General features: G+C 42.9%; 5 protein-coding genes and 1 long non-coding RNA gene across 13 annotated transcripts in view; 3 read left to right on the forward strand and 3 right to left on the reverse strand.

Moving 5' to 3' along the window:
* Positions 1 to 2,207: 2,207 nt before the first annotated feature.
* Positions 2,208 to 9,283, reverse strand: LOC122877734 (ELAV-like protein 1). Of its 2 annotated transcripts, XM_044199676.1 has the most exons (8): positions 9,105 to 9,283; positions 8,029 to 8,091; positions 7,675 to 7,746; positions 7,356 to 7,524; positions 4,697 to 4,800; positions 4,015 to 4,168; positions 3,698 to 3,923; positions 2,208 to 3,489 (listed from the first exon to the last, which is right to left on the reverse strand). In XM_044199676.1, exons 2-8 carry the CDS (start codon positions 8,062 to 8,064, stop codon positions 3,171 to 3,173), a joined length of 1,080 nt encoding a protein of 359 aa, XP_044055611.1. In that variant the 5' UTR covers positions 8,065 to 8,091; positions 9,105 to 9,283; the 3' UTR covers positions 2,208 to 3,170. The 2 variants fall into 2 exon arrangements, with proteins under 2 accessions (XP_044055611.1, XP_044055612.1); XM_044199677.1 differs by lacking the exons at positions 4,697 to 4,800; positions 7,675 to 7,746; positions 8,029 to 8,091; positions 9,105 to 9,283 and having other exon boundaries at positions 7,356 to 7,492.
* A 15,088-nt stretch (positions 9,284 to 24,371) lies between these two features.
* Positions 24,372 to 36,933, forward strand: stx6 (syntaxin 6). 2 transcript variants are annotated; one of them, XM_044201190.1, is made up of 8 exons: positions 24,373 to 24,609; positions 25,476 to 25,645; positions 26,275 to 26,369; positions 27,017 to 27,076; positions 29,103 to 29,231; positions 29,388 to 29,494; positions 32,088 to 32,182; positions 32,555 to 36,933. In XM_044201190.1, the coding sequence occupies exons 1-8, from the start codon at positions 24,575 to 24,577 to the stop codon at positions 32,629 to 32,631; spliced, it is 768 nt and encodes a 255-aa protein (XP_044057125.1). In that variant the 5' UTR covers positions 24,373 to 24,574; the 3' UTR covers positions 32,632 to 36,933. The 2 variants fall into 2 exon arrangements, with proteins under 2 accessions (XP_044057126.1, XP_044057125.1); XM_044201191.1 differs by lacking the exon at positions 32,088 to 32,182 and having other exon boundaries at positions 24,372 to 24,609.
* On the reverse strand, positions 33,816 to 66,800 carry LOC122878399. 3 transcript variants are annotated; one of them, XM_044201184.1, is made up of 11 exons: positions 66,665 to 66,800; positions 62,587 to 62,767; positions 57,057 to 57,515; positions 56,142 to 56,193; positions 53,911 to 54,030; positions 51,267 to 52,195; positions 50,734 to 50,836; positions 43,395 to 43,608; positions 43,203 to 43,312; positions 39,722 to 39,894; positions 33,816 to 38,987 (listed from the first exon to the last, which is right to left on the reverse strand). In XM_044201184.1, the coding sequence occupies exons 3-11, from the start codon at positions 57,433 to 57,435 to the stop codon at positions 38,791 to 38,793; spliced, it is 2,277 nt and encodes a 758-aa protein (XP_044057119.1). In that variant the 5' UTR covers positions 57,436 to 57,515; positions 62,587 to 62,767; positions 66,665 to 66,800; the 3' UTR covers positions 33,816 to 38,790. The 3 variants fall into 3 exon arrangements, with proteins under 3 accessions (XP_044057119.1, XP_044057120.1, XP_044057121.1); XM_044201185.1 differs by lacking the exon at positions 66,665 to 66,800 and having other exon boundaries at positions 43,203 to 43,309; positions 62,587 to 63,234; XM_044201186.1 differs by lacking the exons at positions 33,816 to 38,987; positions 39,722 to 39,894; positions 43,203 to 43,312; positions 43,395 to 43,608; positions 66,665 to 66,800 and adding an exon at positions 45,231 to 45,598 and having other exon boundaries at positions 62,587 to 63,234.
* On the forward strand, positions 40,290 to 41,484 carry LOC122878402. The gene is made up of 2 exons (XR_006378474.1): positions 40,290 to 40,408; positions 41,245 to 41,484. It is a non-coding gene; the product is annotated as an uncharacterized LOC122878402 (long non-coding RNA).
* Positions 66,784 to 102,938, forward strand: wdr18 (WD repeat domain 18). 2 transcript variants are annotated; one of them, XM_044201188.1, is made up of 10 exons: positions 66,784 to 67,010; positions 68,133 to 68,243; positions 70,027 to 70,160; positions 72,755 to 72,896; positions 75,543 to 75,686; positions 79,456 to 79,520; positions 79,986 to 80,110; positions 97,951 to 98,114; positions 99,132 to 99,200; positions 100,991 to 102,938. In XM_044201188.1, exons 1-10 carry the CDS (start codon positions 66,801 to 66,803, stop codon positions 101,117 to 101,119), a joined length of 1,293 nt encoding a protein of 430 aa, XP_044057123.1. In that variant the 5' UTR covers positions 66,784 to 66,800; the 3' UTR covers positions 101,120 to 102,938. The 2 variants fall into 2 exon arrangements, with proteins under 2 accessions (XP_044057123.1, XP_044057124.1); XM_044201189.1 differs by lacking the exons at positions 97,951 to 98,114; positions 99,132 to 99,200; positions 100,991 to 102,938 and adding an exon at positions 82,935 to 83,576.
* Positions 102,939 to 115,329: 12,391 nt separating this feature from the next.
* The window catches only part of LOC122878304, a 7,966-nt gene continuing 3,295 nt past the window's right edge, over positions 115,330 to 120,000 (reverse strand). The window contains exons 1-5 of one of the 3 annotated variants that reach the window (XR_006378444.1): positions 118,248 to 120,000; positions 117,772 to 117,846; positions 117,069 to 117,208; positions 116,566 to 116,800; positions 115,330 to 116,464 (exon numbers count right to left, since the gene is read on the reverse strand). The exon at positions 118,248 to 120,000 is cut by the window's right edge and continues 3,295 nt beyond it. Coding sequence is in view for 1 of the 3 variants with exons in the window: in XM_044200963.1 (XP_044056898.1) it covers positions 116,302 to 116,769; positions 117,069 to 117,208; positions 117,772 to 117,781 (618 nt within the window). In the remaining 2 variants the exon portion in view is untranslated. Of the gene's footprint in view, positions 116,801 to 117,068; positions 117,209 to 117,771; positions 117,906 to 118,247 lie in introns of those variants that run through there. The other 2 variants (XR_006378443.1, XM_044200963.1) reach the window with 2 other exon arrangements.

Consider the following 120,000-nt stretch of genomic DNA (forward strand, 5'->3'; position numbering starts at 1 on the left):
CCTACCTCTTCCCTAACCCTAACCACACCCCCTCCTTCCCCTAACCCTAACCCTTACCTCTTCCCCTAACCCTAACCACACCCCTTCCCTTCCCTAACCCTACCCCCTCCCTTCCCTAACCCTAACCATACCAACTTACCTCTTCCCTAACCTAACCACAACCCCTCCTTTCCCTAACCCTAACCCTTACCTCTTCCCCTAACCCTAACCACACCCCCTCCCTTCCCTAACCTCTATCCCTTTACCAAATCCCACCCCCACCCTATTCCTAAAATTGATCCCTAAAGATATTAAAAAAATGTTTATACATAGACTTAAAACCCATAAATATATTTCAATAAAAACTATTAATAATTCATGTTTTGGGATATACAATATTAAAATCGGTTTAATTCTGATTAAAAACTTATATTTATCGACATACGAGGGTTTAAAAACAAGTGGACAAAATACAAATTGTAAAACACAGATACAAGTTAAGAACACAAACCAAAGTTAAAACAAGTTACAAGGGAGGGTATAAATAGAGTGCAGTGGCTTTTTCTTTCATTCTTGCTCTGACCATCGAACAGTCAACATCTCTGCCAATCTGCAAGCCTTTTCAGTTTTCTTTTAAGTTGTGCCTTTGCCTGAAGAAGACCCACAGTGGTCGAAACGTCGTAGCGTAGGCACACTTTATTATTAAAAATACAAATATTATTTAGTTTGTTAAAAAAATATATTATTTAGTTTGTTAAAAAATTAAAAATATAAAAAATAAATATAATTTTAGTTCACAATTTAAAATTTGAGTTAAATTTTGATTTTTGTTTTAGATATTTTTATTTACTTTCGTTTAAGGATTCTAAAAACAGCAACTTCATCATGAGTTTTGCTCATGATGATGGATGGACCGTGGTGCGCCACGGCAAAAGACGTCGTCGATCCCCTGAACGGGATCGACAAAGACCATTTCAGGGTGGATATTACCACCAATCCGCCTTTGATAGAGGGGGTGGGGGTAGGGACTACCGGGGGAAGGACCGTGCACGTCCTGTCTCCCACTTTGCTGGGGTCAGGTTCAGTTCCCCCCTACCCCTAACCCTAACCTAACCTAACCCTACCCTAACCCTAACCTAACCCCTAACCCCAACCCTAACCCTAACCCAAACCCTAACCCTAACCCTAACCCCTAACCTAACCCTTAACCTAACCCTAACCTTTAACCCTAACCCTAACCCTAACCCCTAACCCTAACCCTAACCCTAACCCTAACCCTAACCCCTAACCCTAACCCCTAACCCTAACCCTAACCCTAACCCTAACCCTAACCCTAACCTTTAACCTTCTTTTTCTAACTTAACTTAACCCTAACTTTAACCCTAACTTCTAACCCTAACCCTAACTTCTAAACCCTAACCCTAACCCTAACCCCTAACCCTTAACCCCTAACCTAACCCTTTAACCCTAACTTTAACCTAACCCTAACCCTAACCCTAACCCTAACCCTAACTACCCTAACCCCAACCCTAACCCTAACCCTAACCCCAACCCTAACCTTCCAACCCTAACCCCTAACCCTAACCCTAACCCCTAACCCCTAACCCTAACCCCTAACCCCTAACCCTAACCCTAACCCTAACCCTAACCCTAACCCCCTAACCCTAACCCTAACCCCTAACCCTAACCCCTAACCCTAACCCTAACCCCTAACCCTAACCCCAGTACAGCTTTATGTTCATCTGGACCTAATTTTATTTTTCATACTAACATACTTTCAAACCGATTATTAATAGTTTTTATTACTCTGTGGTTAATACTAAGTGCAAAGAACCAAACCAAATGCAGGGGTTTGGTCTGGTTGCTTGTCTTTTTGTGCTGTTATTGTTATTATACAGTAGGGTGCATTGTATGAATTTTTTGAGCATTACTATTTTGTTGTTTGTGTTTTGTTTTAATCAGTTTTGTTGGGTTAGGGTTAAATACAGAACAATTGTGCTCTGCCTGTATTTTCACTAATAAATACATAAACAATAAATATATGTTGCATTGCAACATGACAATGCTTGGTGTTGCATTACGTCAGTGAACTCATCGCTTGTCAGGAAGACAAAGTGTCTCCAACAGAAAATAAGACATTTCTTTAAGGGGAAAAAGGTTTCATGTGCATTGTAAATATTTCTCAGGAAACTCTGAAAGACTTGAGGAAAAAATTCATCACAGAAAAGTTTTCAATAAACAGATTTTATTACTGAATAAACAGTTCATCACAGTGAAGCTGCAATTCAAAAACAAAATACAAATGAAAATACCAAAGTGAAAAAAGGATCAGTACACATAAAAGGGTTTCATTATGTCAGGTGGGTTTGTTTTTTGTTTTACCTGGAAGCCATTTGTAAAAATATGAAATAAAATCTGTTTGTTCCTTCAGAAACTCAGACTGTGACCTGGAGCCCTGCCTCCTGTGTGCTTATTGGCCCAGAGAGCTGTGCATCACCTGATCACCTATCAGCAGCTCAACAGCTCAGAAGATTTTTCTACATGAACGACTTTTTATATCATTTGAATCTAAGATGAACCTTTAATAATCATATATTTAATATATTGTAATGGCTACCAGCTGCTTCCTGTTGAACGGGATGTCTGCAGGAGAAACTCTGTATTTCTAAACAAAGAAAAACTGACCGAATGCATCACAAAAAAAGAGAAAACAGATCTAAATCAGGAAGTCAAACAGCAGACTTACAGTTTCTCCTGTTAACTATGTTACACTGACCTGACTCCAGATGTTTTCAGTATGAAACTCTGCAGGTTGGAAACAGTTTGTAGTTTCCTCTTTGAAACATCTGCAGCTGTTTGGATTCACATCTGGCTTTCAAACTGCTGCTGACGTTTCAGCGTGTTAGGAACTGAGGATACATTGGTAACCGCTCTCACAGTCAGCTGTCAATCATCCTGCAGGTCAGAGTCCGCCATCTTGAATCAATATTTAAACATTCAGAGAAACAACGTTCAAACTTTTTACAGCGACTAGTGATGTCATACAGCCTGAAAGAAACCAGGCATGCTGGGAGAAAAAAATAAACTCACATTAACACAAACGCAACTGCTGAAAACTCTCTGTTCGGCTCAACTGACTGATACATGGAAAGAAAGTCAAGACTCTCCCCTCTTCTTCCTCCCCTCCCTCTCTACTTGTGTCCCTTGCTGGTCTTGAATGACACCTGCAGGACTTTGTCTCCCAGTCGGTACCCGTTCAGGCTGTGGATCGCCATGGCGGCCTCCTCGTAGTTCGTCATGGTGACGAAACCGAAGCCTTTGCACTTGTTGGTGTTGAAATCTCGGATCACTTTCACGTTGACGACGGCGCCAAATGGCCCGAACATCTGCCACAGGATGGCCTCGTCTGCGTCCTGACCCAGATTGTAGATGAAGATGCACCAACCGGTGGACGAGTTCCCCGAGACTCCGCCCCCGCTGCTCATGTGGTCGACGCTCATTGGAGAAAACCTGGAACGAAACAGGAAGTACAAGTCAACAAAACCTATTGTTAAAGATGAAAGTTAGTGAGCAGCCAATCAGACAGCAGCATCTCAGTAATCTAATTACTGTGACCATTATTACTGAATGAAGCGCACCAATAATGTAATAATAATTCTAATATTCTGGTTTCAAGTGTATTGTTGTTCTGCCACTGGACTACAACACGTGAGCGTACCTGAACCTCTGGGCCTGGTGATGGACGGGTCCCCCAAAGCGCCGCGATTGGCCGTGGTACATCTGTGACATCATCTGAGAGTTCCTGGCCTGATTCGGGTTGGCGGCGAACTTGACTGTGATTGGCTCCGAGCTGCCCGGGGGCGTGTGCCCGTTCAGGTGTTTGACGGCGTCTTCGGCCTCTGCCCTCTTATCAAACCGGATGAAGGCCACGCCCCGTGACAGACCTAGACAGCCAGTAAGATTAAAGAGGAGGTGTGTCAGGACCGAAGGGCTGCGAGCGGTCACATGACTGTGATTACTGAGCATGTACGTTACCGGAGGCCTGGTCCACCAGCACTCTGGAGTTGATGATGTGTCCATAGCGAGTGAACATGTCCTCCAGGTCCTGCTGACTCAGCGTTCTCGGCAGCCCGCTGATGTACAGATTCGCATCTTTGATCATGTCCGAACTCGGACGCGCAAAAGACACCTGCAGGGAGGAAACAGGAAATGTCTCAGTCCGTCGTCATCACAACCAGAGAATTCAAATAAATAAAGAAAATCCACACTGAACAAAATAAAGTACAGTTACATCCAGTCTTTGTGTTTAAATATTCAATGTTAAAAAAAAACAAAAACAAAAAAACAACCAACCAGTTATCCAGATTTGTCCCAAATAAAATATAAACAAAAAGACAAAATAAAAGCATCCAAACAGGCTCAGATCATTAGGCATTTTTGTCAAAATAAAAGCATAAATTTATGAAAATAAAAGTTCGGCACACTGTCACACTGAACTGAAGAAATTCACAGATTCGGTGTCAACGTGTGTCGATATTAAAAACAGGCCGAGAATAATTTACCGAGTCAGAAAAACAGAAACAACACGACAGCAGAGTTTTAAAAATACCTTCATCCGTAAGACAGTTTGCAGGAGAGAGCGCCCTCTACTGTCCAGGGAACATAACACATCTATCAGTTGAGACAGGAAAATCAAAGAGCACCTTTTGCACATTACCTTGATAGTTTTAGACTGTAGCCTCAGGCCATTGAGGGTACTGATAGCCCTCTCTGCATCATTAGGGTTAACAAAGTTAACAAAGCCGTAACCTAAACTGTGGCCTAGAGAAACACAAAGGAAAACAACAAAATAAAATAACAAAACTGTCTGTGTTACAGCCGCCACACATTCTGGATATTCACAAACTGAGTACAGACAATAAAATCGACAGCACAAAACTCTTCGGACAGTGTTTGAAGTGTCAACATTAAATTCTTCTGAACAAACCCAGAAAACTCACGACTCCTTCAGTTTCTGAAACACCGAATGTTTCGTCCGAATGACCAGCTGTTCAACGCCGCCAACAGAAGAGTGACCAATCAGAGCACAGCAGCGACAGACATCACTTTTAACTGCAGAGTGACAGTCTGAATCTGTTCTCAGGTGAACTTATATCTATACACACACGCACGCACGCCCACACACACACACACACGCACGCCCACACACATGCACACACACACACACACACATGCACACACACACACACGCACGCCCACACACATGCACACACACACACACACACACACACACACACGGCGTCAACAAATATTCTAAATTAAATTATATAATCGAATTGTGAAAAAAAAAAATGAAGTAAATAAAAATCAGACATTCGATTGAAAATGTATATTCGATCGTGATTTTAAAAAAAAAGCATCACTGCCGCGGCTGTCTGCCTCGTGCGTTCAGTGCGACGCACGGCGGGCAGGAGGCTGAACCGAGCAAACTATTCAACAACAGCCGGCGTAACGACGGCGGAGAGCTCGCAGCCCAGCTCGGCCGCAGAGAGTCAGTTCCCCTGCGAGTGATCTAAAAGGCCCGTTTGGAAACGGCGTGAAGCTTCACCGGCAGAACACCTGACGGGATGAACGCAGAAGGCTACCGTAGTTATTTCAACCTGGATTCATTCTGATGGAAAACCGTTTAGACTCTTCTGATCGGCGACCCTGACGGACTAAAGGAACGTAAACAATCGAGGAATGGACACACGTTCAAAGGAAACGCTGGGAGGCAACACTTTGTTTCATCTCTGCTGTTCACCAGGCCGGGAAATCTGAATGCATTATACTCTGGTGCTCGTGGTTTCTGTAAATGAACCAAACGATTAAAATGTGGAGAATCTTACCGGTCTAACGATAATTAATAAAAGTTTAGACGTGTATATTTGTATGTGCGATCTAAGCAGCCGGTGGCTTTAAGAGGTTTAATACATTAAAAGAACTTAATTAAAAACCAGACCCGGAGTCTCACTGAGATTCGGATTGTGGAACCTCGAGATGAAGTTGTATGCGAGCTAAGTACGCTATTGGTTTGCCATCTTATGGACATAATGCGCAAAAATAGATATTCGAATGGTTCGAACGTTTTTTAGATTTGTCTAATATACATAAAATATATAAGATATAATATATATATTGGCCACTTAGTGGCGCTCTCACCAGGAGAAGGGAACTTAAACACTGACAGGAGCGCTCACTCTGACGAAAAATCCAGTGCAAAAACTGAATGTGTAACATTCGTCAGTTTTCTCAACTTGTTCAGAACAAAAAGGTTCAAGATCTTCGTACATTCATTATTAAACTTTACAGACATTTTCAAAGCCTGAAAAATAAAATAAAACAGGTGAAAACAGCATTTGAAACATATGTACATCCTTATTAAATTCGGTTAAAATATTAAAAACAAACGGTTCATCTCGGGTTGGGCAATATGTTTATTTCTATTATATTTGTGTCAGCAGGACATATTTATATAATATTTAATTCATAATTCATCTAAAGTTTGATTTAAAGGATTGTTCCATCAGACATGAAAAATTAAATCTGTTTACTGTATCATGACGTGTAACGATGTCACAATTATAAAACTGACTGACAGAATATTGATCCATATTGCCAAACCCCGATTTAATCAATTACCATCAAATACCTGTTAAACACTCAGACTGTAGCCATTAAACCTGGTGTGAAAAATAATAAAATATTACAACAGTGAGGAAAATAAAAATATTCAGTTCAGACAAAAATCACAGAAAAACATTAGATTGTATTAAAAACAAAAAATAAATAAAAATCAGCCGATCGTCAGTTTAAAAAAACAAAACAAAAAAAAACACCCGAAAACATTTTTAAAAAAACTTCTGAAATAAAACAGCTGCTGGAGAAAGTACACAGGAAATACTGCAGGTAGTATTACAGCTAGTACTACTACTGATAATACAAATACTGCAGCTATAACAGAACTACAGCTACTGCAGCTAGGATTACTACTACAAAGTAAACTTCTGTTTACTAAGTCATTTTCTCTCGCAGTATTAGTACTGTAGTACAATGTATCAGAACCAAAGCTTTACAGCTTTATACTTAATATACCTCAGTAGTACTGTGGTATTTCTATGAACTAGCCTCAGAAGCATTAGCACTAAGCAGACACAATAGTACTACAATACTAGAGTGTCTGCTCAGTAGTACTGCAGTAGTACTCATGAACGTACCGCTCGAAGCGGTCGTAGCTCTGAGCGTTCATGTTCTGCTGCGGTGCAGGTTTGGTGTTGCAGTACAAGTACTCGGCAGTGTCAGCTGCAGTACTGCAGTAGTACTGCGGAGGGAGTTACCTGCCACTTTGTCCCTGATGAGCTTGGCGGACTCGACGTCGCCGACGCTGCTGAACAGACTCCGCAGCTCGTCCTGACTCATGCTCTGCGGCAGGTAGTTCACGATCAGGTTGGTTCTGGAGTCGTCGTCCTCCATCATCTGCTCGCTGTATCCGTTATCATACAGCTCCTGAGATCACACACACACACACACACACGCCCACCTTTATTACGACATCAACACACCTGCAGCTCCCACAATGCAACACTCATGGACTCAAGCAAACACTAATATAACGTATACGATAGTTGATTCAGCCAATCAAAGGGCAGCGGTCACCTTTCCAGCAGCTCCTTTGGCAGCATGCTGACCGTCTCTGACATCACTCTGAGACGTCTGAACCTCACACACCTGAAAGCGCACACACACACACACACACACGTTATACACAATAATGTACACTATACAACACACACCTACAGGAGGGGTCTCCACAGGTGCGGGAGGGGTCGTGTGTTATACTAATATATATATATAGTACCTAAACCAGCTGATGTGTGCCCTCACAATACCTGTCCAGAGTGGCACCGATCAGGTGTTTCACCTGTCAGGTGTGCTACAGATTCAGAGGAGTCGTTACTCAATGTGTCTGATCAGTTATTGATCTGATCAGGAAATTATTGATCGACTCACCTTCAGGTACCTGATGTGTCCTCGTCTTAGTGCCATGGAGATGACTCAAGCGGTTCACTGCGTCTGAAAGAAACCAGCTTCATGTTACTGACCTGATTATTGATCGGTGATCAGCAGTGATCAGTTGGGACTAACCCACCTCCACATGGAATTAACATGCGATCTGTACCTGGATGAATAAACTCAGAACAAGTTCTAATGAGAACCTGATCGGATCAGTCAGACAGACTTGGAGGTGACCTGACTGATCTCAGATCAGATCTCAGCAGGTGTACAGAGTGACCTCATTCTGAAGGAAAACAACAAGTGCAAAGGTCACCTGTCTCCGCCTCTTCCTGTCAGATCAACCCGCCTGTCAAAATAAAAGCCACAGGCAGCAGATTTTCCCTCCTACATTGTAATTTCGGAATGTTTGGACAAAAGCTTCTGCCAAATAAATAAATGTAAATAAATGAGGACGGGGCGTGCAGCTTAAGTGCGCTGTGGGTGACAGACGACACCGTTCAAGCACAACTGAAAACTCTCACAGAAATCACCTGTTTTGTGAAAATATTTCCAAACAGATGTCAGAGCAGTTGAAAAAGACAAGAGGATCCACCACGTAAAATAAAAGTGGTCACATGACCCCAATAAAAATGATTCCGTGCTGATCAATCAGCTACAGTTTCAGTTCAGACACAAAACATCTGTTAGCATCTGAATCAGCTGCAAACATTTACGACTGTAAAACACAAAAGTGTCTTTAAACAACTACTAACTGCATCAAACACGTTTCTGGTAAAAGAGCAGGCGCTTCCGAAACGTTTCCCGCGGACACTGAAACCGGGACTGATCCGGAACAAAGCCTGATTCTGCGGGCATTCAGTCTAAACCCTGCTGACTCAGGTGGGCAGGTGAGCGCTGGTGTGTTACCTGCGTCTGAGATGATGAAAAATGTGATAATACTGAACTAAAAACCAGCTAACGTTAGCCACATGTTAGCACCGTGGTCACACAAAGAGGCTAAGCGGCTAACGGCGCTGTGTGAGGCTAACAGCGGGAGCTAACGCTGCTAACAGGCGTCATATGTTTCTTACCTGTAACTGTAACGGAAAGGTGACTGACGGTCTGGACGCACTCTTATATCGATCCGTGGACGGATGTTGTGCTGATGCTAAGCTAACAAACCGGCTTAAAAAACGGGAGGTTAGTTGTTCTCAGCTTCACAAAGGAAACAAACTGACGATGAATGAAGTATCGCGAGACCACAGCTTCTTCTTCTTCTTCTATATCATTACAGGTGTTTGGATGATCAGCTGATTACCGCCACCTGCTGGACGCAGAGAAACAGACTCGATATAAACTGTGAACTGACTGAAATAAAGAAATGTTTTTTTATAAGGCTGAGCTGATGTCAGTTTATTGTTTAACTTTATTTACAAAATGCAGATTACCATACCAACAACATGCTGGAGATAATAATACACGTTTTTAAAAAGTACAAATAGGCTAAATCAAGTGAAATACTAAATCACAGACCGCTTTCATTCCATAACGAACAAGGAGGGTCAATATTTACCTTACAATATATTTAACAATAACTGAATTAACAGAATAACATCTGTTGACAGCGTCAGATATATTATTATCATTATTATTATCAGTCTCATTAAGAAGAACAGACTCTGCTATAACTGTTTTTGGACATTAATGACTGAATCATAAACATCTTCATGTCTGATTACTGTCAGTTATAAAACCAGTTTATAGACTCATCAACAGCTGGACAGATGTGAAACAGCAGACTGTCCAGATCAACAGACTCAGATCATCCCACCTTGTGGTTCTCTATAGACCACCTGGTCCTTATTCCCAATTTTTAGAAGAGTAACAAGGTCTAGAGATTTTATCTCAGACCTTGTTACTCAGATGTCTGAGTAATAGGATGTCTGATGAGATTTTAATTATTGGTGATTTCAATATTAATTAAGTAAAGCCTCTCTGGCACTTCTTGATGCTTTTGGTTTCAGTCAGTTTGTACATGCTCGCCCCTTTAAGGCTCATCAATATGCAAAATTAGACAACTAGTGAAAGTGTCCGTCCAATCAGGTGCAGCCAGTGTTTCCTGTTGTGTTTCAGGGAAGTAGAGCACCTGTCAATCATCTATCGTGACATCTAGCGGCAGGCCTATCAAGCTTCCGGTGCTGGGAAGCGGCGCGACCCCTCGCGTCCCAAACCGCAGCAGAGCTTTGGGATAGGCCTGCCAGAGGTGATTAACAGGTGCTCTCCTTCCCTGAGACAGGAAACCCTTCCTGGCTGCACCTAATTGGACTCTTATATTACGAAAGTAGGGTGGGGGGGGTTCCTGAGGCGGCGAGTCGCGCTGGATGCCCCTGATTTGCATAAGTAGCCTAGACCTCGACTTAATGCAGTTGAGCAGGTCCGACACCCCAACTCTGCTCGAGATCTGCAGCGTCTGGAGGAAACACAATGATAATCTATTAGAAACTGTAATGATAATGATATAAATGATGAAATATGCAGTCCTATGCAGTCATGATAGTAAAGATCAGCTCTTCCTGTGTTTAGAAAAGAGCAGCTTGCTGACCAGGCTACTGCTGGTGAAACTGATCTTGGCTTGCTACCATTTGTTATTTATTCAGGAAACAATAATTTGGAAAAGCATATGGAGAGAGCAGATATGGGTGGATAAAATAGTCCTGTGGGGCTTTGGCGTGACGCACAGGTCTCCCTCTATATATTAGATTATACCGCTTATTCAACAGTGGGCTGCTCCCATCTTATTGCCACAATAATTCTTTATGTCGTAAAGATTATGTTCATAGATGCTTTAGGAATAATCATATTGCACTGGGTGCTTGTGCTATTGGAGAAGGCAAATCATATGCAGCGCCATTCATATCAAAGCAAGTGCTTTGGTTGGCTACATGTCCATTTTAAGATAACAGATAGGCAACAATTGTAGGCTAGGCAGCTAGCAAGTATGATATTATAAAGTATATCTTATTGATACCTTCATGTAGATAAAAAATAATAAGTAGTGCATTCCCTAGAAATAAATAGGCTAAACTGATGCACAGCGGATGTAAAGCTTATTATTCCAAAAAGAGACTTGAGACTCAGACTCTTGACCAAAGACTTGAAACTTGACTTGGACTTGGACATAAAATGACTTGTGAAGATCTCTGCTCTGCTCACACTTACACTACTTTTATATTTTACTTTGATTTATTTTTACTTAGTAGATTTGTCAAATGGTAATTTTTACTTTTACCTGAGTAAAGATTTTCAGTAGTCCACCCACCAGCGGAAAGGACTTCTTGATCCAGGGTCGCTAAATAATTATCGACCAGTCTGTTCAAAAATACTAGAAAGAGTTGTGTGTCAGCAACTTTCGCCCCACATATGTAACGAATCTTTTTGAAACGTTACAGTCTGCTTTCAGGACCTGTCACTCCACTGAAACTGCACTTACTAAAGTAGTAAATAATCTGCTTACTGTGGATTCAGGTTCCCCCCTGTGCTTCTGTTACTGGATCTCAGCGCAGATTTTTACACCATAGATCACTGATTACTCCTTGACCAACTGGAAAATCTATTTGGTGTCTCTGGTCTGGCTCTTGCGTGGTTTAAATCTTACCTATCTGAAAGAACATAGTGTGTTTCCTTTAATAATACCACATCAAAATTTTCTGATGTGAAATATGAAACATGGACCTCGCTCTCTCAGTTTTTCAGTTCAATGTGGCTTTATTGGCATCGTGGGAAACAGACGTTAACATTGCCAAAGCAAGTGTGAAAAAAAGCATAAACAGAAGAATTATGATATTAAAATACATACAGATAATTAATATAATAATAATAATACATTTTAGACTTGCATTTAAAATACAAATACAAAAAGTGAAAACTAAACACCGAGTGTGTGTGTGTGTGTGTGTGTGTGTGTGTAGGTCATTCACTGTCCCTCAGGTTGTCTCTCTCAGTTCAGTTCAACGGGGCTTTCTTGGCATCGTGGGAAACAGACGTTAACATTGCCAAAGCAAGTGTGAAATAAAATCAGAAACAGAAGAAACGTGCAATTAGAATATAAACAGATAAGTAAGATAAGACAATAATAATAATATTAATAATAATAATAATAAATGTAGAGTTGCAGTAAAAAATGCTAAAAAGTGAAAACATTATTTTATGTGTGTGTGCATGCGTGTGTGTGCGTGTGTGTGTGCGTCCGTGTGTGCGTCCGTGTGTGTGTGTGCGTGTGTGTGTGTGTGTGTGCGTGTGTGTGTGCGTGTGTGCGTCCGTGTGTGTGTGTGTGTGTGCGCGTGTGTGCGCGCGTGTGTGTGTGTGTGTGTGTGCGTCCGTGTGTGTGTGTGTGTGTGTGTGTGTGTGTGTGTGTGTGTGTGTGTGTGTGTGTGTGTGTGTGTGTGTGTGTCGTGTGTGTGTGTGTGTGTGTGTGTGTGTGTGTGTGTGTGTGTGTGTGTGTGTGTGTGTGTGTGTGTGTGTGTGTGTGTGTGTGTGTGTGTGTGCGTCCGTGTGAGTGTGTGTGTGTGTGTCGTCCGTGTGAGTGTGTGTGTGTGCATCCGTGTGTGTGTGTGTGTATCTGACTCTGTGTGTGTGTGTGTGTGTGTGTATCTGACTGTGTGTGTGTGTGTGTGTGTGTGTGTGTGTGTGTGTGTGTGTGTGTGCGTGTGTGTGTCCTCAGGTTGTGTTGATATATTGATCAGCAGGATCCTGCCTCCGTCTCCTCGGAGGATTTTTAACGTCGAGCTCTTTGAAATCTGAGATCAGAGTTGAATTTGTTAAAGTAAACGTTCTTATTTCAGTGAATGTTGAACTCTGTAGGAGGAAGATCCTGTCTCACCTCACCTGTCTCACCTCACCTGTCTCACCTGTCTCACCTCACCTGTCTCACCTGTCTCACCTGTCCAACAGCGACCACATGTTCTGTCTGTGTCTTCCTGTCTGGATGTCCAGTCTGTGGACACTGAGCCTGAGTCAGGATCTGTCTCTGCTTCCTGTCTCTGACAGCAGAGACAGATTCTGCCGGTCCGTCGTCTCTTCAGGTCCAGATAACTTTCTGATCTGGCTTTTAGTTTCTGTCCAGTGATCCAGATTCAGGTTTCTTTACGTCGTGTTGTAGTTTGGTTTCCTCTGATTGGTGTTTGGAAAGCAGTGCTGCTGTGAGACTGGTCCGAGTGTCTGAGGGGGGGCAGGTAGTCTCAGCACCAGCTGACATAGGGGACTCTGTTCTGGGCTCAGCTCCTGGGTCTGGAGGGCTTTGGGATGGAGAGGGTCTCGGGGGCTGAATGTTAAGTATCAGCGGGTCTGATTCTGCTCCACATGCATCTGTTGGTGTTTTTCTGTGTGAAATGTATCTGCAGAGTCCTGCATGTAGAGACTCTGCTGGACGTTTGTCCCGGCGGGTAAAGCTCTGGTGAGTGGACCCCAGACTCACCACCAGACAGCGCAGTGGGCCGGATGACACTATCAGATATAAAAGACAGATTTTAATTGGAATTCCGAAATTAAAAACATTCTCTTAATTGCATTTAGAGCTCCGAGCTTTTTCTTTTAGTGCGTTCACGGCCATGTTGAAACTCCCTGATGCTGTTATGGTTACACCCAGGTAGGTATGACTCATACTGTGTTCAATGATATGATTATTTATGGTAAACTGGTTTTTGTTCTCCTGACATCTTGAGCGTTTCTGAAAAATCATGACATTAGTTTTCTTCATATTTCCTGCCAGGGCCCAGTTCTGACAGCACTTTCCTACTGTGTCCAGCTGTTGCTGTCGTCCTTGTTCAGTAGGAGACAGAAGAACAAGGTCATCAGCGTAAAACAGAGACTCCACCTCTCTGTCTGGGAGGGAGAGGCCAGCAGCAGCACACTGATCCAGCTGTACAGCAGGTTCATCTATATACACATTAAATAAAGTCGGCTTAAGTTGCAGCCCTGACGAACACCTCGAATGCTTTCTTGAAGTCAATAAAACAAGTGAATATCTTACTATTTTTTGGGGTGTGCACATGGTCGGTGGTGTGGTGTTTTGGGAGGAAGCCAATTTGATTTTTACTCAAGATGGAGTGTTTGTTAAGGAAATCTATGGTAACTGGACTGTACTTGTACAGCGCCTTTCTAGTGTTCTGACCACTCAAAACGCTTCACACACTACATATCGCATTCACCCCATTCACACACACTCACACTGATGGCAGAACTAGAAACTAATTAATCATTCACGCTCACACCGAAGGCACAGCCCTCGGGAGCAAGTTGGGGTTCAGTGTCTTGCCCAAGGACACTTCGACATGTGGACTGAGGGAAGCCGGGATCGAACCACCGACCTTCCGATTGGTGGACGACCGCTAAGCCACAGCCGCCCCCAGTATTCTTCTTCTAGTATTGTTTTATTTATAAAACTACAGAATAATTTACCTAGACAGCTGCTGACACAGATGCCACGGTAGTCTCTCTCTCTCTCTGTGGGAATGGTGAACTAGAGTTTTTGCCTCTTGTGTGTTTGTGCAGTCTGTCCTCTTCCAGGTGTCCATGGTGGAGAGGAGGTCATGTGACTCAGGTCTGCCTGGTGACACCTGAAGTTGCTCTACGTCCTCATGGATCCACATTCTTCATATGTTACAGTCTTTTCATAACTTTGTCATCCTGATTGTCCAAACTGTAATTTTATTATGTTGGTCTATTCTGTACACACATCTGTTTCCTGTCTGTCCGTCCGGAGAGCGATGCCTCCTCTGCTGCTCTTCCTGAGCTTTCCACCATTTCCCCATTGTTTTGAGGAGATTTTCCTGATCTGAATCGAGGGTCTAAGGACAGAGGGTGTCGTATGCTGTACAGATTGCAAAGACCCCTGAAGCTAATTCGTGATTTGTGATATTCGGCTACATAAATAAAATGGACATGACTTGACTGTGGTGAATTGAAGTGGTGTTTGTGTTCATCAGGTCTGAGGAACACACCTGTCTACCTGTCGGAGTATGAACACACTTCAGTGCTCAGGGGTCTCATTTATCACCGTTGCGTACGCACAAAAGGGGGCCTGAATGAGGCGTATGCCACTTCCCACGCTAAAAACAAACCTGACGGGAGAATGCGCGCACCTGTGAGTGGGTACGCACATTTTGGAGACAGGGGAAATTGGCGTGGTGGAGAATTGAAGCCAGATTGCATAATGATGCCTCTCACACATTTAATTTCACTTAATATCAAACGTTATTTATAGATCCACGTTATCATAAACATTCAAACCAAACACCATCTCGGCGTCAGTAGTTTTTAATGATATCTTCCAACACTGTGCATATATCACCAAGCACGATTTTAGTTGTCATATAGCTTGTGTGTGTAAAATTGCTGCAGTGAACATGACTGTGTTGTCAGGCGCACAGAGCGCACACACACTCTGCCTCCTCACCTCGACTCACCTGGCTCATCTTCACCACCTGCCCATCTGGACTGTGTAAATCAGCAAAGTCTGGAAACAAAGCCAGCGACAGCTCGCACAGTCGCTACACTCCATATCCTCATTATCCGTCCTAATCATGATGCAGGACAAGCACAACAAAACCCACAGAAAAGTGTGCTCACCTGTCAGACTTCCACCTTCAGATGATATTCCCGGGCGGGGGACACCACTGAATGATGTGATCATTGTGGCAAGGTGTGAAGTGATCAGTCTGACTGCTGTGAACATATAAACACTGCAGTGACACCTGTGCGTAATGCTGCACGATGGATGCGCTGCCACTGCAGAGGACAACGCGAAGGGAAGGATCGGGGGGAACGAGTGTTCAGGGACCACGAAGATTTCTGGCCCATGATGATGACTGGCTAATACGTCGATTCCCTAGAGCCGTGCTCTTGGGTCTATGTGCTGAACTGGGTCCAGCATTAGACAGACCAGCCCGACGGAACCGCGCCATCCCGGAAATACAAGTGGGCTACTAACCACTCTGGTTTCTGGTAACGGGCTGTTACCAGCGGGAATTATCCGACAGGTGAGTGTTTGATGTGATCAACGATATATAATGTTTACCTTTCTGCCTAAAGCCCCTTTTGAAAATAATATAATTCTGTTAAACTCGCTGCATTTTAATTTACAAATGAGGCCCAGGCGCGTGTACAGACAGACCCTTTAAAGTGATCACAAGATTAAACGTTATCAGTGCAGCAACAGCCAAAAAGTAATTTAGATATGTTTAACAGCTGAACATCTCTGCATGAATAAAATCTAACTGTACTGAACTGTCTAACAGCTCTCTGCTGATGGTTTCCTAGAATATTTTCTATAATATCCATACAGAGATCAGTCAGACTCTCATTAACTTCAGCATCAACGAAATACTCAAGTTTTTAACCAACAGCAGCAGTGTACAGGTGAGATTCACCTGTATTCATCCATTTCACTGCTTATATGCAGATATATGTCTTAATACAATAATAATTAGTTTACCTACCAGCCCCGGCTGGGAGTTGAGGACGCCATCATCTTCCTGCTGAACTGCATCTACACCCACCTGGACCGGCCGGCGAGCACGGCGAGGATCATGTTTTTTGACTTCTCCAGTGCTTTCAACACCATCCGTTCAGCCCTGCCGGGGGAGAAGCTGGCAGCGATGCAGGTGGACGCCCCCCTTGTGTCCTGGATTGTGGACTACCTGACTGGCAGACCACAGCACGTGCGCCTGCAGCACTGTGTGTCGAACAGCGTGGTAAGCAACACTGGGGCCCCTCAGGGGACTGTCCTCTCTCCCTGGGGCCCCTCAGGGGACTGTCCTCTCTCCCTTCCTCTTCACCATCTACACCACAGACTTCAGCCACCACACAGAGTCCTGCGTCCTGCCACCTTCAGAAGGTTTCTGAGGACTCTGCTGTGGTGGGATGTATCAGCGGTGGTGTTGAGACTGAGTACAGGGCTGTGGTGGGGAACTTTGTCTCATGGTGTGAGCAGAACCATCTGCAGCTCAATGCGACAAAGTCTAAGGAGCTGGTTGTGGATCTACGGAGGGCCAAGGCACCAGTGACCCCGGTTTCCATCCAGGGGGTCAGTGTGGAGAATGTAGAGGACTACAAGTACCTGGGAGTACACATGGACAATAAACTGGACTGGACCAAGAACACTCAGGCTGTTTACAGGAAGGGCCAGAGCCGCCTCTGTTTCCTGAGGAGGCTGAGGTCCTTCATCATCTGCCGGACGATGCTGAAGATGTTTTATGAGTCTGTGGTGGCCGGTGCTGTCCTGTACGCTGTTGCATGCTGGGGCAGCAGGTTGAGGGCAGCGGACGCCAACAGACTCAACAAACTGATCCGTAAGGCCGGTGGCATCGTGGGGGTGGAGCTGGACTCTCTGGCGGTGGTGTCAGAGAGGAGGATGCTGGGTAAACTACACGCCATCTTGGACAGCGTCTCCACCCGCTCCATGACGTGCTGGTCAAACAAAGGAGCACCTTCAGCGGAAGACTCATCCCCCCACAATGCACCACAGAGCGCCACAGGAAGTCATTCCTGCCTGTGGCCATCAGACTCTTTAACTCCTCCCTCTAAGTGTCAGTCTGTGTGACCCGAAGTCACTAAACTGGACATTGATCATTAACATCTCTGCAATACTTGAATAATTGTGCAATATTTCAGTTTAAAATTCCCTATTTATTGATATTGATATTTATTCATATCTCTATTACTGCTGTGCAATATCCTCCGTCTCATTATAAATAAGCTGCACTTAATGTGACAGTTCATGCACTATTACCTTGTACCGTATTATTATCATCAACCGGTGAACCCACCTGGTACTTCATGTTATTTTATACTTACACCCAGCTGGTACTTCATTAATCCGACCTGTGTTATAGTGTTTATAGTTTTTGCTTAGTGCTTCTGTTCCTGTGTGCACTGACGTAAAGGTGAGCAGCTGTAGCAAAGAGTTTCCCCTCAGGGATCAATAAAGTATTCTGATTCTGATCCTGATTCTGATAAAGAAAGTGAACGAAACACAACCGTACATACGTTTGATTTAGTCTCTGAACAGTCAATAACTTTTTGGGTTTTTGTAAACAAACATCTTTATCACTGGTGGCAGATTTTCTACAGGGGAAGCAAAAGCTAAAGGATCTTTACATTATAATGTAGTCAGGCTGAGACTGGAACCAGAACCAGCACCAGGACCCTGTGGCAGCGGATCAGGCTGAGACTGGAACCAGAACCAGCACCAGGACCCTGTGGCAGCGGGTCAGGCTGAGACTGGAACCAGCACCAGGACCCTGCGACAGCGGGTCAGGCTGAGACTGGAACCAGAACCAGCACCAGGACCCTGTGGCAGCGGATCAGGCTGAGACTGGAACCAGCACCAGCACCAGGACCCTGTGGCAGCGGGTCAGGCTGAGACTGGAACCAGCACCAGGACCCTGCGACAGCGGGTCAGGCTGAGACTGGAACCAGAACCAGCACCAGGACCCTGTGGCAGCGGGTCAGGCTGAGACTGGAACCAGCACCAGGACCCTGCGACAGCGGGTCAGGCTGAGACTGGAACCAGAACCAGCACCAGGACCCTGTGGCAGCGGATCAGGCTGAGACTGGAACCAGCACCAGCACCAGGACCCTGTGGCAGCGGGTCAGGCTGAGACTGGAACCAGCACCAGGACCCTGCGACAGCGGGTCAGGCTGAGACTGGAACCAGAACCAGCACCAGGACCCTGTGGCAGCGGGTCAGGCTGAGACTGGAACCAGCACCAGGACCCTGCGACAGCGGGTCAGGCTGAGACTGGAACCAGAACCAGCACCAGGACCCTGCGGCAGCGGATCAGGCTGAGACTGGAACCAGCACCAGGACCCTGCGACAGCGGGTCAGGCTGAGACTGGAACCAGAACCAGCACCAGGACCCTGTGGCAGCGGATCAGGCTGAGACTGGAACCAGAACCAGCACCAGGACCCTGTGGCAGCGGGTCAGGCTGAGACTGGAACCAGCACCAGGACCCTGCGACAGCGGGTCAGGCTGAGACTGGAACCAGAACCAGCACCAGGACCCTGTGGCAGCGGATCAGGCTGAGACTGGAACCAGCACCAGCACCAGGACCCTGTGGCAGCGGGTCAGGCTGAGACTGGAACCAGCACCAGGACCCTGCGACAGCGGGTCAGGCTGAGACTGGAACCAGAACCAGCACCAGGACCCTGTGGCAGCGGGTCAGGCTGAGACTGGAACCAGCACCAGGACCCTGCGACAGCGGGTCAGGCTGAGACTGGAACCAGAACCAGCACCAGGACCCTGTGGCAGCGGATCAGGCTGAGACTGGAACCAGCACCAGCACCAGGACCCTGTGGCAGCGGGTCAGGCTGAGACTGGAACCAGCACCAGGACCCTGCGACAGCGGGTCAGGCTGAGACTGGAACCAGAACCAGCACCAGGACCCTGTGGCAGCGGGTCAGGCTGAGACTGGAACCAGCACCAGGACCCTGCGACAGCGGGTCAGGCTGAGACTGGAACCAGAACCAGCACCAGGACCCTGCGGCAGCGGATCAGGCTGAGACTGGAACCAGCACCAGGACCCTGCGACAGCGGGTCAGGCTGAGACTGGAACCAGAACCAGCACCAGGACCCTGCGGCAGCGGATCAGGCTGAGACTGGAACCAGCACCAGGACCCTGCGACAGCGGGTCAGGCTGAGACTGGAACCAGAACCAGCACCAGGACCCTGCGGTAGCGGGGTCAGGCTGAGACTGGAACCAGCACCAGGACCCTGCGACAGCGGGTCAGGCTGAGACTGGAACCAGAACCAGCACCAGGACCCTGCGGTAGCGGGTCAGGCTGAGACTGGAACCAGCACCAGGACCCTGCGACAGCGGGTCAGGCTGAGACTGGAACCAGCACCAGCACCAGGACCCTGCGGCAGCGGGTCAGGCTGAGACTGGAACCAGAACCAGCACCAGGACCCTGTGGCAGCGGGTCAGGCTGAGACTGGAACCAGCACCAGGACCCTGCGACAGCGGGTCAGGCTGAGACTGGAACCAGAACCAGCACCAGGACCCTGCGGCAGCGGATCAGGCTGAGACTGGAACCAGCACCAGGACCCTGCGACAGCGGGTCAGGCTGAGACTGGAACCAGAACCAGCACCAGGACCCTGCGGCAGCGGATCAGGCTGAGACTGGAACCAGCACCAGGACCCTGCGACAGCGGGTCAGGCTGAGACTGGAACCAGAACCAGCACCAGGACCCTGCGGTAGCGGGTCAGGCTGAGACTGGAACCAGCACCAGGACCCTGCGACAGCGGGTCAGGCTGAGACTGGAACCAGAACCAGCACCAGGACCCTGCGGCAGCGGGTCAGGCTGAGACTGGAACCAGCACCAGGACCCTGCGGCAGCGGTCTGGATCAGCAGATCTCCCTGTCCTGTTGCTGGAGGGCTGACGGAGCACCTTGTATTTATGGATCCTCCGACTGACAGACACCTGAAGGACTGCACTGACCAATCAGCTGACTCATCATTAAATCTACATACAGACGTCAGAATCAGAGACACGTTATTGATCCCCGAGGAGAAACTCTTTATCAGAATCAGAAATACGTTATTGATCCCTGAGGAGAAACTCTTTATCAGAATCAGAATCAGAGATACTTTATTGATCCCCGAGGAGAAACTCTTTATCAGAATCAGAATCAGAGATACTTTATTGATCCCCGAGGAGAAACTCTTTATCAGAATCAGAATCAGAAATACGTTATTGATCCCCGAGGAGAAACTCTTTATCAGAATCAGAGACACGTTATTGATCCCCGAGGAGAAACTCTTTATCAGAATCAGAGACACGTTATTGATCCCTGAGGAGAAACTCTTTATCAGAATCAGAATCAGAAATACGTTATTGATCCCTGAGGAGAAACTCTTTATCAGAATCAGAATCAGAGATACTTTATTGATCCCCGAGGAGAAACTCTTTATCAGAATCAGAGATACTTTATTGATCCCTGAGGAGAAACTCTTTATCAGAATCAGAGATACTTTATTGATCCCCGAGGAGAAACTCTTTATCAGAATCAGAGATACTTTATTGATCCCTGAGGAGAAACTCTTTATCAGAATCAGAATCAGAGATACTTTATTGATCCCTGAGGAGAAACTCTTTATCAGAATCAGAATCAGAGATACTTTATTGATCCCCGAGGAGAAACTCTTTATCAGAATCAGAGACACGTTATTGATCCCTGAGGAGAAACTCTTTATCAGAATCAGAATCAGAGATACTTTATTGATCCCTGAGGAGAAACTCTTTATCAGAATCAGAATCAGAGATACTTTATTGATCCCCGAGGAGAAACTCTTTATCAGAATCAGAGATACTTTATTGATCCCCGAGGAGAAACTCTTTATCAGAATCAGAAATACGTTATTGATCCCTGAGGAGAAACTCTTTATCAGAATCAGAATCAGAGATACTTTATTGATCCCCGAGGAGAAACTCTTTATCAGAATCAGAATCAGAGATACTTTATTGATCCCCGAGGAGAAACTCTTTATCAGAATCAGAGACACGTTATTGATCCCTGAGGAGAAACTCTTTATCAGAATCAGAAATACGTTATTGATCCCTGAGGAGAAACTCTTTATCAGAATCAGAATCAGAAATACTTTATTGATCCCCGAGGAGAAACTCTTTATCAGAATCAGAGACACTTTATTGATCCCCGAGGAGAAACTCTTTATCAGAATCAGAGACACTTTATTGATCCCCGAGGAGAAACTCTTTATCAGAATCAGAGATACGTTATTGATCCCGAGGAGAAACTCTTTATCAGAATCAGAAATACTTTATTGATCCCTGAGGAGAAACTCTTTATCAGAATCAGAATCAGAGATACTTTATTGATCCCTGAGGAGAAACTCTTTATCAGAATCAGAATCAGAGATACTTTATTGATCCCGAGGAGAAACTCTTTATCAGAATCAGAGACACGTTATTGATCCCTGAGGAGAAACTCTTTATCAGAATCAGAATCAGAAATACGTTATTGATCCCTGAGGAGAAACTCTTTATCAGAATCAGAATCAGAGATACTTTATTGATCCCGAGAGGAGAAACTCTTTATCAGAATCAGAATCAGAGATACTTTATTGATCCCGAGGAGAAACTCTTTATCAGAATCAGAGACACGTTATTGATCCCTGAGGAGAAACTCTTTATCAGAATCAGAAATACGTTATTGATCCCTGAGGAGAAACTCTTTATCAGAATCAGAATCAGAAATACTTTATTGATCCCGAGGAGAAACTCTTTATCAGAATCAGAGACACTTTATTGATCCCCGAGGAGAAACTCTTTATCAGAATCAGAGACACTTTATTGATCCCCGAGGAGAAACTCTTTATCAGAATCAGAGATACGTTATTGATCCCCGAGGAGAAACTCTTTATCAGAATCAGAAATACTTTATTGATCCCTGAGGAGAAACTCTTTATCAGAATCAGAATCAGAGATACTTTATTGATCCCTGAGGAGAAACTCTTTATCAGAATCAGAATCAGAGATACTTTATTGATCCCCGAGGAGAAACTCTTTATCAGAATCAGAGACACGTTATTGATCCCTGAGGAGAAACTCTTTATCAGAATCAGAATCAGAAATACGTTATTGATCCCTGAGGAGAAACTCTTTATCAGAATCAGAATCAGAGATACTTTATTGATCCCCGAGGAGAAACTCTTTATCAGAATCAGAATCAGAGATACTTTATTGATCCCCGAGGAGAAACTCTTTATCAGAATCAGAGACACGTTATTGATCCCTGAGGAGAAACTCTTTATCAGAATCAGAAATACGTTATTGATCCCTGAGGAGAAACTCTTTATCAGAATCAGAATCAGAAATACTTTATTGATCCCCGAGGAGAAACTCTTTATCAGAATCAGAGACACTTTATTGATCCCCGAGGAGAAACTCTTTATCAGAATCAGAGACACTTTATTGATCCCCGAGGAGAAACTCTTTATCAGAATCAGAGATACGTTATTGATCCCCGAGGAGAAACTCTTTATCAGAATCAGAAATACTTTATTGATCCCTGAGGAGAAACTCTTTATCAGAATCAGAATCAGAGATACGTTATTGATCCCTGAGGAGAAACTCTTTATCAGAATCAGAATCAGAGATACGTTATTGATCCCCGAGGAGAAACTCTTTATCAGAATCAGAGATACTTTATTGATCCCTGAGGAGAAACTCTTTATCAGAATCAGAATCAGAGATACTTTATTGATCCCTGAGGAGAAACTCTTTATCAGAATCAGAATCAGAGATACTTTATTGATCCCCGAGGAGAAACTCTTTATCAGAATCAGAATCAGAGATACTTTATTGATCCCCGAGGAGAAACTCTTTATCAGAATCAGAGATACTTTATTGATCCCTGAGGAGAAACTCTTTATCAGAATCAGAATCAGAAATACGTTATTGATCCCTGAGGAGAAACTCTTTATCAGAATCAGAATCAGAAATACGTTATTGATCCCTGAGGAGAAACTCTTTATCAGAATCAGAGATACGTTATTGATCCCCGAGGAGAAACTCTTTATCAGAATCAGAAATACGTTATTGATCCCTGAGGAGAAACTCTTTATCAGAATCAGAATCAGAAATACTTTATTGATCCCCGAGGAGAAACTCTTTATCAGAATCAGAGACACTTTATTGATCCCCGAGGAGAAACTCTTTATCAGAATCAGAGATACGTTATTGATCCCCGAGGAGAAACTCTTTATCAGAATCAGAGACACTTTATTGATCCCCGAGGAGAAACTCTTTATCAGAATCAGAGATACGTTATTGATCCCCGAGGAGAAACTCTTTATCAGAATCAGAAATACTTTATTGATCCCTGAGGAGAAACTCTTTATCAGAATCAGAATCAGAGATACTTTATTGATCCCCGAGGAGAAACTCTTTATCAGAATCAGAAATACTTTATTGATCCCCGAGGAGAAACTCTTTATCAGAATCAGAAATACTTTATTGATCCCTGAGGAGAAACTCTTTATCAGAATCAGAATCAGAGATACTTTACTGATCCCCAAGGAGAAACTCTTTATCAGAATCAGAATCAGAAATACTTTATTGATCCCTGAGGAGAAACTCTTTATCAGAATCAGAATCAGAAATACTTTATTGATCCCCGAGGAGAAACTCTTTAAGCTAAGGCAACAGGCAGCATGCACTAATATACGTCTGTTCTTGTTTTTCTGTTTTGTTGTTACATGTTTTTTCATCATCAGTTTTTTTGTGATGACACAAGTGTGTGTGCGTGTTTGTGAGTGTGTGTGACGTAGAGATAGTGCGTGTGAGTGACGTCACGGGGCCGTTTCCGCTGCGGAAGCCGCTGCTGCATGTAAACAAAGCGGAGTTTCCAGCAGCAGGTCTGATGGAGATAAACTCAGTTTAATCACAGATAAAGTGAATACAGTAGAGTTAGTTTTTTACTGATCCGGAGCTGAGAGTCTGTGTGATGGAGCTCCGCTGCGACTGAACCGGAACCAGCAACATGTCCATGGAAGACCCGTTCTTCGTTGTCAAGGGGTTAGAACTGTTTACACCGTGCTAACCAAGCTAATGCTAATAGGAGGCTAACGGTAGTGCTAGCCTGCGGAGAGCTGAAAGCTAACTTAGCCGTTGTGGTTTAACAGCAGGCAGCTAGCTAACCGTTATGCTCACGTTAGCTAGCTGAGTGAGTTAGCATGTAGCTGTGATGTTAGCACACAGCTCGTCTGTTAGCAGGACTCAGTCAGTGCTGATTATCAGTTTCACTGTGATCGATGATGACTGAGTTCAGTAAAGTCCACAGTAGAATAAAATGTCAGATTTCTATTATTTTAAAGCAAACAACACCGTTTTTTCTCCTTGAATGATAATAATGTAAAATAGTGGGAACATCAGATCTGATCACTATTTTTAACTAAACTCCAACTTTCTAAAGGTTTATTCAGTATTTTTCAGTAGAGATTCAGACAGGAAACAGTTTGATTCATATGTTTCAGTTAAATGTTTAAATCCAGCAGGACATGCAACACTCCTGAATCAGTGTGTTCATGTTTCTGCCATAATGTGTTTGTGGTTTCTGTCAGGAAATGTTGCTCCAGTCTGTATTCAGACATGGCAGCGGGTCAACCCGTCCGGATTGTACTGGTTAAATGCTGGTCCTGTTCGGATTGTACTGGTTAATCACCGCCTGTACTGTGGGTCGGACTCAGAGTCAAGTGTTTGAAATGATTCATGTAAAAATCAGGTTTATTTGGGAAGCTGTAGGAGACTTGTGCAGCTCGCCCTGATATACTTTGTTTTCAGCGAGTCGTTGTTTCTCAGAATCTCTACAACGGAGGTGGAGAGTGCAAAGCTAGCTCGACCCACAGTCACAGTAGCCACTGTTTTATGTTGTTTGTTAACAGTGAGGTACAGAAGGCAGTGAACGCAGCTCAGAGCCTCCATCACAGATGGAGCGAGCTGCTGCAGGAGGGGGGCGGAGCCTCAAAGGAGGAAATGGACTGGACGACCAATGAGCTGAGGAACAGTCTGCGCTCCATCGAGTGGGACCTGGAGGACCTCGACGAGACCATCAATATCCTTTAAACAGTGGCGTCTGTCCTGTGATGTGTGCTTTTAGTGTCTCTGTGAGTTCTGGGATTTGAACATAGACTATATATAAAGATGGACGCCGCGTCTCCACTTCCTCCCAAAAATGTAGTTAAAACATTCCAGATACAGGAGCTGCCATTTTGCGCTGATGAAGTCATTTGGAGCCAGAGTCTGCGCAGTAGTGATCGAGGTTGGAGTCGTGGTATCGAGGTCCCGCCCACACACCCGGCCGACTCAATGGCAAGCCGGCCTCAGCTGTCAATCATGACGTGAAACCCCCTTTTTATAACATAAAATAACTCATTAAAGCCAAACTTATCAGAAAAATTAACATCTGTGCAAACATCAGCACGATAAGAACTACCTAAAATGAAACCATCTTTGGGAAAAATTTATTTGATTGTACTTTGATTTTGAGTTTGGCTCGTGTCCCATCCGCTAACATGGAGGGGGCGGGGTTTATGACCTGTACCGCAACCAGCCACCAGGGGGCGATCCAGATGTTTTGGCTTCACTTTTGGGGAGCTGACATGTTGTCTATCTTTATATACAGTCTGTGGATTTGAAGTGTGAACATTTAAAGATAAACGTGTTTCTTAACTATCAGTGAACGTATCGTTGAGTCCAACCCAAAGAAGTTCAACCTGGACGCAGCTGAGTTGTCGAAGAGGAAAGCCTTCATCACCAGCACCAGACAGACTGTCAAGGTAAGCTTAATTTATAATCAGGCACTTAACAGTGATGAAGTAGATGCAGCCAGAGAACAATAGGCCTGATTACTGGGCCATCTTGAAACTATTAGGTCAGTTTCAGGTGAAACTAGCTAATCAACAGATACTCAGGCAGATTCCCTCCTGAGGGCGGGGCTTATGTAACTCAGAGTAGCTTAAATTTCCAGTTCCCGTCCAATTTTTTCACAATTAAGAATGACTTCCGGATGGGAGCCGAAACGTCTTGATTCTGAAAACAGCGTCCAGACGACTACGACTGAAACCTTTTCTACGATAGAACACTCCTGGACGAATGAGGGACTACACCGTCTTAATTTATAATATCAGTTAAAACTCACCTGTTTGTAAAGTGTTGGCACCTGCTTTGTTTCATTTCACACGTCCACGTCCTTAGACCCTCGCAGACGTCCACATCTGTGCATCATGGGGGGGGGTGGTCCTTCAGTCGACACACAACAGCTTTATTAATCGTAGTTGTGGTTACACTTTGTTTTATATCTGTCTTACGGGATTAAAAATACTCAACATTATTACTGAGCTGCTATTGACCGATTATCTGACTAATTCTAATTCTTTATCTGATTGATCTGATTGGCTGCTGACTGACTTTGTTTCTCTTGAAGGAAATGAAAGAGCAGATGTCGAGTCCAGCTGCTGCCTCAGTGGACAGAAAGAACAAACAGGTAAATGCACACACCTGAAGTCCGCAACACTGCGAACACTCACCTGGTAATCTTTGAGCAACATATCACTAAGCTTGTCCAATCATGTTTCTATCACCTCAGAAATATTGCAAAAATCTGATCTATTTTAAATCTTAGTGATGCAGAAACTGTTGTACATGCTTTTATCTCCTCACGCCTCGATTACTGTAACAGCCTGTTCACTCGTCTTAATCTAAAAACTCTGAAACGACTGCAGACTGTACAGGACTCAGCTGCTCGGCTGTAAACCAGGACCGAGAGGTGCGACCACATCACACCTGGTTCAGCCTCTTTACATCGGCTCCCTGTTGGTTTTAGGATTGATTTTAAGATCTTGTTGATTACTTTTAAGGCTCTTCATGGCTCCAGACTATATCTTAGACCTTGTAATCCCTTATGAACCTTCACGTAGTCTGAGATCTTCGGGCAAGAGTCTCCTGTCCTGAGTCCAGGATGAAAACTAAGGGGGACAGAGCTTTTGCTATCAGGGCCCTGAGGCTCTGGAACAACCTGCTTGAAGACATCAGGCTGTCTGAGTCAGAGTCTTCGTTTAAGTCTCGTCTCAAAACACATTTTTGTCAGAAAGCAGATCCTGATTTTACCTGAACTGTTTATTTTATAAGATCCCTGGAGGGTATAGTAAAGGTAGGGTAGGTCCCTGGAGGGTATAGTAAAGGTAGGGTAGGTCCCTGGAGGGTATTGTTAAGGATAGGGTAGGTCCCTGGAGGGTATAGTAAAGGTAGGGTAGGTCCCTGGAGGGTATAGTAAAGGTAGGGTAGATCCCTGGAGGGTATAGTAAAGGTAGGGTAGGTCCCTGGAGGGTATTGTTAAGGGTAGGGTAGGTCCCTGGAGGGTATAGTAAAAGTAGGGTAGGTCCCTGGAGGGTATAGTAAAAGTAGGGTAGGTCCCTGGAGGGTATTGTTAAGGGTAGGGTAGGTCCCTGGAGGGTATAGTAAAGGTAGGGTAGATCCCTGGAGGGTATAGTAAAGGTAGGGTAGATCCCTGGAGGGTATAGTAAAGGTAGGGTAGGTCCCTGGAGGGTATTGTTAAGGGTAGGGTAGGTCCCTGGAGGGTATAGTAAAGGTAGGGTAGGTCCCTGGATGGTATTGTTAAGGGTAGGGTAGGTCCCTGGAGGGTATAGTAAAGGTAGGGTAGGTCCCTGGAGGGTATTGTTAAGGGTAGGGTAGGTCCCTGGAGGGTATAGTAAAGGTAGGGTAGGTCCCTGGAGGGTATTGTTAAGGGTAGGGTAGATCCCTGGAGGGTATAGTAAAGGTAGGGTAGATCCCTGGAGGGTATAGTAAAGGTAGGGTAGATCCCTGGAGGGTATAGTTAAGGATAGGGTAGATCCCTGGAGGGTATAGTTAAGGATAGGGTAGATCCCTGGAGGGTATTGTTAAGGATAGGGTAGATCCCTGGAGGGTATTGTTAAGGATAGGGTAGATCCCTGGAGGGTATTGTTAAGGATAGGGTAGGTCCCTGGAGGGTATTGTTAAGGATAGGGTAGGTCCCTGGAGGGTATAGTAAAGGTAGCGTAGGTCCCTGGAGGGTATAGTAAAGGTAGGGTAGATCCCTGGAGGGTATAGTAAAGGTAGGGTAGGTCCCTGGAGGGTATAGTAAAGGTAGGGTAGATCCCTGGAGGGTATAGTAAAGGTAGGGTAGGTCCCTGGAGGGTGTTATGGGTAAGGTAGATCCCTGGAGGGTATAGTAAAGGTAGGGTAGATCCCTGGAGGGTATAGTAAAGGTAGGGTAGGTCCCTGGAGGGTGTTATGGGTAGGGTAGATCCCTGGAGGGTATAGTAAAGGTAGGGTAGATCCCTGGAGGGTATAGTAAAGGTAGGGTAGGTCCCTGGAGGGTGTTACGGGTAGGGTAGATCCCTGGAGGGTATAGTAAAGGTAGGGTAGATCCCTGGAGGGTATTGTTAAGTGTAGGGTACGTTCCCTGTGTGGACATAGAGCTCTTGCTGATGTAAAATGACAGTGTGTGTTTGTGTTGTTGTGATGTCCAGGCTCTACTCAGTGAGCGTGGTGCTCAGGGTCCGATCTGGCAGCCCAGTCCTGATAAATACAGCCGACTGGATCGGCAACTGCAGAAGGCCAACTCTCAGTTTATAGAGGAGCAGCAGGTCCAGCAGCAGGTACACCTTACTAATAAAACAGCCAATAACAGATTTGATGACATGATGCAATGTCAGTATGGTGATATGAGAATGTTTTGGATACTGTGATATTAAAGGGAAAAATAATTGATGGATTCAAATAAAGCATATTAAATTAATGTTTGTTTGTATCAGCTGATAGCGGAGCAGCAGGATGAACAGCTGGAGCTTGTGTCGGGAACAATCGGCGTCCTGAAGAACATGTCTGAGAGGATCGGCATGGAGCTGGACGAACAGGCTGTGTAAGAACTTAAAGATTCACCACGTTCATTACTAAACACTTTCAGATACATTATCACAAAGAACCTTCTACATTTTAAATTTAATTCTAAGAACCGATTTACGTCACATGTCTTGGACTGATCAGACAGCTATCTTTAGTTACTTTCTGTTGGCAACAGTTAGCATGGTGGAACAGTACAACAGAATGGGTTGAATTATGATTTGTACAGAAACGAGAGTTGGGGGCATAACAGCAGGAGGTGAGGGACGACAACGGGAGGTGAAGGATAACAAGAGGAGGTGGGGCATAACAACAGGAGGCGAGGGGCAATAATGGGAGGTGGGGGACAACAACACGAGTTGAGAGAAAACAACAGGAGGTGAGGGATAACAAGAGGAAGTGGGATAATAAGAAGAGGTGAGCTATCTCATCAGAGGGGGCGCTGCTCATGTGGCGACCAACAGCAGGTGTTGCACGTCTCAGCATTTTAACTTTTTAACTTTTATTTCTCTGTCCTAAATATTTGTTGTTGTGAGATCGCTTAAAATGGAGACCCTTCTTTTGTTTGTTACAACCTTTTCTTTGAATCTTATTCTGGACCTTCACAAGGGTCATACCAACAGACTCCAGTATACACAGCAACTTCTCTTGGGGCTGCAATGTAATCGACAGGTCCTGGATTACCACACAGACCTATTCCCGATTGGTATACCTACCACTGATGAGGAGCCCTACGGTCGGATGTATAAACCCAAAAACCAGGGATATAGTTTAATTCAATTCAATTTATTTATATACTTAAAGGAAGTTTTTTCTTGCCGCTGTCGCCAAGTGCTTGCTCATGGTGGGATTTGTTGGGTCTCTGTAATTAATATTTTAAAGAGATGGTCTAGACCTGCTCTATAAGTGCAATGAGATAACTTCTTCTGAATTGGTGCTATATAAATAAAATTGAATTGAAAAAAATTGAAGGCTTTAACACTAATATACAACTGGCTGACAATTTAAATGAGTTCTGAGATTTGAAAAACATGATTTCAAAGAACAAACAGATGAGTTGAAGAACATTACTAAGTCTAGCCAAGCAGTTACCAGTGATGTTGACACTGCTGTAAAGCTGTTCAGGCACACTGATTGTAGAAAGAGCTCGCGTCCTGATGAAATTTGTGGCGGAGTGCTTAAGACTTGTGCAGAACAGCTCAGCAGTGTTTTTCATTTTATTTTCTCGAAATCTCTTGAGCAACAAAAGCCAGCAGCATGGAAACATTCTACCATTGTCCCTAAATTAAATGCAAAACCCCAAAGATCTTTAACGACTAACATCTTTAGTTTGCTTATAGGGCCGGCAGAGGGGTAGAGGATGCCACCCTGACCATAACTACCTGTATCATCACCTTCCGTTCCGTTGACTCACGTCAGGCTGCTTTTTGTAGACTTTTCCTCTTCTTTTAATACTATTCGGTCATATTTGTTTGCAGAGAAACTTCTTTTCGATTTTCATATTGATATTAATGTCACTGGATGGATTCCAGACTTTTTGACAGACCGGTCACAATGTGTGAGAGTTAATGGAGTCCTTTCAAACAAGATTTACTCACTGGTTCACCTCAAGGATGTGTTCTGTCTCCTTTACTTTTTATATTCTTTACACAAACAGCTGTAAAGTAAACATCAGAAGAGACACATTATAAAGTTTGCCAATGATTCTGTTATACTAAGCCTCCTGGAAGGAGAGGAACTAGGTCATGGGCCAGTAGTTGACGACTTTGTGTCATGGTGTAAGGAGTCTGTTCATGAGTTGAAGGTGTCTAAAACCAAGGACATGATCATTCACTTTAGGAAGCCGGCACCCAACCCAAAACTGAAAGATATTGAGGAGAATGAAATTGACCTGGTGAAAAATCACAAGTATTTGGGTACCGTGTTTGACAACAAGTTGAGCTTCTAACCAAATGTTGATGCAATTTCTAAAAAGGTCCAACAACGTCTGTACTTGAGAAAAATCTGTATGTCCTTCTGTATTGTGGCATGGTTTGGGAACCTGAATCTGGCCACTAAGAATAGGGTTGGCCGGCTTGGCAAAGTGGCCAGTAAAGTTATTGGAGTGAGTCAGCTGCAGCTCTCTGACCTAACTATAGGCAGGTCCTGAGGAAGGCCCGGGCCATGCTGGACTATCCTGATCACCCCTTCGGAGGGAGTTTAAGGTCCTGCCTTCAGGCCGTAGATACAGAGTTTCTGCTCAGAGAGTCCCTTTTGGTTGCACAGCAATTAGTAGCCTGAATTTGCACGTGATCTCTGCACCTGAGCACTTTATGTTTTCTGCATTCGGCTGTTTTCTGCTCTGGCTCCTGATTGTTACATTATGTGATTATGATTTTTTATGATGACTGTGTTTGTATACCTAGCTGCAACCAAATTTCCCCTGGTGGGCTATTAAATTTTGACTTGACTTGACTAACAATGGGAGATGGGGGATAACAGCAGGAAGTGAGGGACAATAACGGGAGGTGAGGGACAAGGTGGTCGGTGTAAAAACAGGACATTTTGAGGGAGGAGGTGGTCTCTGGTTGTTTCCTGGTCAGACTCGTTAAGTCGTTTTGTTTTTCCTGCAGGATGTTGGACGACTTCAGTCATGAGGTGGACAACACTCAGTCCAGATTGGACAACGTCATGAAGAAATTGGCCAAAGTGTCTCACATGACCAGCGGTAATCTGCCTGGCAACACATAACGTCACCCTCAGTGTTTCTACTGGAGCAGTGACAGAAATAAAGCAATAGAATAATAAAACGAATAATAGTTTTCAGCTCTGAAAGTGTTTATTCCAGTTTGTCCTCAACTGAACTGGTTTCAGGTTTGTTTTAGACCAGATTTAAGTACTCTGTGTCTAATGTGATCAGTATTGATCAGATATCAGAAACACCAATATTTTGGGTTATTGATAGTCATAGTTATAGTTAGTTATAATTAGTTAGTTGAAATTTATTCAGACTGCTTCTGCAGATCGTTGGCAGTGGTTATAGTTAGTTATGCAGTAGTTAATAATAGTTGATAGTTATTAACATGCTGTATTTCAACAGATCGTCGTCAGTGGTGTGCTATTGGGGTGTTGCTTGCCATCCTCTTCGTCGTCATCCTCCTCTTCTTCATTCTCTGATTGATGCCTCCTCCTGTCAGCACAGAACGCGTCTTAATGCTGTGTCTACATGACTCTACTGGACTCTACTGGACTTTACAGGTATCTAATGGACTTTACAAGACTCTACTGGACTTTACTGAACTCTCCTGGACTCTACTGGACTTTACAAGACTCTACTGGACTTTACTGGGCTCTTCTGGGCTCTACTGGACTTTACAGGTATCTACTGGACTTTACAAGACTCTACTGGACTTTACTGAACTCTCCTGGACTCTACTGGACTTTACAAGACTCTAATGGACTTTACTGAACTCTCCTGGACTCTACTGGACTTTACAGGTATCTACTGGACTTTACTGGGCTCTTCTGGGCTCTGGTGGTTCACTTTGTCAGAAACAATGAAACAAAAATTCAAAAAGCAAAAACCCGTCAGTCCAGATTAGTCTTGATTCTGAGACCGCTGGACTGAAGACGTGTAGGACAATAAAGCCACGTTTCCACCAAACACTTCGGTCTAGTACCCTTGAAACCCGTACCTAACCCATACCTACACGTACCTGAACCACCTGAAACCTAGATCTGTTTTGCGTTTCCACCGCAGACAGTACTCTTAAGTGCAGGCAGGGTTGTTACCGGGGCTTCGGGTCTCGCCCCCTTCACTTTTCTAGCAGTTGGGAAACAACAGACAGACTTTTCTTGGTCGTGAAAAGCTGTTGCATTTGTTAACTGACACACTGTGACCTTCGCTGTAAATTAACTGCCAGATTGACAACTTACTGCTCCATTCACCGTCACCTTTCTGCTGCTCGCTCAACCACACACATTACGCACTGAGCTATGCTAGTGCCACAGTGGAGGGCATCTAATGTTCCTTCTTCTTTCTTCTCGGTATGTGGTCGTTTATCAACAAGGAGACAAGCTTTGTTAGAGAAAAGGCTGCAGGCAGCAAGACAAAAGACTGCTGCAAAGAACCGGAGTGTGGGAAATCCTACAGCAGACGACCGGTTGCTCCGATTCTCTCTGACCAATCAGTGGTCTGCAGAGTTTTAACTCCACCTTTTAGTATCGGCTCAGCTCGCTTGGAACCTCAACAGAGGGGTAACGGAAAAAAAACGCCGCAACGTTTGCCAACGGAAACGTGGAAATAACCGTTCTAACGTGTACCGAACTGAGCTGAACTGGACTGCTTGGTGGAAACGCGGCTAAAGACTCTGGAAGTGAAGCATTCTGGGATTTGATGTTATTAAATTCTGGGTGACGTCCACCTCCATCAGAAAACCTCCTCATGTATAGACCTACACCTGAGGACAGGTAACACACCTGAGGAGTCAGAGAGCAATCAGCCAATCAGGCTCCTGGAAAAACAGGAGACTGAAAACTTAAAGGACACCATCAGTATTTAATATAGATTAACATCAACACAACAGTTAAACTCCAGTTCACAGCAGATAATCTCTCCATTCGAGTGAAACTGAACTTGTTTTTATTGAGTCTGTGTGAAGCAAAAATCATCTTTTCTCTCAATTAAAATTAAATAAAATAAGAACTTTATCAACTGTTTAAAATCGGGAAACCAAAAGCTTTTTGGTCAGCTTGAACCAGTTACTGGACTCTACTGGACTCTGATATCACAGACAGATTTTACTGAACCACACTGTGTGTACAAGACTTTACAGGACTCTACTGGTTTCTACTGGACTCTACTGGACTCTACTGGACTCTGATATCACAGACAGATTTTACTGAACCACACTGTGTGTACAAGACTTTACAGGACTCTACTGGTTTCTACTGGACTCTACTGGACTCTACTGGACTCTGATATCACAGACAGATTTTACTGAACCACACTGTGTGTACAAGACTTTACAGGACTCTACTGGTTTCTACTGGACTCTACTGGACGCTCTCTTCCCTCTGAGTGGGACTGAAAAGGCACTTTGGTTCTTTGAGTGTTTGACTGTTAAAATCATCGCAGAGGTCAAAGGTCAAACCAGGTGGAAACATGATTGATGTGTTTTAATGTTTCATGTTTTAAAAAAATAATTGTGTTTTTTGGATGTTTTATTTAAAGGGCTGAAAATAACCATCTCAACTCCAGGTTAATCCCAGTTTAACTCCACTTTAACTTCAGTCTAATTACTACTTTAAAAACACTTTAACTCTGATTTTAATATCTATATCTATATATATATAGATAGATATAGATATAATATAGTTTTACTCCTTTTAGACTCTTAAATCCACTTGAATGCAACGTTTAACCCCAGTTTTACTGCAGTTTAACTCTGTTTTAACTCCAGTTAAGCTCCAGTTTAATTTCAAGTTAAGTGCAATGCTAACTTCAGCTTTTCTCCCTTTAAACCCAGTTTCATTCTCAACTTGAATTCCAGTTTTAACTCTGTGTTAACACCAGTTTAACCCTGGTTTACTGGTTTAATCCTGAGTGGTGTACTACGAAGCAAGTTTGACATAGCCAGGCTTTCTTTGCGTTAGCTGGTTCGACAAAACCTAAAACTCCAGTCAGCGCGTCACGACGGTGGTTATCAACTTTCTTTGTTAACCCAGGTTTTCTTCGCCAGGCTCTGTGCGCGTTCCCACTAAAGGCTCGTCATTTGACTCTTCTTCCACACAAAGTGGACCGATCACGTGCCGCCTACTTCAGTCAAGAGGAACAGGCCGTTTTAATTGAAAGCTATGAAGAATATAAAAAATATTAAAGCCACACTGTTAATAAGGCAAGAGGGAGATGCTGGCAGGAAATAGCTAATCGTTTAAATTGGTGAGTTAATATATTTTACCACTTACCTCCCGTTTATTTCGAACTGCACATTCTCTTACACGTTACTCTCGATACATTTAAACATTAAACTCAAGATTTGCATTTAGGTCTGACACTGTCCCATGCGGAAGGATACATGGAAATCACTTAAGTTTTTGGTTAAATCAAATTGAAAAGAATTTTATTGATTGAATATTATCTGTGATAAATACCAATAGACTAAGTGGTCGGTGTTACATTGTGCAGTATAAGTTCCTTCCTGACACTGAAAGCTGTGGCTGCAGGCTCAACACACCTGGCCAACCCTTTAATGTTGCTTCGTACTACACCGAGGTTGGAGCTCGGTGATGGTTTGTGGAAAGAAAATAATCTTTTGAAAAAATAATGTTAATTAACACTAAAACTTCCTGTTTCTGTTGTTTTTGTGATTTTTCTGTTTACAGTTTGTGTTTTTGTTTTATGATTTTAAGTGACTGAATGCATCACTGATATTTTATTTTTTATTGTTTCCTCTAATAGTTTGTTTTACTTTACTTTATTTTTGTTTCCTGTATATAATTCAAAGCAGACACTTCCTGCTGCTGCTTCATAATAAAAACCTTTCTCCGGTGTGAAGCAGAAGCAGGAAGTGCAGTCTTGAAGGTTAGCGTGCGAGGTAACTGCTTGTTTGATATAAATTGGTTGAAATCAGGTAACAGGTGAGCTGTAAGGCGAAGCAGCCAATCACACCATCAGGTTTACCGCATGGCGGTGAAATTTACACGTCTGCAGGTGATGAAATGTTGTGAAAAGTTCAAATATTTCCTGTTACTGTTTTAATAAAATAAAACCACAGTGTTCATAACTCTGACTGATGGACAGAAACATACAGAATTACAGGTTATAAGTCATAAGTAATGTTTAATCTGTTTATTCTCTTGACATGTTTTAACACTAACTTCATAAATCTATCCAGTCGTTTTCCAACAAATTTCACAAAATAATTCAGTATTTTCTGCATTTTTATTTCATGAAATGTCAGATTTCACCTTTGATTAGTCTTAATACGTTTTCTGTTAGATTGAACAGTTTTTTTATTCATAAATTAAGCAGAAATTTTTCCTTCAGCTTCAACTGATTTATTCAGTGTCTTTAATTTGAAAATAAATCCATGTTTTAGTTTAGTTTTGACTTTAGTTTTGGAAACAAAACCAACATGGAGCCCTAAAATAATAATAATAATGATAATAATAATAATAATGGTCAAAATAATGATAATAGCCACTGTGTGTTTTGCTGACACATCATGAATCAGACCAGCAGAACAGATCAGTGACTAAACTACAGCTGAATGAAGACGTTTAGTTTGAAGTTAAACTATTTAAACTGTGTTATTGATCAGTTTAGTTAAACTGTATTATTAATCGGTGAATGAAAACGTCGTCTGTCATTATTTTGTTTGTTGTTGATATCAGCAGCTGAGTGAAGTTTTTATGTCTGCAGGTGAATTTTATTTCAATGAACGGATTCAGAAAATAAAAACAGACTGATCTTTAAAATGTTTTCTGCCTGTTTTCATGATCAGAGTCAGAACTATCAGACATTTAACACCATATTTAGCATTTATCAGCAGTATATGGATGGTTTATAACAAACTAATGTATTTGTAAGCAGATTTAAGGGTTACTGATGTTTCATGGAAAGGTTCTAATAACTTAAAGATGTCTTTAAATCTGCTCACAAATACATTACAGTGTGTTATAAATATAAACAATTGTTCATATGCTGCTGTGAATCTTTATTCAATATCTTTGACTGTTTTCTTTCTAAATATTTTATTCATAGTTTATTTCTGTCAGGGTTCGGTCCTGGGAATTTGAGTTTTAACAAGGACGTTTATGTTCTACAGTTAAAGCTTCACCATAATGTTTAGATTCTTTTGTATGTTAGTGTTGTAGAGGCATGGGATACATTCAGGCCAACTGCAAGTGAAAGAAATACAAAACAATAAATGAAAATAAAAAATCCTTTACATTTATAGGGAAACAATTATTAAACAAAACTGAATATTTAGATTTTGTCCCATCATCCCCACCTCAACTATTTAACAGGAGCGATGAAGCTTCAGTTCATTGTTTCTTTTATTTGTCTGAAAATATAAACAAACATATGAAAATACATGTGAACTGTACAGAGACAGAAATACTGCAGGGGTTTGTTTAAATACTGTAAATGTTTATGAGCCAAACAACCCAATACAACACTGTTACTACGTTAAATAACGAGTTAACTTGATATCATTTAATATTTTTATTACAGCAGCTCTGAAGGTGAAGAAAGAGTAAAGCAAGTCATATTTAATTTAAAGTCAGCAGATAAACCTGCTGATGTGTTCTTCAAAAGAAATTAAGTCTCTGGTGTTAAAGTTAGTCTAAGTTAGTTTCTGAATCTTCTTCTCTTCATTTTGGTGCAACAAGCTGTAATGAGGTCATTCCTGCCCCCCTGAGGCTGCAGAGCAGAAAACACCACCACAGTAACAGAGTTGCAGTTAGTGAGTCGATGTTCTTCTGCCATCAACCACAAGAGGCAGCACTGAGCTCATTCTACACTTTTAAACTAACTGACGCGTTTCTGCTTCATCAGAAGTGTTTTCAAACAGCAAGTTTCAGGTTTACAAGAGAAAAGACTCAAAGGACTTAATAACAAATGTTATCACCTCTGCAGCTCTAATAAATATCACCGTCGTTTCACAGGTTAACAGCTGTCACTTTGTTCACTTTGATCATTTCTGACTAGTTAGGATTTGATTTGTTGCTCTGAGAAGCTTCTTCAGTACAGAATCTGAATAACATTTAGGTAACTGTTTCTGCAGTGAACCTCCCTCACCTGGACTGATCTACCTGTGGACCTGCACTCTGTGACAACAGAAGGGGGAGAATGTGATTTCCTGTTTTCATGTTGATCAGATCTAAAGACATGATGTCAGGTTAAAGATTTACCTTTAAACTCCTGTTTGTACCAACCACTCAGAGTCTGATGCCTACAGTCCCACATGGAGGTGAGGGGTCCGGCAGAAGGGTTAGGGGTTAAGGGCTGTAGAGCTCAGTTCAGTTTGGACCAGTTGCTCGTAGGTTGTGGTCTCGGTCATGTGGTCAGCTCAGTCCAGGAAGCAGCTCAGCAGTTTGTTGCAGTTTTTGTGGAAGTTGCAGTAAAGTAAAATTTTCAGTTCAGTTAATTTAGTTATCAACGTGTTCTGGAGTTTAAATTCTGGTTGGACCAGGTACTCGAAGGTGTGGTTTGGTTATGAAGCGAGGGTCAGGTAGCTACTCCCTGGATGTGTCGTGAGTATCCTAGCAGTCGTAGACAGCCTCAGACAGTGTTGTGGTGGTTGTAGTTGCGGTCGGTCAGTGTTGAGGTCACCTTGGAGGCGTCCTCCGTTGTCGGAGCACCCGAACGGTGGCAGAGGTGTTCTGGGTCAGCAGGTGGGTCACTTGGTCCAGACTGAGACAGGCCACCTTCTCCCCATTCACCTCCAGGATCTCATCTCCAACCGCCAGCAGGCCAGCGTACAACTTCTCGGTGCTGCTGTCCACCATGTCCTCCACGTATACGCCTACAGTACACATTATTATACTGCTGATACACTGTTAACACAGTACTATAACACAGTATTAATACACTGTTATTGCAGTATTAGTATCATCAGTAAACCACAGAACAGACAGAACAAAAAAAGTAGAAGTTTCAGTGTAACCAGACCTGTAGCAGCAGTACCACAAGCAATAGTGTGCACTGACGTGACAGCGAGCAGCTGTAACGAAAGAGTTTCCCCTCGGGGATCAATAAAGTATTTCTGATTCTGGAGGCCTTCAGGAGGATCCTGATCAGATGATGAACCACCTCAGCTGACTGACAACAGGAAGTGGAGGCAGTGACAGCAGTCAGGGAGTCAGCTGAGGTGGTTCAACATCGGATCAGGATCTTTCTGGAGGCCGACCTGTGGAGGAGGAGGCCCAGTTCAGACCCAGGACACACAGTATATCACACAGTATATCCCATCAGGCCCCGGGGCAGACTAGAACACACTGGATCCCAACTGGTCTAGTAACACCTCGGGATCCTCCAGGAGGAGCTGGAAGATTGGTCTGGACTACATTTCTCAGCCAGGTGCCACCTCGACTCAGCTTCGGATAATCAGCAGAAAATGGATGGATGGGCAATATTATGACTAGTATTTACAGAAGTATTTGTAGTATTTACAGTACCACACTCAGGTCTTTCTGTACCTCTAATGATCAGTGGTAGTGTTAATAGTAGTTACAGTAGTACTTGTTGTATTTACAGTACCAGAGTCAGGTCGTCCTCTCCCTCTGCTGATGATGAATCCGTACATTTGGCTCTTCGGTTGACTGAGTTCCAACAGAAACGTTCCATCAGAACAAACCTGAAGAACCCGACCAACAGAACGGACTGAACAGGGACGGCCGACGTCCTCAGTACTGAGACACCGCTGCAGGAACCTGAGAGACAGGCAGACGACAGGGATGTACAATGTAAACATGAGGAACATTTACTTTAACAACTCTGTGATCCCAGATTTCATTAACATTAAAAATACTCCGAGGAGAAGGAGGCGGGGCCGATCCTGCTGCCCGATATACATCAACATGCCACAACCTGAGGGACAGAGGGACCTAAACACACACATTTATTAAACAAATGTTGCAGTGTTCATATAGTTTTCACTTATTTGTATTTGTATTTTTAACTGCAAGTCTACAATTTTTTGTATTATTAATATTATCTTATCTTGCTTATCTGTATATATTTTAATAGCACATTTCTCCTGTTTATCTTTTTATTTCACACTTGCTTTGGCAATGTTAACGTCTGTTTCCCATGTCAATAAAGCCCCATTGAATTGAAGTGAATTGATCAAGACATCAGACAAAGAAGAAACAAACAAGCAGAAAAACAAAAAGAAAAGAAGGAGACTCAAAGCAAGTAACAGCAAACTACTGGACACTGAAATCAGTAAGTTTTAACATTTAAAACTACAAAACAAGTCCCAACTGAAAATTAAAGCTAACAAACTAACTAGCTAAACAGCAGTTTGGCTGTGGTTGCCTAGCAACGGCATCAGTAGCAGCAGTCGCAAGACGACTCTCCCTGCTTTAAATCACAACACACAGATCCTTGGATTTCAACAGCTGTATCGTGATTGAATATCCCCCAGCTGTTAAAGGCAAAAATGCAAGGGGTAGCCATAAACAAAAAATACTTAGAGACAGACCAGAAATCCTGTTCCTTGACTACAAAAATGGCAGGTCTTGCTATTTAATCGTGTGGACTGAACCGTATGCCTGGCTGAATGTCATTAGCTCTCATTACTCTGCTGTAAATAAAACAGGTATTTGTTACACAATAACAATAAGCCGATTCAAAAACAGAACCGCCATGATACAAGGCGACATTTTGAGCTCGACTTTGCTGCCATGAGTCTGAGTGCTGAGAAGGAGAAAGAGACTCTCACAAACACACCAACAACCCTGGGAGCCCCCCCCCCCCAGATCAGACTCATGGCCTAGGAGGAGTTTGGAAAAGTATAAAGTTTTGCCTATTTTGCAATTTTGCAAAAAGCGTGGCCTGTATCACGAGATGCAGCTCAATTCAGGGAACGCGTGTATGTCTTCTCTTCTCCTCGTGTGTCTTGTGGTTTTACTTCCTGTCTTTGTCTGCTTTCCCTCCAGTTTAGATTGTTGGCCCCGCCTTGATTGATTGCACCTGTGTCTCGTTGTCTCCCCTACCTCAGTGTAATTATTCCGGGGTTTTTCCTTTGTTCATTGTCGGGTCGTCACTACTGGCTACAGCGGACTACAGCGGATTACAGCGGACTACAACGGACTACAGCGGACTACAGCGGATTACAGCGGACTACAACGGACTACAGTGGACTACAGCGGATTACAGCGGACTACAGCGGACTACAACGGACTACAGTGGACTACAACGGACTACAGCGGACTACAGCGGACTCGCCCGCTCTTGAAGAGTGCTTGTTCAACCTGTCATTGCTTGCCGTATTATAATAAAGACTGTCACTACTACTATCCAGTTCTCCACTTTCCTGTGTTCTGCATTTGGGTCCTTAGCTTGTGCACTGAAACAGCTGCAGTATCACTTTTACCAACGAAATAAATAAATAAATACAAATCTGCAGCACTGCTGGTACTGGGCATCCTAAATGCGTTGCATTCGTGGTTCCCAGCCCACTCGGGCTTGGACCCCTAATGACCTTTCAAGCAATCCAGGAATCAGATTAAGACACGCAATTTCTATTTGGATACCACAACATACAAAAAACTACACATACTTGGCCTCAAAGTCAGCTCGACAGGAATCTTCAACATGGCTGTGAAAGATCTCAGAGACAAAGCGAGAAGAGCTTTCTGTGCAAGAAGAAGGCCTAGAGCTGCTGCCAGAGGACGAGAGACTCTGCTCCCAGTGTAACAGACAGACCTGCACCTCCTCAACATTAACGTTTTCCAAATATAATAAAAATACACCGTGAATTTAAAAACATGACAGACAGAGAAACTTCCATATTTACTTGGAGAAATTCCCAAATGTGAGATGATTGCAGCAAAATTTATCAGCTCATGTGACGACCTGAGGACAACCAGTGGGACCGGACAAACACAACTCTATGACTTCTTTTTTAATTGTTTCTTCTTCTTATTATTAAGATTATTGTATATATCAGTCAACCTGGTTGGTAGGCCTATAATTTATCTGGTTTATTGAAACCTGACTAATATACATTTAATATTTGATTTGTAAATAATTTAATGATTACATTTTTCTATTATAACCAGGTTATATAGATGTTGCTATAAATCATTTAGTTTTTAGTTTTTTTTCTATTTTTATTTTCCTGATTTTATGAATTGTACTTTTTTAGGGGTTGAAGCCTTTTATGTTTGTGCCGGTTTATTATTATTATTATTATTTGTTGTCTGCGGCTTCTGCTCAAATTCCGGTGAGCTGGAATGAGCTACAAACATGAATCTTGGCCGAGTAACAGGAAATGACGTGCATGTGCTTCCACAGAAATATGAGCCCAATCGGCCACATGGTGGCGCTGTAATTAAGGCTCAAAACTCACATTGAGGGTCGCTCTACAAAAAAGCCTCTTGGACCACTAAAGTCCGCCTAACTAGATTTTTTGCCATTTTAATTTTTTGAAAAACAGATTTTTGACATCTCCTCCTGAACCGTAGGTCCAAATGCTACCAAATCTTTGGTGGATCATCACAAAACTTACAGGATACGTCCACATAAGAAGCTGAAAGCTGCCCTGAAAGTTTCCTTCAAAATGACCGCCAGGGGGCGCTACAAGGGCAAAAAATGTGCGTGGCATAACACGAATCAGACTATGAATCAGAAATTGTTTGTTTTCTTCATTCTATTTGAGAAAATTCAAAAAAGGGAGATTTCACTGCTTTCTTCGCGTCTAGGCCACATCTGACCAGGTCCAGATAAAAACCTTTTAACTTCTAACGGTCTGTGTCGGCTTGAACCCCAGAATTGCCGCTTGCGGCTATATTTTTGTTTTTCTTTTAATCTCATTATTACTTGATGCTTTGGCAATATTGTCTTTGTTACATGCATGCCAATGAAGCATATTGAATTGAATTGAGAGAGATAGACAGGAAGAGAGACGTGAGTACAGAAGCTGTGACTGGCTGTTAAATTTTTATCTCCTGATTTTTGGCTGATCTGAGTTTCTCTGGAGAACAGATTATAAAATCAGAAACAGGTGTGTTACTGGTCAGCAGCTGGTCTGTAGTCAGCAGAACGATCCTTCTTCTTCTTCTGCTCTGAACCAAAAGACTGAACTGATGATGACTTCTTCAACTGCAAGAAGGGCGACCCCTGCTGGACAGACAGTGAAACATACAGGTCAAGTTAAAAACTCAGCAGCAGATAATAAAAATATAATAATTTATGATCTTCTCACCACACTGAGCGACTGAACAGACGGGGTTTTCTTCAGGAGGCCAGAGGACTTCCTGGGACACGAGGGGGCAGGGTCTGAGGGGGCAGGACCAGACACTGAGGGGCGGGGCCGTGAACTGAGGCGGTCAAGGCTGCCGGTTCGAGTCCTGCTCAGTCTGACGGTGGAGAAAAGACGTCGCAGAGAAAGACGAGAGTATTCGTCTCTGCTTATGAAGCTGAAGGAAACAGAGATGATTCATTATCATAACTCTGAAAACTCTGTTAGAGAATTGACACTGATGGCAGAGATGCACCGATATTTTATCCTAGATCAGTATTGGTGCCGATACTGACCTTATTAACTGTATCAGGTATCAGTCAGACTGATCCACATTAAATTAAGTTTGTCAGTGTTTCTGTCAGTCACATTCATTCAGTCTCAGCTGTTGACCTCTTGTTACCTTACATGCAAATGTTTCTACTTGGTTCCACACAGAGAAGTTTACAGATTTTATATTTGGGAAAAACTAAATCAGATCAATTCTGTGTGTCAGCAGATACTGTGTTGGAGCCATTTCACCATAAAAAATTTACCATGAAATGTGTTTTGCATGTTTGAAATATTATTTTGCTGAATGAATTATTTTTATGTATCCTAATATTATCGGTTGCTGATAAATATACATTTTTATGTTTATGTTATTGGTAACGTGGTATTGGTGATTAGGGTGAGAGCTAATTTAGAGGAGAGCAACAGGTGACCTGGTGGAGCAGAAGGGCAAACAGTTTTTGACCGTGAAATATTTAATGATTCTTGTTTGTTTCTGACATTATTATAAATAAATGTACATAAATAAGGAGCTGTGTCGATTGTACTAAATTGCTCCCGATGTGACTTGAAAAAGCCACAACATTAACTCAAACCTGCTTGGATTACAGCTGAAGAAGGCCACGATGTTGGACTGTTTAATTGACTGGACTGCTGCCAGGATTTTGACGTTTCCAGAGTAACCCAATGAAAGCATTGCATTGCTTGTTGGTCAGAAATGTTCTCTCCCGACCCTGGTCTACGATCAAACATAATGTAACTATTCAGGAATGTTTGATGCGACATAGAAAGCAATCTACACTATCAAATGACTACGTGAAATCATTCCTGAAATAACAAGCTCAATATGGTATGATTGTTGTTGCAATAGAAGCTCTGAATGCAAAGGACTAACTTTGTATAACTTTGACTCATGCTCAAAATACTGAACTAATTAACAAGCGACGATTAAACAATTAAACAGAATGATAGAATGCTGAAATACCGACAACAACTGGAATTAAGTGTACAGTGCGCACAGAAATAAAACTACAAAATATTAAATGACATGATAAAAGTGAAAACAAAATATGGATGTGCCCAACATTAAATCACTCAGAGCAAGGCGCACAGGCAAACTCGGAGTGTGCACTCGTAAAATGAGAATGAGATTAAAGCAATGATTCAAGATGATGCTGATGTTGAAAATGTGAATGAAGGTGTTGTTGAATGATGTTGAACTTGTGCATGAATCTGTTCAAACCTTATTGGCTGATGATGTGAGAGAAAATTAAACAATTGACTGGTATGAGCAAAAGATTTTATATATATATATATATATATAATGTTCTGGGCATCACCTTTCAATAGTGAATTTCAGTTTTTCTGTTAAGAAGACTCTTAAGTTCATGTTTGGTTTTAAGTAATTCTTTGCTGATTATGTTTGTAGGCTTTTGAGAGGTCAGGGTGTCCAGTCTCTTCACCTCCTGCTGTAGATGTTACACAGGAACTAGAAATATTGAACCCAAACACAGAGCGCTGAGACAGAAAGTTGGTGCAAAAGAGAATTTATTGGACACAATACTTAAGTGAGTCTCAAAAGGGGAGCAGAGTATCCGAGTTAGGGAGAGCTGGGAGTTGAGCCGTCAACCAGGGAAGGGTGGCGGTGGAGCGGGCAGACGAGCCAGACAGAGCGAATCCAGATTTCCAGGAAGTGAGTCCAGAGATTCAGGGAGTGAGTCCAGAGTCCAGGGCTTGCAGAAGTGAGAATGGAGTGGAGTCGGGTCCAGGCAGAGAGCAATAGGTAACTGAGTCTCTGATCTGGCAGTGTGGTGGAGTTGAAGCCCAGTATTTGAAGCAAAGTAGATTGGAGATCATTGGCCACCTGCCAGCCGGTACCCACACACCTGATCCCACCTCTGTAATCAAGTACAGACCAACACACAGAGAGAGAGACTTCTGGCTAAGAGGAAGCCGAGGGCATGACAGTAGGAAATGTTCTCTTGCAGTTTCTTCTGTTTTCGTTTGTGGAATATGCTATTATTCCCCTCTTAGAACTGCTTTTGCTGTTTCCCAGAGAGTGCTTGTGGTTATATCAGGGGTGCTGTTGGACTCTAGAAAGGATGCCCATTCTTGTTCAATATACCTGATAAAATCTGGGTCTTTCAGGAGTGAGGTATTAAAGTGCCATCTAGGTGAGGGATGTGGGTGAATTCCTGTTAGTAATTTGAGGGTGATCGGAGCATGGTCTGAAATAATAATACTGTGGATGTTGGATTCTATTGCTCTATGTGTGAGTCAGTTGTTGATCAGAAAATGGTCAATGCAGGAGTATTATTTTGTGGTATGAGGAGTAGTAAGAATATTCTCTGTTGTCTGGGTTATGTAGTATGTGTAGATGAGGAGTGGAAGTGGTTATGGGAGGTTGGAATAGAGGTCTGGGTTTCATAGAGTTCCTAGCCTCCTAGAATAATATGGGAATTGGGAAAGTTGGCTAGTTCTGAAAAGAGGGAGTGAAAGAACGTGGTGGAGTCAGTGTTGGAGCCGTAGATATTCGCTATTGTGGATCAGTTGCAATTGATTTATGGTACTATGATGTGTTTTTGCTCATCAGAGTGGAAACACCACGTTTTTGGAATTATAAGTTGAGTGGTAGGTCTGACCAATTCATCCGGCCTTGAGTCTGAGATTCTGTGAGATGGGTTTCTTGTAATAGACAGATGTCTGATTTCAGTTTGTGTAGATGGTTCAATACTTTGTTCCTTTTTGCAGGGGAGCTGATTCCTCTTATATTCCAAGATGTTATATTAAATGCCAATGTCATGGTGTTACTGATGTTGATAATGAGATGCCCATACAGTGAATGTGTGATCTTTAGGTGGGTGTAAATTGTCACTTACATACGCATGTGTCTTAACCCACGGGTGTATTCCAGAAAGCAGGTTTAACAAACTTTGACTAACCCTGAACTCTGAGCTGATGAACCCTGAGATGGGAAACTCTGAGTTTTCGGTTCCAGAACAGCTGATCAGTCAGTTCAATCAACTCTGAGTATATTCACTCTGAATTAAGTGTGTGCATGGTAAATGAAAAAAGCCATTGTCAACGAAGCTCCGATACTATGATTCACCATGGCAACAGGTAAATAAAAGGTCTCCATTTTAATCCAGTGGACGTAGAGATATTAATTCAATTTTATTTATATAGCGCCAATTCATAACAGAAGTTATCTCATTGCGCTTTTCCTATAGAGCAGGTCTAGACCGTACTCTTTATAATATTATTAATGCATGTATATGCAGAATGTGTACATATCTTTAAAAAAAGCCTGACTCAGAGCGGGGAAAAGTTAACAAAGTTTTATTCATTGTTGTCCATTTATTCATCATTTACCTGTCATAGTCCAGCTACATCTCTCCCCCTCCTTGTGTGCTCTGTTGTTTTTACCCCCTCCATCTCCCTGTGTGAGTTTGTGTACTGGTCTGGGCGTGGTACTCCACTCTTCCTCCTGCTGCTGATCACAGGTACACCTGATGCTCATCATCCAATCAAGCCTCACAGTATATCTACCCGGCTCTGCTCTTCAGTCTTTGTGAATGTCACATGGGTGCGATCAGGAGTGGCCCTTCAATAACCACATGAAGTTTGAGGTTGATCAGCCAAAGCATTGCTGAGTTATTCCCACTTCATGTTTAACATGACGTCATGCATCTGCAATGGCAACCCTATTCAACACATCAACCATACTTTTCAATTTAGAGCCGCGCATGCTTGTGGGTTGTGGTGACCAAATTATGAGTAAATAGTAAAAACCCTTGAGCAAAAGTTTAAAGTGTAGTATACCCCTTTAAAAATAGATAGTGCTATAACTATGAATCATAAATGCCACATGGTTTGATCAGGAATGGTCCTTCAATAACCATATGAAGTCTAAGGCTGATTAACCAAGGCTTTGCAGAGTGAATCACACTTCCTGTGTGGAATTGCTTCAAGCGCCTGCCATGTCAACTGCTGTAGTAAATACATCAATCCATTGGGTGGAAGATTCCAGGTGCAAGTCCTGGCAAGAGTGTGTTGGTTGTTTGCCAGATGACGTAAGTATTTCATTCAAAATTATTTTGAATGAAAATTATGGCAGGCTGCGGCACACGCCATAAAGTCCTTCATCAGCACAAGAATGTGTTTTCTGACAAATGTCACGCCAATGAGAAAGAGGTGATGTATGCAAAAGTGTGTTATGTAGTCTACAGAATTTAATTCAATACAATTGGATACATGCAAAGTTGTGACATCAGTTAGTGTAATAACAACAGTAATTAGCCAACTCGTAACATGATGTTTGATTTGTCTTTTCCTTTATGTAGTTTATGTTGGTTGGTGGCGATTCACATATCAGACCTTTTGCTGATGGAGTTTTGAATATGCCAAAGAGTTGGCTGTGCTTTGTTTTTATGGCCACACCTCGAAGAGATGCAACAACGCTGCGTTTGGAGATCTCCTATCTTGGTGATACTCCACATACTCTGGATGCAGTGTGCCTGCTTGCTCCAGGGAACAACATCACCTCAAGTCGCAGTATTGAAGTATGTAAAATCTGGGGCTCATCCATAGACAATGAATAGAGCTTTGACTTCAATGAGGCCATAAAATGTTTGTGAGAGCGTTTGCACCCAAATGAAGTGTATACTCTAGCATTGCTATGGGACACAACTATGTCATGGCAGGTGTATTGCTATCGCAGTGTCAAGTGTAAAGTTCTTTGGATGAACGGTTCTTGAGAAAGCTGCAAGCAGCAATACCGGAGGCCAAGCAGTTGGCCGTTCCGAACCGGCAATGTTGAACAGGCACTGCACTAGTCTAACTATAAAGGAAGGAATCACTGTCTGTCTGTCTGTCTGTCCTTCGATTTTCTTGACAACTGTTCATCCGATCGACTTCACACTTCGCGGGTATATTGCTGAGGACCCAAGGAAGTGCAGTGTCGAGTGTGAAGTGGTTTAGATGAGCAGTTCTGGAGAAAGCTGAGAAACATCGCCCTGCAGAGCTGAAGATCCCCCGCAGTTCTAGACGCAGCAGTTCCAGACCCACAGTTGATGTATGCATGTGCAAGTTTAAATGACAGTGAATGACTATGCTATACCCAGAACCATGTAGAGAGGGTTATGGTTAACGCTAATGATATAGTGGTAAAGATTTCATTCATTCACTGTTACGACTGGATGAAAACCTTCTTTTCTTTCAGCCTCTCCCACAAATGCTGATAACGTTTGTTCAATTAAATTTTATTTATATAGCGCCAATTCCTAACAGAAGTTATCTCCCATAGTTCTGTGCTTTCTTGTTTCTCTCCTCTCTCCTTCTGTCGCTTTCAGCAGGTATTTCTGCCTCCAGAGCTGCAGAGTCTGGATCTGTGGTTGTGGGCCACCTGCTGCCCCCGTGTTCCTGCAGAGTCTGGATCTGTGGTTGTGGGCCACCTGCTGCCCCCGGGTTCCTGCAGAGTCTGGATCTGTGGTTGTGGGCCACCTGCTGCCCCCGTGTTCCTGCAGAGTCTGGATCTGTGGTTGTGGGCCACCTGCTGCCCCCGTGTTCCTGCAGAGTCTGGATCTGTGGTTGTGGGCCACCTGCTGCCCCCGTGTTCCTGCCCGACAACTACTACTACAGTTGTTGTTATTGGCTCTGTTACTAATACTGACATTATTTTTCCTATAGCTGTCATTCCTATTATTATTAATTTATTAATATTAAACACTACAATTATTATTCTACTATTTAAAAAAATAATAATTCTAGGTGGTATTTGCATTGTGCCTCCCTCGACACTCAGTTAAGTTTGTTACCGGTTATTGTTATATCTCGTGTAACCCTGTCTGTCTCTGCCACAGAGTCACTCCGTGCCGGTGATCGCAGCCACCGTCTGTTCCCTGATCTCTGCAACACCGCTTCCCTGTTCTGCCAGTCACGCTGCCCAAGCCATATCCAGAAGTGGGTGTAATTTGCCAAGTCGCCTGGTTACCATTATGTTCCACCTGATTGGTCCTCCTCATCACCTGCTTGTTAGCGACACGGCCAGCCCCGCTCCCTTCCCCGCTGGTCTCACCAGGTGTGACAGAGCCAATGTAAGTCTCTCTGATTGGCTCAGTCTTGTACAGACTCCGCCCCCTGTTTTCAGGTACAGGTTCATCTTCGAACCCAGGACCCACCTCTGACCCTCACCGCGGCTTCAAGGTTTGTTTAGGAAGCCGCTACAACATATAAATCCAGGTGAGTCTGAAATATAAAATGTTCTGCTGACAGTTTGTTCAGTTGTTAGGATTAGTTTGGCGCTGTCATGCACTTGCATGGCTTCTCCTACCACTGCTATGCTGGTGACACCCAGCTATTCTTGTCAGTTCCCCCATCTGACACTCAGGTGGAGGCATCGTTGCTCACCTGGCTGACATCTTGGATTGGATGTCAAGGTACCACCTAAAGCTCAACCTGGACCAGACGGAGCTTGTGTTTCTCCACAGGAAAAGGGCCCTCTCACCAAGACCTATCCATCACCATGACAACATCATGATGGTGCCAACTCAGACGGCGAGGAACCTGGCAGTGACCCTTGATGATAAACTCCCACTGCAGAGTCACTGCACATCTTCTACTGCAGGATGAAAACCATCTTATCATATCTCAACAACTCATCTTTTCACACTACATATTTTATGTAGTATATTATTACTTATGTCTCATTCTTAAAACAACATCTCTAAGCACTTGTTCTGTAGCACTGAACATGGTTTCAGTTATATGTTAAGAGATACACTTCCAGTTTTGGATGATATCTAGTTCTTGCTCCTATGTGGTTTGAATACAATTGTTGCAAATCACTGAGGACAAAAGCATCTGCCAAATGAATAATGTAATGTAGTTGAAAAGCTGGACTGTTTGTTTAGAGCAGATGTAGTGATGCATGTAGTCTCCATGGCGACACATCAGTCTACGTGTGAAGTGTTAAGTGTTTGATAAGGACTTTCAGCAGGGGTGTTACACAGACTCAGTTTGGGTTTAAACTCACTGTTCAGGAAGTGAAGTGTCATCACTGTGAAGCTCTGCTCTCATTGGCTGTCTGACCTGTCCATAGTTGCTGCTGTCTGGAGTGGGCGGGGCTTGGCTTTCAACTGTAAACCAATCAGAGGACGAGATGTTAGTGTGTGTTTACATATATGTGTGATGTAATGTAACCTGTTTATGAAATACTGCAGATGACATCATATCAGACGAACGCAGGAAGTGTTGATGAGGTCAGCAGATGAACACTCACTCAGTAAAGTTTATCTTAAAATCAGATGTAATAATTTTTCAGTACTTGTTGTCATGACGACAGTTTGCCTGGATGAAATGGATATAACATTATTACAACAACAAAAACACAAATGAGTGGGAGTGGACCCCCGACATTACACGGCACACTGACTCTGCTACTATGATACATCAGCACTCTGTGAAGTGGCTGACAGTATCTGTATACTGTAACTGTAGTTTGTCTGACTTTATGTAAACGGTTTATATGTCATTTATGTAAATGTATTGACATTTAATCGTTCTCACCTGTTGTCTCGGAGCTCCTTCCTGAGGAGGAGGAGGAGGAGCTCTTCATCCCAAGATACAGACCTCCCTCCTTCACACAGGGGCTCCTCTCCTTCAGCCCTGGCCCAGATTGGAGCTCTCTGTGGGGCTTGGCTGCTGCAGGTCTCCCCTGCTCCTCCTGCTTCTGGTTCAGATTCTGCACTGATTTTGTGCAGTTGGGCCTGACACTCTGAGGAGAGGAGGGGGAGGAGGGGCATTTGAACATGGGCAGAGCTAAACAAGAGGGCTGAGCTGGTGTGGTTAGTTGGTCGGGGGCGTAGGGATTGATTGGCAGGTCTGTGGTAGGCGTGGCCTGAGGGAGAGTCGCCTGGTTACCATTAAGTTCCACCTGATTGGTCCTCCTCATCACCTGCTTGTTAGCAACACGGCCAGCCCCGCTCCCTTCCCCGCTGGTCTCACCAGGTGTGACAGAGCCAATGTAAGTCTCTCTGATTGGCTCAGTCTTGTACAGACTCCGCCCCCTGTTTTCAGGTACAGGTGGGTGTAGACGGAGGTTCAGGTTGACTCCGCCTCCTAAAACCATCCCACAGCAGTCACACTGCCCCGCCCCCCCGGCCAGCGTTCGTCCTCTCTGCTGTCTTTCAACAACATGCCCTGCCCCCCGTGGCCCCGCCTCCGCCTTGACGTACAGGTTCAAGTCCGGTTTGGAGACCAGGACACCTGTCCCTCGCTGACTCGGCCGTCTCCTCTGCCGCTCCAGGTAACGAGACTCCGCCTCCATCTCTGTCTCATCCTCAAATCGCAGACGACGAGTTGGAGAGGCTGTGGGGGGGCGTCGCCTCGTCGACCCGACAGCTGATTCGCAGCTGGACGAGTCACTCAGGTGTCCAGAAAAAGAGGCCACACCCTTCGACCTCACCTGGATGACAGGATGCAGCCTGACCCCCGACCTGTGAACAGACCACAATTAGAGGGCACCAGAGTCCAGACAGCAGGACTGGGATCAGTTTTTTGTGAAGGATTTAACCCGCTTTTCCACCCAAAGTACCTGGAACTTTTATTCCCAGGAACTACTTTTCAAGGAACTAAAAAGTTCCTTCAGCCCGTTGTTGTGAGTGTTTCCACTGCAAAGATTAGGCAAATTACACCCATTAGGTTACACCCATCACACAGCTGCATAACTCTGTTGCTTTAACTTATTAAACTCATGACCTGCAGTTCAGCATAAGGACCTTCTTTTAACCTGTGCACTCTCACCTGTTTTAAATACTGAGCTTACCGCTGTATAACTTGAACTTGAGAGCCACTACTTCCTCCGAGCATTGTAATATTAGACTATGGTAACACAAGCATTACGTGTCTTTTTACATATATAGCAGCATATACTTGTTTTTAGATACAAGAAAAGCCACTATACACACATTTAATTCCACAACTATTTATCTGCAGAAATATAAATGTGCAAAATACAGCGATTGTGTGCTTAAGCAGGAGACGTGAGGCCGCCACTTCACTTTACCCATTTGTTTCATCTGAAAAACACATTGAAAAAAATAAACGTTGTCTCACTGCGACGACATTAACAAGATATCATTTTGTACGAACGATTTAGCCAACCCTTGACTTACGAACACCACAATTCTACACCATGAGCGGTTAGCATTAGCATGTAGCTAAGGTTAGCTTAATTTAGACCCTGGTTCCTCTAAAGGTTCCTAGTAACGGGGAAATTTCCTGCGATGGAAACACGGCTGTACTGAAACGTGCAGTCAGTATCATCATAGCAGGATGAAACGTGAGATACAGTAAAGATACGACAGGTTGTTATTATTGGCTCTACCTGTGCAGGTAAAACTGTGCAGGTGCCTTTTTACATCCTCAGTAAAAACATTTCTTTAGGTTCTGACTGCATTGAGCTGAAGCGACTTGTAAATTCATTTAATGAGGCTTGTTGTCTGAGACGGAGCATAACAAAGCATGACAGCAGAGTGTAGCAGGTGTGGTGGAACTTCACAGAGTGTGACGGGGAAATCACAGGTTGGTCAAACTGTCCCGTAAAAACACCACGGTGTTTCAGGTCGGCTTTGTCGGTGTCATCACCAAATTATCAAGTTATAACACAAAACTAAAAAAACATTTACAGCAACAAACTCAGAGCAGCTGAGTTCACAGCGCGAAGCTGCAGCTACTGCGGATCAACAACAAACAAACAACCAGAGACCTTCACAGAGGAACAGAAGAAATCAGGATACTAAAACACTTTGGTTCAGGAAAGACGCTGTCTTTTTGGTTCAGTATTGGAAAAGTCAACACTAACCCTAACCCGTTTTGTGCTTCAAGTCAGTGTTGACTTTTTCAATATTTAACTATAAAGAACCAAAGAACCTCCATCTTTCCTGAACCTGAACACAGAGACTGAGGATCGAAACAGAACCAGAGAAACAGTTTCATCAGATTTAATCATCAGGAGAACGAATGAAACCTGTCGACAGTGAATGTTTCACTGATACGTTCATTTAAAATGAAAACGTTTCCTCATTGTGTTTACGAAGAATTACGTTTCATTAAAATTATTCTTAAGTTGTAAATTAGTAGAAAATAATTTCTAGTGTGTGTTTGTTACTCATGGTGTGTGTGTGTGTGTGTGTGTGTGTGTGTTACTCACAGCGTGTGGGTGTCGGGGGTCAGCAGGTTGTGGTCGGCTCTCAGAGGAACGCAGCGGCGCTTCATACGACCTCTGTCCTCACACAGCTCGGTTGCCGCGGCAGCAGCAGACACAAAGAGACTGAACACACACACACACACACACACACACACACACACACACAGGGTGGGGGAGGGGAGAGGATGACATCAGCAGCTCTGATTGGTCGGTGTGACAGAGGAAGGAGGATTAAACTGAGCAGCTCGTCAGGACTAATTAACCTGACGAGACCACAGACTGTTTACATCAGCACTCACTGTGAATGTGTGTGTGTGCGCGTTATGTGTTTGTGTGGTGTGTGTCGTGTATTGTGTGTATTATGTGTGTGTGTTTGCATTGTATGGCGGGTTGATAGTGCCACGGGGTACGCATGCACATGCGCGTGCATGAGTTGTATTAATCACACACAGACACACGTGCGCGTCAGTTTTAAACAGGACATGAATTTTGCTCAGCTTTGCACTTGGCCATGGTGGCGTAGTGGTGATGTGCAAGGCCAGGGAACATAATGTCTGCAGATCAAACCCAGCTTTGAGCATATTTTCTTTAGCTTCAGAAGTGGACAGATATTTGAAAGCCATTTTGAACCAATTCAGTTCAGAATCAGAATCAGAAATACTTTATTGATCCCCGAGGGGAAACTCTTTCGTTACAGCAGCTCGCTGTCACGTCAGTGGACACAGGAATAGAAGTACTAAGCAAAAAATATAATGCACTCTAATACAGGTTGTAGTATCATAACTTCTATTCCTGTGTGCACTGACGTGACAGTGAGCTGCTGTAACGAAAGAGTTTCGCCTCGGGGATCAATAAAGTATTTCTGATTCTGATTTCCCAACCACCAGGTGGCGGACCCCAAAAGGGTCGTCTACAATTCCATCTCCATCTCTTCCCGAAACTACATTTTTATTACATTCAAAATAGTGCAGGGAAGAGGAGATGCTCACTATTGTCATTTTACGTAAATTTGTATGTAATTTAAGAAAGCAGAAAATACTGTATAAATATAGAAATGTTTCTGTATAAAAATATTAAAAAAACTACTGTAAAAATTAATTTTATTTTCTGTAAAATTAGGATTAAGGTGATTCCATAACTTTTACACACAAATGTGACAAACAAAACCTGATGATTGCAAGTAACATGTCATGCTTGTGTCACTGTAGCCTATAAGTCTGTACAGATTAATCTCAGCACTGTTTTCCTGCTTGTCGCGTTGCGTGTGGCAACGAGCTTCATGCTGAAAACTGAAAAGGAAAAGGAGAAGTCAAAATGCGTTCTTTTGTAGGACAGTTGAGTAGCCTGTTGTTATCCTTTGCTTAAAACAAAAGGAAATAAACTGAAGACTGTGTTTACTTCGGACTTTCCCACACGATCCATTATACTGCCCCACCGAGGCAGTATAATGTAAAAATATAACGAGACAATGGTGATTCTGAAGCTAAAGAAATGTGCTCAAAGCTGGGTTTGATCTGCAGACATTGTGTTCCAGGATGAGCAAAGATACGTATGTAGGCTACACACGTGTGTGTGTTAGTAGACACACATGCGCAGGTACGTCTGTGGGTGTGTCATAGTTTGGGGTTTTGTCCTGTTTCCTGTTTTATTTTGTAGTGTTCTCCTCTCCTCGTTTGCTTTCCCTCCAGTTTAGATTGTTGGCCCCGCCTTGATTGATTGCACCTGTGTCTCGTTGTCTCCCCTACCTTAGTGTAATTAGTCCGGGATTTTTCTTTTGTTCAGTGTCATGATCATTTGCATCAGCAGTGGTTTGTGGTCCACACGTCAGGTGTACCAGCCTTGTTTTCTGTGCTTCTCCTGAGTCTCTTGGATTTATTTCTGCATTTGCTTGGACCTCGCCTGCACTTTAGGTTTTTGTTTATTTCCTGCTCCTTGTCTGATTTGTTTGCTTGTCTTGGACTGCCTTCCTGGTTTGGACCTCAGCCTGCCTGACTATCCACGTAAACCTTTCCCGTAATAAATTAATGAGTTGCATCTGCTCTGCCTCTCTTCTGCATTTGGTGTTCCCTGCTCCCTTGCGTGACATCCACTACGATAATGTGATTAGTACAACTCAGTCATGCATGTGTACGTGTAGGACTTTTAGTAAATAATCACACATGTACATGCATCTCGTCCCCTGTGGCACTATTCACTGTTATTAGTATCGTGTGTTGTGTATTGTGTGTGTGCACCTGTGATGGTTTTCATCCCCCAGAAGAATCTCAGAATCATTCAGAACAAAACCTGAAGAAAGGAAAAACAAGATGGCTGACAATTCGTCACATTCTGGTTTTTCATTGGCTGAAATGAATTCTCCTCTGCACATGTGAGATGATTATATATGTGCAGGTGAGCTGGAAAGTAGGAGGAGTCACAGGTGTCTTATTTACCCAAAAGTCCCAAATTCTGGAGCCATAAAAGAGAAGAACTAAACAGAACCAAACAGACTGAACACAAACAGTATTTACCTGCTGATCAGACAGTCGTCGTTGTGGAGACGAGGTCATGTGACTCAGGTCTGTTTGACACCTGGATCCATATTATTCATATGTTACAATCTATCTATAATTTTGTCATCCTGATTGTCCAAACTGTAATTTTACTGTGTTGGTCTAGTCTGTATTTCCTGTCTGTCTGCCCTGGAGATGGATCCCTCCTCTGTTGCTCTTCCTGAGCTTTCTACCATTGTCTTCCCTGTTCAAGTCTTTTTAAAAAATTTTTAGTTTTTATCTGAATCGAGGGTAGAAGATAGAGGGTGTCATGCTGTACAGATTCTAAAGTCCCTCGAGGTAAACTGATTTGTGATATTGGGGTTTATAAATAAAGTTGACTTGACTTTGAAACAAAAAGGGAAACCCAAAGACACAAAAACTAAAAATCACCCCAAACAAAGACTTCCCTCCAGCAGCAGCAAACTTAACTAAAAACAAACTACCCCTAACTAACTTAACTAAGTTAACTAATGTGTGCATGAAACAAATGTGTCCTGTCATTTATTTCTTTTGGGTGAATGTGATGAAGTATAAAGTGTAGCAGGAGGGTTACCTGTGGTCTACCTGTTACTCTGCTCTAGGCCACACCCCCTGTCCTGAACACATGTGGTCTACCTGTGTCGTTGTGCTCTCTGCTCTCTGATTGGCTGTCATCCAAGTGTGTCCTCTGGTTGATCAGCAGGTGTTGGAGGATCCTGCGATTCACCTGGACCCTTTGACTCAGAGACAGGAAGCTGTTCCTCCTCAGCACCCCCTGCTGGATCACCTGGTCTTCACCACGTGTGATGCAGATCCAAGTGTTTGCCAGGTGTTCGGTGGCGGAACACGAGTCGAAGTCAGAGCTCATCAGACTGTCCAGGTCGGTCTGTGAGTGGACCTCACCTGCTGAGACGCTGTGGGACACAGGTAACTCCTCAACACTGCTGCAGGAGGCAGAGCGAGCAGGGGGCGGGGCCAGGTCCAACACCTGTGTCCTTGAGCTTCTGGACCGCATCACCAGGTGAAGAGTGGAGTCAGGTGACAGGAGGTCAGTGGCAGGTCAGAATGAGTTTGAGCAGGTGAGGATCATCACACCTGAATAAGACAGGAAACAGGACGCATGTCACGTGAGTTTCTCCATTATTGACTACTTGAATTTGTCCGAGGTCACAGTGCAACACACTGAGACAGAAGCTGGTCCACCATAAAGACACACAGACAGACATTAGGTGAAGTAACAACAAGCAGGTCCAACACAGGAGGGTCAACTCCGTCTGAATAACAGGAGACTTGTGAGACAAGACATATTTGAAAGGAATGAAGGAGGACAAACATCAGTCAGCAGAGGAGGAAGTCAACAACACTTATCATACACTTAAACTGTCAGTAGACTGTGTTATAATATAATATGTAATATAATAATAATAATATATAAAGTGTTTATCAGATGCACCTCTCTCCTCCTCTCCCTCTCCGTCTGTATGCATGTTTATCCCATTACTGCATGTTACTAACGCTACATCTTCTCTCTCCCGTAGTTCTGTGCTTTCTCGTCTCTCTCCTCTCTCCTTGTGTCGCTTTCAGCAGGTATTTCTGCCTCCGGAGCTGCAAAGTCTATAGTTATCTCTATATTTAAACGATATCACTTATCACCACGTTCATAACAGATAGAATCACATGGTAAGACTCAGTTTATCTTCGATCAGAACTAGTTGACCTGACCTTGTCTGAATCCAGACAGTGTAACACTCACTCACACCTGGACGACTGTCACATGACATGCACACATGTGAGTCTAATGACTCTCCAGGTGTGAACTACAGCTATGAAACAGCTGGAAGTCTCCATCAGTCAGAACTGAATTAAAAGAAACGCCTTCAAGAAGCTGAAGTCCAGCTGACTCAGCACTTCTCGATACTACTATAACTACTACTATTAGTACTACTACTGGTAATACCTGTAGTGCTGTGACAGAGTATTACTACAGACCATAAACAGATTGAACTCGGTGAACAGAACACTTGTATTCCCTGAGTGTTAATTTATGAGACGTGAAGCTGAAAGCAGCAGACACATGTTCACCTGAGCAGGTAACACACACACACACACACACACACCCACTGATGGATGCTTCAGTAGTTGGACAAACTGCTGACGTCTGATGTGAACAAATATTGAAGTGTGCATATTAGCCATACAGTTACTATGTCAGCCTGCATCTCTTTAAATTCAGAACAGGATTAGAATTGAATATTTTAAATATAACTAAATGTTGTTTCTAGAGCAGAAACAGCAAAGTCACTATATAAACTCAGTAATATCTCACTGGAAACAAATCTAAACTATCAATAAATCATATTCCTGCCATCAAAATACAGAACAAAGTTTAGAAAGAATGAAGAACACAGACATCCGTCAGTATCAGTGCTTCCTCCTGTCCTCTGTCCGCCTCCCTCTGCTGCCGCTGTGACTCACTGCAGGTAAGTTACCTGGTGGAGGGGGGAGGGGCTGCTTTGTCTCAGCCAGCAGGACGTTTACAAGAATTTGCCTATATTTTAAGATTCGTGGCAAACTAAGAGAAACAGTTAGATTACATACAGACAGCTCAGCCCCAATGAGAATGTGACATATAACAATCTTGACTTTACTATCTGTCCACTTTCACACCTGATTATTCCTTTTCTCTCTTTCTCTCCATCCTCCTTTCTCCCTCTTTGCTCTGACAATCACACACAAACAAATTGTATGTAGCCATAAAATGACATAATCTGATAATAAATAAAGCAAACAAACAGAGTATTTATGACGTAAATTAATTTAAGAGGAGGTTGGGGAGAATCCACATTTGATAACAGTAATACACTGCTTAGTAACCTGAAATCATAATATAATAATAATAATGATAAAACTTTATTTATAGAGCACTTATCAAAACAAAGTACAAAGTGATTCACAGAGAGAAATAAAACACCACAGTGAATGATAAAATACATTAAAAAAACAAAAAACAAAAAAAACAGCCAGTTCAGGTAAAATCAGGATCTGCTTTCTGATAAAAATGTGTTTTGAGACGAGACTTAAACGAAGACTCTGACTCAGACAGCCTGATGTCTTCGGGCAGGTTGTTCCAGAGCCTCGGGGCCCTGATGGCCAAAGCTCTGTCCCCCTTAGTTTCCATCCTGGACTCAGGATCAGACAGGAGACCCCTGCCCGAAGATCTCAGACTACGTGAAGGTTCATAAGGGATTACAAGGTCTAAGATACAGTCTGGAGCCATGGAGAGCCTTAAAAGTAATCAACAAGATCTTAAAATCAATCCTGAAACCAACAGGGAGCCGATGTAAAGAGGCTGAACCAGGTGTGGTCGAACTTCTTGGTCCTGGTTTACAGCCGAGCAGCTGAGTCCTGTACAGTCTGCAGGCGTTTTAAAGTCGTGGCTGGGGACTGCTGCGGCGAGGGGGCGCCGTCCTTCTTAGCAGATGGATTCTCAGCTCAGGACGAATGAGACCTCCAGAGCTTCTCCTGATCACGGTCTCTTTCAGTAACTTGCGGCGAGAGGAGGAGGAAGACTTGACCGCTGGAAAAAGGGAGCGTCTCTCCAGTGGAAGAAAGTCCTGCGTATCCAGGATGTCACACCTGTTGGCCAGCGGGAGGTCCCGATGTGAAGGTGGAGGAGGCGGGCGCTTTGCACCATGTCTGTCCTTACAGGCTACAGTCCAGTGCTCCAGGTGACGTGGAGTCGAACTCACCGGAGCCTTCTCACCACCCCCGCCCACAGTGACCGTGCGTCCACTGGGGCTCGGCACGGGGTAGAAATGGCAGTTGCTTTGGGCTTCGCACCCATGAGGAGCCACGGATCTTCAGGCTTAGCTGAAACGGTTTCATGCTCCGGGGCGCCAGCGATGATGGAGCCGAGCCGCGGAAGAGTGGGATCATTGTCCAGTGCTGGAGTGGAGCAGTCCGGGGAGTGAGATGGGACGGTCGCAGTCCGGCTGCCGCAGCCAGAGGAGCTGAGGACCGCCAGGGGTTTTGCCTGGGCCGAGGCGACAGTGGAGAACTCCAGGATGAGCTTGTCTTTTTCTCTGAGCTCGGCTTCCAGACAGGCGATACTTTTCCTCAGCTTTGAGACGGTAAGGTGACAAGATCCACACTCACTCATCACGCTTGCAGTTAGTCCGTAAAAGTGCTAAAAGCTTAAAATCCTTAATAAAAGCGACTGGCTAGCCTAGTCGCCAGGCTAAAAACAAACCTAGCTGAGCTAGCAGCAGTGCGTTTGGTAAACCATGTCGAGTTAGCCATCTTAAAATCACTTAAGCTCCCCATGTAGTCGTTTTTGCTTCAGACTACCTGCACGATTTTATTTTGGGGCAGCCCAGTCGCCTGAATTTTTTTATCAATTGTACGTTTCTGCAAACCACAGATACGTGCAATCTGTACGTTTTAATACATCTACTATCAGAATCAGAAATACTTTATTGATCCCTGAGGGGAAACTCTTTTGTTACAGCTGCTCACCTTTACGTCAGTGCACACAGGAATAGAAGTTCTAAGCAAATCAAAATATAATACACTATAATACAGGCAAGATAAATTAAGTACAAAGTGGATATAAGTATAAAAGTAAGATAAGTGTAAAGTACAAAGTGGATTTACCGGTTGATAAGTTTGTACGGTATAATACAATGTAATAATATAGGTAATAAGTAATAGTGCATGTACTGTCAAGTTAAGTGTAGCACATCAGCAGCTGACTTGTCATGTATATATCCATCTATGGAAAAACTGACATTTCTTAAGGGTCATATATGAAATTGAAAAAGGGCGTTAGCATAGCCAACGTCTCCACTGCCTCAGCAAATTCATGCATCTTAAACAGAACAAACCAGCGGAAGATGTGTGAGGTTCCAATGCTTAAATTCATAAATGTGCTGTAAATACTCCATAAGGCCCAATTCTATCAGAATCAAAAACACTGTGACTACTTTAACTAAAATAATATCGTGCATCAATCTCTGAGCGAGAGAGTTAGCTCAGAGAGCTAGCTAGCTAGTGAACAACGTCAGCTAACGTTCTTTGACACTATTCACACCATGGAACTATAACCAGAGACTTTCTCAGTCTTAAAATCGACTTTGCTATAACTCTATGACCCACACAGACAACGTTAACTAACTTTAACAGTACCCACACAAGGAAGTGGAGAACGGTGCTGGTTTTCAATTTACAAACATTTAAGCCCTCAGATAAATTCGCAAAATCTAACAGTGCTCAATTTGTAAATCAGGAGGTCCCAGACCACAGCTCATCCAGATCACGTTCGGGCAGGATCCGACACAAATTAAGCCCTAAATCTAACTTTAGAGGGCTAAAAATGATCTCAGAAAATAATAATAATACATTTTTTTAGGGGTGCTGAGATGAAATTTAAGGGGTTTGAGCCCCCCTAAAAGAGTCGATGTGTGAATGTAAGATGAGATTTATTTAATGTTTATTAAGATAATTTATTGAGATGTTTAGTTTGTTGTCAGAGTTGTTTTCCAACTGTTGAAGTGATCATTAAAGTGGACCAAGAGACCTGAAAGTAATTTTAATGCAGTAACTTGCTCTCTGCTCTCTGCAGTCTGATAGAAACCTGGATCAGGTTTCTGCAGTCCTCTGATACCACGTTAAATCTGATCCACATGTGTACAAGTCTGTCATCAACCTGTTAGTCAGTAAAACAATAAATCTGATAGTAAATGATGTGATTATGATCAACACACTGAAATAAAGTTAAAGTCTGAATATGAGCATACATAAATGTTGGCCTTGAAGCAGTTCAGTATATCTGATGAAGATGATGTACTTGTATCCACATGGTTGAAACGTACTTAAAGCAGCAGCTAAATAAATGTAATGTCATATCGAACACAGAACAGTTCATTAAACTACTTTTCTGTGATTTTACACTGAAAATTAACTTATGTACTACTTTGCTGAGAAAGAGGACAGATCACTGCAGAGTAATAATACACGATAATACACTATGATACACAAAAACACTAATACTGTACACTTCATGTCTGTCGTTCTTGTCAGGGATAGAAAAGTTTAGATGTGATAACAGTTGTACAGGTTTCGCCTGTCTGTCTGTCTTCATTAGTCTCACCTGTGAATCAGTTCTTACCTGCAGATCTTCCCTCCGTCTGTCTGCAGCCCCTCTCTCTCTCTCCACATGTTTTGGATCTCACTGTTGCCACGGGAGACACTCAGACCAGCATCTGATTGGCTGGTCTCAGATGCTTCCGGTGACTGTCGGAGAAGCTGATTGGTGGAGCTGAACAGACCACGCCTCCTGTGTGCGGAGCCTGCAGGAGAGCAGAGGAAATGTTTGCCTCTTATTCTGGTATTTCCTGTATTGATTTTAGGAGCTGAGAGTGGCCGAGCTTTAATACTGCAGCTGCTGCTCACTTCCCCTCCCACGCTGACCAAGAAAATACAGACAGACGCCAGACAACTGACCCACGGACAGACAACTGACCAGGAAACAGTCATCATGCTGAACTCATGCTGACATGTTGAATCTGTTAAACTTGCATATTTTCAGCAGCTGCCCTGGACACGTGCACAGCTAACGTGCACGCACATATTAACGAATAAGCTGATGAATCTGTATGTAGAGTCACACTTTCAGTAGTTAAATAATATGATATGAGTCTGTGGTGGCCGGTGCTGTCCTGTATGCTGTTGCATGCTGGGACAGCAGGCTGAGGGTAGCGGACGCTAACAGGTTCAACAAACTGGCCGGTGACATTGTGGGGGGGAGCTGGACTCTCTGGCGGTGGTGTCAGAGAGGAGGATGCTGGGTAAACTACACGCCATCTTGGACAGCGTCTCCACCCGCTCCATGACGTGCTGGTCAAACAAAGGAGCACCTTCAGCGGAAGACTCATCCCCCCACAATGCACCACAGAGCGCCACAGGAAGTCATCAGACTCTTTAACTCCTCCCTCTAAGTGTCAGTCTGTATGACCCGAAGTCACTAAACTGGACATTGATCATTAACATCTCTGCAATACTTGAATAATTGTGCAATATTTCAGTTTAAAATTCCCTATTTATTGATATTGATATTTATTCATATCTCTATTACTGCTGTGCAATATCCTCGTCTCATTATAAATAAGCTGCACTTAATGTGACAGTTCATGCACTATTACCTTGTACCGTATTATTATCATCAACCGGTGAACCCACCTGGTACTTCATGTTATTTTATACTTACACCCAGCTGGTACTTCATTAATCTGACCTGTGTTATAGTGTTTATAGTTTTTGCTTAGTGCTTCTGTTCCTGTGTGCACTGACGTAAAGGTGAGCAGCTGTAGCAAAGAGTTTCCCCTCGGGGATCAATAAAGGATTCTGATTCTGATTCTGATAATAGAAAAGCAGCAGGATAAACAGTTTGATCAACATGATGGAGGAGATTTAAACCTGCAATAAGCTCAGCTGCTGCTGACTCATCAAACTACAAACCTTAAACATAAAGACTGAACACGCAGATGTCGTTATTAACGCCGCGTCGTGTTTCAGACGCCGTAGATGTCGTTATTAACGCCGCGTCGTGTTTCAGGTCCCGTAGATGTCGTTATTAACGCCGCGTCGTGTTTCAGGTCCCGTAGATGTCGTTATTAACGCCGCGTCGTGTTTCAGGTCCCGTAGATGTCGTTATTAACGCCGCGTCGTGTTTCAGGTCCCGTAGATGTCGTTATTAACGCCGCGTCGTGTTTCAGACGCCGTAGATGTCGTTATTAACGCCGCGTCGTGTTTCAGGTCCCGTGAGATGTCGTTATTAACGCCGCGTCGTGTTTCAGGTCCCGTGAGATGTCGTTATTAACGCCGCGTCGTGTTTCAGGTCCCGTAGATGTCGTTATTAACGCCGCGTCGTGTTTCAGGTCCCGTAGATGTCGTTATTAACGCCTCGTCGTGTTTCAGGTGCCGTAGATGTCGTTATTAACGCCGCGTCGTGTTTCAGACGCCGTAGATGTCGTTATTAACGCCGCGTCGTGTTTCAGGTCCCGTAGATGTCGTTATTAACGCCGCGTCGTGTTTCAGGTCCCGTAGATGTCGTTATTAACGCGCGTCGTGTTTCAGGTCCCGTAGATGTCGTTATTAACGCCGCGTCGTGTTTCAGGTCCCGTAGATGTCGTTATTAACGCCGCGTCGTGTTTCAGGTCCCGTAGATGTCGTTATTAACGCCGCGTCGTGTTTCAGGTCCCGTGATGATGTCGCATTACGCCTCGTCGTGTTTCAGGTCCCGTAGATGTCGCATTAACGCCTCGTGCGTGTTTCAGGTGCCGTAGATGTCGTTATTAACGCCTGCGTCGTGTGTCAGGTCCCGTGAGATGTCGCATTAACGCCTCGTCGTGTTTCAGGTCCCGTAGATGTCGTTATTAACGCCTCGTCGTGTGTCAGGTCCCGTAGATGTCGTTATTAACGCCTCGTCGTGTGTCAGGTGCCGTAGATGTCGTTATTAACGCCTCGTCGTGTTTCAGGTCCCGTAGATGTCGTTATTAACGCCGCGTCGTGTTTCAGGTCCCGTGAGATGTCGCATTAACGCCGCGCGTCGTGTTTCAGGTCCCGTGAGATGTCGTTATTAACGCCGCCGTGTTTTCAGGTCCCGTGATGTCGTTATTAACGCCTCGTGCGTGTTTCAGGTGCCGTGAGATGTCGTTATTAACGCCGCGTGTGTTTCAGACGCCGTGATGTCGCGTTATTAACGCCGCGTCGTGTTTCAGGTCCCGTAGATGTCGTTATTAACGCCGCGTCGTGTTTCAGGTCCCGTGAGATGTCGTTATTAACGCCGCGTCGTGTTTCACGCCCCGTGATGTCGTTATTAACGCCGCGTCGTGTTTCAGGTCCCGTAGATGTCGTTATTAACGCCGCGTCGTGTTTCACGTCCCGTAGATGTCGCGATTAACGCCGCCGCGTGTTTCAGGTGCCGTAGATGTCGTTATTACGCCTGCGTGCGTGTTTCAGGTCCCGTGAGATGTCGCATTAACGCCTCGTGCGTGTGTCAGGTCCGTGAATGATGTCGCATTAACGCCTCGTGGTGTTTCAGGTCCCGTGAGATGTCGTTATTAACGCCGCGTGTGTTTCAGACGCTGTAGATGTCGTTATTAACGCCGCGTCGTGTTTCAGACACTGTAGATGTCGTTATTAACGCCGCGTCATGTTTCAGACACTGTAGATGTCGTTATTAACGCCGCGTCGTGTTTCAGACGCTGTAGATGTCGTTATTAACGCCGCGTCGTGTTTCAGACGCTGTAGATGTCGTTATTAACGCCGCGTCGTGTTTCAGACACTGTAGATGTCGTTATTAACGCCGCGTCGTGTTTCAGACGCTGTAGATGTCATTATTAACGCCGCGTCGTGTTTCAGACACTGTAGATGTCGTTATTAACGCCGCGTCATGTTTCAGACACTGTAGATGTCGTTATTAACGCCGCGTCGTGTTTCAGACACTGTAGATGTCGTTATTAACGCCGCGTCATGTTTCAGACACTGTAGATGTCATTATTAACGCTGCGTCGTGTTTCAGGTGCCGTAGATGTCGTTATTAACGCCGCGTCGTGTTTCAGACACTGTAGATGTCGTTATTAACGCCGCGTCGTGTTTCAGGTCCTGTAGCGTTAGGGGGTTAGGGTTACGTTAGATAACCTTCAGCCTCACTCACACTACTAGACGCTGGATGACTTTTTTACACACAGACTATTGTTTAGTTGGCTTTTGATGATTTAAAGTGAAGAAATGTGATATTTGATGTTTTCTGCTCCATTAATTTGCTGCGGTCAGTTATGTTGAGCAGCTGAGGTGACGTCACGCCGGGAATCAGGATACTGACGTGGAAAACATGTTTATCCTGCAGATTCAACACAACAGAAGCTCTTCGACAGAAACTGGTCAAATGATTTTTATCAGACATTATTTTAAAAAGTCAAATGATGTTTCCACTGTTTCTCTCTGGCCAGCAGGGGGGGCCACACAGCGCCATTAACACACATTCAATACACTTGCTTAATTTTTCCATTTATTATATAGTTTGATCAACTTACTGTTTGTGTACAGCATACATTTTATTTTGATTTATGATGTAGTTCTTTGTAGTTTTGTCTTTAACATCTGACCTTCTGTTTTAAATGAAACTTGAATACATTTTTAAAAGAAAAACTTTTCAAAATTGAGTTTTCAAAAGAAAAACTCACCCCCCAAAATTGAGTGCTTTGTCGGTGATCCCGCTCCTACAAGTCCCACAATGCACCTGGTCCAGGAAATGACGCAGCAGTGCTGCCAGCAGACCGCCGGTTAGCCGCGTGTTTAGTGTGTTGTGGTGGAGCCAACATGGCGGCTCCTCTGGAGGTGATAGTGAGCAGTGACTCCGGCTCGCAGCTGTGGAACAGCACAGTGTTTGACCTGCACAGCGGCTCCAGCCTGCTGTCTTACCGGGGAGGGAACAGCTCGGCCCGGACACTGACCGTCCTCAGCGGGCAGTACCTGCTCTCCGCCCAGGTGGGCAAGAACTTCATCAACGTGTGGGAGATCCAGAGGAAGGTACGGGCTGTCACTTCTGAACACACCTGGAGACACATGAACACACCTGCTGCATGTCACCTCACTAACACACCTGCTGCATGTCACCTCACTAACACACCGTCCACTGCGGGGACAGGTGGCGGGAAAAGCCCTGAATCACTCCTGAACACAGACAAAACATGACCAAACTCCTGTAAAAAAACCATTAATTTTTAATACGACGCTCGCCTGCAAACACAAATACACCTCTAAAACAACATGTAAGACGTAGTACCAACCAGTCGGGTCTGCCGGTGTATTCGGCATGTAAAACATCCACCAAACTTAATTTAACTTTAGTTAAAACTCATCTGTTATAATGAATTCAGCTCCGCTCGCTGCCTCCATCCATTGTGTGTTATGGTTGAAGAAGGACGACATGTGGAAAAGTAGTAAAGATTTTATTTGAAAAAAATCTAAGTCTTCTTACGTGTTTTTTTATCTATGCCGAATTTCAAAGCGGCCTTTTTTCTTTTACATTAAGTAACATTTCGTATCGTAATTTTTAGTAATGTATGGTGGCCGATAATCAAAGACAATATGAATTGAATTTTGAATGAAGGTGTAGATTTTGTTTACTCCCTTCATCACGTCGTGACACAGACTGTGTGTGTGATATATTATTTTATCCACATGTCACTCAGCTCAAACAGATGTGCAGTTTTTTGTATAAAGCATGTGAAGTATGTGTGTCCAGTATAATAGATAGAAACTTTATTTATCCCCAGGGGAAAGTCTTGTGTCACAGCAGCAGTACACGAACGGACCACACAAGAATAGAGCAAAAGAACAAATATCAAAACACCAGTACTAAACATAAGAGTTAAAAGTATACTTTTTAAACATCTGCATGCATACAATGTGCAAATTGCAGTAAGATGTGTTAACCAGAAGTTACAGAGGATAGTCCAGTAAGACTAACCCTAACCCTGAGTTAAACAGTTTGATGGCCCCCAGCAGGAATAATCCTCCTGTCAACCAGGATGTTCAGGATGTTAGCCATATTACAGTCTATTAAACTGTTAATTTTAGGTATGTGTATCCAGTACATTACCGTATATATTAATCTATTGCACATGTGACTTTCTGTTTGCTGTCCAGGATCAGCTGCAGCAGAAGATCGTGTGTCCAGGTGTCGTCACCTGTCTGACCGCCTCACCTAACGGACTCTTCCTCACTGCGGCCGTCGCTGAGGCCATTTATCTGTGGGAGGTGAGTCAGCTCACGCTCAGCTTCGTCTTCTGTAGTTTAAACGTTTTATGAACAAATAAAAATAACATTAAACAAATACTGATTAATCTAAAGACTTTATTAGGTACACGTCTAGTGGTGGGCAGGACCCCGTTTGTCCCCAGAACAGCCAGATTTTTTGTGTAATTTGGATTCAGTTTCTTCTAGATCCTGGTTTAGATCCTGATCCTGGTCCATGTTGAGCCAATGAACTGTGAATCTCCTGTTCCAGCTTAAAAGTAAAGGTGCTCTATTCCCACAGTTAGTACCTTAAGGATGAGACATAGGTTTGTTGATTTCCACATAAAACATTTAAATAAACTTTTCATGTTACGTTTTCACATGAATCCGAACAGAAGAAACAAACAATAAACGTAGTTATTCAGTCAAATCTGTGTCCGTCTGTTGACTGATGTTAACCAGAATCAGTGCGTTAGTTCTCAGTAAAGAGTGTTTTTAATTATTTCAGATAGACTCGAAGCAACAGTCCCATTTCTGATGTTTAGTCTTTCTATACAGTTTCTGCGCCACGGTTGGATGATTAGATATTAATGAGCCGATGTACAGGTGTTCGGTGTGTGTGTGTGTGTGTGTGCATATATCTATATATATGTATGTATGCATACAGGTGCATACAGTGCGGATATCATTCGGTGCCGCGTTGGTTTCGATCATTTCGATAGACGACGTCATCAACAACAAGTCTCCTCCACGCAGCTCACCTGCTGCTGTGAAAACAGTCGCAGGTGAAAACGTCCGAAACAGAGCTGTGTTTTTTGGGCGACTTTATAAAATACAGCGCTGACGAAGAGAGTCGACAGAGCCGACACATACGGGGAGAGAGAAACAGGAAGAGGCGGGGCGAGCAGGTGCATGTGCGTGGAAGTGAAAAGGTGAGCAGATCAAAGTCGTTTGTGAGTAAAATAACACTAAAATAAGGTTAAGTTGAATTAAAATGGTCACACGAGAAATAAGCTGCTAGAAAAAAAACGAATAACCAAATCTGGAAACGCTCGGATCGATCGGATGCGATCGTTATCGGCCGATTAAAAACATGCGATCGGGAGATCGGGATTAATGCTTTCCAGTCGCCGGTCGCGAAAACCGATCGATGTATTTGTTTGCTAGCGGCTCCTGCCCAGTCAAGATGGCAGCGACGCTAATTAAAACAGCAATTTAATCTGCAGGTTCCTTCGTTCAAGTTGAGCCCAAACCTTTCTGTGGATGTTTCTGGGCCACGGCTGACCAGTGAAATTAGTCTTTAGCCGTTATTGATCACTTGCAGCCGGTTAGGAGCAGTCAAAAGCCAATCGCTTTAAAGGTCGATTTCCAGCCATGCTGGGTTCAATTTACACTTCCCTGGCATATTTCGTGCTCGGTAACGGGTTCATCCAGGTAAGGAAGAGAGAAGGGCGAGCCGCTGACGAGTCAGAATTTAAACTTGGTCCAAATATATATATAAGACAGTGTTATTGGTTCATTTGAATTTCAAGGACTTTTTAAGCATTTTGTATTTAAAAAAAAAGGCTGTTTTCAAGGTATTCCAGTACTTAATTTTTTAAAACTGCTATTCGAGCTCTATAAAACCAAAAAGGATCGGCTGGCTCAAAGACTGAGTTTTCCCTGTTCAAACTGTGGATTCATGACGCTGTAGTGTTTAATGTTAGAGAGAAATGATCTAGAAAACAAAGGTGATGTGATGCATGTCCGTCTCCTCCTTTGTGATTGGTTCAGGTGTATAACGTCTGTTCACTGATTGCTTCAGGTGTCGACAGGTAAGCTGCTGTCTGTCCTCAGTCGTCACTATCAGGATGTCACCTGTCTGAAGTTCACCGACGATAGCAGCCATTTTGTTTCTGGAGGAAAAGACAACCTGGCTCTGGTGTGGAGTCTGTCCAGGTAACACACACCTGAACCCGGGCACACATGAACACACCTGAACTGATGGTTTTATTCAGTCACATGCTTCCTGTTAAGACTGTCAAACAATCACACTGCAGTCGTTCCATTAATAAAAATCTGTAAAAAATCAGTTTATATTATTAATTATATTAACTCCATGATCACTGTGTTATATAACAGTGTCCACATGTGTATATAACTAACTAACCAACTAACTAACCAACTAACTAACCAACTAACTGTGATAAATCGCAGTTTAAACCAGTGTAATGAGCTGATGTGTGACAGATGTGGAGGAACATCTGGACATTTGTTGTGACGTTGAAGCTTCTTCAGTTTCCTTCTGTGGATTAAATAAATGATGACACCGTTTCATCTGATCTGAAGTCTGTTGGTAGAATAATATTATAATAATAACCTCTGCATGAGCTGCAGCGTCCACTGGGGGGAGCTCTAACACTGAGTGTGGACAGGTGAGCAGCTGATCACCTGTCTGTCAGTCTGTTCGTTACCACGGATACACAGCAGATGCCAGACATCAGCAGGGTTTCTCCTCTGTTGTTGTCTGTCAGCAGGAACATTTACAGCTGAAACTGTCAGTCTATTAATTGATTAGTTGATCGACAGAAAAATAATCGATTCATTGTTTGAGTCATTTATCAAACAAAAATATTGCAGAAATTCTTTGTTTCCAGCTGCTCATGTGATCGTTTGATGCTTTTCTAGATCATAAATCACAACAAACTGGACATCTTCTGGGCTGTAGGACTGATTTCTGATTGGTCAGATCAGGTCTCTCTCCTCTCTGATTGGTCAGATCAGGTCTCTGTCCTCTCTGATTGGTCAGATCAGGTCTCTGTCCTCTCTGAGTGGTCAGATCAGGTCTCTGTCCTCTCTGATTGGTCAGATCAGGTCTCTGTCCTCTCTGATTGGTCAGATCAGGTCTCTGTCCTCTCTGATTGGTCAGATCAGGTCTCTGTCCTCTCTGATTGGTCAGATCAGGTCTCTGTCCTCTCTGATTGGTCAGATCAGGTCTCTGTCCTCTGTGATTGGTCAAATCAGGTCTCTGTCCTCTCTGATTGGTCAGATCAGGTCTCTGTCCTCTGTGATTGGTCAGATCAGGTCTCTGTCCTCTCTGATTGGTCAGATCAGGTCTCTGTCCTCTGTGATTGGTCAGATCAGGTCTCTGTCCTCTGTGATTGGTCAGATCAGGTCTCTGTCCTCTGTGATTGGTCAGATCAGGTCTCTGTCCTCTGTGATTGGTCAGATCAGGTCTCTCTCCTCTCTGATTGGTCAGATCAGGTCTCTCTCCTCTCTGATTGGTCAGATCAGGTCTCTGTCCTCTCTGATTGGTCAGATCAGGTCTCTGTCCTCTCTGATTGGTCAGATCAGGTCTCTCTCCTCTGTGATTGGTCAGATCAGGTCTCTCTCCTCTGTGATTGGTCAGATCAGGTCTCTGTCCTCTCTGATTGGTCAGATCAGGTCTCTGTCCTCTCTGATTGGTCAGATCACGTCTCTGTCCTCTCTGATTGGTCAGATCAGGTCTCTCTCCTCTGTGATTGGTCAGATCAGGTCTCTGTCAGTCTCAGACTTTAGTTTGTTGCTTTGTTGATCAGCTGATAGTTTCTGATCAGAATCAGCTTCTTGTTTGATTCTTTAAATATAAATCAAACAGAAGCAGCAGCGTGGAGCTGATCCAGAATCAGAACCAGTTTCTCAGATGGAGTCAAACCCACAACCTGCTGCCAGGTGAGGAGGAAGAGGCAGCTGATTGGATCAATCCTGCCTCGCTATGCCAACAGACTGGAAACATGTCAGTGATCAGCTGCAGCCTATAATCAATATGAAATGTCAGTGTATAAAGCTGCAGCTGGTCCTCACAGAGATAGACATCCCCCTCTCTCTCTGATGTTTGATGTTGTGATGTCAGCGAGCAGCAGAGGATGATGGGAAACGTGTGCTGACTGTTAAACATGTCTCAGCTGTTTGATCACTTTCATCTTCATCATTCTGACGTCTTCCTCTCAGATCTGAGGTCTGTTGGATGAAAAATCTCTTTAAAAACACGATCGTTTTTTAATAATAAGCTAATTATAATCAATCAATAAATCAGTCGGTTTGAAGTCCGCTTCAGACCTTCACCTGCTACACACTGAAACTAACAATTATTTTCATTATTGATTAATCTGCTGATGATTATTTTCCGACCAACAGAGATTCAGTTTACTGATAAAAAAAAACAGAAACTGGACGTTTAAACTGATAAATGATTATAGATAATAGTGATTCTATTGATCCTTTATTAAAACCATCAGCTGTCGCTCAGCGCACACACACACACACACACACACACACACACACACACACACACTCGTGAATCTGCTGTAATAATTCATGTTTTTTATTTAAGACCTCTGTACGACTGAGTTTCTTTCTCTCCGTCACACAAACGTCACAGAACAGAGTCTCGAACAGTTTCCTGTTGGAGCTTCTGAATATGGAAACCAGCGTGAGGATGATTAGTTGTTCTTCATCGGCTCTCGTTGTTTCCTCTGTGTGTGTGTGTGTGTGTGTGTGTGTGTGTGTTTCAGTGTGGTCCAGCTGGATTTAAGCCACACCCCTGAGCCGCGTCACATCCTTTCTCGTCACTCTCTACCAATCACAGACCTGCACTGTGGCCTGATGGGAGCTCAGGCCAGAGTCGCCACCGCCTCCTTAGACCAAACTGTCAAGGTAAGACAGCGTTTCTAACGGCTTCCTGTCGTACCTGTCCTACCTGACGTACCTGTCCTACCTGACGTACCTGTCGTACCTGTCGTACCTGTCCTACCTGTCCTACCTGTCCTACCTGTCCTACTTGTACCTGTCCTACCTGTCGTACCTGTCCTACCTGTCGTACCTGTCCTACCTGACGTACCTGTCCTACCTGTCGTACCTGTCCTACTTGTCCTACTTGTCCTACCTGTCCTACTTGTACCTGTCCTACCTGTCGTACCTGTCCTACCTGTCCTACCTGTCGTACCTGTCCTACTTGTACCTGTCCTACCTGTCCTACCTGTCCTACTTGTACCTGTCCTACCTGTCGTACCTGTGCACAGGCTCAAACATATCTATATATATATATATATATATATATATATATATATATATATATAGATATTATATTAAATTAAATTAAAACAAAAGAAGCGAAAGGTATGTCTGTGTAATTCGGTCTGGCCGATGGTATTAAGGGTTAAATCAGCAGTTCAAACACTGTGACGCCAGTTTACCTGCCCGCAGGTGCAGTTTACTGAAGTCAGTTATTAGATTCATATTATATCTATTTACAGTATTATATATTTAACCTACAGAGCTCACCCTGTGATCTATCGATCTATCGATCACAGGCTGAGCTATTGATGTTTCTATGACGGATTGAGCTGCTTGTTTTAAACATGAGGAGAAAGTTTTCGGCTGAATATTTTGTTGATGATCAGAAGTGTTTCTGTCCTCACGTTAGATATTTAACGTTTTATCTGAGCGGACGCAGGTTGTTTGTTTGTTTACAGCAAACATTAAAATCACCGCTGATGAAGCAGATAGTCATTTTAAAGGTCACTGCGAGCTTTTATTTTGAAGGAACTTTTAGTTCAGTAACTGCTCTGCGTGTGTGTGTGTGTGTGTGTGTATCTGACTGTGTGTGTGTGTGTGTGTGTATCTGACTGTGTGTGTGTGTGTGTGTATCTGACTGTGTGTGTGTGTGTATCTGACTGTGTGTGTGTGTGTGTGTGTGTGTGTCTGACTGTGTGTGTGTGTGTATCTGACTGTGTGTGTGTGTGTATCTGACTGTGTGTGTGTGTGTGTGTGTGTGTCTGACTGTGTGTGTGTGTGTGTGTGTGTGTGTGTGTATCTGACTGTGTGTGTGTGTGTGTGTGTGTGTGTGTGTCTGACTGTGTGTGTGTGTGTGTATCTGACTGTGTGTGTGTGTGTGTGTGTGTGTGTATCTGACTGTGTGTGTTTATATCTGACTGTGTGTGTGTGTGTTATATATGTATATAAAATGTGTGTGTGTCGCCTCTCTAGAAACAGCGTTTAGTTATATTTAAAATATAAAATTCTAATCCTGTTCTGAATTTATTGTTTTTTTAAATATATCTTTAAAAAAGCAGTTATTTAGTAATGAAAACGAACCGATAAGAGGTATTGATAAGAGTAGTAGTATCGATAAAATCCCCGGGACCCACAGGTGGTCATCACTGTTTTTTTTAGTTTCCAGCGAGTTTCAGGATGATTAATATCTTTAAACACATAGCGTCTCCTCTCGTCGTCCTCAGATCCATTTTTAATTTTGGTAAAAATCCACTCTGACATAAATCACAGGAGGCGGAGTCTCAGTAATGACACGTCAGCTCGCTGTGACATCATAATGGATGGTCAGGAGGTGTTGAACACGAGCCGAGGCGTTGCTGATGCTCACACTTTAAATTATCAGATTTTTAAGTGGAGTCTGGAACAGAAACACAATCTGTGTTCTGCAGAGCCAGCAGCTCTATCACACTGAGGGGGAAGCAGAGGTCAAAGGTCAGCTGGCAACAGAGACGAATCACATCCTGTGATCATTACTGGTGTAGTACACCTCTTTATACCTCTCTTTCTCCGATAAAACTGTATTTACATGAAAAATAAATGATCACAATGCTGCAACAGAGAAAACTGAAATACTACAAAGGGCGAAACAGACAGACATGAACATGGCGGAGTTGTTCAGCTGTCACCTGTGACATGACAAATGTCTGAAACCTTCTGTTTGTAAAACAGGAAGAACCTCAAACACCCACAAGGTTCTTAAAGCTCATGTTCCGAGCAGAACCAGGTTACAGGTGGGTTAGTTCCTGCAGTGGAAAATACAACTAACTGACACATGTTACAAACACATCACAGTGGAAAACAGGAACTTACATGAAATAAATATTGATTAATCTCAGAACTAAATAGTCAATAACACAAATAAGTCAAATGGAAAGTATACGTAACATAACTGCATGTTATACCGATAAACAGTAGTTCACATATGAACCTGTGTAGATGTACAGTGAATCAAGTTCACACACGCTGTCGATATCCTGTCCACTGTTTTCTCTGATGAGGAGGATCTGAAACATCTGCATTTCACCAAAAGGACAAACTCTGAGAAGATTGGTGTTTTCTCTGATGTGTAGTATTAATAGCAGGACAATAAAACCGGGTTAGGTGCTACTGGTCTTCAGTGAGTCTTAAATGATAATATTTCTGTCCTCTGTTCTCCGGTAGCCGTGTTTGATCTCAAAGTCCAGAGTCTGAACCTGCTGCTGGTTTGTGTTTTCTGAAAATGATCTGAGTCTGTCTCCTTCTGTCCAGGTGTGGGAATTGTCCTCAGGTGAGCTGCTCCTGTCCGTCCTGTTTGATGTGGAGATCATGTCTGTGACCTTTGACCCCTGTGAGTACTTCCTGTTCTGTGGAGGCAGTGACGGGAACATTTTTCAGGTGTCTCTGTGCAGCCAGGTGAGACTCACTCTTCACTTTCCATCCTTCATCTAAACATGCTACCATCATACAGCGTCCTACAAACTTCATCCTACGTCCTACTAGCCATGTCCTACTAGCCACGTCCTACTAGCCACATCCTACGTCCTACTAGCCACGTCCTACGCCCTACTAGCCACGTCCTACTAGACATGTCCTACTTCCTACTAGCCACGTCCTACTTCCTACTAGCCACGTCCTACTAGCCACGTCCTACGCCCTTCTAGCCACGTCCTACTTCCTACTAGCCACGTCCTACTAGCCACGTCCTACGCCCTTCTAGCCACGTCCTACTTCCTACTAGCCACGTCCTACGTCCTACAAGCCACGTCCTATGTCCTACTAGCCACGTCCTACGCCCTACAAGCCACGTCCTACGCCCTACAAGCCACGTCCTACGCCCTGCATCCTACAAAGTACTTCCTACACTCCTTCCCTAGCACTTTAAATTGCCTTGTTGTTGAAATGTGCTGTACAAATAAACTTGCCTTGTCTTACAAACTACATCCAACAAACCAAAACCCAAGTCCTACAAATTACGTCCTATGCCCTGCATCCTACAAATAATAACCTACATCCGACAAACTGTATCCTACGTCCAACAAAGTACATTCTACGCCTTACAAACTACCTCCTACACAAACTCTATCCTACATCCTTCAAACTGCATCCAACTTCCTGCAAACTACCTGTGTCCTAACTGTCCTAAATCCTACAAACTCGCCCCACATCCTGCGTCCTACAAACTACATCCTATATCCTTCTATTCTCATCCTAACATGCTAAACCCTTCATCCTATGTCCTACTGTCCTACATTGTCTTTCATCCATCCCACCATTCTACGTCCTCCATCCTATACTATAGGTCCTACATTACATATCAACAGCTTCTTGTGTCTTTAATAAGTAAACATAGTTATTCAGATGCTTCAGCAGTCTGAACATGTTTAATAGTCTAATCCTAACATCTTAAATCGGTGCAGTTGTTCTTCAGCTGAGTTCTTAGTTTTACTTTATTTCAGCAGAATAATCTTCTCAGTGTCTGTGCTGCTCTCCAGAGTTTAACTTAAAACAAACAGTAAAACAATGAAGTGTTAGAGATGTAAGTATTTAAACAGTTTGTTGTTGGATCTTAACAAGCTCATTAATCAGAGACAATCCTGTCTGCTCTTTAAGTAAAAACTACAAAAGATAATATTTATTAGTTAATGTCAAGAAGAGAAGTGTAATTATGTGGATGAGGATAAATCCTGGAGAGTCGACATGTTTCTGATGATTTGTCTCTTTATTCATTCATCTCCATCGCCTCTCGGTCTTTTCTTCTCTCTGACTCAACACTGTTTTCTCTTTTGACAGCAGATTTACATTTTAAAGCTTCACCAAGTTAATCCTCCGAAGAAAACAGAGCTCGTCCTCCATAAACACCCTATCCTCCCCCTGAACTGATGATTCTGTCTTCGGTCCAGGAGGACGTTTAATTCTCTGTACTCTGAGCTGAAGCTCCTCGTACTAGAAATACCACTAAAACTGAAACGGAGTGATGATTCTGCCTTCAGTCTGTGAGGACGTTCAAACCTGCTTAGCTGACTAAAGCTGCTGAAGTGTTTCTACCGCAAACTGCAAAAATCTGCATCATAACAGTTATTGAGTCAAAGAATTAGAGTTTTTCTTAGACTAGTGAAAACTATCAGCCAATGGGGTGACATTATTTCACTTGTCTCCAACACAAATAAACTTGGAATTAAGTAGAATCTGGTGTCAAACAGGTGCAGTGGCTGGTCCAGAGCTGCAACTAATGATTATCAATTAATCTGCAGACTATTTTCTTGCCTAATTAATTGTCTATAAAATTTCTGGTTGCATCTCAGTTTCTCAGTCCAGGCTGACGTCTTCAAATGTCTTGCCAACAGTCCAAAACCCAAAGAGATTCAGTTTACTGTAATATAAAACAGAAAAACAGAAATCTGACATCCTGGAGAAGGCATCTGCATGTTTGCTTGACAAATTTCTCAAACAATTATCAGAGTAGTTGTCAATTAATTTTCTTTTGACCAACTGATTGTTTCAGCTCTAAACACTATAACATGATAACTATAACCTGTTGCAGAGTGGGATTGACCTATTAACATGAAAGTTCATTCTTGACCTGACAAAACCAATCCCAACCAAGGTCCACATACTAGCTTTCCCTGCAGCTTTCAGCTGTGTCACAAGACTGTGTGAAAGGGTTAAAAGCTCTGGAAAAAGCTTGTAAGTTGTTTCTAAATGTAGCACTTTAAGCAGTTCAGCATATTTGATGAAGTTGATATAATTCCATGAATCTTGTGATTTTCACATCGTTGAAATGCACTTATTGTAACTCGCTTTGGATAAAAGCTTCAGCTAAATAAATGTAATGTAATGAGTAATTTAGTTGACGTGATCTGTTTCCAGATTATTTGTCATTTTAATCTCCTGACGTTTTCTGTAGCTGTCTTAACGATGGTTTTCTCCTTGTGTTGGTAAAAACAGACCAGTTGTGATGGTTCTGCTGTCAGATTATCAGTCAGTCTGCGTCCTCTCTGCTGCTCACCTTTTAAAGTATCGGAGCTGTTTACTAAACGAGAGCATTTTTCATTTCCCAGCAGCTGAACTCAGAGCGACTCCTGAACTGAGTTTAATAAAACAGATTTCAGCCTGAAGACGAGTTCCCAGTCTGTGTGACAAGTGTTTCAATGAAGGCTGAGGGTTACTTCCACCTAATGTAGCCTCCACCTAATGTTACCACAACTGAGAGAGGAATATGAGCGTTGAAAATGTTCCTGTAGTCCAGAATCTTATCCTGATCCTTACAACTCCACTGTTGGAGAACTCGGAACGTCAACATGTCAGCAAAGACTGCTTTCCAGTCTGTGGTCAGTTGATAACCACAATTAGAAATTATATTCAGAAAATATTAATGTTTCCTGTAAGAGCAAAGAGACAGGAAGACGTGGGGACAATAGAAAGACTTATGGCCAGTAGATAAGGACGTGGAGAAAGTAGAAACCCACGCAGGGACCACATATACTTCTATTCAACTGTCCCCGTGTGGGTTTCCAGTAAAAAGATATGGTAGGACACTAGAAAGAAAGATGGGTGGACTAGAAAGACAAAGGTCAATAGGCCAATAGAAAAAGGTAAATACAAAATAACACTCACTGTAGAAAGTTAGTAGAAACCAACATAGGAATTGTATAAAACCATTCATAGACAATCAATAGCCAGATAGGGACAGTATCAGGACACTTAGAAACCTACGTGGGGACAGTACAACGACATGCAGGGACAGCAGGACACAGCCAACCTATGTGGGAACAGTAGAAATACGTGACGACAGTAGAAAGACGCATTGGTACACACAGAGACATTGAGTGGACAGTGAGACACAGGGACAATAGATATGTGTGTACAGTTAGAAGTGCTGATCAGCAAGTCTTTAATCTCGTCATGTTGTTCTATTGAGTGTCAGCCGGCGGTGAAGAAACTCTGATTCTTATTGGTCGTCTTCAGACTGTCTCTCCCTGCCGACTCGTCTGATGCAACACGATCTGTAATTGATGTAATTAAAGGAATCGATCAAAGCGTTTAGAGACGACTCAGAGCCAATAAAATAAGAAACGGGCTGGAAGTTAAAGAAGAAGAAGAAGAACATGAGCTGGAAACTAATGAGGCTTAGCTGCTGTTTGTGTCGACAAAGATTAACTGTTTCTTTGTGTCTCATCTGCAGATTCTCAGTCGAGACAAATCCTTCCAGTCCGACAATGACGGGAACCAGGTCTTCAAAGGACACAGGTGAGACCACAACAGGTGTTTACTCAAGGGGGAAAACTCAAGTCTGTGTGTTTATTCCATTAAAATAAAGATTAATTAATCGAAATAAAGCTTATTTTAAACCTGTCATTTCTAAACAGTTTATATTTTAACAGCTTAAAGGAAATTACTTTTATATGGTCATAGGGTCACAAGGATGAAAAAGTTCTTTACTCTTTGATTTTATTCACCACAGACTTCATATTTCCCACAATCAGACAGGAAGACAGGATTCATACTTTATTTGAAAAACAAGTCTGAACGAATAACAAGTGACTCATAATGATTTCAGATTTATTCAAATGCAACACATCACCTCTGTCCTGACAGATATGACATGGCTCCTCACGTCTCAGTTCTGGTCTTCTGTAGTTTCATGTGGTTCTGTTATTATTAGTTTTCCTCTCAGTAGATTTAAGTTCTGAAGTCAGTTTGAATGTCTCTCAGGAACCTGGTGACATGTCTCTCGGTGTCGATGGACGGGACTCTCCTCCTCTCTGGGTCACATGATGAGACGGTTCGACTCTGGGACGTCCAAAGCAAACAGAGCATCCGCTGCCTTGCCCACAAAGGTAAGCCCCGCCCCCTCATCATGACATAATAATAATAATAATAAAACTTTATTTACAGAGCACTTATCAAAACAAAGTACAAAGTGCTTCACAACAAGATAAATAAAATACCACAGTGAATGATGAAATATAAAGAAATAAAATACACAAAAGCAATAAAATTAACAATAAACTAAACAGCCAGTTCAGGTAAAATCAGGATCTGCTTTCAGATAAAAATGTGTTTTGAGACGAGACTTAAACGAAGACTCTGACTCAGACAGCCTGATGTCTTCAGGCAGGTTGTTCCAGAGCCTCGGGGCCCTGATGGCCAAAGCTCTGTCCCCCTTAGTTTCCATCCTGGACTCAGGAACAGACAGGAGACCCCTGCCCGAAGATCTCAGACTACGTGAAGGTTCATAAGGGATTACAAGGTCTGAAATATAATCTGGGGCCATGAAGAGCCTTAAAAGTAATCAACAAGATCTTAAAATCAATCCTGAAACCAACAGGGAGCCGATGTAAAGAGGCTGAACCAGGTGTGATGTGGTCGCACCTCTCGGTCCTGGTTTACAGCCGAGCTGCTGAGTTCTGTACAGTCTGCAGTCTGTCAGAGTTTTTAGATTAAGACGAGTGAACAGGCTGTTACAGTAATCGAGGCGTGAGGAGATAAAAGCATGTACAACAGTTTCTGCATCACTAAGATTTAAAATTTATCGGATTTTTGCAATATTTCTTAGGTGATAGAAACATGATTGGACAAGCTTAGTGATATGTTGCTCAAAACATAAACTGCTATCAAACAGGACACCAAGATTTCTTGCAACAGGCTTGATATGTTGTGACAGGTTACCAGTAGATGGCAGTATTTGTTTAGTGATGTGTTGGGGCCCAATAACAAGGATTTCAGTTTTATTTGAGTTGAGCTGAAGAAAATGTATCGACATCCAGTGTTTTATGTCAGACAGGCAGTCCTGCAGAGAACTCAGCGTACTAAGGTCAGTGGGCTCGACAGGGGAGAGGTACAACTGTGTGTCATCTGCATAACAATGAAAAGAAATACCATGTCTGCGGATGACATCACCCAAAGGAAGCATGTATGAGGAGAACAGTATTGGTCCCAGAATTGAGCCTTGAGGCACACCGTAGTTGATGTGGGAAAACGATGACATGAAGTTATTAATGCTGACACAGAATTTCCTATTGGACAGATAAGATGAGAACCAGTCTAGTGCAGAGCCAGATATGCCCACCCAGTGCCTCAGTCTGTCTAAACGAATGCCATGATCAATTGTGTCAAAGGCAGCACTGAAGTCCAGCAGCAGAACTGAACACATGCCTGCGTCTGCATTCATTAAAAGGTTATTAGTGACTTTGAGAAGGGCTGTCTCAGTGCTGTGGTGCTGACGAAAGTCAGATTGGAACTTTTCAAAGGTATTATTGTTTTCCACAGCAGCAAGAAGCTGCTTAGATGCAAGTTTTTCGAGAATCTTTGAAATAAAAGGCAATTTGGAGATTGGGCGATAGTTATCCAGGAGGGTGGGATCAAGCCCAGGTTTTTTTAGGACTGGCTGGACGCAAGCTGTTTTAAAGAAATCAGGGACGCAGCCAGTAGACAGCGAGCTGTTAATAATAATTTGTAAAAGGGGCGCAATACAATCCATAACTTCCAATAGAAACCTAGTTGGGATTTTGTCCAGAGGGCTGGAGGACACTCTCAAAAGCGACATGATGTCTGCGAGTTCAGGCAGCGTAACAGCAGAAAAATTGCTCAAAGAATCCCTGAGCGGGTGATCCACATCTAAAAAGGCAGGATTGGGGGTGATACCAGATCTTATTAACTCCACCTTTCCAGCAAAGTGCAAAAGAAACTTTTCACAATCAGCATCACACTCAGCAGGGGCACAAGGAGAGGCAGCGTTAACTAACTGATCCACAGTCTGAAACAGGAATCTGGGGTTGTGCTGATGGGCAGAAATAAATGCAGAGAAATGAAGTGTTCTTGCATCCTTCACCATCCTGTTATGAAGGCGTAATAACTCTTTCATGGCCACAAAGTGGACCTGGAGACCTGATTTCTTGACATCATCAATGACCAAAAAAACAAACCACCAAACAGTCCAGGTTTAGACTGTACTGGTTTAGACTAACTGGAAATAACTGGACCTGCCTTGCTCAAAGCCACCTCAACACTGGTACTTAGGCTGTGCTGGTTCATCCTGCTGGTCCTACTGGTCTGGGGATTGAACCAACAACGCTCCAGTTACCTCTCGAATAAAAATAATAACTCATTTCTGTTCAACCTCAAAAGCACAAAGCAATAAAACATCTAGTCTATACATTCAGAAAAAATATAAAAAATAAAGAATCAATCCATCCAATCAAATAATCAGTCAACCCATCCAGGCCAGTTATCCTCCACAGCTGTAACTTGTCCTGCTGATTCTTGTTGTTAATGTGTTTATACTGATATTTTTATCTCTTTAGTTGCTGCTCTTGTTGTTGTTGTTGTTGCGCTGCATGTATTGTTGGCAGTAACGACGTGTAGAACTGATGTAAATCACTTTAGACTGAATCGGGTCAGACCTCATGGTTCGGGGAGTCTCTGGAGGTGAAGGTGAATTTAACCTCTGTGGTTGAAATAATTCCTCATCTCTGCTGCTGCTTCTGGTTTATTAATGAAGCTTCTGACCCGCCGGCCTCCGTCTCTCCGGGGGAGCTTTTACTTTTCCGTCTCATTCATAATAAGTGATCGTGCTGCGTCTGACAGGAACATGAAGAAGAAACGCCCCGCCGTGATCATGACTGGCACTTTGTAATTAACCAAATCCTCCCTGTGCTGAAGGCCTCCTCACTTCAAACGGACTGTCAGGAGACGATAATCCCTCCTCTGGCTGGACGGACGGACTCTTGGTCGGCCCCCGCCTCCGTCACATTCTCGGACTTTCTTCCTGCAGCCGCCGACGCTGCTCACAATGAACCAGGCTGTTAAAAGAAAAAGCTTCATCCTCCATGACGGCAGCGCTTCAAACCGATTTGTCTCAGCAGAACAGATCCAGCTGCTTCACATCCGTCTGCATGTTGGGAAAATATCTCAGTGATATCATTTAAAATTCAAACAATTAAAAGAAAAAGGGGGGAAAAACCAGTAAACTGAAATAAGAACAATTATTAAGGAAGAAGTTGGTGAAAGAAAAAGTTCATACAATTTTCATAATAATATGAAAAGTTCATTTGACACTTTATTTTATGCGCAAATTGAAAATGCTGATTAAAACAGGTGGATGGAAACACACTAGAGCATCAGTCTGATTTTGATATTTGAGATTTGACTTTGTGTTTCCCAGCAGCCACGACCTTTGACACACTGACATGTGGATTTATTTATTTTATATAGCATGAACCAATGCCACATACTAATACACAAGCTAATTTTATATGCCAATAATGTTTACAGTGATACAATAAAATGACCAAAACCATAAAACCTATAGTGAGAAGCACCGGCTCATTTCACACGACTGATCCCTCTTTAAATATCTGAGTTTAAACTGATCTCAGTCATGATTTCACATGTTGATCAAACAAAGTCTTGATTTACTAAATGACGCCTTACTGTTCCCCATAGACGCACCCAAGTTACCTGAGAGGAACCAGCAGGTCACTGAGCACCTGAGGAGCTGCTCATATGCTCAGCTAATTGAATGAAATGAACAAAACTGAACATATTTAATTTCTTCGGAACATGACAGTGATGAGATCGTATCAGTTTCATGTCCAAGATTTTAATTCTCATAAGAGGTTTGATATTTGCAGATGATGGAAGCATAAAACTGTCTGCAGCATGAAACGGAAAATGGTCTTTGTCCAGTGTAAAAGGGGTATAAGTTTGTTTTTACAACCTCGAATTTAAGGGCGGAATTTAACATCAGACTGATGTTATTTCAGAAAATTATTCATTAATCTTTAAATTAAACTTATTATTAGGGGTATTTGTCTGTTCTGATAAATCTGTAATCTTGTAAGCGGGGTGCTGTGACTCAGGAGCTAGAGCGGGTCGTCCACTGATCAAAGGGTTGGCGATTCGATCCCCACCTGATGAAGTGTCCTTGGGCAGGACACTGGACCCCAAATTGCCCCCGATGGTTGGTCAGCACCCTGCGTGGTGGCTCACTGCCGTCGGTGTGTGAGTAACCAACAGGGCATACCATTACCATTTATGATTGGATTCAACTGCAGTTTCAGATTATTTCAGCTTAAATTCAGTTAAAAGATGAGTTTGATATTTTCAGATCAGAATCAGAAATACTTTATTGATCCCCGAGGGGAAACTCTTTGGCTTTCTGGCTGCGAGTTATATGTTTAGATTGATACCATTCATAGTATCAGTGTAGCTTTGACTGTTGGTTTTCTGATACATATACATTTCAGTTCATCTATTCATCCCTAATCAATACACATGGACGGGCTGCCCTGATGTAGTCTATGTGTGGGAAACACTGCAGTGCTGTCAGGACTTTGAAATCAGTAAAAACTTCAAACATGATCTGGTTCCAGTTTCTCTACTGTGAATATTTTCTCTGTTTCATTAGAAATAAATCTCTTTATGTTTCTGGACTGAAGAAACATTCACTAATTTAAAGATGGACATTTTGACACATTATTGTCTGTTATTCATTACTGAATCAAAAATAACAAATTGCTGATTACATCCAGAGTTGATCATTTGTCTTTTAAAAGGCTGTCACCTCTGTTACTCTTCAGCTGTGTATATAAACGGATATTAAGCATGAGGTTCAGTCAGAGTTCATGATGGCGAGAAGGAAAGTGGGAAAAGAAAGATATGAATCAGTTCCACAGTCTATCTGCAGCTCTGCAGAGCCGAATGTTTCTGTCTCCTCGAGGCTGTCGAGCCTCAACATGTCAAATCGCTCAAACTGTTATTAAGAAACATCCCTTTGACAGCAGAACGGCTCTGCTGGGGGTTTCAGAGTGAGACCTCTTCACTCTACAACCAGCTCTGACATCATCTGAACCACTTTTCATCTTCATCATACCCTGAGTGACTGGGAGAGGCTGCGTGGGGTAAATGATTAGCCAATCAATTACTCAATTACTTTAAAATTCGAACAGCACTCTACTTTGAAGGCCTTTATTCAAAGGGGAGATGTTTGTTTTTAGTTCTACACACTGGATTTGTAATCAACAAGATCTTAAAATCAATCCTGAAACCAACAGGGAGCCGATGTAAAGAGGCTGAACCAGGTGTGATGTGGTCGCACCTCTCGGTCCTGGTTTACAGCCGAGCTGCTGAGTTCTGTACAGTCTGCAGTCTGTCAGAGTTTTTAGATTAAGACGAGTGAACAGGCTGTTACAGTAATCGAGGCGTGAGGAGATAAAAGCATGTACAACAGTTTCTGCATCACTAAGATTTAAAATTTATCGGATTTTTGCAATATTTCTTAGGTGATAGAAACATGATTGGACAAGCTTAGTGATATGTTGCTCAAAACATAAACTGCTATCAAACAGGACACCAAGATTTCTTGCAACAGGCTTGATATGTTGTGACAGGTTACCAGTAGATGGCAGTATTTGTTTAGTGATGTGTTGGGGCCCAATAACAAGGATTTCAGTTTTATTTGAGTTGAGCTGAAGAAAATGTATCGACATCCAGTGTTTTATGTCAGACAGGCAGTCCTGCAGAGAACTCAGCGTACTAAGGTCAGTGGGCTCGACAGGGAGGTACAACTGTGTGTCATCTGCATAACAATGAAAAGAAATACCATGTCTGCGGATGACATCACCCAAAGGAAGCATGTATGAGGAGAACAGTATTGGTCCCAGAATTGAGCCTTGAGGCACACCGTAGTTGATGTGGGAAAACGATGACATGAAGTTATTAATGCTGACACAGAATTTCCTATTGGACAGATAAGATGAGAACCAGTCTAGTGCAGAGCCAGATATGCCCACCCAGTGCCTCAGTCTGTCTAAACGAATGCCATGATCAATTGTGTCAAAGGCAGCACTGAAGTCCAGCAGCAGAACTGAACACATGCCTGCGTCTGCATTCATTAAAAGGTCATTGGTGACTTTGAGAAGGGCTGTCTCAGTGCTGTGGTGCTGACGAAAGTCAGATTGGAACTTTTCAAAGGTATTATTGTTTTCCACAGCAGCAAGAAGCTGCTTAGATGCAAGTTTTTCGAGAATCTTTGAAATAAAAGGCAATTTGGAGATTGGGCGATAGTTATCCAGGAGGGTGGGATCAAGCCCAGGTTTTTTTAGGACTGGCTGGACGCAAGCTGTTTTAAAGAAATCAGGGACGCAGCCAGTAGACAGCGAGCTGTTAATAATAATTTGTAAAAGGGGCGCAATACAATCCATAACTTCCAATAGAAACCTAGTTGGGATTTTGTCCAGAGGGCTGGAGGACACTCTCAAAAGCGACATGATGTCTGCGAGTTCAGGCAGCGTAACAGCAGAAAAATTGCTCAAAGAATCCCTGAGCGGGTGATCCACATCTAAAAAGGCAGGATTGGGGGTGATACCAGATCTTATTAACTCCACCTTTCCAGCAAAGTGCAAAAGAAACTTTTCACAATCAGCATCACACTCAGCAGGGGCACAAGGAGAGGCAGCGTTAACTAACTGATCCACAGTCTGAAACAGGAATCTGGGGTTGTGCTGATGGGCAGAAATAAATGCAGAGAAATGAAGCTCAAACAATTAAAAGAAAAAGGGGGGAAAAACCAGTAAACTGAAATAAGAACAATTATTAAGGAAGAAGTTGGTGAAAGAAAAAGTTCATACAATTTTCATAATAATATGAAAAGTTCATTTGACACTTTATTTTATGCGCAAATTGAAAATGCTGATTAAAACAGGTGGATGGAAACACACTAGAGCATCAGTCTGATTTTGATATTTGAGATTTGACTTTGTGTTTCCCAGCAGCCACGACCTTTGACACACTGACATGTGGATTTATTTATTTTATATAGCATGAACCAATGCCACATACTAATACACAAGCTAATTTTATATGCCAATAATGTTTACAGTGATACAATAAAATGACCAAAACCATAAAACCTATAGTGAGAAGCACCGGCTCATTTCACACGACTGATCCCTCTTTAAATATCTGAGTTTAAACTGATCTCAGTCATGATTTCACATGTTGATCAAACAAAGTCTTGATTTACTAAATGACGCCTTACTGTTCCCCATAGACGCACCCAAGTTACCTGAGAGGAACCAGCAGGTCACTGAGCACCTGAGGAGCTGCTCATATGCTCAGCTAATTGAATGAAATGAACAAAACTGAACATATTTAATTTCTTCGGAACATGACAGTGATGAGATCGTATCAGTTTCATGTCCAAGATTTTAATTCTCATAAGAGGTTTGATATTTGCAGATGATGGAAGCATAAAACTGTCTGCAGCATGAAACGGAAAATGGTCTTTGTCCAGTGTAAAAGGGGTATAAGTTTGTTTTTACAACCTCGAATTTAAGGGCGGAATTTAACATCAGACTGATGTTATTTCAGAAAATTATTCATTAATCTTTAAATTAAACTTATTATTAGGGGTATTTGTCTGTTCTGATAAATCTGTAATCTTGTAAGCGGGGTGCTGTGACTCAGGAGCTAGAGCGGGTCGTCCACTGATCAAAGGGTTGGCGATTCGATCCCCACCTGATGAAGTGTCCTTGGGCAGGACACTGGACCCCAAATTGCCCCCGATGGTTGGTCAGCACCCTGCGTTGCATTACTTTAAAATTCGAACAGCACTCTACTTTGAAGGCCTTTATTCAAAGGGGGGATGTTTGTTTTTAGTTCTACACACTGGATTTGGGAAGAGTCTCAACTACCACCTTGCCCCTCTGGTACTTGAGGAAATGGGTTGGGAGAAGCAAATAGTGATGACCAAATCAAGGAAGCTGCGAAGCTTAGATTTGACGGCGATACAGCTTGGTGTGCACAGCGACAGGGATATTTTAAACGGCCAATTCTCGCTTGTTTTCGGCACCCCCGAGACATGGCTACTGAACGACAAATGGATGAACGTGCTAAATTCCAAAATCTACCGAGAGAAGCTGCTTGGTGTCATTGTGGACGAAGTCCATATGACATACAGATGGTAAATACCATGGGGAGGTTGAACTCATCTGATTAAAGCCCCTGGTGTCTGAGTTTAATAATGAATAATTTTATCTATCTATAGTTTGCTCACTTTTATAATTTGGGGGGCACGAATTCGCCCTGCTTATTAGATATTTACTATTGGAATGGACTGTAACGAGTTCTGTCTATCAGGCAAAGTATGTTGGCTTCATGGTTAGCATGGTTACACATCAGTGTTGACTTAAAATGAAGTTAGATTCAGGCGGATACGTTGGTCTCTAGTGATTGGTTAGGGAAAAACGAATCCCCCTCCCCATGGAAATCGGTTAGATTGGAGGCAATGTCAGCCTGAAGATGGAAATGGAGCGTAACGAGTTGACAGTTCTGTAAAGCAATCACTGCACATTGCTTAAATCCTTCGCTCTTCTGGTTTGATGCTCTTGTTCCTCTGGAGTTTGAACGCCCCGACTGTGAGTCCCTTTGGACAAAAGCATATGTCAAATGAATCTAAAGAACAGCAGGATTTTTGTCAAAGTAGTTTTTGTCTGGGATCGTTCTGATTATCAATGACTCTCTTAAACAGATTGATTAGATCGAAACATTAGATGACACCTGCACTGCGGGGGTCGCTTCATCTGGTCACTTGAACACCATAGACAGCTGGCACTAATCATGTGACCATGCGACAAATCAGACACCATCCATCCATTATCTGTACCCACTTATACTTGTGGGGGTTGCAGGTGGCTGAAGCCTATCCCAGCATGCACCGGGGTACACCTGGACAGGTCTGTCTGTCACAGGGCTGACTGTCAGATATAGTATGTGGTAATTGTTATGAATTATCAAAAGTAAAAAAAAATCAAATAACTTATCAAAGTGCAGTGACATTTTCGGTAGCGAAGGACCAATCAGACATTTCTCTCCCAATACTGAATCTGATACTTCAACTCAAGGTGATACAGAGTACCTGTGCTTTGTTTTCCCAAATATAAAAACTACATTTCATGAAACTTAGCTCAAATAAGAATGATGCCTCTAACATGAGGTCAGGGATGCTGTGAAGCTAAAAGTAGGCGACCCAGGTGTGTTCTTCAGGTGGGTCCCTGTCAGTCCAGGTGTTGTGTTCAGGTGAGTCCAGGTGTTCAGTGTAAACCCTCTCAGTCTGTGTGGCTGCAGGGTGTTTTCTCTGGGAGTATCTGCAGTGTGTTGGCAGATCTTCAGCCTCTAACACACTCCCAGTCTGATTTATGTCTCCATGTTGGACTACATTTAGACCATTAGTGTAATTCCAGCAGCCTGAGCCAAGTGGCCGATCAATATTTGTAATTGAGTGGGAGATAATTAGTCACTTTCTATTACCACAACAAGCAAGAAATATACTTTGACTTTTAAGTACAGTACAAACCTCCGTCTTCCATCACACTGTGGTTTTATCCAGAGAGGAAGAGTTTCACTGCTGAAGTACCAAAACCCGACCGTAAACGTATATCTTTAAAATTTTCATCACAAATTAAAGCTTTTCACAGTCTGAATAGATGTCAGGTTTTTTAATAGACACATTGATGTGTTTGATGTCTTATTGAATCCGAATGTGTGTTTAATTGTATTCAGACTGAAGTTTGATTTCCAGTTCATCTGTTAAAATCACCAGTTTGAATGTTGAACCAGTATAAAACCAGTGTAACTCTTGTCAGGGTCAGAGGGTCGAGGATGTTTTGTGACATTACAGAGGAGGATATCTGACTGTCCTCGTTTATCTCCTGTCTCTGTCTCTCTGAATTATTCATGGCGTGTTGTCATGGCGACCGGAGCATCGTTTCATCGAGGGGGTGTGTCCTTAGCGTTCAGCCCTGTTTGGGTCTCTTCACATTTACATTTGTGTCTGTCAGCTCGGTCCTCAGAGACTGTTAATGAGGCAGCAGATGGAGGGTCAGAGTCTTGCTCAAGGACACTTCAGCTGGACAGGCAGCCGTTTGACCTCACAGCTTCAGGAAACTCAATCTTTAATGTCTGGATGATGCTCTTACACTAAATACAGAGATGTTTGTACAATTTTCAGAGCATCTCGACAAGCATCTCTAGTCAGTTAGTCCTGAAATGTCCTGGGCCTGTTTTTATCAAGTGCCTCGGAGTCCTTCAGTGGTGGGACACATCCTACTTTAAAAAGCAGAAGTAAGAGTTTTATCATCTTTCTTAACTTCTTAACTTAAATGGCACACGTGGACAGGAGGTGTAGTTGAAAGGTGAACTGGACAGTGGAAGATGACCACAGCTCACAGCCAGACGCAGCACTGTTATAGGAACTGTAAAACACTGGCTCAGTCAAATTACTACTATTTAATTGACTTAATATGCAACATTTATTTTTTTAAGCCACGTGGAAGGCTTTGTTTACTATGTAAATATCATATTTTAATGAATATATAACCTTGGTAAGTTACCAGAGTTATTCGCTTGTACACAGAAAACCTACGCGTAATCAAATGGTGCTATTTTCACATTTCGAATTTTACCACTGTTAGCGTTTGATAGCAATCATCGAATCCTTTCGAATCCCTTACCAAATCTCATTAAGATTCATCATTCGCAACTAACTAAAGTTATAAATAAGCACAGGATTCGGTTTAGATCTGTGATCATCTGTTGTTGGGAGACAAGCCAGAAATACTGCAGTTTTTATTGGTAGCTACTAAATTAATCAACATTAACGTTAATTAAGCTAGCCTTATTAATATTCACAAACTGTAGCTGCAACCTAAAAATGAGATTAGCAGCAGGAAAAATATCCTTCCTGCTCTCCAGAGAATTAACTCTTCAGATTTTAATGACCACATGACCTTTCCTGTAGCGCCACCCTCAGGACAAACTTAACATGTTTATTTCTCCGGATGCTAGCAGGAGGTCAGACTTGTCTTGAATATCTCTATTTCTTTCTTTCAATGAATAATTAGTCTGAATAACTTTTATTGTGAAAGTAAACAGTTTGTTCCTGTTTCTGTCAGTCTGACGGATCAACTCACAGGTTGGTTTTTATATTTCAACATTAAAGTTTCCTGAAGCTTTAAGGCTGCAACGTCTCTGTCTCTTTACCTGTGAGGTCACCTGGCGGTCATTTCCCCCCCTCTTTTTTTATTTTCTCGCCCTCCTCGTCGTCTGTCAGGAGTCTTTGCAGCTCAATGTTTTATTCAGCTGCTCAGTTACAGAAACATCAGCACTGCAGACTGATCTGTGTGATTGCTTCCCATAAGCAAGGCACTAACACTGTCATGGCTGAAGGTTTGACTCCCTGAGCTCAGCATTAAATATTAATTTCATATCAGTAATAATATACGTATTTAGTATAGTATTAATTAATAATAGTATTCAGTATCATTTTATAGGATCTGAATCCAGAATCAAATGTTAATTTGGTTCAGCTTTTTGTAACTATAGTTATAAATTACTTATTATTATTATTATTATGTTATTATTATATATGTTATTCAGTGAAGATGTGTGATGATTGATCTGATACTGGGAGATTCTCCTGTAATTGATGTGAGGGGGTTGTTCACGAGGATTTAAGGTGAAGACACACCCGATCAGGCTCAGTTGTCTGTTTGATGGTCTGCTCTGTCCACCTGGTTAAAGCAGATCTGAGCTGTTTCCTTCAGTATGGAAATGAGCAGCCTCCTGTTTTAATTATCACGCGTTTGTCACTGGATTCGTCAATAAGTGTGACGCGGCTCTCTGTCATTACTGCAAACATCCTTCCTGTTCCTCGAGTGGCTTGTCGTCTTAAATTGATCCTCGAGGTAATCTGAGAGAAATTAATTTGAAAAGTCCCCAGACAGGAAGTTGGAGTGACAGCAGACCGAGGCTTGGCGCTGCAGGCAGGAAAACCTCCCTAAGGAGAAAAAACACTGGAATCAGTTTGTATTGTGGAGGGATTTGAGTGTTTTCTGGGAGGACTGAAGGTTGTTGCTCTCTGAGCGTCAGTAAATCGACTCCCACATGTGATTTGGAGCTTTTGTTGGCGTGAAATGAGTCTGGCAGAGCGTTACCTCGTCAGCTCAGCTGCTGATTTACTGATTGAAGGCAGAGCAGAGACCCGCTCTGTCTTTGTGGCTTCCTTCTGATAAGCTGGAAATCAAGAGTTGTTTCTGTTAAAAGAATGAAAATGTATTTTTTTAACAGATTGAAGTAGAGGCTGAGCAGACTAAAGCTTCTGCTGCGGCAGATTCCTTTGTCTGGTTTAAACAGGTCGCTGCTTTTATTGGTCACTACACATTTATTCACGTCTAATCTTCTGAACATCAACACTTGATTTCATGTTTGTGAGGATTTAAAGCTTCTGAGTAAAAGACTGAAGCAGGTGCTCACATGTTGTCATGTACACAATTTAAATTATAAATTGGAGAAGGAATACTGTTACGTTCTTTTTAACAACATAAACAGCAGTCAGTCTGTTCTGGATCAGCCATTTATCAATCAAAGCACTCACATAAGAACGTAGCACTAGTAGAGCGCTAAATATGTTTTTAATTTCTAAATGATTCTCTGTCAAAATCAGCACGGGGAGGCACGTAGACACTCCCCATTTCCATTTTCAGAAAGTTGGCAACCATAGTTGGACCTGACCTGGGGCTGAGTCCAGACACCGCACAGAGGACAACAAGAACTCCTTGAAAAACTCGCAGGACAGAATCCAGAGTTTCCCTTCAGAGAACAGACTGAGAAACTTAGAGCTGCTTAAATATTTTACTGACAAATCAGAAGTAGAGCAGCTTTAATATTTCACAGTGAAATCCTTTAAAAGAACTTGAAGAACTTAATGAAGTACGTGCCCAGTTTATGATGTTTGAGCAGTCTGTCGTTCTGTGAGGCAATCTGGTTACACAGTGAACAGTTTTGTTTAATTTTAGATCTTTATCGTGGAGTTTGGGTAGTGTGGTTTGTTTCCTTGTTTTGATTCTAATTTATCAACACCTGGCAGGTAAACTAAACCTCCACTCATCAGGACGTCACAGATAAAATCTTTTTCATCTTGCAGTCTCGATATGACGAGGTACGATGAAGTGCCCTAACCCAAGTAACGGAGCAGACAGAGCTCGGGAACCATTAATCTGACATAATTCTTGATCATTCTTTGCTTCTGTGGCTGTTTTTGGCAGTTTTGTTAACAAGTGATGAGCATTTGTGGTTCATTTTACAGAAAAGACTATTTAAAACAAAAATCTCTAGATTCTTTTTTAGTGAACATGAGTAAAAGTAGAAGTACTAACAGCAGCAGCAGAGGAGATTCAAAGAAATAAATGACGAAATTATATTTTTGTTTTTAGTTTAAAATTCTTGAACTAAATTTTAAATTCTAACTCTTGAGTTTATTTTGAATTGAGTTTTTTTTTGGGGGGGGGGGGGGTTCTTCAGTTTGGTCTCCTGTCAGACTTGTGATGTGATGAAAGTTTGATGGTCAGTTTTTGACTCGACCTTCAGCTCATCTCCTCGTGTCGCTGCTGAAGTGTTCAGCTGAATATAACTACAGCTCGCATCGACTGAAGATGAAAAATCATCACTTCACAGATGAAAAATATTTGCAGCATGCAAAAAGAGGAAATTGGTCAAACCCTGCAGGATCATTAACATTTCATTAGATGGAAGTCACAGAAAGCTAACGAGCAGCGTCTGATGGATGAGTGCTGACACTTGAAGATGTTAAAATTAAAAAAGATGATGCAGTGTCATAGTTAGTATTCTCACCAAATACTGTAAAATAAACAAACTAAAGTTTAGTTAGGTGTTGGTACAAAAACTTTATTAAGGTAAGAGACATCTAATCACTACTTGGATTATGTTCAGTGTTTTGTTTTTTTTCAGTAAAGAAAATTCCTGATCTTATACGGCACAGGATTTGGTTATTTTAGGTGTTTGAACAGACGACAAACTTTAGAGAAACGAAATTGGAAAATGCTCATGTTTCGCTCTGGAACCCCCATTTTTGTCTCGTACAGTGTTGTTTTGTTTCTCGACAGAGAACGCGTGTTGGTTTAAAGGAAACACCTGAGTGGTGGTCAAGTTGAGTGTGATCCAGATGGCCGTCTACCCGTCAGACTGAAGAGTCCGATCCATCTGTCCAATCAGAGCTCAGAGAGCCCTGATACAGCGTTAAGATGATTCACAGTGTGTTTGTAGAAGACTGACAGTAATGGACCAATCAGAGATCAGCTCTCGGGTTCAAAAGTTGAAGAGTCCCATAAACGAATAAAGTGAAGGTCGGCTGCAGCTTTTGGAGGAGAGTTATTTTTAAGCCAGAGGCTGAAAATATTAACTTTATTATGAAACAAACAGAATGAAGGAGGAGGACAGGAAATGATGTAATGAAGACTGAAATATGATCCAAGCTGGACATAAGAGCAGATTATTAAACTGAAGCTGGACAGTCTGCTGAGACTATAAAGACACACATGAGGAGACATAGACTTCATGTTTTATTATAATGTAAATTAATACAATTTAGAACCCAGAAAAAAAAAGAAACAACTTGAGTAAAAAATGTTCCAGATGGTTTGTTCACCATGTTTCTAACATGTGAAATGAGTTGATCAAATATCAACATTAGGTCCAAACACTGGAGTAAAACCAGAGAACATATAAATGGAGGTCTGAACTTGACTAGCTTGTTCCATCATAAGATTTTCTAGCGCTTGTACAGCTGCCCCCTGTACCTGCTCCTTATAATCTCCTCCTGCACTCCTGAGTGCTGAGGGAATGATATCATTATTTATTTCCACCTGCACTAATATTCTTGATATTGTTGCCCCTCTTAAGACCAGACGATCTAAATGTAAAGCTCAGCCCTGGGTTAATGACACTCCCCGTGCTCTTAGACAGCACTGCAGGAAGAAAATGGAAGAAAGATAAGCTACAAATCTACGAGATGCTTAAAAACCACCTGACTCAATACCAGGATACTGTTAAAGCAGCGAGAACGAAATACTTCTCTGACTTAATATCTAACAACTGCCATAGATCCAAAGTCCTTTTTAGCACTAAAAATGCTGTTTTTACCCAATTGCTAATACGATTCCTGACGCCTCCACAGCAACCTGTGAAAATTCTCACTTGTTGTTCTCATGAGGAGATGAATTTTGCTGCAATCACTTCACATTTGGGGATTTCTCCCAGTAAATAGGGGAGTTTCTGCATGTCTGTTTTGGATTCAAATTCAGGATATATATTCTGGTTATATTTGTGTGTCTCTACCTGTCCTGTCACACTGGGACATTGTCAAGACTTTTCTTTATTTAGGAGTTTTTATTGTGGTCAGGTCATTTGCTAGTGTGAAATCTCTTTTGAAGGCCAGATAACATTGTAATTTACTCTGTGTTTTGGCTGTTTCTTTCTAAAATGCAACATATTTTTGGGGAAATTTGTTACCCAGGAATGAGTGCCCATCCTAGAGCATGTAGCCCCAGTTGGTTGGGGTCCTGGTTCCTGGAGGTCAGGAATGAGTACCCATCTGGTGGCATGGAGCTCCAGCTGGAGGCGGGTCCTGGTTCCCAGAGGCCTACCCAGGACTAAGTGCCACCTGAAGGGCCTTGTAAAGCAGGCTTTGGAAGACCCAGGGCCACATTAGGAGAACTATACCCAGGAATAAGTGCCTGTCTTGGGGCATGGAGCACCAGCCAGAGTGGGGGGTCCTGGTTCCTGGAGGTCTCCCCAGGAATGAGTGCCCATCCTGGGGCATGGAGCTCCAGCTGGAGTGGGGTCATGGTTCCTGGAGGTCTCCCAAAGACCAAGTGCCAGCTGAGGGACCTTGTACTGCTCGATTTGGAAGACCCAGGGCCTATGGCATGATTTGTTACCCAGCAAGAGTGCTTATCCTGGGGGGATGAATCTCCAGCTGGAGGGGTGTCCTGGGTCCTGTAGGTCTCCCCAGGACCATGTGCCTGTCCTTGGGCATGGCACACCCTGAGTCAAAGTCCACAAGTACTAGTGTCAAAGACGCAATTATACGGAAAGTATGATAAAGAAGCTGTAATTGCCAGGGCTCGCTTTCGAAGGACCTTATAATTCTTTACATAGACCGTGGCTGCCCCCTAACGGCCAAATTGTAAATTGCAGGGGTTTTTTTTAGCAAAGCCGTACGTAAAACTAGTAAATGTGAACCAGCCGTTAATTCGCTCCAATTTCCTCTAGTTAAGGTTATGTATTCAGCATAAGTTACCATGGCGATGTGCCCCAGTAAGAAGTGAACCACTATCGTAGGACTGAAAACCCAGGGTTAAACCTGAAGTTACCTCATTAACCCCAAATCCTGCTTTGTAGTACAGGCCCTAGGTCACTCTCTGTCCCCCAGGTTGTGGCACGTTGATGCATATTGGGCAGCAAGATCTGCCCTGTCGGCTTCTCCTAGGAGTATTTTTAAGTTTGAGAGCTCATTAAGCTCTTTGAAATCTGAGGTCACAAAGTGAAACTTGTTAAAGTAAATGTTGCTTATTTCATTGGATGTTTTAGGAGGAAGTGCATCTCTGTCTCAGGCTCACCTGTTGAACAATGACCACATATTCTGTTCTCTTTTGGTTGCCATGATTTTTTTGTCTTCCTTTTTCGATTTGCCAGTTTGTGGTCACTGAGGATCTGTCTCTGCTTTCTATCTCTGACAGTATAGAGATTTTCTGGCAGTTCATCTCTTTTTAGGGCCCAATAACATTCTGAGGGGGGGCAGTGAGTCTCAGCACTGACTCACATGGGGACTCTTTTCTGGGCTCAGCTCTTGTGTTTGGAGGGTGTCTAGGGGGCTGGATTTAAGATGATTAAAAATGTGAGCGCTCTCTTTTGAATGTTAATTATCAGTAGGTATCTGCCTGATTCTGCTCCACAAGCATCTGTTGGTGTTTTTCTGTGTGAAATGTATCTGCAGAGTCCTGCATGTAGAGACTCTGCTGGACGTTTGTCCCGGCGGGTAAAGCTCTGGTGAGTGGACCCCAGACTCACCACCAGACAGCGCAGTGGGCCGGATGACACTATCAAATATTTTAAGCCAGATTTGAATTGGGATGTGGAAAATTTGTCTCTTAATTGCATTTAGAGCTCCGAGCTTTTTCTTTTAGTGCGTTCACTGCGATGTTGAAACGCCCTGATGCTGTTATGGTTACACCCAGGTATGTATGACTCACACTGTGTTCGATGATATGATTATTTATGGTAAACTGGTATTTGTTCTCCTGACATCTGGGGTGTCTGATGAGTTTGGTTTAATTAGTTACTTGCTATAAAACGGGGGTTAGACGTCATGATTCACAGCTGAGGCCGGCTCGCGATTGAGTTGGCCGGGTGTTTGGGGGGTACCTTGATACCACGGTTCCTACCCGGACACTACTGCGCAGACTCTCGCTCCATATGTCGTCACCAGCTGACTGGACTATTTGTTATTGTTTGTACATTTCGTACACTAAACGAATAATCAATTAATGGAAAAAATGAGCAGATTAATAAATAATGAAAATAATTAAGATTAGTTGCAGCTGTGATTCCCCACCTTCTGAATGAACCCGACAAAAAACTTCTTCACTGCTTCACAATTACAAAACACATCTGAGGCTTTAAACTGATCTGACCTGCGCTCATGTACAGGACGGATGAATTATGGTTGTTATAGTTCGGAGACATGCCATCTTCATGGTAACATTAAGCACAGTCCTGATACCTGTAGTCCTCTGAACTCACTTCCTGTCTGTGTGTTCAGGTCCGGTGACGAACGCCGTCATCATGGCGGCTCCTGCTAACATGTTCCTGCCCGACACTCGGCCTGCCATCCCTCTGCCACGCTTCAGCCGACACCTGCACGCCTCCGAGGGTGACGGTGGAGAGTCAGGAGAGGTGTGCGTCCGACTTGGACTCTACACACAGGTGAGTCAGCAGGTGAAGTGTTGGGGGGAGTCATAACTCTGATCTGAACACAGATATGAAACACAAATAAATCATTCAGTGGGACTTACACTTCCCGAGGATATCATTATGTCTGATGTCCATCCAGAATAAACGTCCATAAATCCTCTTAGAAATCAGAAAAAAGAACCTGCCTGAGAATCATTGGTTTTCTTCAGTATCAAAGTAATCCAGTGATAGTTACCTGTACATCCATGCGACTGCAAGCAGAACCTGCTAATAGACAATTTAACTAAATGTAAACAAATACTGACTTCTTCATTTACGTATGCCTTTTTGCTACTGATGTCATTCTACTCGCTGTTGTTGTGTTGTGCCATTGACTTTAATTTGTACAGCACTTTGGTCAACTCTGGTTGTTTTTGAACGTGCTATATAAATAAATTTGATTTGATTGATCATTTTAAACTAGAACAACAGAAACAATAATATTTACAATAATCAAACATGAACCCTTTGGATATTAATGACTCCGTGATCTTTCCTCTAGCGCCTCTAGTGACAAATGTCCCATGCTCCTCTACTGTTCAGACAAAGCACCAGGATGTGGTTTGTAATGAGCTCTGCAGCCTGTAGGGGGCGCTAACAGCAGTTCAGAGAGTTTTAGCGTCAAAGTTTTCGAGATCCATCAATTAAAACTGAGATTGTTTCACTTTTAGACCAAAAGTCTTTTAATTTGAAATTAGGTTAGATTTAAAATCTGTTGTTTTGAAATGTGACCAAAACATTATTTTATTTTGAAATTGGATCCAAAAGCATTCTTCAAATTTGCTTCAAAATCTTTATTTTAAAAACAAAACTCACAATCTTTCTTTTATTCTGAAATTAGACTGGATTTTATTTTCATATTTTCCTTGATTCTCAAATTAGTTTTAAAAAATGGCCTTTATTTTGAAACTACAGTCAAGATTTTTTTTAAGTCACAGACTGCAGATCTTACATTTCTTTTATTTTGAAATCTTCTTCCTGTGTTTTCAGGAGGAGGAGGAGACGTACCTGCAGAAAGCTGATAGGCTGAACTCGTTGATGAATGCTGTGACTGACAAGGTGAGAGGGGGCGGGGCTTCAGCAGTCCACCAGGGGTACAAGTCTCTTATTTGATGTTTCCTCGCTCCTCGCTTGAACCAGAAGTCATTCTGGTCCGCCGTTTTTCAGGCCGTCCAAAGCTCTAATATCTGCTCCGAGGAGTGATCTCTGAGGAGCCGTGAGCAAGCATACAGATTATCAATAAATACAGATGCAAATAATGAATAAATAATACAAACGCATTCCGCCAGTAGAAATGATCCCCGTGCCTCTGAGCAGGAAGCAGTACACAGTATAAAAACAGAATGCAGCTGTTCTTCATGTGCAGGTGTTTGTTAACCAGGTAACAGGCTACAGAGAGAAAACACTGCTGCTCTGGCAGTGATCACTGTGGGCCTTTAATTAGTGTCAGCACAGTGCACATGTGTACAGACACAAACTCCATCAAGTCTCTACAGCTGTTGAGGCCGACTGACAGCTGATCCAGCTGTGATCAGCTGCCGCCGTCATCAGAAACGGATGTTGCTTCACGTGACGCTTCGGAGAAAAGGACATCTCATTTCTCTAAAAACATATTTCCTCGTTTCTTCTCTCCTCGCATGGTTTCCTTGCATCTCGCCACGCGTCCCCGGTGGGAGGGACTAAGGTGCAAGGACAATACGCAAGTGAGGGAAACATGGGTGCAATTAAGAGAGTCGGGATGTACCCCAGGTGTGACTTTACCTGTCTTTGTGAATTCTCTTCCTGTTTACTTCTTGTGTTTGTGTTTTATATAAATCCTCAAACATTCACACAACAGCACACTTTTATAATCATTGATTAGTTATCAGTTATCAACACTTTTATAATCATTGATTAGTTATCAGTTATCAACACTTTTATAATCATTGATTAGTTATCAGTTAACTGACTAAAGGATTTGTCACATAATTAAAAAACAAACAGAAACATCACAATCTTCATCCCTTTGACTGATATTTTATTGAATGGAGGTAAATGTGTGAAATGTGTAAAATATTTCTTTAATCTTGAACCCTCTGAGTGGGCGGGGCCAGTATGTTGAAATTTAATCATAACTGAATTTATAGTGTAAAAACTTTTTACTGTTTACTTTTAATAAATAATAATTCAGACGGATTATTTTCATAGTAAAATATTTTTACGCTATAAATTCCATAGTATGTAAATTTCAACATTAGGTATTGAGTAGCTAAGATTTAAATCTTTATTTATATATTATACAGTTATCTTGATGAGGACAGACAGATGTTTGAGTTTCTATGAGGAGAATAAATTTACGCAGATAAATTGGCACAGTAAATATTGTGACATGTATTAAACAGGGTCGTATCCTCTGTCTCCTTCCTGTGGATAACTGGCCAATCAAAGACTCTGTGCCGTCACATCCAGATGTTTACTGTAGTGTGTATCAGAAATAGTTTCAGTGTTTACCAACAGTAACCATCAGCTCTGAACAATAAGAAATTCAGAGAAACACTGAGCTGTCCTACTGAAACAGCAGGTGTTTGAAGGCAGCAGAAGCACTGTGAATGATGTATGAGTTTACCTCCAGAATATGAAACACATGACTTACACAATATGAAGAATAATAACTGACCTCAGCAGGAAAATCCTCCCACAATCCATCACTCTGCTGCCATTAAGGATAGCTGACAGTTAAAATAACAGGAGGAGAAGAAGAAACAGAAGTAAGAGGACTAACAGAGAGACTGGAATCAGTTTAACCAGTCTGATGGTGTTTTTATTTCTGTGATATATATTTATAATAATCTGTGTTTGTTGTGTTTCAGTCGGTGTTTGGTGACGGCGAGAACACAAAAGTTCGTGTCGCAGAGCTCGAAGAAGAAGTTCAGACTCTGAAGAAAGTCAACAAAGATCTGTACGACTTCTCCAGCCAGCTGCTCACCAAACCCACATAAACACATATGTACACAGGTACACACATAGGCATACATACACAAGTCCACACTGTACACATATAAACACACAGTCTCTCACACACTCTGTGATGATTAAGAAAATAAAACTGTTTGGTTTTTGTAGAACTTCCTGTCAGCTGTGTTTGTTGCTGCTGCCTGGCTCAGAGGGTTTGAACCTGTGACTCTCTGTTTCACATATACCCACATAACTGTAGCTACCAGCAACTTTTAAGGTGGAATGTTTTCTTGCATGTTACTCAATGCAGGAGTTGAATCAATCAACACACCTTAAATGTCAGTATGACAACTTTGACCATTCCATTTGTTTTTATTGGCTCTCTTGCATGACATACGCTTTAGTGATGATTAGATCTTCAAGTGCAAGAATTTCAACCAGATTATGCGAACTGCGGATATTATTTCATCACTTGGAGAATTGACTATCCCCAAACTGGCCATAACTACCACAAACTACTGTTAACTACCCATATCTACCCACAAGCACAGTCAGCTAACCTTCACTAACCGCAGCAAACCTTGACGAACCACAGATACCATTAACTAAACTTAACTACCTGTAACTCACCCCAAACTGCCCAAAACTACTGCTAACTAGTACACCCAACTACCCTTAACTGCCCTCATCTACCCTCAACTAGCCCCCACCTACCCTCACTAACTTTAACTAACCCCCAACTACTCTAAAGTAACTCTTGAGTACCCTTAACTAACCCCAATTACCCTTAACTAATCTTAACTAAGTCCACCTTCTCCCTAACCCTATCTACCAGTCATTAGCTTCTAACTTATCTTAAGTTTCCTAAACTCCCCTTTACTAACTACTCTTTACTCTTTAACTAACCCTAACTATCCTTAACCTTCCTCTGGCTATAACTACTCCTAACTACCCCTCACTAACTAATCCGCACTAAACTATAACCAGCTCAAACTGGTTCTGAACAGGTTTTTCTGTTGTTTGATAAACTTTGTTTCTAAAACGTTAACTGGAAAAGTAATCAGTAGGGCTGTACCTAATTTCTTTACACTCGAAGCCTCTTGAGGTTTTCGAATGAGGCTTCAAATGTCTGTCGTCATGTTTTATGATGTCGTCACCCTAAAAAAACAAAACAATCCTTGAACAAAATCCTCAATTTGAATAAAGTGATTCATCAGGTGCTGCCTCAGTTTGTGTGCGGCAATCAAATATGGATTGAAGCAGAATATTTCATTAGATAAAAACATGTTGGGAATTTTGGAAATTATTACATCTATCTTTTTTCAATAAATTTTGACTTTTGGACTTTACAACGCTCTGGAGTTATTGGAAATGTTTGGATCATACAAGTCGGAAACAATCCTGCGCAGCCCTAGTAATCAGATTACTTTTTGGGATTACTGATCTGTTAGATTACCAAAAGTCCATGGGTCCGTCCCAACACCTACACCAGTACTGCAGTATTTGCAATAGGAGGTGTATTTGTAGAATCTACTGAACATAAAAGAGACGTGATTTTATTTTGAAGGTTTCTGTCTGATAAAGTTTTTAAGGTTTGAACATTTTCCTCAGAATTATTGATAAAAGAATATTTAATATTAATGTTGACATTGTCCGATATGTGATATTAATCTCCTTAAGAAGAACTGATTGTTAATATTAAGTGATAAAGCCATCTGTGGAGCTTCTGTTATAACTGTTCAGTGTTTGAACATTAATAATAATAATATTCAGTCTGGATCCAACATGTTATAAACTTTAACATCTGATTGTCGGTTATAAAAGTTTATAGCCAATAAACAGCAGGTGTGGAGCAACAGTGCATTGTGGGATGTTAGGATGAGTGTTTATCATTGTGGGTTCAGGTTTCTGTGTGTTGGTATATTTCACCTGTTTACTGACATTGAAGGGTCTGGGACAAACTTTCTGCTTTTTACTCTTTGGTTTATTTGTTTAAAAGTCTTCGTAGGAGTCCAGGAGACACTGACAGGTTGTAACAGATTACTCAGTTAACTACCCCTTATAACCACTTAGTTACTGTAATCAGATTACTCTGATTGTGTTACTGAGTCTGAAGTAGTCAAGTCAGTGACTTTTGACCTCAGGCGAGTTTCTGATAGTCGGTTCTGTTTTAGATCCAGTTCCACATCTGCAAAATACAAACATTCATTAATCAACAAATCCCTGATCAATCCAAGGATCAATATTCAGATTCTATAAAATGCTTTTGACCACAGCAGGGCAGATGACCGACGTGTCAAAAGTTGAGTGTGTTGTCAGTGTTTGTGACTGAGCGTGAACCACAGGGTTTTATTCTGAAGGAATCTGGTCTACAGAATCCTTCTCAGCTTTCAGTCCTTGACCTCAATTAACCCCGACTGGTGAGAGGTGAAAGGTACACACTGAGACTTTCTGTCTGTCCATGTTGTTGAAAGACTTAAACATAAAATGTGAACAAAAGAAACTGACGGAGCTCAGCATTTTCCCCTAGGTTCAATTAAGTACAATTAAGCAAATAACATCCAATCATGCTCGGTGGCATGTATAAAAATGCTGAGCATGCCCAGTTGATTCTGAGTCCTTACCGCAGCGGCCCGGGTTCGAATCCCTTTGCTGCATGTCATCCTCTCTTTCTCCCACATTTGCTGTCTCTCTTCAGCTGTTCCTATCAAATAAAGGCAAAAAGCCCAAAAAATAATCTTAAAAAAAAAAAAAGATGGCAAGTGGCGGATGGCCGCCCACCGTTGAGTCTGGTTCTGCTCGAGGTTTCTGCCTCTGAAAGGAAAGTAAACAGGGTCAGAAAATTGTTGTCAACAGCGCACATTTGATGAGCGTGATACTCGTGTATTAGTGCGATATGTAAGGAACAGAAGAGCAACTCTTCCTCAGGTGACTGAGAATGTCAATGCAGGCTGTAATGATCCGACTGTAAGAACAGTCCATCCACAGTCGTATAGAGAGGGATATTACAGTAGGGCTGCAGTGCATAAACCCCTCATTAGAAAGACGAAGGCACATCTGAGAGTTCAGTGGTGCAGAAACCATCGGCACTGGTCAAGAGAGCTGTGGAAAAAAGTGATATTGTCAGATGAGTTATCCTCCACTATATTCTTGAGTGGGTGAGTGCATGTGTGGCGTACACCGAGAGAACGGTACGGGCCTGAATGCTGGACCCCTACAGGGAGGGGCTCCGGGGGCTCTGTTATGCTATGGGGGATATTTTGCTGGTATGGTTGGGGTCTACTTGCCCCCTTAGAAACATTTCTGTGGAGTGGTCTCTTCTAGGATGACAGTGCCCCCATCCATAGGGTACGAGGGCTCACTGAATGGTTTGAGTATGATGTATATAAATATGATGTGAATCATATGCTGTGGCCTTCAGTCACCAGATCTCAACCCAACTAAACACCTGTGGGAGATTTTGGACCGACATGTTAGACAACGCTCTCAATCATCAAAACACCAAATGAGGGACTATCTTTTGGAATGTGTTCATCCCTCCAGTACAGAGACTTGTAGAATTAATACCAAGGAGCTCTGAAGCTGTTCTGGCAGCATGTGGTGGCCCAACACTTACTTTCACACCTAACCTGTTTGGTTTGGTTAAAACGAACTCTGGTGCGTTTGCCCGGTTATTACGGTTCGTTCGACGAAACAACCGCACCGAGACCCGTGAGAGGAGGTGGCCTCGGTCCGGTCCCAAAAGAACTCTGGAGCAGTTTGTTTGTGGTGGGAACGTGATCTGACCCAACTACCATAAACCAGACATGGGGGACTCGAGTCACGTGTACGTGTGTGTGTGTGTGTGTGTGTGTGTGTGTGTGTGTGTGTGTGTGTGTGTGTGTGTGTGTGTGTGTGTGTGTGTGTGTGTCCGGTGGCACTGACCTCCCACATAATGAAGACCCTGGAGAGACTGGTGCTGGAACAGCTGCGGTCCATGGTCAGACCCCTCCCGGACCCCCTTCAGTTGGCCTACCAGCCCCGGCTGGGAGTTGAGGACGCCATCATCTTCCTGCTGAACCGCATCTACACCCACCTCGACAAGCCGGCAAGCACGGTGAGGATCATGTTTTTTGACTTCTCCAGTGCTTTCAACACCATCCGTTCAGCCCTGCCGGGTGAGAAGCTGGCAGCGATGCAGGTGGATGCCCCCCTCATGTCCTGGATTGTGGACTACCTGACTGGCAGACCACAGCACATGCGCCTGCAGCACTGTGTGTCGGACAGCGTGGTCAGCAACACTGGGGCCCCTCAGGGGACTGTCCTCTCTCCCTGGGGCCCCTCAGGGGACTGTCCTCTCTCCCTTCCTCTTCACCATCTACACCACAGACTTCAGCTACCACACAGAGTCCTGCCACCTTCAGAAGGTTTCTGAGGACTCTGCTGTGGTGGGATGTATCAGCGGTGGTGTTGAGACTGAGTTCAGGGCTGTGGTGGGGAACTTTGTCTCATGGTGTGAGCAGAACCATCTGCAGCTCAATGTGACAAAGTCTAAGGAGCTGGTTGTAGACCTACGAAGGGCCAAGGCACCAGCAACCCCGGTTTCCATCCAGGGGGTCAGTGTGGACATTGTGGACAATGCTGAGGATGTTTTATGAGTCTGTGGTGGCCGGTGCTGTCCTGTATGCTGTTGCATGCTGGGGCAGCAGGCTGAGGGTAGCGGACGCTAACAGACTCAACAAACTGATCCGTAAGGCCGGTGACATTGTGGGGGTGGAGCTGGACTCTCTGGCGGTGGTGTCAGAGAGGAGGATGCTGGCCAAACTACACGCCATCTTGGACAGCGTCTCCACCCGCTCCATGACATGCTGGTCAAACAAAGGAGTACCTTCAGCGGAAGACTCATCCCCCAAAATGCACCACAGAGCGCCACAGGAAGTCATTCCTGCCTGTGGCCATCAAACTATTTAACTCCTCCCTCTAACATCACTGCAATATTTGAAATATTGTGCAATATTCTCTGTTTAATACTCTTGTGCAATATACTCTGTTTTCAGTTTATTACTCCCTATTTATTAATATTTATTCATACTTATATTACTGCTGTGCAATATCCACCGTCTAATAATCTGGGTAATCTGCTACACTTAACTTGACAGTACTCATTATTGCACTATTACTACCTGTAAATCCACTTTTGTACTTACACTTTTTTAGCTTTATTAGTTTTATTATTACTGAATAAAATGTTGGCATAGATATGAATTTATAACCAAACCAAAGTTCCTCTAAATCCACTTTCCTACTTTTCATATGTTTTTCTGTGTATTACTGCTCAGCTGTCTGTGACTCACTGAAACCACCTTTAAATAACATTTCACTGTTTGACTGAAACTGTTGGTCTTTAGAAGAAAACTTTATTCAAACATGTTCAGTCATGACAGCATAAAAACAAGTTATATTCTCTTTATTGACTTTTACTGATTCGTCATCTTCAGTGTCATCCTGAAAAACAAAGCAGGTATTTTTAATAAAGTAAAACATGTCACACTGCTGCTGTGTTTCAATCATTTAACTGAGCAGGTCAGTGACAGGTGTTCACACAAAAAGAGCACAGATGTGAAAATATAAATAATAAACTGTAATCCAAATCAAAGATATGAAGGATTAAAACACATTAGAAATATTAAAAACTGGATTAAAGTCAGAGATTAAAATCAAATAAACTCTCAAACTGTCAGTCAGACTGAAAATCCTCGTTATTTAGAAAGTCACACAACTGATTGGCGACTGCTTTCTCAAGGATCTGAGAAAGGAAAGGTTAGATATAGGTGTATAGTTGGCTAAAACCCCTGGATCAAGAGTGGGCTTATTAAGAAGAGGTTAATTACAGCTACTTTGTAGGACTGGTACATAGCCCGTTAATAAAGACAGATTGACTAAGGGTAAAACATCTTTAAGCAGCCTAGCTGGAATGGGGTCTAAGAGACAGGTTGATGGCTTAGATGAAAAACATATATATATATATATATATATATATATATATATATATATATATATATATATATATATATATATATATATATATAGTGCTAATATTAATATTAATAAAGTAATAATAATAGGATTGATAGTCATAGGAATAATAATGACAATAATAGCAGTAGTAGTAGCAGGAAATGGGGGCAGCAGGTGGCCCACAACCACAAATCCAGTCTCTGTAATGGGATAAAAATGCATACAGATGGAGAGGAGGAGAGAGGGTAGAGGTCTCCCGGCAGTCTAGGCCTAAAGGATGGTTCAGGACTCACCCAAGCCAGCCCAAATTATAAGCTTTATCAAAGAGGAAAGTCTTAAGTGTGGAGGTGGTTTCTGCTTCCCAAACCCAAACTGGGACCTGGTTCCACAGGAGAGGAGCTTGATAACTGAAGGCTCTGGCTCCCAGTCTACTTTTGGAGACTCTAGGAACCATGGACTAGTTTTTCGGCATCATTTTGAGACAGGATGTGCCTGGTTTTTGCAATGTTACGTAGGTGAAAGAAGGCAGTCCTTGAAGTTTGCTTCATGTGGGAGTTAAAGGATAAATCCTGATCAAAGACAACTCTGAGGTTCCTTACGGTGCTGCTGGAGGCCAGGGCAATGCCATCTAGATATTTAGATAACGTGTTTCAGAGGTGTTTGGGGCCAAGTACAATAACTTCAGTTTTGTCTGAGTTTAACATCAGAAAATTGCAGGTCATCCAGGTCTTTATGTCCTTAAGGCATGCTTGAAGTTTAGTTAACTGGTTAGTTTCATCTGGCTTGATCGATAGATATAATTGGGTATCATCTGCATAACAATTAAAGTTTATGGAGTGTTTCCTAATAATATTGCCTAGAGGAAGCATATATAAGGTGAATAGAATCGGTCCAAGCACAGAACCTTGTGGAACTCCGTGACTAACTTTGGCGAGCACGGAGGACTCACCGTTAACATGTACAAACTGAGATCAATCTGATAGATAGGATTTAAACCAGCTTAGTGCGGCTCCTTTAATGCCAATTACATGTTCCAGTCTCTGTAATAGGATGTGATGGTCAATGGTGTCGAACGCAGCACTAAGATCTAACAAGACAAGTACAGAGACAAGTCCGTTGTCTGATGCAATTAAAAGGTCATTTGTAATTTTCACCAGTGCTGTCTCTGTGCTATGATGCACTCTAAACCCTGACTGAAAATCCTCAAATAAACTATTGTTATTTAGAAAGTCACACAACTGATTGGCGACTGCTTTCTCAAGGATCTTAGAGAGAAAGGGAAGGTTAGATATAGGTCTATAGTTGGCTAAAACCCCTGGATCAAGAGTGGGCTTTTTAAGAAGCGGTTTAATTACAGCTACTTTAAAGGACTGTGGTACATAGCCTGTTAATAAAGACAGATTGATCATATCCAGTAAAGAAGTGCTAAGGGTAAAACGTCTTTAAGCAGCCTAGTTGGAATGGGGTCTAAGAGACAGGTTGATGGCTTAGATTAATTAATTGTCGAAGTCAGCTGAAGAAGGTCGATAGGAGCAAAGCAGTCAAAATATATATCAGGTATACAGTTGTTTCTAAGGTTCCTGTGTTTGAAGATAAATCAGTACCGGTTGATGGCAGGACGTGATGAATTTCGTCTCTAATAGTTAAAACTTTATCATTAAAGAAGCTCATGAAGTCGTTGCTACTGAGGGCTATAGGAATACATGGCTCAGTAGAGCTGTGACTCTCTGTCAGCCTGGCTACAGTGCTGAAAAGAAACCTGGCGTTTATAGGTAGTTATGCACATAATCCATTTACATTTAATCATTATGATGTCACCCCTCCAAGCCTTTTCAACCTAATTTTGCAAGGAGTAATGCCATTAGGGAATATCATCAATTATATTCAACAACTGGGAAGAATCTTAAAAACAACGCTGTATCCATAACAGCTCACATGTCCTTGGGCAAGACACTGAACCCCAAATTGCTCCCGAAGGCTGTGCCACCGGTGTGAGTGTGTGTGTCTGAGTCAGTTTCTTTGTTCTGATGAGCAGTTGGCCATCAGTGTATAAATGTGTGTAAATGGGGTGAATGTGATATGTAGTGTGAAGCGCTTTGAGTGGTCAGAACACTAGAAAGGCACTATAAAAATACATTACATTTACCTCGTGTTGGCTTCCACCGGGATCTCGCATCAGTCTTACACCTGGGTGTGAGTTAATAACTGTAGGAACGTGGCGCCATTCTACTGTCTGTCCTTTGTTTCTCAGTCGAGCCTCTTAGTGAAGGCTTCAGCTTTTCCAGGTCGGCCGGTCTTTGTCCCTCACACGTCGTGAGGCGAGGCAGGCCCAACAATGCATTAGAGAAGGTCGTGTGTTGGCTGGTTTATCATATGTCAATGCCAGTGTGTCAGAGGGCAGGAATTGTGTTTTAAACGCCGCCATGCAGCATGATGCGACAGTGGTGTAGTCAACATCGTTGATTCCATATGAGCGCAGCTCAAACTGAAAGTCAAACACCCGATGACGCACTGTATTGTACCAGTGCATGAAATCAGACCTTTCTTTATCTGACATGTTATCATATCCATAAAAGTATGGCTCAGGGTACGCACCTACATAGTTAGCATTCTCGGCAGTGTTGAATAGGTGTGGAAAATAACCTTTTTTGGCATCTTCAAAATCTAACGCAGAAGGAATTGTAGTAGTTTTCCTCATACAGTTAGAGCCATAGTTATTTTGGGTGGGGTGGCTCTCGTGCTGGTACCGGTCCAGTTTTTTAGTGCCGTGATTATGATGAAAAACTAGAATTTTAACACCCATATGCTGTTCAAATTTTGATAAATCTGAAAATGAGACTTTGTGGTGTGGATTAAGCTCTACATTTGCATGGATTTGTCGCGCTTGTTCTTGAATTTAATTCTCGGACGGGTGGGTGTACGTGGCGTGCTAAACACATGGAGAAGCACAAGTTATTGTCTGTGTATGATGGGACACAGAGACATGCCTGTTTCTTTTGAATAACCTGATCACACGATATGTTTCCCAATTAGCGCCTCACGTCGCCACATTTATTTAAGGCGGCTGTATAAAAGGTACAAACACGAAGTGGGGGGGCATCGTTGTTCCAGTTTTGAGCCGGGAGCAGAGGAAGTAACACCCGGATCAACGTCTGTAAATGGGGGAGCCGGCAGTATTTCGGGATCTCTGTGTAAAAAGGGCTTGTTTCAGAGTGGGTGTGTGTGTGTGTGTGTGTGTGTGTGTGTGTTTCAGTGTGTTTTAGTGTGGATGTGTGTGTGTGTGTGCGTTTCAGTGTGGATGTGTGTGTGTGTGTGTGTGTGTGTGTTTCAGTGTGTTTCAGTGTGGATGTGTGTGTTTCAGTGTGGATGTGTGTGTGTTTCAGTGTGGATGTGTGTGTGTGTGTGTGTGTGTGTGTGTTTTCAGTGTGTTTTAGTGTGGATGTGTGTGTGTTTCAGTGTGTTTCAGTGTGGATGTGTGTGTGTGTGTGTTTCAGTGTGGATGTGTGTGTGTGTGTGTGTGTGTTTCAGTGTGTTTTAGTGTGGATGTGTGTGTGTGTGTGCGTTTCAGTGTGGATGTGTGTGTGTGTGTGTGTGTGTTTCAGTGTGGATGTGTGTGTTTCAGTGTGGATGTGTGTGTGTTTCAGTGTGGATGTGTGTGTGTGTGTGTGTGTGTGTGTGTTTCAGTGTGTTTTAGTGTGGATGTGTGTGTGTGTGTGCGTTTCAGTGTGGATGTGTGTGTGTGTGTGCGTTTCAGTGTGGATGTGTGTGTGTGTGTGTGTGTGTGTGTGTGTTTCAGTGTGTTTCAGTGTGGATGTGTGTGTTTCAGTGTGGATGTGTGTGTGTTTCAGTGTGGATGTGTGTGTGTTTCAGTGTGTGTGTGTGTGTGTGTGTGTTTCAGTGTGGATGTGTGTGTGTGTTTCAGTGTGTCTGTGTGTGTGTTTCAGTGTGGATGTGTGTGTGTGTTTCAGTGTGGATGTGTGTGTGTGTTTCAGTGTGGATGTGTGTGTTTCAGTGTGTGTGTGTGTGTTTCAGTGTGGATGTGTGTGTTTCAGTGTGTTACAGTGTGGATGTGTGTGTTTCAGTGTGTTACAGTGTGGATGTGTGTGTGTTTCAGTGTGTGTGTGTGTGTGTGTTTCAGTGTGGATGTGTGTGTGTTTCAGTGTGGATGTGTGTGTTTCAGTGTGTTTCAGTGTGAATGTGTGTGTGTGTTTCAGTGTGGATGTGTGTGTTTCAGTGTGTGTGTGTGTTTCAGTGTGTTTCGATGTGTGTGTGTGTGTTTCAGTGTGGATGTGTGTGTGTTTCAGTGTGGATGTGTGTGTGTTTCAGTGTGTGTGTGTGTGTGTTTGTGTGTTTCAGTGTGGATGTGTGTGTGTGTTTCAGTGTGGATGTGTGTGTGTTTCAGTGTGGATGTGTGTGTGTGTTTCAGTGTGGATGTGTGTGTGTGTTTCAGTGTGGATGTGTGTGTTTCAGTGTGTGTGTGTGTGTTTCAGTGTGGATGTGTGTGTTTCAGTGTGTTACAGTGTGGATGTGTGTGTTTCAGTGTGTTACAGTGTGGATGTGTGTGTGTTTCAGTGTGTGTGTGTGTGTGTGTTTCAGTGTGGATGTGTGTGTGTTTCAGTGTGGATGTGTGTGTTTCAGTGTGTTTCAGTGTGAATGTGTGTGTGTGTTTCAGTGTGGATGTGTGTGTTTCAGTGTGTGTGTGTGTTTCAGTGTGGATGTGTGTGTTTCAGTGTGTTTCGATGTGTGTGTGTGTGTTTCAGTGTGGATGTGTGTGTTTCAGTGTGTTTCAGTGTGTGTGTGTCTGTCAGGCAGCAGAAACGAGGTTATCTTTCGCCTTCAGGCTAATTAATTCTCTGATGTGGAGGATTTCAGGTGAAGCATCCAGAAGAGTATGATGTTCACACTCACCTGTCCATCAGACAGGAAACAACCAACAGGATGACCCATCCATCCACCCCGACCTCGTCCCTACACAGACTTTGTCATTGTGTATACACACACACACACACACACACACACACACACACATATATATATATATATATATATATATATATATATACAGTAGTTACTCTAGATGGCATTGCCCTGGCCTCCAGCAGCACCGTAAGGAACCTCGGAATTATCTTTGATCAGATTTATTGATCTGATTGATTTATCCTTTAACTCCCACATGAAACAAACTTCAAGGACTGCCTTCTTTCACCTACGCAACTTTGCAAAAATCAGGCACATCCTGTCTCAAAATGATGCCGAAAAACTAGTGCATGCATTTGTTACTTTTAGGCTGGACTATTGCAGTTCCTTATTATCCGGCTGCCTGAATAAGTCCCTTAAGACTCTCCAGTTGATCCAGATCGCTGCGGCACGTGTACTGACAAGAACTAGGAAAAGAGATCATATATCTCCAGTATTAGCTTCTCTGCACTGGCTCCCTGTAAAATCCAGAATAGAGTTTAAAATCCTTCTCCTCACCTACAAAGCTCTTAACGGTCAGGCACCATCGTATCTTAAAGTGCTCATAATACCTTATTACCCGACTAGATCACTGCGCTCCCAGGATGCAGGGTTACTTGTGGTTCCTAGAGTCTCCAAAAGTAGACCGGGAGCCAGAGCCTTCAGGTATCAAGCTCCTCTCCTGTGGAACCAGGTCCCAGTTTGGGTTCGGGAGGCAGACACCAGCTCCACATTTAAGAGTAAGCTTAAGACTTTCCTCTGTGATAAAGCATATAATTAGGGCTGGCTCGGGTGAGTCCTGAACCATCCCTTAGTTCTGCTGCTATAGGCCTAGACTGCCGGGAGACTTCCCATGATGCACCTCTCTCCTCTCTCCTCCTCTCCCTCTCCGTCTGTATGCATGTTTATCCCATTACTGCATGTTACTAACTCGACATCTTCTCTCTCCCGTAGTTCTGTGCTTTCTCGTCTCTCCTCTCTCCTTCTGTCGCTTTCAGCAGGTATTTCTGCCTCCGGAGCTGCAGAGTCTGGATCTGTGGTTGTGGGCCGCCTGCTGCCCCCGTGTTCCTGCAGAGTCTGGATCTGTGGTTGTGGGCCACCTGCTGCCCCCGTGTTCCTGCAGAGTCTGGATCTGTGGTTGTGGGCCGCCTGCTGCCCCCGTGTTCCTGCAGAGTCTGGATCTGTGGTTGTGGGCCACCTGCTGCCCCCGTGTTCCTGCAGAGTCTGGATCTGTGGTTGTGGGCCTCCTGCTGCCCCCGTGTTCCTGCTCAACAACTGCTACTACAGTTGTTGTTATTGGCTCTGTTACTGATGCTGTCATTATTACTCCTATAGCTGTCATTTCTATTATTATTACTTTTTTAATATTAATATAACATTACCATTACTTTATTACTATTTTAAAATTCTAGGTGGTATTTGCATTGTGCCTCCCTCTCCCCTCCCCTCTGTGTGCAATGAGATAATTTCTGTTATGAATTGGCGTTATATAAATGAATTGAATTGAATAGTAACTACAGTACACGAACCAGTAACTACCGAATCTTAGATATCCCTCATGTACGCACTAATGTTGGCAGAACTGGTTTCAGGTACTATGCACCTTTTTAAATGAACTGCAAACTGCCCTCAAACTACAGTCTTATATTCCCCTTGGAGATTTTATTTTATTTTTATTCAATTTTATTATCTGATGTTTTCAATGATTCTTGTAACTGTTTTAATTAATTACCTTCTTTATGTTGACAAGGACAACAAGCTCAACAAGGTAAACAAAAATTAAGCTACTATGTAGATATATATTTTTTTTTTAAAAGTAGAAAAAACAAAAACAGTAGCATTTGTAAACAGTAAGACAATTAGTGCAAATGGTGCTGAAATAAATATGATTAATGTAACAGGTTGCTTTATATATATAAGGTAAGTGGATATGACAGTATATACAGTATGTACAGCGTGCGTAGATTTAAGAAGTGATAATATTTACATAAACAATGAGATAAATTTGCAGTTGCAGTGAATGTTTGTCACAGGGTTATTGCACAGGGATATATGTTGTCCGATATATGATGTCCCACTGACACTAGTTCTTTTGTAAAAAAAAAAAAAAAAAAAAAAAAAAAGGACCTGGCATCTTAATTCACTTCAGGGGCATTTCCACTAACAGTAATAAAGTAGTTTAATAAAATGACATGTCTGATCAGTGATCACAGATTAGCCCTCAACCTACACCTGAAATGTAAATATATCAGTAAACTTATCCAGTGAAGACGTTTTTTAATTCTTTAATGGTAGCAACATTAAAAGTATAAATACTAACTGTTCATTCGTCACTGTTCAGACTGTCAGACGCGTAGTACAGCAGGTTACAGATCATCAGGTCAGGTATCCTCTATTTCTCACTCTGTCACTTGTCATCACATTAACTCCCTTTCAGCAGAAAACACACAAACCTGGCAGCTCTGCATGGATCTTACCTGTAACACTGTGAGGAGTTAATAAAAATACTGATGGGGACAATTCAGCAGCACCTTGACGTTTATAGTCACGTCTCTACTGTCCACATGCAAATCTACACCTGTAGGCTATTCACCAAAGTAAGTCTTTATCACACTGATCCAATAAAAAAAAAAACTTTTTATTTTAGGTTTCAGACTTCAAATCTGTCTTCTTCATTTTTACATAATATCTCGATGTGAGACTTTAGTCACCGTAAACCTTTATAGTTCCACCTTTCTGTATTCAGTGTTCAAAGACCTTCCTCTTATTATTATTATAATTATTATTCTTGTCATTAACTCGTATATGTAGTTTTAGTTTTAGTTTCTGTCTGTGAGTCAGAGCTCAAAGCTTCCTGAACAGGCGAGCGACTCGATGCCTCTCCTTAAATGTCACTGGACTGTTTTTACAATTCTGCCAACAGCCTCGACTGCACAGGAGCATGAAACCAGAGAGAGAGAGGGAGAGGAGGAGGAGGAGGAGGAGAGGAGGGAAAGGAAGAGGCTTGTTGGGTCAGTGCAGATCGCCTGCAGTGAGGTGAGGATGACTCCTCAGGAAGAGGAAGATCAGAGACAGAAAGGTCTGGAAATGCCAGAACAGCATCAGATGAGCTTTAATCAGTACATTAGACAGAAAACGTGACAGTTAATTTAATGTTTGAATCATGTCTCTCTCTCAGCCAAACGGCAGCGGCGGATGGCCGCCCCCCCTGAGTTTGGTTCTGCTTTTTTTGGTTGGTTTTTCCTTGCCGCTGTCGCCAAGTGCTCGCTCATGGTGGGATTTGTTGGGTCTCTGTAAATATTATAAAGACTTCGGTCTCGACCTGCGCTATAGGAAAAGTGCAATGAGATAACTTCTGTTATGAATTGGCGCTGTGTAAATTGACTTGAACTGAATTGTAAAAGCTGTTCTGGGATCAGCGGTGAAACATCAATTTGACAGTTCAGGTCTGTTTTCATGAAATATCATCAGTCAAACTTCTGTTCACATTCAGAGTCACGTCTAAACAGGTTCAGTCTGAATGACCTGAAGAGGTCTCACGCCGTCTGTATTACCCATGATTCTTTGGGAGCTGACTATGTGTGGATTTGGGGCAGACAAGTATCCCAGAATGCATTTCACATCAACCAGCAGCTTATGGTACATCTTTTAGCAATAACTGCATTATATGACAGTATATTACCACATTGTACAGTGTTTATTCAGTTCATGTTGGAGTTAACAGTTAGTTAATGTTAGTCTTATCTTTAGTCTCTAGCTCTTTATTTTATTATATTTAATATTTTCTAGTTATTGTATAGAATTTAGCCTTCTTATTATAATTGTTTCTCAGCTACCTCATTGAGTTATTTTGTGGGTTGTATGAAGTCAAGTCAAGTGAGAATGAGTGCTTCTGGTTTCGGTTTCAGTAATCTTGGTTACTGCTGGGTGGGTGATTGGCCCAAGCAGTCAGGGGGTGGAGTGAGATGGTGAGCTCTGGTGGATGCCCTATGCCCCTAAATGGGGTAGAGAAGTTTAAGTAAGTCAAGTCAATTTTATTTATATAGCCCAATATCATAAATCACAAATTTACCTCAAGGGGCTTTACAATCTGTACAGCACACGACACCCTCTGTCCTTAGACCCTCGATTTGGATAAAGAAAAACTCCCCCAAAAACCCTTTTAACAGGGAAAAATGTAAGAAACCTCAGGAAAAGCAATAGTGTTACATTACAAACAGGGCTGGACTCACACGCAGGACTCAGAAAAGGAGGTTAAATGTAATAAAAGGATTTATCGACTAAAGGGAAGAAGGGTGAGGGTGTTAGCTGGGGTTTGGGATCCGGAGCAGGCACAACGGCAGTGGAGGTATTGGCGGTGGAGATGGCGTGGCTGAGAGGAGCGTGGCTGGCAGGCAGGCAGAAGCAAACGGAGAGCAGGCAGGTGATCAGTGATCCTGAGAAACAAAGAAACACACGTTAGCGGATACAAAAGCAAACACGGAGCAAACAGACAAAGAGTTTCAGCATGAACAAGAGCTGGCCGACTAGTAACTACCACGAGGGTCGAAACAACAATCTGGCGACGACTGGATGAGCAGCCGGGGTAGATACACTGCAGACGATGTGCTGATTGGAGGCAGGTGTGTTGGCTAAGCGGAGTGATTGGAGGCTGAGAGTCAGGTCGGTGGGAGCATAGGAGTCGAGAGCCAGTGGAAGTAGACCGCCACATCCACGGAGACACAGGGCCGGGGAATAATGGCTTCAAACACAATGCAGACAAACTGTCACGGCTGTAACAAACGGAGGATGAAGTGGCTGCTGTAACTCTGTGATTTTCCTTTGGGATTAATAAAGTACTCTTATTAGTAGTATTTATTTATCTTAATTGTGACATTTAAAACAATTCTAAATGTCCAAGACATGGATACAAACAGCAGCTATAAAAATAACAAACTCCAGATGTATCTCTGATTATTTGCAGGTTCTCAGGTGTTCAGCAGCTGCTCCTTTCTTTGCCTGCAGGTGGCGATATCAGCAGGTCTAAACCAGTGCTGTTACCTTTGTGTCCTCTAGGGGGCGCATGTTTTGTCCTTGTTCGTCAGGATCACATGATGAGATCAACAGGAATCTCTTCAGTTCAAAACTGCGATCATAAATCGCAGAAAGTAGAGGCCAAGTGTTTCCTGCAGCTTCACTGGCTGTTCAGAGACAAGTTATTTTACAGTTTAGTCTCATATGAACAACAAGAGGACAACAGAACTTTTCATTTAATTTATTTATTTATAAGCACAATACACATGAGTCAACATTTCTGTAAATGTGCCAGTGTTAGTCAGCTGGCGAATTTTTATCTGCAGTCCTTCGACGAGATGTTATGAAACCAATTAAGTTATGGTTAAAAATTACAGACAGAAGTTACGAATTACGCCATGAAGACAACACAAAACAGCAAAACATGTGGACAATAATACAGCGACAATATCCACTATTCAGTACATGTAACCATGCAAGCAACACGAAGCAACAAAACACAGCTAAGTGATACTGATTATAACCATTTAATGACACATGCAGAGCAGCAATAAGCAATAAGACATAAATAAAATAGGACAATCATCATGTTGATCTGGATCAAATGTTAATAGCTGCAATTACAAGTAAGTAAAATGGTGACATAATCACTAAACACGTCAGCCATGCTACAGAGTTGTAAAATCATACCACATTGTTAATAAAATACTAATAAATACACCAAACATACCCAGCACCATGAAGAAGAGTGAATGGGCGCTGATTTCTTTCTTTCTTTCTCCACTTCATTTGAGGCCCTTTGGACCTAAAATCAAAGAAAAATATGATTCCAAAAAGATCTTTTCTGTATTCATTTGACCAACATCAGAGCTTTTATGTCTTTAAACAATCATGAAAACAGATGGGACTGAAACACCCTCCCCTCCTCCCCCTCCCCCTCCCCCTCCTCCTCCTCTGGGCTGTTTAAACCCTCAAGCTGGGTTGCAGGAGCAGGAAGCTGTGAATTATGGGATGAAGAGTGTTTGGTTGGAGCATTAAAACAGCAGGAGTCGACTCCAGTCTGTGAATCACACTGTGAGTTAACAAGTGTTTAAACAAGATTTGTTATTTCAGTCTGATGAGCTGAAACTGATGTTTTTCCATCAGTCGACTGACTTTCACCGTCTGATTATGTCAAGGTTTTCAGTCAAACAAAGACTTATTTACTCTATTATCTTCTGAACTGATCCACCAAGCGAGGAAACAGGAACTAACTGTCAGTCACTGCATTTTGTTCAAATCTGATGAAAACAGTTTATTTATGAGGAGGTCCAAAGGAGGTGCTGAGGAGATCACTAAGTTCTGTGGAGATGATATAGATTGTGAGTAGTTCTTTAGGAGGTGCTGAAAAGGTCCGAATGAGGTGCCAAGGAGGTGTTGAGGTCCTAAGGAGATGCTGAGGAGGCCCTAAAGAGGTGTCATGGTGGTTGAGGTTCTAAGAAGTTCCTGAGGAGGCGTTAAGGTCCTGAGGTGGTCCAAAGTGTTGTTGAAGAGGTTCTGAAGGGGTTCTAAGGAGGTGCTAAGGAAGTCGTGTGTAGGTCCCTAGGAGGTACTAAAAGTGATGAGGAGGTTTGGAGGAGGTGTTAAGGAGGTTATGAAAAGGTGCTGAGGAAATTCAGAGAAGGTACAGAGGAGATCCAACGAGATGATGAGGAGGTCATTAAGTTGTAAGGAGGTGATAAGGAGGTCATCAGTTGGTCCTTAGGAGTTAGCCTACTAAAGGTAATAAGGAGGTGTTGAGAAGGTCCTCAAGAGGTGTCAGGGAGATTGATGTTCCAAGGAGGTGCTGAGAAGATATTAGGAGGTGCTGAGGTGCTATTAACAAGGTCTCGAGAAAATGCTAAAGGTGTTGACTTTGTCCAGAGGGCAGAGGTGTTGAGGAGGTGCCATGAAGGTTGAAATTTTGAGGAGTTGCTAAGGAGGAGAAAGAAGAAGCTAAGGAGGTGTTGAGGTAAAATGCAGGTGATAAGAAAGTCCTGAGGACATCTTGAGGAGGCTGAGTTGGTGTTGAGGAGGTTCTAAAAGAGGTTCTTAGGACGTGTTGAGGCACTGAAGCGGTTCTGAAGAGGTGTCAAAGAGGTGTTGAGGTCCTGAGGAGGTGCTGAGGAGATTCAGAGAGGGTCCTGAGGAGCCCATTAAGTTGTAAGGAGGTGCTGAGGAGATCATTAGGTGTATTTGAGGACAATCGCGGCTCTGAGGACAGAGAGGGTCAGATACTGTACAGATTATAAAGCTCCTTGAGGTAAATTTGTTATTTGTGATATTATGATTTATAAATAAAGTTGACTTGATTAAGTAAAAGTGATAAAGAAGTTCGAAGGAGGTGCTGAGATGAGGAGGGGCTATGGAGGTGTTGAGAAACTTTTATTCGGTGAAATAACTCTGTCTACCTGTTCTCCTCTTTGTGTTCTCCTCTCTTCTCTGTGTTTTGGTTCTGTGTGTTTGAATGTTAATTATCTTTTTAATTCCAGCAGCTCGTCTGGGATTCACTTCAGCAGCTCGTTTCCACCCGACTGACTGCTGAGCTTCAGTCTCCAAACCTGCTGTTACTGTGTGTGTGTTTAGCGGAGAGAGAGAGGATGAATCACAGTGTCTGCAGGTGTCTCTCTACCTTCATCTCTGTGACCGAATCAGCAGCTGAAACTCTGATGTGTCTGACAACAAATTAAACGCCTTCGTGCTTCAGTCGCCGTCAGGTCAAAACTCAGGGTCACTGACACGACAGACTGTGTTACTGTGCATTTCTAAGTCTGAGGACTTTTCTGAGCTGAGCTTTTTCGTCTGTTCTTGTGAAACATCATTCACATTAAAGTCCATATCTGGACAATCTATCCATCCATCAATTTTCTGCAGCTTATCCAGGGCCAGATCGCGGAGGCAGCAGGCTGAGCAAGGTCCAGGACCACAGCTGAGGACTGGA

This window comes from Siniperca chuatsi, linkage group LG6 (assembly GCF_020085105.1).
Source record: "Siniperca chuatsi isolate FFG_IHB_CAS linkage group LG6, ASM2008510v1, whole genome shotgun sequence".
Classification (NCBI taxonomy): domain Eukaryota; kingdom Metazoa; phylum Chordata; class Actinopteri; order Centrarchiformes; family Sinipercidae; genus Siniperca; species Siniperca chuatsi.

What these genes read in the sequence shown, in the direction of transcription:
- LOC122878399 (XM_044201184.1), bottom strand. Translation starts at nt 57,435, where the DNA reads ATGCGGTCCAGAAGCTCAAGGACACAGGTGTTGGACCTGGCCCCGCCC. An exon ending in ACCCCCGACACCCACACGCT is followed by an intron (nt 52,196 to 53,910) that starts GTGAGTAACACA and finishes GTCTGTTCACAG; the next exon opens with GTCGGGGGTCAGGCTGCATC. An exon ending in AAGGAGCTCCGAGACAACAG is followed by an intron (nt 50,837 to 51,266) that starts GTGAGAACGATT and finishes ATTGGTTTACAG; the next exon opens with TTGAAAGCCAAGCCCCGCCC.
- wdr18 (XM_044201188.1), top strand. Translation starts at nt 66,801, where the DNA reads ATGGCGGCTCCTCTGGAGGTGATAGTGAGCAGTGACTCCGGCTCGCAG. An exon ending in TGTGGGAGATCCAGAGGAAG is followed by an intron (nt 67,011 to 68,132) that starts GTACGGGCTGTC and finishes TTTGCTGTCCAG; the next exon opens with GATCAGCTGCAGCAGAAGAT. An exon ending in CTGGTGTGGAGTCTGTCCAG is followed by an intron (nt 70,161 to 72,754) that starts GTAACACACACC and finishes TGTGTGTTTCAG; the next exon opens with TGTGGTCCAGCTGGATTTAA.
- stx6 (XM_044201190.1), top strand. Translation starts at nt 24,575, where the DNA reads ATGTCCATGGAAGACCCGTTCTTCGTTGTCAAGGG. An exon ending in GCACCAGACAGACTGTCAAG is followed by an intron (nt 26,370 to 27,016) that starts GTAAGCTTAATT and finishes TTTCTCTTGAAG; the next exon opens with GAAATGAAAGAGCAGATGTC. An exon ending in GAGCTGGACGAACAGGCTGT is followed by an intron (nt 29,495 to 32,087) that starts GTAAGAACTTAA and finishes TTTTTCCTGCAG; the next exon opens with GATGTTGGACGACTTCAGTC.
- LOC122877734 (XM_044199676.1), bottom strand. Translation starts at nt 8,064, where the DNA reads ATGGCACTAAGACGAGGACACATCAGGTACCTGAAG. An exon ending in GACACATCAGGTACCTGAAG is followed by an intron (nt 7,747 to 8,028) that starts GTGAGTCGATCA and finishes GTGCGCTTTCAG; the next exon opens with GTGTGTGAGGTTCAGACGTC. An exon ending in CCAAAGGAGCTGCTGGAAAG is followed by an intron (nt 7,525 to 7,674) that starts GTGACCGCTGCC and finishes GTGTGATCTCAG; the next exon opens with GAGCTGTATGATAACGGATA.